The sequence below is a fragment of the Lepisosteus platostomus genome, chromosome 22, assembly GCF_059453375.1.
Source record: "Lepisosteus platostomus isolate fLepPlt1 chromosome 22, fLepPlt1.hap1, whole genome shotgun sequence".
Lineage (NCBI taxonomy): Eukaryota > Metazoa > Chordata > Actinopteri > Semionotiformes > Lepisosteidae > Lepisosteus > Lepisosteus platostomus.
In genome coordinates, this window is record NC_142632.1 from 6799176 (window position 1) to 6930000 (window position 130825).

General features: G+C 43.7%; 19 non-coding genes and 1 pseudogene across 19 annotated transcripts; 5 read left to right on the top strand and 15 right to left on the bottom strand.

The window, feature by feature from the left end:
• The first annotated feature begins 67680 nt into the window (after positions 1-67680).
• On the top strand, positions 67681-67762 carry trnas-uga (transfer RNA serine (anticodon UGA)). Its single transcript has one exon. It is a non-coding gene; the product is annotated as a tRNA-Ser (tRNA).
• Positions 67763-67975: 213 nt separating this feature from the next.
• Positions 67976-68046, top strand: trnag-gcc (transfer RNA glycine (anticodon GCC)). Its single transcript has one exon. It is a non-coding gene; the product is annotated as a tRNA-Gly (tRNA).
• Positions 68047-70251: 2205 nt separating this feature from the next.
• Positions 70252-70368, top strand: LOC148643244 (U5 spliceosomal RNA). Its single transcript, XR_015929335.1, has one exon. It is a non-coding gene; the product is annotated as a U5 spliceosomal RNA (small nuclear RNA).
• A 7683-nt stretch (positions 70369-78051) lies between these two features.
• On the bottom strand, positions 78052-78133 carry trnay-aua (transfer RNA tyrosine (anticodon AUA)). Its single transcript has one exon. It is a non-coding gene; the product is annotated as a tRNA-Tyr (tRNA).
• A 790-nt stretch (positions 78134-78923) lies between these two features.
• On the bottom strand, positions 78924-79065 carry LOC148643246 (U4 spliceosomal RNA). The gene has a single exon (XR_015929464.1). It is a non-coding gene; the product is annotated as a U4 spliceosomal RNA (small nuclear RNA).
• Positions 79066-79183: 118 nt separating this feature from the next.
• On the bottom strand, positions 79184-79297 carry LOC148643247 (U5 spliceosomal RNA). The gene has a single exon (XR_015929351.1). It is a non-coding gene; the product is annotated as a U5 spliceosomal RNA (small nuclear RNA).
• A 2149-nt stretch (positions 79298-81446) lies between these two features.
• On the top strand, positions 81447-81610 carry LOC148643248 (U1 spliceosomal RNA). The gene has a single exon (XR_015929311.1). It is a non-coding gene; the product is annotated as a U1 spliceosomal RNA (small nuclear RNA).
• Positions 81611-82247: 637 nt separating this feature from the next.
• On the bottom strand, positions 82248-82366 carry LOC148643249 (5S ribosomal RNA). Its single transcript, XR_015929158.1, has one exon. It is a non-coding gene; the product is annotated as a 5S ribosomal RNA (ribosomal RNA).
• Positions 82367-84201: 1835 nt separating this feature from the next.
• Positions 84202-84310, bottom strand: LOC148643250 (5S ribosomal RNA; annotated as a pseudogene).
• Positions 84311-85529: 1219 nt separating this feature from the next.
• LOC148643251 (U4 spliceosomal RNA) lies at positions 85530-85671 on the top strand. Its single transcript, XR_015929420.1, has one exon. It is a non-coding gene; the product is annotated as a U4 spliceosomal RNA (small nuclear RNA).
• Positions 85672-89497: 3826 nt separating this feature from the next.
• Positions 89498-89568, bottom strand: trnag-gcc (transfer RNA glycine (anticodon GCC)). Its single transcript has one exon. It is a non-coding gene; the product is annotated as a tRNA-Gly (tRNA).
• A 213-nt stretch (positions 89569-89781) lies between these two features.
• On the bottom strand, positions 89782-89863 carry trnas-aga (transfer RNA serine (anticodon AGA)). Its single transcript has one exon. It is a non-coding gene; the product is annotated as a tRNA-Ser (tRNA).
• Positions 89864-103512: 13649 nt separating this feature from the next.
• On the bottom strand, positions 103513-103594 carry trnas-gcu (transfer RNA serine (anticodon GCU)). The gene has a single exon. It is a non-coding gene; the product is annotated as a tRNA-Ser (tRNA).
• A 3000-nt stretch (positions 103595-106594) lies between these two features.
• On the bottom strand, positions 106595-106736 carry LOC148643255 (U4 spliceosomal RNA). The gene has a single exon (XR_015929496.1). It is a non-coding gene; the product is annotated as a U4 spliceosomal RNA (small nuclear RNA).
• A 667-nt stretch (positions 106737-107403) lies between these two features.
• trnag-gcc (transfer RNA glycine (anticodon GCC)) lies at positions 107404-107474 on the bottom strand. The gene has a single exon. It is a non-coding gene; the product is annotated as a tRNA-Gly (tRNA).
• A 213-nt stretch (positions 107475-107687) lies between these two features.
• On the bottom strand, positions 107688-107769 carry trnas-aga (transfer RNA serine (anticodon AGA)). The gene has a single exon. It is a non-coding gene; the product is annotated as a tRNA-Ser (tRNA).
• Positions 107770-121418: 13649 nt separating this feature from the next.
• Positions 121419-121500, bottom strand: trnas-gcu (transfer RNA serine (anticodon GCU)). Its single transcript has one exon. It is a non-coding gene; the product is annotated as a tRNA-Ser (tRNA).
• Positions 121501-124500: 3000 nt separating this feature from the next.
• LOC148643259 (U4 spliceosomal RNA) lies at positions 124501-124642 on the bottom strand. The gene has a single exon (XR_015929497.1). It is a non-coding gene; the product is annotated as a U4 spliceosomal RNA (small nuclear RNA).
• A 1170-nt stretch (positions 124643-125812) lies between these two features.
• On the bottom strand, positions 125813-125954 carry LOC148643260 (U4 spliceosomal RNA). The gene has a single exon (XR_015929413.1). It is a non-coding gene; the product is annotated as a U4 spliceosomal RNA (small nuclear RNA).
• A 230-nt stretch (positions 125955-126184) lies between these two features.
• LOC148643261 (U5 spliceosomal RNA) lies at positions 126185-126301 on the bottom strand. The gene has a single exon (XR_015929314.1). It is a non-coding gene; the product is annotated as a U5 spliceosomal RNA (small nuclear RNA).
• Positions 126302-130825: the final 4524 nt, after the last annotated feature.

Sequence of the window (130825 nt, forward strand, 5' to 3'; positions counted from 1 at the left end):
AGAAACATGTTTATTTCTGCTGAAAAACACGTTTTGACCCTTTCTGCACACTGGGGTTAAGGGCTGAGTGTGTTGGCACTTCTGAGCCTTGCTGTTACAAGTATATTCAGCTGTCTGAAAAAACGTGTTTATTTCGGGCTGAAAAACACGTTTTGAAAAGTGTGATGTTACTGCCCCATAACTTACATGGGGTTGACCAAACTTGCAGAAACATGTTTATTTCTGCTGAAAAACACGTTTTGACCCTTTCTGCACACTGGGGTTAAGGGTTGAGTGTGTGGGCACTTCTGAGCCTTGCTGTTACAAGTAGATTCAGTTATTTGAAAAAACGCGTTTATTTCGGGCTGAAAAACACGTTTTGAAAAGTGTGATGTTACTGCCCCATAACTTACATGGGGTTGACCAAACTTGCAGAAACATGTTTATTTCTGCTGAAAAACACGTTTTGACAATTTCTGCACACTGGGGTTAAGGGCTGAGTGTGTGGGCTCTTTTGAGCCTTGCTGTTACAAGGAGATTCAGTTGCCTGAAAAAACGCGTTTATTTCGGGCTGAAAAACACGTTTTGAAAAGTGTGATGTTACTGCCCCATAACTTACATGGGGTTGACCAAACTTGCAGAAACATGTTTATTTCTGCTGAAAAACACGTTTTGACCCTTTCTGCACACTGGGGTTAAGGGTTGAGTGTGTGGGCACTTCTGAGCCTTGCTGTTACAAGTAGATTCAGTTGTCTGAAAAAACGCGTTTATTTCGGGCTGAAAAACACGTTTTGAAAAGTGTGATGTTACTACCCCATAACTTACATGGGGTTGACCAAACTTGCAGAAACATGTTTATTTCTGCTGAAAAACACGTTTTGACCCTTTCTGCACACTGGGGTTAAGGGCTGAGTGTGTTGGCACTTCTGAGCCTTGCTGTTACAAGTAGATTCAGCTGTCTGAAAAAACGTGTTTAATTCAGAATGAAAAAACACGTTTTGAAAAGTGTGATGTTACTGCCCCATAACTTACATGGGGTTGACCAAACTTGCAGAAACATGTTTATTTCTGCTGAAAAACACGTTTTGACAATTTCTGCACACTGCGGTTAAGGGCTGAGTGTGTGGGCTCTTTTGAGCCTTGCTGTTACAAGGAGATTCAGTTGCCTGAAAAAACGCGTTTATTTCGGGCTGAAAAACACGTTTTGAAAAGTGTGATGTTACTGCCCCATAACTTACATGGGGTTGACCAAACTTGCAGAAACATGTTTATTTCTGCTGAAAAACACGTTTTGACACTTTCTGTACACTGGGGTTAAGGGTTGAGTGTGTGGGCACTTCTGAGCCTTGCTGTTACAAGTAGATTCAGTTGCCTGAAAAAACGCGTTTATTTCTGGCTGAAAAACACGTTTTGAAAAGTGTGATGTTACTGCCCCATAACTTACATGGGGTTGACCAAACTTGCAGAAACATGTTTATTTCTGCTGAAAAACACGTTTTGACCCTTTCTGCACACTGGGGTTAAGGGCTGAGTGTGTTGGCACTTCTGAGCCTTGCTGTTACAAGTAGATTCAGCTGTCTGAAAAAACGTGTTTATTTCGGGCTGAAAAACACGTTTTGAAAAGTGTGATGTTACTGCCCCATAACTTACATGGGGTTGACCAAACTTGCAGAAACATGTTTATTTCTGCTGAAAAACACGTTTTGACCCTTTCTGCACACTGGGGTTAAGGGCTGAGTGTGTTGGCACTTCTGAGCCTTGCTGTTACAAGTATATTCAGCTGTCTGAAAAAACGTGTTTATTTCGGGCTGAAAAACACGTTTTGAAAAGTGTGATGTTACTGCCCCATAACTTACATGGGGTTGACCAAACTTGCAGAAACATGTTTATTTCTGCTGAAAAACACTTTTTGACACTTTCTGTACACTGGGGTTAAGGGCTGAGTGTGTGGGCTCTTCTGAGCCTTGCTGTTACAAGGAGATTCAGTTGCCTGAAAAAACGCGTTTATTTCGGGCTGAAATACACGTTTTGAAAAGTGTGATGTCACTGCCCGATAACTTACATGGGGTTGACCAAACTTGCAGAAACATGTTTATTTCTGCTGAAAAACACGTTTTGACCCTTTCTGCACACTGGGGTTAAGGGCTGAGTGTGTTGGCACTTCTGAGCCTTGCTGTTACAAGTATATTCAGCTGTCTGAAAAAACGTGTTTATTTCGGGCTGAAAAACACGTTTTGAAAAGTGTGATGTTACTGCCCCATAACTTACATGGGGTTGACCAAACTTGCAGAAACATGTTTATTTCTGCTGAAAAACACGTTTTGACCCTTTCTGCACACTGGGGTTAAGGGTTGAGTGTGTGGGCACTTCTGAGCCTTGCTGTTACAAGTAGATTCAGTTATTTGAAAAAACGCGTTTATTTCGGGCTGAAAAACACGTTTTGAAAAGTGTGATGTTACTGCCCCATAACTTACATGGGGTTGACCAAACTTGCAGAAACATGTTTATTTCTGCTGAAAAACACGTTTTGACAATTTCTGCACACTGGGGTTAAGGGCTGAGTGTGTGGGCTCTTTTGAGCCTTGCTGTTACAAGGAGATTCAGTTGCCTGAAAAAACGCGTTTATTTCGGGCTGAAAAACACGTTTTGAAAAGTGTGATGTTACTGCCCCATAACTTACATGGGGTTGACCAAACTTGCAGAAACATGTTTATTTCTGCTGAAAAACACGTTTTGACACTTTCTGTACACTGGGGTTAAGGGTTGAGTGTGTGGGCACTTCTGAGCCTTGCTGTTACAAGTAGATTCAGTTATTTGAAAAAACGCGTTTATTTCTGGCTGAAAAACACGTTTTGAAAAGTGTGATGTTACTGCCCCATAACTTACATGGGGTTGACCAAACTTACAGAAACATGTTTATTTCTGCTGAAAAACACGTTTTGACCCTTTCTGCACACTGGGGTTAAGGGCTGAGTGTGTTGGCTCTTCTGAGCCTTGCTGTTACAAGTAGATTCAGCTGTCTGAAAAAACGTGTTTAATTCAGAATGAAAAAACACGTATTGAAAAGTGTGATGTTACTGCCCCATAACTTACATGGGGTTGACCAAACTTGCAGAAACATGTTTATTTCTGCTGAAAAACACGTTTTGACCCTTTCTGCACACTGGGGTTAAGGGTTGAGTGTGTGGGCACTTCTGAGCCTTGCTGTTACAAGTAGATTCAGTTGTCTGAAAAAACGCGTTTATTTCGGGCTGAAAAACACGTTTTGAAAAGTGTGATGTTACTACCCCATAACTTACATGGGGTTGACCAAACTTGCAGAAACATGTTTATTTCTGCTGAAAAACACGTTTTGACCCTTTCTGCACACTGGGGTTAAGGGCTGAGTGTGTTGGCACTTCTGAGCCTTGCTGTTACAAGTAGATTCAGCTGTCTGAAAAAACGTGTTTATTTCGGGTTGAAAAACACGTTTTGAAAAGTGTGATGTTACTGCCCCATAACTTACATGGGGTTGACCAAACTTGCAGAAACATGTTTATTTCTGCTGAAAAACACGTTTTGACAATTTCTGCACACTGCGGTTAAGGGCTGAGTGTGTGGGCTCTTTTGAGCCTTGCTGTTACAAGGAGATTCAGTTGCCTGAAAAAACGCGTTTATTTCGGGCTGAAAAACACGTTTTGAAAAGTGTGATGTTACTGCCCCATAACTTACATGGGGTTGACCAAACTTGCAGAAACATGTTTATTTCTGCTGAAAAACACGTTTTGACACTTTCTGTACACTGGGGTTAAGGGTTGAGTGTGTGGGCACTTCTGAGCCTTGCTGTTACAAGTAGATTCAGTTGCCTGAAAAAACGCGTTTATTTCTGGCTGAAAAACACGTTTTGAAAAGTGTGATGTTACTGCCCCATAACTTACATGGGGTTGACCAAACTTGCAGAAACATGTTTATTTCTGCTGAAAAACACGTTTTGACCCTTTCTGCACACTGGGGTTAAGGGCTGAGTGTGTTGGCACTTCTGAGCCTTGCTGTTACAAGTATATTCAGCTGTCTGAAAAAACGTGTTTATTTCGGGCTGAAAAACACGTTTTGAAAAGTGTGATGTTACTGCCCCATAACTTACATGGGGTTGACCAAACTTGCAGAAACATGTTTATTTCTGCTGAAAAACACGTTTTGACACTTTCTGTACACTGGGGTTAAGGGCTGAGTGTGTGGGCTCTTCTGAGCCTTGCTGTTACAAGGAGATTCAGTTGCCTGAAAAAACGCGTTTATTTCGGGCTGAAATACACGTTTTGAAAAGTGTGATGTCACTGCCCGATAACTTACATGGGGTTGACCAAACTTGCAGAAACATGTTTATTTCTGCTGAAAAACACGTTTTGACCCTTTCTGCACACTGGGGTTAAGGGCTGAGTGTGTTGGCACTTCTGAGCCTTGCTGTTACAAGTATATTCAGCTGTCTGAAAAAACGTGTTTATTTCGGGCTGAAAAACACGTTTTGAAAAGTGTGATGTTACTGCCCCATAACTTACATGGGGTTGACCAAACTTGCAGAAACATGTTTATTTCTGCTGAAAAACACGTTTTGACCCTTTCTGCACACTGGGGTTAAGGGTTGAGTGTGTGGGCACTTCTGAGCCTTGCTGTTACAAGTAGATTCAGTTATTTGAAAAAACGCGTTTATTTCGGGCTGAAAAACACGTTTTGAAAAGTGTGATGTTACTGCCCCATAACTTACATGGGGTTGACCAAACTTGCAGAAACATGTTTATTTCTGCTGAAAAACACGTTTTGACAATTTCTGCACACTGGGGTTAAGGGCTGAGTGTGTGGGCTCTTTTGAGCCTTGCTGTTACAAGGAGATTCAGTTGCCTGAAAAAACGCGTTTATTTCGGGCTGAAAAACACGTTTTGAAAAGTGTGATGTTACTGCCCCATAACTTACATGGGGTTGACCAAACTTGCAGAAACATGTTTATTTCTGCTGAAAAACACGTTTTGACCCTTTCTGCACACTGGGGTTAAGGGTTGAGTGTGTGGGCACTTCTGAGCCTTGCTGTTACAAGTAGATTCAGTTGTCTGAAAAAACGCGTTTATTTCGGGCTGAAAAACACGTTTTGAAAAGTGTGATGTTACTACCCCATAACTTACATGGGGTTGACCAAACTTGCAGAAACATGTTTATTTCTGCTGAAAAACACGTTTTGACCCTTTCTGCACACTGGGGTTAAGGGCTGAGTGTGTTGGCACTTCTGAGCCTTGCTGTTACAAGTAGATTCAGCTGTCTGAAAAAACGTGTTTAATTCAGAATGAAAAAACACGTTTTGAAAAGTGTGATGTTACTGCCCCATAACTTACATGGGGTTGACCAAACTTGCAGAAACATGTTTATTTCTGCTGAAAAACACGTTTTGACAATTTCTGCACACTGCGGTTAAGGGCTGAGTGTGTGGGCTCTTTTGAGCCTTGCTGTTACAAGGAGATTCAGTTGCCTGAAAAAACGCGTTTATTTCGGGCTGAAAAACACGTTTTGAAAAGTGTGATGTTACTGCCCCATAACTTACATGGGGTTGACCAAACTTGCAGAAACATGTTTATTTCTGCTGAAAAACACGTTTTGACACTTTCTGTACACTGGGGTTAAGGGTTGAGTGTGTGGGCACTTCTGAGCCTTGCTGTTACAAGTAGATTCAGTTGCCTGAAAAAACGCGTTTATTTCTGGCTGAAAAACACGTTTTGAAAAGTGTGATGTTACTGCCCCATAACTTACATGGGGTTGACCAAACTTGCAGAAACATGTTTATTTCTGCTGAAAAACACGTTTTGACCCTTTCTGCACACTGGGGTTAAGGGCTGAGTGTGTTGGCACTTCTGAGCCTTGCTGTTACAAGTAGATTCAGCTGTCTGAAAAAACGTGTTTATTTCGGGCTGAAAAACACGTTTTGAAAAGTGTGATGTTACTGCCCCATAACTTACATGGGGTTGACCAAACTTGCAGAAACATGTTTATTTCTGCTGAAAAACACGTTTTGACACTTTCTGTACACTGGGGTTAAGGGCTGAGTGTGTGGGCTCTTCTGAGCCTTGCTGTTACAAGGAGATTCAGTTGCCTGAAAAAACGCGTTTATTTCGGGCTGAAATACACGTTTTGAAAAGTGTGATGTCACTGCCCGATAACTTACATGGGGTTGACCAAACTTGCAGAAACATGTTTATTTCTGCTGAAAAACACGTTTTGACCCTTTCTGCACACTGGGGTTAAGGGCTGAGTGTGTTGGTACTTCTGAGCCTTGCTGTTACAAGTATATTCAGCTGTCTGAAAAAACGTGTTTATTTCGGGCTGAAAAACACGTTTTGAAAAGTGTGATGTTACTGCCCCATAACTTACATGGGGTTGACCAAACTTGCAGAAACATGTTTATTTCTGCTGAAAAACACGTTTTGACCCTTTCTGCACACTGGGGTTAAGGGTTGAGTGTGTGGGCACTTCTGAGCCTTGCTGTTACAAGTAGATTCAGTTATTTGAAAAAACGCGTTTATTTCGGGCTGAAAAACACGTTTTGAAAAGTGTGATGTTACTGCCCCATAACTTACATGGGGTTGACCAAACTTGCAGAAACATGTTTATTTCTGCTGAAAAACACGTTTTGACAATTTCTGCACACTGGGGTTAAGGGCTGAGTGTGTGGGCTCTTTTGAGCCTTGCTGTTACAAGGAGATTCAGTTGCCTGAAAAAACGCGTTTATTTCGGGCTGAAAAACACGTTTTGAAAAGTGTGATGTTACTGCCCCATAACTTACATGGGGTTGACCAAACTTGCAGAAACATGTTTATTTCTGCTGAAAAACACGTTTTGACACTTTCTGTACACTGGGGTTAAGGGTTGAGTGTGTGGGCACTTCTGAGCCTTGCTGTTACAAGTAGATTCAGTTGCCTGAAAAAACGCGTTTATTTCTGGCTGAAAAACACGTTTTGAAAAGTGTGATGTTACTGCCCCATAACTTACATGGGGTTGACCAAACTTGCAGAAACATGTTTATTTCTGCTGAAAAACACGTTTTGACCCTTTCTGCACACTGGGGTTAAGGGTTGAGTGTGTGGGCACTTCTGAGCCTTGCTGTTACAAGTAGATTCAGTTGTCTGAAAAAACGCGTTTATTTCGGGCTGAAAAACACGTTTTGAAAAGTGTGATGTTACTGCCCCATAACTTACATGGGGTTGACCAAACTTGCAGAAACATGTTTATTTCTGCTGAAAAACACGTTTTGACCCTTTCTGCACACTGGGGTTAAGGGTTGAGTGTGTGGGCACTTCTGAGCCTTGCTGTTACAAGTAGATTCAGTTGTCTGAAAAAACGCGTTTATTTCGGGCTGTAAAACACGTTTTGAAAAGTGTGATGTTACTGCCCCATAACTTACATGGGGTTGACCAAACTTGCAGAAACATGTTTATTTCTGCTGAAAAACACGTTTTGACCCTTTCTGCACACTGGGGTTAAGGGTTGAGTGTGTGGGCACTTCTGAGCCTTGCTGTTACAAGTATATTCAGTTGTCTGAAAAAACGCGTTTATTTCGGGCTGAAAAACACGTTTTGAAAAGTGTGATGTTACTGCCCCATAACTTACATGGGGTTGACCAAACTTGCAGAAACATGTTTATTTCTGCTGAAAAACACGTTTTGACAATTTCTGCACACTGGGGTTAAGGGCTGAGTGTGTGGGCTCTTTTGAGCCTTGCTGTTACAAGGAGATTCAGTTGCCTGAAAAAACGCGTTTATTTCGGGCTGAAAAACACGTTTTGAAAAGTGTGATGTTACTGCCCCATAACTTACATGGGGTTGACCAAACTTGCAGAAACATGTTTATTTCTGCTGAAAAACACGTTTTGACACTTTCTGTACACTGGGGTTAAGGGTTGAGTGTGTGGGCACTTCTGAGCCTTGCTGTTACAAGTAGATTCAGTTGCCTGGAAAAACGCGTTTATTTCTGGCTGAAAAACACGTTTTGAAAAGTGTGATGTTACTGCCCCATAACTTACATGGGGTTGACCAAACTTGCAGAAACATGTTTATTTCTGCTGAAAAACACGTTTTGACCCTTTCTGCACACTGGGGTTAAGGGCTGAGTGTGTTGGCACTTCTGAGCCTTGCTGTTACAAGTATATTCAGCTGTCTGAAAAAACGTGTTTATTTCGGGCTGAAAAACACGTTTTGAAAAGTGTGATGTTACTGCCCCATAAATTACATGGGGTTGACCAAACTTGCAGAAACATGTTTATTTCTGCTGAAAAACACGTTTTGACACTTTCTGTACACTGGGGTTAAGGGCTGAGTGTGTGGGCTCTTCTGAGCCTTGCTGTTACAAGGAGATTCAGTTGCCTGAAAAAACGCGTTTATTTCGGGCTGAAATACACGTTTTGAAAAGTGTGATGTCACTGCCCGATAACTTACATGGGGTTGACCAAACTTGCAGAAACATGTTTATTTCTGCTGAAAAACACGTTTTGACCCTTTCTGCACACTGGGGTTAAGGGTTGAGTGTGTGGGCACTTCTGAGCATTGCTGTTACAAGTAGATTCAGTTGTCTGAAAAAACGCGTTTATTTCGGGCTGAAAAACACGTTTTGAAAAGTGTGATGTTACTGCCCCATAACTTACATGGGGTTGACCAAACTTGCAGAAACATGTTTATTTCTGCTGAAAAACACGTTTTGACCCTTTCTGCACACTGGGGTTAAGGGCTGAGTGTGTTGGCTCTTCTGAGCCTTGCTGTTACAAGTAGATTCAGCTGTCTGAAAAAACGTGTTTATTTCGGGCTGAAAAACACGTTTTGAAAAGTGTGATGTTACTGCCCCATAACTTACATGGGGTTGACCAAACTTGCAGAAACATGTTTATTTCTGCTGAAAAACACGTTTTGACACTTTCTGTACACTGGGGTTAAGGGTTGAGTGTGTGGGCACTTCTGAGCCTTGCTGTTACAAGTAGATTCAGTTGCCTGAAAAAACGCGTTTATTTCTGGCTGAAAAACACGTTTTGAAAAGTGTGATGTTACTGCCCCATAACTTACATGGGGTTGACCAAACTTGCAGAAACATGTTTATTTCTGCTGAAAAACACGTTTTGACCCTTTCTGCACACTGGGGTTAAGGGCTGAGTGTGTTGGCACTTCTGAGCCTTGCTGTTACAAGTATATTCAGCTGTCTGAAAAAACGTGTTTATTTCGGGCTGAAAAACACGTTTTGAAAAGTGTGATGTTACTGCCCCATAACTTACATGGGGTTGACCAAACTTGCAGAAACATGTTTATTTCTGCTGAAAAACACGTTTTGACACTTTCTGTACACTGGGGTTAAGGGCTGAGTGTGTGGGCTCTTCTGAGCCTTGCTGTTACAAGGAGATTCAGTTGCCTGAAAAAACGCGTTTATTTCGGGCTGAAATACACGTTTTGAAAAGTGTGATGTCACTGCCCGATAACTTACATGGGGTTGACCAAACTTGCAGAAACATGTTTATTTCTGCTGAAAAACACGTTTTGACCCTTTCTGCACACTGGGGTTAAGGGCTGAGTGTGTTGGCACTTCTGAGCCTTGCTGTTACAAGTATATTCAGCTGTCTGAAAAAACGTGTTTATTTCGGGCTGAAAAACACGTTTTGAAAAGTGTGATGTTACTGCCCCATAACTTACATGGGGTTGACCAAACTTGCAGAAACATGTTTATTTCTGCTGAAAAACACGTTTTGACCCTTTCTGCACACTGGGGTTAAGGGTTGAGTGTGTGGGCACTTCTGAGCCTTGCTGTTACAAGTAGATTCAGTTATTTGAAAAAACGCGTTTATTTCGGGCTGAAAAACACGTTTTGAAAAGTGTGATGTTACTGCCCCATAACTTACATGGGGTTGACCAAACTTGCAGAAACATGTTTATTTCTGCTGAAAAACACGTTTTGACAATTTCTGCACACTGGGGTTAAGGGCTGAGTGTGTGGGCTCTTTTGAGCCTTGCTGTTACAAGGAGATTCAGTTGCCTGAAAAAACGCGTTTATTTCGGGCTGAAAAACACGTTTTGAAAAGTGTGATGTTACTGCCCCATAACTTACATGGGGTTGACCAAACTTGCAGAAACATGTTTATTTCTGCTGAAAAACACGTTTTGACCCTTTCTGCACACTGGGGTTAAGGGTTGAGTGTGTGGGCACTTCTGAGCCTTGCTGTTACAAGTAGATTCAGTTGTCTGAAAAAACGCGTTTATTTCGGGCTGAAAAACACGTTTTGAAAAGTGTGATGTTACTACCCCATAACTTACATGGGGTTGACCAAACTTGCAGAAACATGTTTATTTCTGCTGAAAAACACGTTTTGACCCTTTCTGCACACTGGGGTTAAGGGCTGAGTGTGTTGGCACTTCTGAGCCTTGCTGTTACAAGTAGATTCAGCTGTCTGAAAAAACGTGTTTAATTCAGAATGAAAAAACACGTTTTGAAAAGTGTGATGTTACTGCCCCATAACTTACATGGGGTTGACCAAACTTGCAGAAACATGTTTATTTCTGCTGAAAAACACGTTTTGACAATTTCTGCACACTGCGGTTAAGGGCTGAGTGTGTGGGCTCTTTTGAGCCTTGCTGTTACAAGGAGATTCAGTTGCCTGAAAAAACGCGTTTATTTCGGGCTGAAAAACACGTTTTGAAAAGTGTGATGTTACTGCCCCATAACTTACATGGGGTTGACCAAACTTGCAGAAACATGTTTATTTCTGCTGAAAAACACGTTTTGACACTTTCTGTACACTGGGGTTAAGGGTTGAGTGTGTGGGCACTTCTGAGCCTTGCTGTTACAAGTAGATTCAGTTGCCTGAAAAAACGCGTTTATTTCTGGCTGAAAAACACGTTTTGAAAAGTGTGATGTTACTGCCCCATAACTTACATGGGGTTGACCAAACTTGCAGAAACATGTTTATTTCTGCTGAAAAACACGTTTTGACCCTTTCTGCACACTGGGGTTAAGGGCTGAGTGTGTTGGCACTTCTGAGCCTTGCTGTTACAAGTAGATTCAGCTGTCTGAAAAAACGTGTTTATTTCGGGCTGAAAAACACGTTTTGAAAAGTGTGATGTTACTGCCCCATAACTTACATGGGGTTGACCAAACTTGCAGAAACATGTTTATTTCTGCTGAAAAACACGTTTTGACACTTTCTGTACACTGGGGTTAAGGGCTGAGTGTGTGGGCTCTTCTGAGCCTTGCTGTTACAAGGAGATTCAGTTGCCTGAAAAAACGCGTTTATTTCGGGCTGAAATACACGTTTTGAAAAGTGTGATGTCACTGCCCGATAACTTACATGGGGTTGACCAAACTTGCAGAAACATGTTTATTTCTGCTGAAAAACACGTTTTGACCCTTTCTGCACACTGGGGTTAAGGGCTGAGTGTGTTGGTACTTCTGAGCCTTGCTGTTACAAGTATATTCAGCTGTCTGAAAAAACGTGTTTATTTCGGGCTGAAAAACACGTTTTGAAAAGTGTGATGTTACTGCCCCATAACTTACATGGGGTTGACCAAACTTGCAGAAACATGTTTATTTCTGCTGAAAAACACGTTTTGACCCTTTCTGCACACTGGGGTTAAGGGTTGAGTGTGTGGGCACTTCTGAGCCTTGCTGTTACAAGTAGATTCAGTTATTTGAAAAAACGCGTTTATTTCGGGCTGAAAAACACGTTTTGAAAAGTGTGATGTTACTGCCCCATAACTTACATGGGGTTGACCAAACTTGCAGAAACATGTTTATTTCTGCTGAAAAACACGTTTTGACAATTTCTGCACACTGGGGTTAAGGGCTGAGTGTGTGGGCTCTTTTGAGCCTTGCTGTTACAAGGAGATTCAGTTGCCTGAAAAAACGCGTTTATTTCGGGCTGAAAAACACGTTTTGAAAAGTGTGATGTTACTGCCCCATAACTTACATGGGGTTGACCAAACTTGCAGAAACATGTTTATTTCTGCTGAAAAACACGTTTTGACACTTTCTGTACACTGGGGTTAAGGGTTGAGTGTGTGGGCACTTCTGAGCCTTGCTGTTACAAGTAGATTCAGTTGCCTGAAAAAACGCGTTTATTTCTGGCTGAAAAACACGTTTTGAAAAGTGTGATGTTACTGCCCCATAACTTACATGGGGTTGACCAAACTTGCAGAAACATGTTTATTTCTGCTGAAAAACACGTTTTGACCCTTTCTGCACACTGGGGTTAAGGGTTGAGTGTGTGGGCACTTCTGAGCCTTGCTGTTACAAGTAGATTCAGTTGTCTGAAAAAACGCGTTTATTTCGGGCTGAAAAACACGTTTTGAAAAGTGTGATGTTACTGCCCCATAACTTACATGGGGTTGACCAAACTTGCAGAAACATGTTTATTTCTGCTGAAAAACACGTTTTGACCCTTTCTGCACACTGGGGTTAAGGGTTGAGTGTGTGGGCACTTCTGAGCCTTGCTGTTACAAGTAGATTCAGTTGTCTGAAAAAACGCGTTTATTTCGGGCTGTAAAACACGTTTTGAAAAGTGTGATGTTACTGCCCCATAACTTACATGGGGTTGACCAAACTTGCAGAAACATGTTTATTTCTGCTGAAAAACACGTTTTGACCCTTTCTGCACACTGGGGTTAAGGGTTGAGTGTGTGGGCACTTCTGAGCCTTGCTGTTACAAGTATATTCAGTTGTCTGAAAAAACGCGTTTATTTCGGGCTGAAAAACACGTTTTGAAAAGTGTGATGTTACTGCCCCATAACTTACATGGGGTTGACCAAACTTGCAGAAACATGTTTATTTCTGCTGAAAAACACGTTTTGACAATTTCTGCACACTGGGGTTAAGGGCTGAGTGTGTGGGCTCTTTTGAGCCTTGCTGTTACAAGGAGATTCAGTTGCCTGAAAAAACGCGTTTATTTCGGGCTGAAAAACACGTTTTGAAAAGTGTGATGTTACTGCCCCATAACTTACATGGGGTTGACCAAACTTGCAGAAACATGTTTATTTCTGCTGAAAAACACGTTTTGACACTTTCTGTACACTGGGGTTAAGGGTTGAGTGTGTGGGCACTTCTGAGCCTTGCTGTTACAAGTAGATTCAGTTGCCTGGAAAAACGCGTTTATTTCTGGCTGAAAAACACGTTTTGAAAAGTGTGATGTTACTGCCCCATAACTTACATGGGGTTGACCAAACTTGCAGAAACATGTTTATTTCTGCTGAAAAACACGTTTTGACCCTTTCTGCACACTGGGGTTAAGGGCTGAGTGTGTTGGCACTTCTGAGCCTTGCTGTTACAAGTATATTCAGCTGTCTGAAAAAACGTGTTTATTTCGGGCTGAAAAACACGTTTTGAAAAGTGTGATGTTACTGCCCCATAAATTACATGGGGTTGACCAAACTTGCAGAAACATGTTTATTTCTGCTGAAAAACACGTTTTGACACTTTCTGTACACTGGGGTTAAGGGCTGAGTGTGTGGGCTCTTCTGAGCCTTGCTGTTACAAGGAGATTCAGTTGCCTGAAAAAACGCGTTTATTTCGGGCTGAAATACACGTTTTGAAAAGTGTGATGTCACTGCCCGATAACTTACATGGGGTTGACCAAACTTGCAGAAACATGTTTATTTCTGCTGAAAAACACGTTTTGACCCTTTCTGCACACTGGGGTTAAGGGTTGAGTGTGTGGGCACTTCTGAGCATTGCTGTTACAAGTAGATTCAGTTGTCTGAAAAAACGCGTTTATTTCGGGCTGAAAAACACGTTTTGAAAAGTGTGATGTTACTGCCCCATAACTTACATGGGGTTGACCAAACTTGCAGAAACATGTTTATTTCTGCTGAAAAACACGTTTTGACCCTTTCTGCACACTGGGGTTAAGGGCTGAGTGTGTTGGCTCTTCTGAGCCTTGCTGTTACAAGTAGATTCAGCTGTCTGAAAAAACGTGTTTATTTCGGGCTGAAAAACACGTTTTGAAAAGTGTGATGTTACTGCCCCATAACTTACATGGGGTTGACCAAACTTGCAGAAACATGTTTATTTCTGCTGAAAAACACGTTTTGACACTTTCTGTACACTGGGGTTAAGGGCTGAGTGTGTGGGCTCTTCTGAGCCTTGCTGTTACAAGAAGATTCAGTTGTCTGAAAAAACGCGTTTATTTCGGGCTGAAAAACACGTTTTGAAAAGTGTGATGTTACTGCCCCATAACTTACATGGGGTTGACCAAACTTGCAGAAACATGTTTATTTCTGCTGAAAAACACGTTTTGACCCTTTCTGCACACTGGGGTTAAGGGCTGAGTGTGTTGGCACTTCTGAGCCTTGCTGTTACAAATATATTCAGCTGTCTGAAAAAACGTGTTTATTTCGGGCTGAAAAACACGTTTTGAAAAGTGTGATGTTACTGCCCCATAACTTACATGGGGTTGACCAAACTTGCAGAAACATGTTTATTTTGCTGAAAAACACGTTTTGACACTTTCTGTACACTGGGGTTAAGGGCTGAGTGTGTGGGCTCTTCTGAGCCTTGCTGTTACAAGGAGATTCAGTTGCCTGAAAAAACGCGTTTATTTCGGGCTGAAATACACGTTTTGAAAAGTGTGATGTCACTGCCCGATAACTTACATGGGGTTGACCAAACTTGCAGAAACATGTTTATTTCTGCTGAAAAACACGTTTTGACCCTTTCTGCACACTGGGGTTAAGGGTTGAGTGTGTGGGCACTTCTGAGCATTGCTGTTACAAGTAGATTCAGTTGTCTGAAAAAACGCGTTTATTTCGGGCTGAAAAACACGTTTTGAAAACTGTGATGTTACTGCCCCATAACTTACATGGGGTTGACCAAACTTGCAGAAACATGTTTATTTCTGCTGAAAAACACGTTTTGACCCTTTCTGCACACTGGGGTTAAGGGCTGAGTGTGTTGGCACTTCTGAGCCTTGCTGTTACAAGTATATTCAGCTGTCTGAAAAAACGTGTTTATTTCGGGCTGAAAAACACGTTTTGAAAAGTGTGATGTTACTGCCCCATAACTTACATGGGGTTGACCAAACTTGCAGAAACATGTTTATTTCTGCTGAAAAACACGTTTTGACCCTTTCTGCACACTGGGGTTAAGGGTTGAGTGTGTGGGCACTTCTGAGCCTTGCTGTTACAAGTAGATTCAGTTATTTGAAAAAACGCGTTTATTTCGGGCTGAAAAACACGTTTTGAAAAGTGTGATGTTACTGCCCCATAACTTACATGGGGTTGACCAAACTTGCAGAAACATGTTTATTTCTGCTGAAAAACACGTTTTGACCCTTTCTGCACACTGGGGTTAAGGGCTGAGTGTGTTGGCACTTCTGAGCCTTGCTGTTACAAGTAGATTCAGCTGTCTGAAAAAACGTGTTTATTTCGGGCAAAAAAACACGTTTTGAAAAGTGTGATGTTACTGCCCCATAACTTACATGGGGTTGACCAAACTTGCAGAAACATGTTTATTTCTGCTGAAAAACACGTTTTGACAATTTCTGCACACTGGGGTTAAGGGCTGAGTGTGTGGGCTCTTTTGAGCCTTGCTGTTACAAGGAGATTCATTTGCCTGAAAAAACGTGTTTATTTCGGGCTGAAAAACACGTTTTGAAAAGTGTGATGTTACTGCCCCATAACTTACATGGGGTTGACCAAACTTGCAGAAACATGTTTATTTCTGCTGAAAAACACGTTTTGACACTTTCTGTACACTGGGGTTAAGGGCTGAGTGTGTGGGCTCTTCTGAGCCTTGCTGTTACAAGAAGATTCAGTTGTCTGAAAAAACGCGTTTATTTCGGGCTGAAAAACACGTTTTGAAAAGTGTGATGTTACTGCCCCATAACTTACATGGGGTTGACCAAACTTGCAGAAACATGTTTATTTCTGCTGAAAAACACGTTTTGACACTTTCTGTACACTGGGGTTAAGGGTTGAGTGTGTGGGCACTTCTGAGCCTTGCTGTTACAAGTAGATTCAGTTGCCTGAAAAAACGCGTTTATTTCTGGCTGAAAAACACGTTTTGAAAAGTGTGATGTTACTGCCCCATAACTTACATGGGGTTGACCAAACTTGCAGAAACATGTTTATTTCTGCTGAAAAACACGTTTTGACCCTTTCTGCACACTGGGGTTAAGGGCTGAGTGTGTTGGCACTTCTGAGCCTTGCTGTTACAAGTATATTCAGCTGTCTGAAAAAACGTGTTTATTTCGGGCTGAAAAACACGTTTTGAAAAGTGTGATGTTACTGCCCCATAACTTACATGGGGTTGACCAAACTTACAGAAACGTTTATTTCTGCTGAAAAACACGTTTTGACCCTTTCTGCACACTGGGGTTAAGGGCTGAGTGTGTTGGCTCTTCTGAGCCTTGCTGTTACAAGTATATTCAGCTGTCTGAAAAAACGTGTTTATTTCGGGCTGAAAAACACGTTTTGAAAAGTGTGATGTTACTGCCCCATAACTTACATGGGGTTGACCAAACTTGCAGAAACATGTTTATTTCTGCTGAAAAACACGTTTTGACCCTTTCTGCACACTGGGGTTAAGGGCTGAGTGTGTTGGCTCTTCTGAGCCTTGCTGTTACAAGTAGATTCAGCTGTCTGAAAAAACGTGTTTATTTCGGGCTGAAAAACACGTTTTGAAAAGTGTGATGTTACTGCCCCATAACTTACATGGGGTTGACCAAACTTGCAGAAACATGTTTATTTCTGCTGAAAAACACGTTTTGACACTTTCTGTACACTGGGGTTAAGGGCTGAGTGTGTGGGCTCTTCTGAGCCTTGATGTTACAAGGAGATTCAGTTGTCTGAAAAAACGCGTTTATTTCGGGCTGAAAAACACGTTTTGAAAAGTGTGATGTTACTGCCCCATAACTTACATGGGGTTGACCAAACTTGCAGAAACATGTTTATTTCTGCTGAAAAACACGTTTTGACACTTTCTGTACACTGGGGTTAAGGGTTGAGTGTGTGGGCACTTCTGAGCCTTGCTGTTACAAGTAGATTCAGTTGCCTGAAAAAACGCGTTTATTTCTGGCTGAAAAACACGTTTTGAAAAGTGTGATGTTACTGCCCCATAACTTACATGGGGTTGACCAAACTTGCAGAAACATGTTTATTTCTGCTGAAAAACACGTTTTGACCCTTTCTGCACACTGGGGTTAAGGGCTGAGTGTGTTGGCACTTCTGAGCCTTGCTGTTACAAGTATATTCAGCTGTCTGAAAAAACGTGTTTATTTCGGGCTGAAAAACACGTTTTGAAAAGTGTGATGTTACTGCCCCATAACTTACATGGGGTTGACCAAACTTACAGAAACATGTTTATTTCTGCTGAAAAACACGTTTTGACCCTTTCTGCACACTGGGGTTAAGGGCTGAGTGTGTTGGCTCTTCTGAGCCTTGCTGTTACAAGTATATTCACCTGTCTGAAAAAACGTGTTTATTTCGGGCTGAAAAACACGTTTTGAAAAGTGTGATGTTACTGCCCCATAACTTACATGGGGTTGACCAAACTTGCAGAAACATGTTTATTTCTGCTGAAAAACACGTTTTGACCCTTTCTGCACACTGGGGTTAAGGGCTGAGTGTGTTGGCACTTCTGAGCCTTGCTGTTACAAGTATATTCAGCTGTCTGAAAAAACGTGTTTATTTCGGGCTGAAAAACACGTTTTGAAAAGTGTGATGTTACTGCCCCATAACTTACATGGGGTTGACCAAACTTACAGAAACATGTTTATTTCTGCTGAAAAACACGTTTTGACCCTTTCTGCACACTGGGGTTAAGGGCTGAGTGTGTTGGCTCTTCTGAGCCTTGCTGTTACAAGTATATTCACCTGTCTGAAAAAACGTGTTTATTTCGGGCTGAAAAACACGTTTTGAAAAGTGTGATGTTACTGCCCCATAACTTACATGGGGTTGACCAAACTTGCAGAAACATGTTTATTTCTGCTGAAAAACACGTTTTGACCCTTTCTGCACACTGGGGTTAAGGGCTGAGTGTGTTGGCTCTTCTGAGCCTTGCTGTTACAAGTAGATTCAGCTGTCTGAAAAAACGTGTTTATTTCGGGCTGAAAAACACGTTTTGAAAAGTGTGATGTTACTGCCCCATAACTTACATGGGGTTGACCAAACTTGCAGAAACATGTTTATTTCTGCTGAAAAACACGTTTTGACACTTTCTGTACACTGGGGTTAAGGGCTGAGTGTGTGGGCTCTTCTGAGCCTTGCTGTTACAAGGAGATTCAGTTGTCTGAAAAAACGCGTTTATTTCGGGCTGAAAAACACGTTTTGAAAAGTGTGATGTTACTGCCCCATAACTTACATGGGGTTGACCAAACTTGCAGAAACATGTTTATTTCTGCTGAAAAACACGTTTTGACACTTTCTGTACACTGGGGTTAAGGGTTGAGTGTGTGGGCACTTCTGAGCCTTGCTGTTACAAGTAGATTCAGTTGCCTGAAAAAACGCGTTTATTTCTGGCTGAAAAACACGTTTTGAAAAGTGTGATGTTACTGCCCCATAACTTACATGGGGTTGACCAAACTTGCAGAAACATGTTTATTTCTGCTGAAAAACACGTTTTGACCCTTTCTGCACACTGGGGTTAAGGGCTGAGTGTGTTGGCACTTCTGAGCCTTGCTGTTACAAGTATATTCAGCTGTCTGAAAAAACGTGTTTATTTCGGGCTGAAAAACACGTTTTGAAAAGTGTGATGTTACTGCCCCATAACTTACATGGGGTTGACCAAACTTACAGAAACATGTTTATTTCTGCTGAAAAACACGTTTTGACCCTTTCTGCACACTGGGGTTAAGGGCTGAGTGTGTTGGCTCTTCTGAGCCTTGCTGTTACAAGTAGATTCAGCTGTCTGAAAAAACGTGTTTAATTCAGAATGAAAAAACACGTATTGAAAAGTGTGATGTTACTGCCCCATAACTTACATGGGGTTGACCAAACTTGCAGAAACATGTTTATTTCTGCTGAAAAACACGTTTTGACCCTTTCTGCACACTGGGGTTAAGGGTTGAGTGTGTGGGCACTTCTGAGCCTTGCTGTTACAAGTAGATTCAGTTGTCTGAAAAAACGCGTTTATTTCGGGCTGAAAAACACGTTTTGAAAAGTGTGATGTTACTGCCCCATAACTTACATGGGGTTGACCAAACTTGCAGAAACATGTTTATTTCTGCTGAAAAACACGTTTTGACACTTTCTGTACGCTGGGGTTAAGGGTTGAGTGTGTGGGCACTTCTGAGCCTTGCTGTTACAAGTAGATTCAGTTGCCTGAAAAAACGCGTTTATTTCTGGCTGAAAAACACGTTTTGAAAAGTGTGATGTTACTGCCCCATAACTTACATGGGGTTGACCAAACTTGCAGAAACATGTTTATTTCTGCTGAAAAACACGTTTTGACCCTTTCTGCACACTGGGGTTAAGGGCTGAGTGTGTTGGCACTTCTGAGCCTTGCTGTTACAAGTATATTCAGCTGTCTGAAAAAACGTGTTTATTTCGGGCTGAAAAACACGTTTTGAAAAGTGTGATGTTACTGCCCCATAACTTACATGGGGTTGACCAAACTTGCAGAAACATGTTTATTTCTGCTGAAAAACACGTTTTGACACTTTCTGTACACTGGGGTTAAGGGCTGAGTGTGTGGGCTCTTCTGAGCCTTGCTGTTACAAGGAGATTCAGTTGCCTGAAAAAACGCGTTTATTTCGGGCTGAAATACACGTTTTGAAAAGTGTGATGTCACTGCCCGATAACTTACATGGGGTTGACCAAACTTGCAGAAATATGTTTATTTCTGCTGAAAAACACGTTTTGACCCTTTCTGCACACTGGGGTTAAGGGCTGAGTGTGTTGGCACTTCTGAGCCTTGCTGTTACAAGTATATTCAGCTGTCTGAAAAAACGTGTTTATTTCGGGCTGAAAAACACGTTTTGAAAAGTGTGATGTTACTGCCCCATAACTTACATGGGGTTGACCAAACTTGCAGAAACATGTTTATTTCTGCTGAAAAACACGTTTTGACCCTTTCTGCACACTGGGGTTAAGGGTTGAGTGTGTGGGCACTTCTGAGCCTTGCTGTTACAAGTAGATTCAGTTATTTGAAAAAACGCGTTTATTTCGGGCTGAAAAACACGTTTTGAAAAGTGTGATGTTACTGCCCCATAACTTACATGGGGTTGACCAAACTTGCAGAAACATGTTTATTTCTGCTGAAAAACACGTTTTGACAATTTCTGCACACTGGGGTTAAGGGCTGAGTGTGTGGGCTCTTTTGAGCCTTGCTGTTACAAGGAGATTCAGTTGCCTGAAAAAACGCGTTTATTTCGGGCTGAAAAACACGTTTTGAAAAGTGTGATGTTACTGCCCCATAACTTACATGGGGTTGACCAAACTTGCAGAAACATGTTTATTTCTGCTGAAAAACACGTTTTGACACTTTCTGTACACTGGGGTTAAGGGTTGAGTGTGTGGGCACTTCTGAGCCTTGCTGTTACAAGTAGATTCAGTTATTTGAAAAAACGCGTTTATTTCTGGCTGAAAAACACGTTTTGAAAAGTGTGATGTTACTGCCCCATAACTTACATGGGGTTGACCAAACTTGCAGAAACATGTTTATTTCTGCTGAAAAACACGTTTTGACCCTTTCTGCACACTGGGGTTAAGGGCTGAGTGTGTTGGCACTTCTGAGCCTTGCTGTTACAAGTATATTCAGCTGTCTGAAAAAACGTGTTTATTTCGGGCTGAAAAACACGTTTTGAAAAGTGTGATGTTACTGCCCCATAACTTACATGGGGTTGACCAAACTTACAGAAACATGTTTATTTCTGCTGAAAAACACGTTTTGACCCTTTCTGCACACTGGGGTTAAGGGCTGAGTGTGTTGGCTCTTCTGAGCCTTGCTGTTACAAGTATATTCACCTGTCTGAAAAAACGTGTTTATTTCGGGCTGAAAAACACGTTTTGAAAAGTGTGATGTTACTGCCCCATAACTTACATGGGGTTGACCAAACTTGCAGAAACATGTTTATTTCTGCTGAAAAACACGTTTTGACCCTTTCTGCACACTGGGGTTAAGGGCTGAGTGTGTTGGCACTTCTGAGCCTTGCTGTTACAAGTATATTCAGCTGTCTGAAAAAACGTGTTTATTTCGGGCTGAAAAACACGTTTTGAAAAGTGTGATGTTACTGCCCCATAACTTACATGGGGTTGACCAAACTTACAGAAACATGTTTATTTCTGCTGAAAAACACGTTTTGACCCTTTCTGCACACTGGGGTTAAGGGCTGAGTGTGTTGGCTCTTCTGAGCCTTGCTGTTACAAGTATATTCACCTGTCTGAAAAAACGTGTTTATTTCGGGCTGAAAAACACGTTTTGAAAAGTGTGATGTTACTGCCCCATAACTTACATGGGGTTGACCAAACTTGCAGAAACATGTTTATTTCTGCTGAAAAACACGTTTTGACCCTTTCTGCACACTGGGGTTAAGGGCTGAGTGTGTTGGCTCTTCTGAGCCTTGCTGTTACAAGTAGATTCAGCTGTCTGAAAAAACGTGTTTATTTCGGGCTGAAAAACACGTTTTGAAAAGTGTGATGTTACTGCCCCATAACTTACATGGGGTTGACCAAACTTGCAGAAACATGTTTATTTCTGCTGAAAAACACGTTTTGACACTTTCTGTACACTGGGGTTAAGGGCTGAGTGTGTGGGCTCTTCTGAGCCTTGCTGTTACAAGGAGATTCAGTTGTCTGAAAAAACGCGTTTATTTCGGGCTGAAAAACACGTTTTGAAAAGTGTGATGTTACTGCCCCATAACTTACATGGGGTTGACCAAACTTGCAGAAACATGTTTATTTCTGCTGAAAAACACGTTTTGACACTTTCTGTACACTGGGGTTAAGGGTTGAGTGTGTGGGCACTTCTGAGCCTTGCTGTTACAAGTAGATTCAGTTGCCTGAAAAAACGCGTTTATTTCTGGCTGAAAAACACGTTTTGAAAAGTGTGATGTTACTGCCCCATAACTTACATGGGGTTGACCAAACTTGCAGAAACATGTTTATTTCTGCTGAAAAACACGTTTTGACCCTTTCTGCACACTGGGGTTAAGGGCTGAGTGTGTTGGCACTTCTGAGCCTTGCTGTTACAAGTATATTCAGCTGTCTGAAAAAACGTGTTTATTTCGGGCTGAAAAACACGTTTTGAAAAGTGTGATGTTACTGCCCCATAACTTACATGGGGTTGACCAAACTTACAGAAACATGTTTATTTCTGCTGAAAAACACGTTTTGACCCTTTCTGCACACTGGGGTTAAGGGCTGAGTGTGTTGGCTCTTCTGAGCCTTGCTGTTACAAGTAGATTCAGCTGTCTGAAAAAACGTGTTTAATTCAGAATGAAAAAACACGTATTGAAAAGTGTGATGTTACTGCCCCATAACTTACATGGGGTTGACCAAACTTGCAGAAACATGTTTATTTCTGCTGAAAAACACGTTTTGACACTTTCTGTACACTGGGGTTAAGGGTTGAGTGTGTGGGCACTTCTGAGCCTTGCTGTTACAAGTAGATTCAGTTGCCTGAAAAAACGCGTTTATTTCTGGCTGAAAAACACGTTTTGAAAAGTGTGATGTTACTGCCCCATAACTTACATGGGGTTGACCAAACTTGCAGAAACATGTTTATTTCTGCTGAAAAACACGTTTTGACCCTTTCTGCACACTGGGGTTAAGGGCTGAGTGTGTTGGCACTTCTGAGCCTTGCTGTTACAAGTATATTCAGCTGTCTGAAAAAACGTGTTTATTTCGGGCTGAAAAACACGTTTTGAAAAGTGTGATGTTACTGCCCCATAACTTACATGGGGTTGACCAAACTTGCAGAAACATGTTTATTTCTGCTGAAAAACACGTTTTGACACTTTCTGTACACTGGGGTTAAGGGCTGAGTGTGTGGGCTCTTCTGAGCCTTGCTGTTACAAGTATATTCAGCTGTCTGAAAAAACGTGTTTATTTCGGGCTGAAAAACACGTTTTGAAAAGTGTGATGTTACTGCCCCATAACTTACATGGGGTTGACCAAACTTGCAGAAACATGTTTATTTCTGCTGAAAAACACGTTTTGACCCTTTCTGCACACTGGGGTTAAGGGTTGAGTGTGTGGGCACTTCTGAGCCTTGCTGTTACAAGTAGATTCAGTTATTTGAAAAAACGCGTTTATTTCGGGCTGAAAAACACGTTTTGAAAAGTGTGATGTTACTGCCCCATAACTTACACGGGGTTGACCAAACTTGCAGAAACATGTTTATTTCTGCTGAAAAACACGTTTTGACAATTTCTGCACACTGGGGTTAAGGGCTGAGTGTGTGGGCTCTTTTGAGCCTTGCTGTTACAAGGAGATTCAGTTGCCTGAAAAAACGCGTTTATTTCGGGCTGAAAAACACGTTTTGAAAAGTGTGATGTTACTGCCCCATAACTTACATGGGGTTGACCAAACTTGCAGAAACATGTTTATTTCTGCTGAAAAACACGTTTTGACACTTTCTGTACACTGGGGTTAAGGGTTGAGTGTGTGGGCACTTCTGAGCCTTGCTGTTACAAGTAGATTCAGTTGCCTGAAAAAACGCGTTTATTTCTGGCTGAAAAACACGTTTTGAAAAGTGTGATGTTACTGCCCCATAACTTACATGGGGTTGACCAAACTTGCAGAAACATGTTTATTTCTGCTGAAAAACACGTTTTGACCCTTTCTGCACACTGGGGTTAAGGGCTGAGTGTGTTGGCACTTCTGAGCCTTGCTGTTACAAGTATATTCAGCTGTCTGAAAAAACGTGTTTATTTCGGGCTGAAAAACACGTTTTGAAAAGTGTGATGTTACTGCCCCATAACTTACATGGGGTTGACCAAACTTGCAGAAACATGTTTATTTCTGCTGAAAAACACGTTTTGACACTTTCTGTACACTGGGGTTAAGGGCTGAGTGTGTGGGCTCTTCTGAGCCTTGCTGTTACAAGGAGATTCAGTTGCCTGAAAAAACGCGTTTATTTCGGGCTGAAATACACGTTTTGAAAAGTGTGATGTCACTGCCCGATAACTTACATGGGGTTGACCAAACTTGCAGAAACATGTTTATTTCTGCTGAAAAACACGTTTTGACCCTTTCTGCACACTGGGGTTAAGGGTTGAGTGTGTGGGCACTTCTGAGCATTGCTGTTACAAGTAGATTCAGTTGTCTGAAAAAACGCGTTTATTTCGGGCTGAAAAACACGTTTTGAAAAGTGTGATGTTACTGCCCCATAACTTACATGGGGTTGACCAAACTTGCAGAAACATGTTTATTTCTGCTGAAAAACACGTTTTGACCCTTTCTGCACACTGGGGTTAAGGGCTGAGTGTGTTGGCACTTCTGAGCCTTGCTGTTACAAGTAGATTCAGCTGTCTGAAAAAACGTGTTTATTTCGGGCTGAAAAACACGTTTTGAAAAGTGTGATGTTACTGCCCCATAACTTACATGGGGTTGACCAAACTTGCAGAAACATGTTTATTTCTGCTGAAAAACACGTTTTGACACTTTCTGTACACTGGGGTTAAGGGTTGAGTGTGTGGGCACTTCTGAGCCTTGCTGTTACAAGTAGATTCAGTTGTCTGAAAAAACGCGTTTATTTCGGGCTGTAAAACACGTTTTGAAAAGTGTGATGTTACTGCCCCATAACTTACATGGGGTTGACCAAACTTGCAGAAACATGTTTATTTCTGCTGAAAAACACGTTTTGACCCTTTCTGCACACTGGGGTTAAGGGTTGAGTGTGTGGGCACTTCTGAGCCTTGCTGTTACAAGTATATTCAGTTGTCTGAAAAAACGCGTTTATTTCGGGCTGAAAAACACGTTTTGAAAAGTGTGATGTTACTGCCCCATAACTTACATGGGGTTGACCAAACTTACAGAAACATGTTTATTTCTGCTGAAAAACACGTTTTGACAATTTCTGCACACTGGGGTTAAGGGCTGAGTGTGTTGGCACTTCTGAGCCTTGCTGTTACAAGTATATTCAGCTGTCTGAAAAAACGTGTTTATTTCGGGCTGAAAAACACGTTTTGAAAAGTGTGATGTTACTGCCCCATAACTTACATGGGGTTGACCAAACTTGCAGAAACATGTTTATTTCTGCTGAAAAACACGTTTTGACACTTTCTGTACACTGGGGTTAAGGGCTGAGTGTGTGGGCTCTTCTGAGCCTTGCTGTTACAAGGAGATTCAGTTGCCTGAAAAAACGCGTTTATTTCGGGCTGAAATACACGTTTTGAAAAGTGTGATGTCACTGCCCGATAACTTACATGGGGTTGACCAAACTTGCAGAAACATGTTTATTTCTGCTGAAAAACACGTTTTGACCCTTTCTGCACACTGGGGTTAAGGGTTGAGTGTGTGGGCACTTCTGAGCATTGCTGTTACAAATAGATTCAGTTGTCTGAAAAAACGCGTTTATTTCGGCCTGAAAAACACTTTTTGAAAACTGTGATGTTACTGCCCCATAACTTACATGGGGTTGACCAAACTTGCAGAAACATGTTTATTTCTGCTGAAAAACACGTTTTGACCCTTTCTGCACACTGGGGTTAAGGGCTGAGTGTGTTGGCACTTCTGAGCCTTGCTGTTACAAGTAGATTCAGCTGTCTGAAAAAACGTGTTTATTTCGGGCTGAAAAACACGTTTTGAAAAGTGTGATGTTACTGCCCCATAACTTACATGGGGTTGACCAAACTTGCAGAAACATGTTTATTTCTGCTGAAAAACACGTTTTGACACTTTCTGTACACTGGGGTTAAGGGTTGAGTGTGTGGGCACTTCTGAGCCTTGCTGTTACAAGTAGATTCAGTTGCCTGAAAAAACGCGTTTATTTCGGGCTGAAAAACACGTTTTGAAAAGTGTGATGTTACTGCCCCATAACTTACATGGGGTTGACCAAACTTGCAGAAACATGTTTATTTCTGCTGAAAAACACGTTTTGACACTTTCTGTACACTGGGGTTAAGGGTTGAGTGTGTGGGCACTTCTGAGCCTTGCTGTTACAAGTAGATTCAGTTGTCTGAAAAAACGCGTTTATTTCGGGCTGAAAAACACGTTTTGAAAAGTGTGATGTTACTGCCCCATAACTTACATGGGGTTGACCAAACTTGCAGAAACATGTTTATTTCTGCTGAAAAACACGTTTTGACCCTTTCTGCACACTGGGGTTAAGGGTTGAGTGTGTGGGCACTTCTGAGCCTTGCTGTTACAAGTATATTCAGTTGTCTGAAAAAACGCGTTTATTTCGGGCTGAAAAACACGTTTTGAAAAGTGTGATGTTACTGCCCCATAACTTACATGGGGTTGACCAAACTTGCAGAAACATGTTTATTTCTGCTGAAAAACACGTTTTGACCCTTTCTGCACACTGGGGTTAAGGGTTGAGTGTGTGGGCACTTCTGAGCCTTGCTGTTACAAGTAGATTCAGTTGTCTGAAAAAACGCGTTTATTTCGGGCTGTAAAACACGTTTTGAAAAGTGTGATGTTACTGCCCCATAACTTACATGGGGTTGACCAAACTTGCAGAAACATGTTTATTTCTGCTGAAAAACACGTTTTGACCCTTTCTGCACACTGGGGTTAAGGGTTGAGTGTGTGGGCACTTCTGAGCCTTGCTGTTACAAGTATATTCAGTTGTCTGAAAAAACGCGTTTATTTCGGGCTGAAAAACACGTTTTGAAAAGTGTGATATTACTGCCCCATAACTTACATGGGGTTGACCAAACTTGCAGAAACATGTTTATTTCTGCTGAAAAACACGTTTTGACAATTTCTGCACACTGGGGTTAAGGGCTGAGTGTGTGGGCTCTTTTGAGCCTTGCTGTTACAAGGAGATTCAGTTGCCTGAAAAAACGCGTTTATTTCGGGCTGAAAAACACGTTTTGAAAAGTGTGATGTTACTGCCCCATAACTTACATGGGGTTGACCAAACTTGCAGAAACATGTTTATTTCTGCTGAAAAACACGTTTTGACACTTTCTGTACACTGGGGTTAAGGGTTGAGTGTGTGGGCACTTCTGAGCCTTGCTGTTACAAGTAGATTCAGTTGCCTGAAAAAACGCGTTTATTTCTGGCTGAAAAACACGTTTTGAAAAGTGTGATGTTACTGCCCCATAACTTACATGGGGTTGACCAAACTTGCAGAAACATGTTTATTTCTGCTGAAAAACACGTTTTGACAATTTCTGCACACTCTGGTTAAGGGCTGAGTGTGTGGGCTCTTTTGAGCCTTGCTGTTACAAGGAGATTCAGTTGCCTGAAAAAACGCGTTTATTTCTGGCTGAAAAACACGTTTTGAAAAGTGTGATGTTACTGCCCCATAACTTACATGGGGTTGACCAAACTTGCAGAAACATGTTTATTTCTGCTGAAAAACACGTTTTGACCCTTTCTGCACACTGGGGTTAAGGGCTGAGTGTGTTGGCACTTCTGAGCCTTGCTGTTACAAGTATATTCAGCTGTCTGAAAAAACGTGTTTATTTCGGGCTGAAAAACACGTTTTGAAAAGTGTGATGTTACTGCCCCATAACTTACATGGGGTTGACCAAACTTGCAGAAACATGTTTATTTCTGCTGAAAAACACGTTTTGACACTTTCTGTACACTGGGGTTAAGGGCTGAGTGTGTGGGCTCTTCTGAGCCTTGCTGTTACAAGGAGATTCAGTTGCCTGAAAAAACGCGTTTATTTCGGGCTGAAATACACGTTTTGAAAAGTGTGATGTCACTGCCCGATAACTTACATGGGGTTGACCAAACTTGCAGAAACATGTTTATTTCTGCTGAAAAACACGTTTTGACCCTTTCTGCACACTGGGGTTAAGGGTTGAGTGTGTGGGCACTTCTGAGCATTGCTGTTACAAGTAGATTCAGTTGTCTGAAAAAACGCGTTTATTTCGGGCTGAAAAACACGTTTTGAAAACTGTGATGTTACTGCCCCATAACTTACATGGGGTTGACCAAACTTGCAGAAACATGTTTATTTCTGCTGAAAAACACGTTTTGACCCTTTCTGCACACTGGGGTTAAGGGCTGAGTGTGTTGGCACTTCTGAGCCTTGCTGTTACAAGTAGATTCAGCTGTCTGAAAAAACGTGTTTATTTCGGGCTGAAAAACACGTTTTGAAAAGTGTGATGTTACTGCCCCATAACTTACATGGGGTTGACCAAACTTGCAGAAACATGTTTATTTCTGCTGAAAAACACGTTTTGACAATTTCTGCACACTCTGGTTAAGGGCTGAGTGTGTGGGCTCTTTTGAGCCTTGCTGTTACAAGGAGATTCAGTTGCCTGAAAAAACGCGTTTATTTCGGGCTGAAAAACACGTTTTGAAAAGTGTGATGTTACTGCCCCATAACTTACATGGGGTTGACCAAACTTGCAGAAACATGTTTATTTCTGCTGAAAAACACGTTTTGACACTTTCTGTACACTGGGGTTAAGGGTTGAGTGTGTGGGCACTTCTGAGCCTTGCTGTTACAAGTAGATTCAGTTGTCTGAAAAAACGCGTTTATTTCGGGCTGAAAAACACGTTTTGAAAAGTGTGATGTTACTGCCCCATAACTTACATGGGGTTGACCAAACTTGCAGAAACATGTTTATTTCTGCTGAAAAACACGTTTTGACACTTTCTGTACACTGGGGTTAAGGGTTGAGTGTGTGGGCACTTCTGAGCCTTGCTGTTACAAGTAGATTCAGTTGCCTGAAAAAACGCGTTTATTTCTGGCTGAAAAACACGTTTTGAAAAGTGTGATGTTACTGCCCCATAACTTACATGGGGTTGACCAAACTTGCAGAAACATGTTTATTTCTGCTGAAAAACACGTTTTGACAATTTCTGCACACTCTGGTTAAGGGCTGAGTGTGTGGGCTCTTTTGAGCCTTGCTGTTACAAGGAGATTCAGTTGCCTGAAAAAACGCGTTTATTTCTGGCTGAAAAACACGTTTTGAAAAGTGTGATGTTACTGCCCCATAACTTACATGGGGTTGACCAAACTTGCAGAAACATGTTTATTTCTGCTGAAAAACACGTTTTGACCCTTTCTGCACACTGGGGTTAAGGGCTGAGTGTGTTGGCACTTCTGAGCCTTGCTGTTACAAGTATATTCAGCTGTCTGAAAAAACGTGTTTATTTCGGGCTGAAAAACACGTTTTGAAAAGTGTGATGTTACTGCCCCATAACTTACATGGGGTTGACCAAACTTGCAGAAACATGTTTATTTCTGCTGAAAAACACGTTTTGACCCTTTCTGCACACTGGGGTTAAGGGTTGAGTGTGTGGGCACTTCTGAGCCTTGCTGTTACAAGTAGATTCAGTTGTCTGAAAAAACGCGTTTATTTCGGGCTGAAAAACACGTTTTGAAAAGTGTGATGTTACTGCCCCATAACTTACATGGGGTTGACCAAACTTGCAGAAACATGTTTATTTCTGCTGAAAAACACGTTTTGACCCTTTCTGCACACTGGGGTTAAGGGCTGAGTGTGTTGGCACTTCTGAGCCTTGCTGTTACAAGTAGATTCAGCTGTCTGAAAAAACGTGTTTATTTCGGGTTGAAAAACACGTTTTGAAAAGTGTGATGTTACTGCCCCATAACTTACATGGGGTTGACCAAACTTGCAGAAACATGTTTATTTCTGCTGAAAAACACGTTTTGACAATTTCTGCACACTGGGGTTAAGGGCTGAGTGTGTGGGCTCTTTTGAGCCTTGCTGTTACAAGGAGATTCAGTTGCCTGAAAAAACGCGTTTATTTCGGGCTGAAAAACACGTTTTGAAAAGTGTGATGTTACTGCCCCATAACTTACATGGGGTTGACCAAACTTGCAGAAACATGTTTATTTCTGCTGAAAAACACGTTTTGACACTTTCTGTACACTGGGGTTAAGGGTTGAGTGTGTGGGCACTTCTGAGCCTTGCTGTTACAAGTAGATTCAGTTGCCTGAAAAAACGCGTTTATTTCTGGCTGAAAAACACGTTTTGAAAAGTGTGATGTTACTGCCCCATAACTTACATGGGGTTGACCAAACTTGCAGAAACATGTTTATTTCTGCTGAAAAACACGTTTTGACCCTTTCTGCACACTGGGGTTAAGGGCTGAGTGTGTTGGCTCTTCTGAGCCTTGCTGTTACAAGTAGATTCAGCTGTCTGAAAAAACGTGTTTATTTCGGGTTGAAAAACACGTTTTGAAAAGTGTGATGTTACTGCCCCATAACTTACATGGGGTTGACCAAACTTGCAGAAACATGTTTATTTCTGCTGAAAAACACGTTTTGACAATTTCTGCACACTGGGGTTAAGGGCTGAGTGTGTGGGCTCTTTTGAGCCTTGCTGTTACAAGGAGATTCAGTTGCCTGAAAAAACGCGTTTATTTCGGGCTGAAAAACACGTTTTGAAAAGTGTGATGTTACTGCCCCATAACTTACATGGGGTTGACCAAACTTGCAGAAACATGTTTATTTCTGCTGAAAAACACGTTTTGACACTTTCTGTACACTGGGGTTAAGGGTTGAGTGTGTGGGCACTTCTGAGCCTTGCTGTTACAAGTAGATTCAGTTGCCTGAAAAAACGCGTTTATTTCTGGCTGAAAAACACGTTTTGAAAAGTGTGATGTTACTGCCCCATAACTTACATGGGGTTGACCAAACTTGCAGAAACATGTTTATTTCTGCTGAAAAACACGTTTTGACCCTTTCTGCACACTGGGGTTAAGGGCTGAGTGTGTGGGCACTTCTGAGCCTTGCTGTTACAAGTATATTCAGTTGTCTGAAAAAACGCGTTTATTTCGGGCTGAAAAACACGTTTTGAAAAGTATGATGTTACTGCCCCATAACTTACATGGGGTTGACCAAACTTACAGAAACATGTTTATTTCTGCTGAAAAACACGTTTTGACCCTTTCTGCACACTGGGGTTAAGGGCTGAGTGTGTTGGCTCTTCTGAGCCTTGCTGTTACAAGTAGATTCAGCTGTCTGAAAAAACGTGTTTAATTCAGAATGAAAAAACACGTTTTGAAAACTGTGATGTTACTGCCCCATAACTTACATGGGGTTGACCAAACTTGCAGAAACATGTTTATTTCTGCTGAAAAACACGTTTTGACCCTTTCTGCACACTGGGGTTAAGGGTTGAGTGTGTGGGCACTTCTGAGCCTTGCTGTTACAAGTAGATTCAGTTGTCTGAAAAAACGCGTTTATTTCGGGCTGAAAAACACGTTTTGAAAAGTGTGATGTTACTGCCCCATAACTTACATGGGGTTGACCAAACTTGCAGAAACATGTTTATTTCTGCTGAAAAACACGTTTTGACCCTTTCTGCACACTGGGGTTAAGGGCTGAGTGTGTGGGCACTTCTGAGCCTTGCTGTTACAAGTATATTCAGTTGTCTGAAAAAACGCGTTTATTTCGGGCTGAAAAACACGTTTTGAAAAGTATGATGTTACTGCCCCATAACTTACATGGGGTTGACCAAACTTACAGAAACATGTTTATTTCTGCTGAAAAACACGTTTTGACCCTTTCTGCACACTGGGGTTAAGGGCTGAGTGTGTTGGCTCTTCTGAGCCTTGCTGTTACAAGTAGATTCAGCTGTCTGAAAAAACGTGTTTAATTCAGAATGAAAAAACACGTTTTGAAAACTGTGATGTTACTGCCCCATAACTTACATGGGGTTGACCAAACTTGCAGAAACATGTTTATTTCTGCTGAAAAACACGTTTTGACACTTTCTGTACACTGGGGTTAAGGGTTGAGTGTGTGGGCACTTCTGAGCCTTGCTGTTACAAGTAGATTCAGTTGCCTGAAAAAACGCGTTTATTTCTGGCTGAAAAACACGTTTTGAAAAGTGTGATGTTACTGCCCCATAACTTACATGGGGTTGACCAAACTTGCAGAAACATGTTTATTTCTGCTGAAAAACACGTTTTGACCCTTTCTGCACACTGGGGTTAAGGGCTGAGTGTGTTGGCACTTCTGAGCCTTGCTGTTACAAGTAGATTCAGCTGTCTGAAAAAACGTGTTTATTTCGGGCTGAAAAACACGTTTTGAAAAGTGTGATGTTACTGCCCCATAACTTACATGGGGTTGACCAAACTTGCAGAAACATGTTTATTTCTGCTGAAAAACACGTTTTGACACTTTCTGTACACTGGGGTTAAGGGCTGAGTGTGTGGGCTCTTCTGAGCCTTGCTGTTACAAGGAGATTCAGTTGCCTGAAAAAACGCGTTTATTTCGGGCTGAAATACACGTTTTGAAAAGTGTGATGTCACTGCCCGATAACTTACATTGGGTTGACCAAACTTGCAGAAACATGTTTATTTCTGCTGAAAAACACGTTTTGACCCTTTCTGCACACTGGGGTTAAGGGTTGAGTGTGTGGGCACTTCTGAGCATTGCTGTTACAAGTAGATTCAGTTGTCTGAAAAAACGCGTTTATTTCGGGCTGAAAAACACGTTTTGAAAACTGTGATGTTACTGCCCCATAACTTACATGGGGTTGACCAAACTTGCAGAAACATGTTTATTTCTGCTGAAAAACACGTTTTGACCCTTTCTGCACACTGGGGTTAAGGGTTGAGTGTGTGGGCACTTCTGAGCCTTGCTGTTACAAGTAGATTCAGTTGTCTGAAAAAACGCGTTTATTTCGGGCTGAAAAACACGTTTTGAAAAGTGTGATGTTACTGCCCCATAACTTACATGGGGTTGACCAAACTTGCAGAAACATGTTTATTTCTGCTGAAAAACACGTTTTGACCCTTTCTACACACTGGGGTTAAGGGCTGAGTGTGTTGGCACTTCTGAGCCTTGCTGTTACAAGTAGATTCAGCTGTCTGAAAAAACGTGTTTATTTCGGGTTGAAAAACACGTTTTGAAAAGTGTGATGTTACTGCCCCATAACTTACATGGGGTTGACCAAACTTGCAGAAACATGTTTATTTCTGCTGAAAAACACGTTTTGACAATTTCTGCACACTGGGGTTAAGGGCTGAGTGTGTGGGCTCTTTTGAGCCTTGCTGTTACAAGGAGATTCAGTTGCCTGAAAAAACGCGTTTATTTCGGGCTGAAAAACACGTTTTGAAAAGTGTGATGTTACTGCCCCATAACTTACATGGGGTTGACCAAACTTGCAGAAACATGTTTATTTCTGCTGAAAAACACGTTTTGACACTTTCTGTACACTGGGGTTAAGGGTTGAGTGTGTGGGCACTTCTGAGCCTTGCTGTTACAAGTAGATTCAGTTGCCTGAAAAAACGCGTTTATTTCTGGCTGAAAAACACGTTTTGAAAAGTGTGATGTTACTGCCCCATAACTTACATGGGGTTGACCAAACTTGCAGAAACATGTTTATTTCTGCTGAAAAACACGTTTTGACCCTTTCTGCACACTGGGGTTAAGGGCTGAGTGTGTGGGCACTTCTGAGCCTTGCTGTTACAAGTATATTCAGTTGTCTGAAAAAACGCGTTTATTTCGGGCTGAAAAACACGTTTTGAAAAGTATGATGTTACTGCCCCATAACTTACATGGGGTTGACCAAACTTACAGAAACATGTTTATTTCTGCTGAAAAACACGTTTTGACCCTTTCTGCACACTGGGGTTAAGGGCTGAGTGTGTTGGCTCTTCTGAGCCTTGCTGTTACAAGTAGATTCAGCTGTCTGAAAAAACGTGTTTATTTCGGGTTGAAAAACACGTTTTGAAAAGTGTGATGTTACTGCCCCATAACTTACATGGGGTTGACCAAACTTGCAGAAACATGTTTATTTCTGCTGAAAAACACGTTTTGACAATTTCTGCACACTGGGGTTAAGGGCTGAGTGTGTGGGCTCTTTTGAGCCTTGCTGTTACAAGGAGATTCAGTTGCCTGAAAAAACGCGTTTATTTCGGGCTGAAAAACACGTTTTGAAAAGTGTGATGTTACTGCCCCATAACTTACATGGGGTTGACCAAACTTGCAGAAACATGTTTATTTCTGCTGAAAAACACGTTTTGACACTTTCTGTACACTGGGGTTAAGGGTTGAGTGTGTGGGCACTTCTGAGCCTTGCTGTTACAAGTAGATTCAGTTGCCTGAAAAAACGCGTTTATTTCTGGCTGAAAAACACGTTTTGAAAAGTGTGATGTTACTGCCCCATAACTTACATGGGGTTGACCAAACTTGCAGAAACATGTTTATTTCTGCTGAAAAACACGTTTTGACCCTTTCTGCACACTGGGGTTAAGGGCTGAGTGTGTTGGCTCTTCTGAGCCTTGCTGTTACAAGTAGATTCAGCTGTCTGAAAAAACGTGTTTAATTCAGAATGAAAAAACACGTTTTGAAAACTGTGATGTTACTGCCCCATAACTTACATGGGGTTGACCAAACTTGCAGAAACATGTTTATTTCTGCTGAAAAACACGTTTTGACCCTTTCTGCACACTGGGGTTAAGGGTTGAGTGTGTGGGCACTTCTGAGCCTTGCTGTTACAAGTAGATTCAGTTGTCTGAAAAAACGCGTTTATTTCGGGCTGAAAAACACGTTTTGAAAAGTGTGATGTTACTGCCCCATAACTTACATGGGGTTGACCAAACTTGCAGAAACATGTTTATTTCTGCTGAAAAACACGTTTTGACCCTTTCTGCACACTGGGGTTAAGGGCTGAGTGTGTTGGCACTTCTGAGCCTTGCTGTTACAAGTAGATTCAGCTGTCTGAAAAAACGTGTTTATTTCGGGCTGAAAAACACGTTTTGAAAAGTGTGATGTTACTGCCCCATAACTTACATGGGGTTGACCAAACTTACAGAAACATGTTTATTTCTGCTGAAAAACACGTTTTGACCCTTTCTGCACACTGGGGTTAAGGGCTGAGTGTGTTGGCTCTTCTGAGCCTTGCTGTTACAAGTAGATTCAGCTGTCTGAAAAAACGTGTTTAATTCAGAATGAAAAAACACGTATTGAAAAGTGTGATGTTACTGCCCCATAACTTACATGGGGTTGACCAAACTTGCAGAAACATGTTTATTTCTGCTAAAAAACACGTTTTGACACTTTCTGTACACTGGGGTTAAGGGTTGAGTGTGTGGGCACTTCTGAGCCTTGCTGTTACAAGTAGATTCAGTTGCCTGAAAAAACGCGTTTATTTCTGGCTGAAAAACACGTTTTGAAAAGTGTGATGTTACTGCCCCATAACTTACATGGGGTTGACCAAACTTGCAGAAACATGTTTATTTCTGCTGAAAAACACGTTTTGACCCTTTCTGCACACTGGGGTTAAGGGCTGAGTGTGTTGGCACTTCTGAGCCTTGCTGTTACAAGTATATTCAGCTGTCTGAAAAAACGTGTTTATTTCGGGCTGAAAAACACGTTTTGAAAAGTGTGATGTTACTGCCCCATAACTTACATGGGGTTGACCAAACTTGCAGAAACATGTTTATTTCTGCTGAAAAACACGTTTTGACACTTTCTGTACACTGGGGTTAAGGGCTGAGTGTGTGGGCTCTTCTGAGCCTTGCTGTTACAAGGAGATTCAGTTGCCTGAAAAAACGCGTTTATTTCGGGCTGAAATACACGTTTTGAAAAGTGTGATGTCACTGCCCGATAACTTACATGGGGTTGACCAAACTTGCAGAAACATGTTTATTTCTGCTGAAAAACACGTTTTGACCCTTTCTGCACACTGGGGTTAAGGGCTGAGTGTGTTGGCACTTCTGAGCCTTGCTGTTACAAGTATATTCAGCTGTCTGAAAAAACGTGTTTATTTCGGGCTGAAAAACACGTTTTGAAAAGTGTGATGTTACTGCCCCATAACTTACATGGGGTTGACCAAACTTGCAGAAACATGTTTATTTCTGCTGAAAAACACGTTTTGACCCTTTCTGCACACTGGGGTTAAGGGTTGAGTGTGTGGGCACTTCTGAGCCTTGCTGTTACAAGTAGATTCAGTTATTTGAAAAAACGCGTTTATTTCGGGCTGAAAAACACGTTTTGAAAAGTGTGATGTTACTGCCCCATAACTTACATGGGGTTGACCAAACTTGCAGAAACATGTTTATTTCTGCTGAAAAACACGTTTTGACAATTTCTGCACACTGGGGTTAAGGGCTGAGTGTGTGGGCTCTTTTGAGCCTTGCTGTTACAAGGAGATTCAGTTGCCTGAAAAAACGCGTTTATTTCGGGCTGAAAAACACGTTTTGAAAAGTGTGATGTTACTGCCCCATAACTTACATGGGGTTGACCAAACTTGCAGAAACATGTTTATTTCTGCTGAAAAACACGTTTTGACACTTTCTGTACACTGGGGTTAAGGGTTGAGTGTGTGGGCACTTCTGAGCCTTGCTGTTACAAGTAGATTCAGTTGCCTGAAAAAACGCGTTTATTTCTGGCTGAAAAACACGTTTTGAAAAGTGTGATGTTACTGCCCCATAACTTACATGGGGTTGACCAAACTTGCAGAAACATGTTTATTTCTGCTGAAAAACACGTTTTGACCCTTTCTGCACACTGGGGTTAAGGGCTGAGTGTGTTGGCACTTCTGAGCCTTGCTGTTACAAGTATATTCAGCTGTCTGAAAAAACGTGTTTATTTCGGGCTGAAAAACACGTTTTGAAAAGTGTGATGTTACTGCCCCATAACTTACATGGGGTTGACCAAACTTGCAGAAACATGTTTATTTCTGCTGAAAAACACGTTTTGACACTTTCTGTACACTGGGGTTAAGGGCTGAGTGTGTGGGCTCTTCTGAGCCTTGCTGTTACAAGGAGATTCAGTTGCCTGAAAAAACGCGTTTATTTCGGGCTGAAATACACGTTTTGAAAAGTGTGATGTCACTGCCCGATAACTTACATGGGGTTGACCAAACTTGCAGAAACATGTTTATTTCTGCTGAAAAACACGTTTTGACCCTTTCTGCACACTGGGGTTAAGGGCTGAGTGTGTTGGCTCTTCTGAGCCTTGCTGTTACAAGTAGATTCAGCTGTCTGAAAAAACGTGTTTAATTCAGAATGAAAAAACACGTTTTGAAAACTGTGATGTTACTGCCCCATAACTTACATGGGGTTGACCAAACTTGCAGAAACATGTTTATTTCTGCTGAAAAACACGTTTTGACCCTTTCTGCACACTGGGGTTAAGGGTTGAGTGTGTGGGCACTTCTGAGCCTTGCTGTTACAAGTAGATTCAGTTGTCTGAAAAAACGCGTTTATTTCGGGCTGAAAAACACGTTTTGAAAAGTGTGATGTTACTGCCCCATAACTTACATGGGGTTGACCAAACTTGCAGAAACATGTTTATTTCTGCTGAAAAACACGTTTTGACCCTTTCTGCACACTGGGGTTAAGGGCTGAGTGTGTTGGCACTTCTGAGCCTTGCTGTTACAAGTAGATTCAGCTGTCTGAAAAAACGTGTTTATTTCGGGCTGAAAAACACGTTTTGAAAAGTGTGATGTTACTGCCCCATAACTTACATGGGGTTGACCAAACTTACAGAAACATGTTTATTTCTGCTGAAAAACACGTTTTGACCCTTTCTGCACACTGGGGTTAAGGGCTGAGTGTGTTGGCTCTTCTGAGCCTTGCTGTTACAAGTAGATTCAGCTGTCTGAAAAAACGTGTTTAATTCAGAATGAAAAAACACGTATTGAAAAGTGTGATGTTACTGCCCCATAACTTACATGGGGTTGACCAAACTTGCAGAAACATGTTTATTTCTGCTAAAAAACACGTTTTGACACTTTCTGTACACTGGGGTTAAGGGTTGAGTGTGTGGGCACTTCTGAGCCTTGCTGTTACAAGTAGATTCAGTTGCCTGAAAAAACGCGTTTATTTCTGGCTGAAAAACACGTTTTGAAAAGTGTGATGTTACTGCCCCATAACTTACATGGGGTTGACCAAACTTGCAGAAACATGTTTATTTCTGCTGAAAAACACGTTTTGACCCTTTCTGCACACTGGGGTTAAGGGCTGAGTGTGTTGGCACTTCTGAGCCTTGCTGTTACAAGTATATTCAGCTGTCTGAAAAAACGTGTTTATTTCGGGCTGAAAAACACGTTTTGAAAAGTGTGATGTTACTGCCCCATAACTTACATGGGGTTGACCAAACTTGCAGAAACATGTTTATTTCTGCTGAAAAACACGTTTTGACACTTTCTGTACACTGGGGTTAAGGGCTGAGTGTGTGGGCTCTTCTGAGCCTTGCTGTTACAAGGAGATTCAGTTGCCTGAAAAAACGCGTTTATTTCGGGCTGAAATACACGTTTTGAAAAGTGTGATGTCACTGCCCGATAACTTACATGGGGTTGACCAAACTTGCAGAAACATGTTTATTTCTGCTGAAAAACACGTTTTGACCCTTTCTGCACACTGGGGTTAAGGGCTGAGTGTGTTGGCACTTCTGAGCCTTGCTGTTACAAGTATATTCAGCTGTCTGAAAAAACGTGTTTATTTCGGGCTGAAAAACACGTTTTGAAAAGTGTGATGTTACTGCCCCATAACTTACATGGGGTTGACCAAACTTGCAGAAACATGTTTATTTCTGCTGAAAAACACGTTTTGACCCTTTCTGCACACTGGGGTTAAGGGTTGAGTGTGTGGGCACTTCTGAGCCTTGCTGTTACAAGTAGATTCAGTTATTTGAAAAAACGCGTTTATTTCGGGCTGAAAAACACGTTTTGAAAAGTGTGATGTTACTGCCCCATAACTTACATGGGGTTGACCAAACTTGCAGAAACATGTTTATTTCTGCTGAAAAACACGTTTTGACAATTTCTGCACACTGGGGTTAAGGGCTGAGTGTGTGGGCTCTTTTGAGCCTTGCTGTTACAAGGAGATTCAGTTGCCTGAAAAAACGCGTTTATTTCGGGCTGAAAAACACGTTTTGAAAAGTGTGATGTTACTGCCCCATAACTTACATGGGGTTGACCAAACTTGCAGAAACATGTTTATTTCTGCTGAAAAACACGTTTTGACACTTTCTGTACACTGGGGTTAAGGGTTGAGTGTGTGGGCACTTCTGAGCCTTGCTGTTACAAGTAGATTCAGTTGCCTGAAAAAACGCGTTTATTTCTGGCTGAAAAACACGTTTTGAAAAGTGTGATGTTACTGCCCCATAACTTACATGGGGTTGACCAAACTTGCAGAAACATGTTTATTTCTGCTGAAAAACACGTTTTGACCCTTTCTGCACACTGGGGTTAAGGGCTGAGTGTGTTGGCACTTCTGAGCCTTGCTGTTACAAGTATATTCAGCTGTCTGAAAAAACGTGTTTATTTCGGGCTGAAAAACACGTTTTGAAAAGTGTGATGTTACTGCCCCATAACTTACATGGGGTTGACCAAACTTGCAGAAACATGTTTATTTCTGCTGAAAAACACGTTTTGACACTTTCTGTACACTGGGGTTAAGGGCTGAGTGTGTGGGCTCTTCTGAGCCTTGCTGTTACAAGGAGATTCAGTTGCCTGAAAAAACGCGTTTATTTCGGGCTGAAATACACGTTTTGAAAAGTGTGATGTCACTGCCCGATAACTTACATGGGGTTGACCAAACTTGCAGAAACATGTTTATTTCTGCTGAAAAACACGTTTTGACCCTTTCTGCACACTGGGGTTAAGGGTTGAGTGTGTGGGCACTTCTGAGCATTGCTGTTACAAGTAGATTCAGTTGTCTGAAAAAACGCGTTTATTTCGGGCTGAAAAACACGTTTTGAAAAGTGTGATGTTACTGCCCCATAACTTACATGGGGTTGACCAAACTTGCAGAAACATGTTTATTTCTGCTGAAAAACACGTTTTGACCCTTTCTGCACACTGGGGTTAAGGGCTGAGTGTGTTGGCACTTCTGAGCCTTGCTGTTACAAGTAGATTCAGCTGTCTGAAAAAACGTGTTTATTTCGGGCTGAAAAACACGTTTTGAAAAGTGTGATGTTACTGCCCCATAACTTACATGGGGTTGACCAAACTTGCAGAAACATGTTTATTTCTGCTGAAAAACACGTTTTGACACTTTCTGTACACTGGGGTTAAGGGTTGAGTGTGTGGGCACTTCTGAGCCTTGCTGTTACAAGTAGATTCAGTTGTCTGAAAAAACGCGTTTATTTCGGGCTGAAAAACACGTTTTGAAAAGTGTGATGTTACTGCCCCATAACTTACATGGGGTTGACCAAACTTACAGAAACATGTTTATTTCTGCTGAAAAACACGTTTTGACAATTTCTGCACACTGGGGTTAAGGGCTGAGTGTGTTGGCACTTCTGAGCCTTGCTGTTACAAGTATATTCAGCTGTCTGAAAAAACGTGTTTATTTCGGGCTGAAAAACACGTTTTGAAAAGTGTGATGTTACTGCCCCATAACTTACATGGGGTTGACCAAACTTGCAGAAACATGTTTATTTCTGCTGAAAAACACGTTTTGACACTTTCTGTACACTGGGGTAAAGGGCTGAGTGTGTGGGCTCTTCTGAGCCTTGCTGTTACAAGGAGATTCAGTTGCCTGAAAAAACGCGTTTATTTCGGGCTGAAATACACGTTTTGAAAAGTGTGATGTCACTGCCCGATAACTTACATGGGGTTGACCAAACTTGCAGAAACATGTTTATTTCTGCTGAAAAACACGTTTTGACCCTTTCTGCACACTGGGGTTAAGGGTTGAGTGTGTGGGCACTTCTGAGCATTGCTGTTACAAGTAGATTCAGTTGTCTGAAAAAACGTGTTTAATTCAGAATGAAAAAACACGTTTTGAAAACTGTGATGTTACTGCCCCATAACTTACATGGGGTTGACCAAACTTGCAGAAACATGTTTATTTCTGCTGAAAAACACGTTTTGACCCTTTCTGCACACTGGGGTTAAGGGTTGAGTGTGTGGGCACTTCTGAGCCTTGCTGTTACAAGTAGATTCAGTTGTCTGAAAAAACGCGTTTATTTCGGGCTGAAAAACACGTTTTGAAAAGTGTGATGTTACTGCCCCATAACTTACATGGGGTTGACCAAACTTGCAGAAACATGTTTATTTCTGCTGAAAAACACGTTTTGACCCTTTCTGCACACTGGGGTTAAGGGCTGAGTGTGTTGGCACTTCTGAGCCTTGCTGTTACAAGTAGATTCAGCTGTCTGAAAAAACGTGTTTATTTCGGGCTGAAAAACACGTTTTGAAAAGTGTGATGTTACTGCCCCATAACTTACATGGGGTTGACCAAACTTACAGAAACATGTTTATTTCTGCTGAAAAACACGTTTTGACCCTTTCTGCACACTGGGGTTAAGGGCTGAGTGTGTTGGCTCTTCTGAGCCTTGCTGTTACAAGTAGATTCAGCTGTCTGAAAAAACGTGTTTAATTCAGAATGAAAAAACACGTATTGAAAAGTGTGATGTTACTGCCCCATAACTTACATGGGGTTGACCAAACTTGCAGAAACATGTTTATTTCTGCTAAAAAACACGTTTTGACACTTTCTGTACACTGGGGTTAAGGGTTGAGTGTGTGGGCACTTCTGAGCCTTGCTGTTACAAGTAGATTCAGTTGCCTGAAAAAACGCGTTTATTTCTGGCTGAAAAACACGTTTTGAAAAGTGTGATGTTACTGCCCCATAACTTACATGGGGTTGACCAAACTTGCAGAAACATGTTTATTTCTGCTGAAAAACACGTTTTGACCCTTTCTGCACACTGGGGTTAAGGGCTGAGTGTGTTGGCACTTCTGAGCCTTGCTGTTACAAGTATATTCAGCTGTCTGAAAAAACGTGTTTATTTCGGGCTGAAAAACACGTTTTGAAAAGTGTGATGTTACTGCCCCATAACTTACATGGGGTTGACCAAACTTGCAGAAACATGTTTATTTCTGCTGAAAAACACGTTTTGACACTTTCTGTACACTGGGGTTAAGGGCTGAGTGTGTGGGCTCTTCTGAGCCTTGCTGTTACAAGGAGATTCAGTTGCCTGAAAAAACGCGTTTATTTCGGGCTGAAATACACGTTTTGAAAAGTGTGATGTCACTGCCCGATAACTTACATGGGGTTGACCAAACTTGCAGAAACATGTTTATTTCTGCTGAAAAACACGTTTTGACCCTTTCTGCACACTGGGGTTAAGGGCTGAGTGTGTTGGCACTTCTGAGCCTTGCTGTTACAAGTATATTCAGCTGTCTGAAAAAACGTGTTTATTTCGGGCTGAAAAACACGTTTTGAAAAGTGTGATGTTACTGCCCCATAACTTACATGGGGTTGACCAAACTTGCAGAAACATGTTTATTTCTGCTGAAAAACACGTTTTGACCCTTTCTGCACACTGGGGTTAAGGGTTGAGTGTGTGGGCACTTCTGAGCCTTGCTGTTACAAGTAGATTCAGTTATTTGAAAAAACGCGTTTATTTCGGGCTGAAAAACACGTTTTGAAAAGTGTGATGTTACTGCCCCATAACTTACATGGGGTTGACCAAACTTGCAGAAACATGTTTATTTCTGCTGAAAAACACGTTTTGACAATTTCTGCACACTGGGGTTAAGGGCTGAGTGTGTGGGCTCTTTTGAGCCTTGCTGTTACAAGGAGATTCAGTTGCCTGAAAAAACGCGTTTATTTCGGGCTGAAAAACACGTTTTGAAAAGTGTGATGTTACTGCCCCATAACTTACATGGGGTTGACCAAACTTGCAGAAACATGTTTATTTCTGCTGAAAAACACGTTTTGACACTTTCTGTACACTGGGGTTAAGGGTTGAGTGTGTGGGCACTTCTGAGCCTTGCTGTTACAAGTAGATTCAGTTGCCTGAAAAAACGCGTTTATTTCTGGCTGAAAAACACGTTTTGAAAAGTGTGATGTTACTGCCCCATAACTTACATGGGGTTGACCAAACTTGCAGAAACATGTTTATTTCTGCTGAAAAACACGTTTTGACCCTTTCTGCACACTGGGGTTAAGGGCTGAGTGTGTTGGCACTTCTGAGCCTTGCTGTTACAAGTATATTCAGCTGTCTGAAAAAACGTGTTTATTTCGGGCTGAAAAACACGTTTTGAAAAGTGTGATGTTACTGCCCCATAACTTACATGGGGTTGACCAAACTTGCAGAAACATGTTTATTTCTGCTGAAAAACACGTTTTGACACTTTCTGTACACTGGGGTTAAGGGCTGAGTGTGTGGGCTCTTCTGAGCCTTGCTGTTACAAGGAGATTCAGTTGCCTGAAAAAACGCGTTTATTTCGGGCTGAAATACACGTTTTGAAAAGTGTGATGTCACTGCCCGATAACTTACATGGGGTTGACCAAACTTGCAGAAACATGTTTATTTCTGCTGAAAAACACGTTTTGACCCTTTCTGCACACTGGGGTTAAGGGTTGAGTGTGTGGGCACTTCTGAGCATTGCTGTTACAAGTAGATTCAGTTGTCTGAAAAAACGCGTTTATTTCGGGCTGAAAAACACGTTTTGAAAAGTGTGATGTTACTGCCCCATAACTTACATGGGGTTGACCAAACTTGCAGAAACATGTTTATTTCTGCTGAAAAACACGTTTTGACCCTTTCTGCACACTGGGGTTAAGGGCTGAGTGTGTTGGCACTTCTGAGCCTTGCTGTTACAAGTAGATTCAGCTGTCTGAAAAAACGTGTTTATTTCGGGCTGAAAAACACGTTTTGAAAAGTGTGATGTTACTGCCCCATAACTTACATGGGGTTGACCAAACTTGCAGAAACATGTTTATTTCTGCTGAAAAACACGTTTTGACACTTTCTGTACACTGGGGTTAAGGGTTGAGTGTGTGGGCACTTCTGAGCCTTGCTGTTACAAGTAGATTCAGTTGTCTGAAAAAACGCGTTTATTTCGGGCTGAAAAACACGTTTTGAAAAGTGTGATGTTACTGCCCCATAACTTACATGGGGTTGACCAAACTTACAGAAACATGTTTATTTCTGCTGAAAAACACGTTTTGACAATTTCTGCACACTGGGGTTAAGGGCTGAGTGTGTTGGCACTTCTGAGCCTTGCTGTTACAAGTATATTCAGCTGTCTGAAAAAACGTGTTTATTTCGGGCTGAAAAACACGTTTTGAAAAGTGTGATGTTACTGCCCCATAACTTACATGGGGTTGACCAAACTTGCAGAAACATGTTTATTTCTGCTGAAAAACACGTTTTGACACTTTCTGTACACTGGGGTAAAGGGCTGAGTGTGTGGGCTCTTCTGAGCCTTGCTGTTACAAGGAGATTCAGTTGCCTGAAAAAACGCGTTTATTTCGGGCTGAAATACACGTTTTGAAAAGTGTGATGTCACTGCCCGATAACTTACATGGGGTTGACCAAACTTGCAGAAACATGTTTATTTCTGCTGAAAAACACGTTTTGACCCTTTCTGCACACTGGGGTTAAGGGTTGAGTGTGTGGGCACTTCTGAGCATTGCTGTTACAAGTAGATTCAGTTGTCTGAAAAAACGCGTTTATTTCGGGCTGAAAAACACGTTTTGAAAACTGTGATGTTACTGCCCCATAACTTACATGGGGTTGACCAAACTTGCAGAAACATGTTTATTTCTGCTGAAAAACACGTTTTGACCCTTTCTGCACACTGGGGTTAAGGGCTGAGTGTGTTGGCACTTCTGAGCCTTGCTGTTACAAGTAGATTCAGCTGTCTGAAAAAACGTGTTTATTTCGGGCTGAAAAACATGTTTTGAAAAGTGTGATGTTACTGCCCCATAACTTACATGGGGTTGACCAAACTTGCAGAAACATGTTTATTTCTGCTGAAAAACACGTTTTGACACTTTCTGTACACTGGGGTTAAGGGTTGAGTGTGTGGGCACTTCTGAGCCTTGCTGTTACAAGTAGATTCAGTTGCCTGAAAAAACGCGTTTATTTCGGGCTGAAAAACACGTTTTGAAAAGTGTGATGTTACTGCCCCATAACTTACATGGGGTTGACCAAACTTGCAGAAACATGTTTATTTCTGCTGAAAAACACGTTTTGACACTTTCTGTACACTGGGGTTAAGGGTTGAGTGTGTGGGCACTTCTGAGCCTTGCTGTTACAAGTAGATTCAGTTGTCTGAAAAAACGCGTTTATTTCGGGCTGAAAAACACGTTTTGAAAAGTGTGATGTTACTGCCCCATAACTTACATGGGGTTGACCAAACTTGCAGAAACATGTTTATTTCTGCTGAAAAACACGTTTTGACCCTTTCTGCACACTGGGGTTAAGGGTTGAGTGTGTGGGCACTTCTGAGCCTTGCTGTTACAAGTAGATTCAGTTGTCTGAAAAAACGCGTTTATTTCGGGCTGAAAAACACGTTTTGAAAAGTGTGATGTTACTGCCCCATAACTTACATGGGGTTGACCAAACTTGCAGAAACATGTTTATTTCTGCTGAAAAACACGTTTTGACCCTTTCTGCACACTGGGGTTAAGGGTTGAGTGTGTGGGCACTTCTGAGCCTTGCTGTTACAAGTAGATTCAGTTGTCTGAAAAAACGCGTTTATTTCGGGCTGTAAAACACGTTTTGAAAAGTGTGATGTTACTGCCCCATAACTTACATGGGGTTGACCAAACTTGCAGAAACATGTTTATTTCTGCTGAAAAACACGTTTTGACCCTTTCTGCACACTGGGGTTAAGGGTTGAGTGTGTGGGCACTTCTGAGCCTTGCTGTTACAAGTATATTCAGTTGTCTGAAAAAACGCGTTTATTTCGGGCTGAAAAACACGTTTTGAAAAGTGTGATATTACTGCCCCATAACTTACATGGGGTTGACCAAACTTGCAGAAACATGTTTATTTCTGCTGAAAAACACGTTTTGACAATTTCTGCACACTGGGGTTAAGGGCTGAGTGTGTGGGCTCTTTTGAGCCTTGCTGTTACAAGGAGATTCAGTTGCCTGAAAAAACGCGTTTATTTCGGGCTGAAAAACACGTTTTGAAAAGTGTGATGTTACTGCCCCATAACTTACATGGGGTTGACCAAACTTGCAGAAACATGTTTATTTCTGCTGAAAAACACGTTTTGACACTTTCTGTACACTGGGGTTAAGGGTTGAGTGTGTGGGCACTTCTGAGCCTTGCTGTTACAAGTAGATTCAGTTGCCTGAAAAAACGCGTTTATTTCTGGCTGAAAAACACGTTTTGAAAAGTGTGATGTTACTGCCCCATAACTTACATGGGGTTGACCAAACTTGCAGAAACATGTTTATTTCTGCTGAAAAACACGTTTTGACAATTTCTGCACACTCTGGTTAAGGGCTGAGTGTGTGGGCTCTTTTGAGCCTTGCTGTTACAAGGAGATTCAGTTGCCTGAAAAAACGCGTTTATTTCTGGCTGAAAAACACGTTTTGAAAAGTGTGATGTTACTGCCCCATAACTTACATGGGGTTGACCAAACTTGCAGAAACATGTTTATTTCTGCTGAAAAACACGTTTTGACCCTTTCTGCACACTGGGGTTAAGGGCTGAGTGTGTTGGCACTTCTGAGCCTTGCTGTTACAAGTATATTCAGCTGTCTGAAAAAACGTGTTTATTTCGGGCTGAAAAACACGTTTTGAAAAGTGTGATGTTACTGCCCCATAACTTACATGGGGTTGACCAAACTTGCAGAAACATGTTTATTTCTGCTGAAAAACACGTTTTGACACTTTCTGTACACTGGGGTTAAGGGCTGAGTGTGTGGGCTCTTCTGAGCCTTGCTGTTACAAGGAGATTCAGTTGCCTGAAAAAACGCGTTTATTTCGGGCTGAAATACACGTTTTGAAAAGTGTGATGTCACTGCCCGATAACTTACATGGGGTTGACCAAACTTGCAGAAACATGTTTATTTCTGCTGAAAAACACGTTTTGACCCTTTCTGCACACTGGGGTTAAGGGTTGAGTGTGTGGGCACTTCTGAGCATTGCTGTTACAAGTAGATTCAGTTGTCTGAAAAAACGCGTTTATTTCGGGCTGAAAAACACGTTTTGAAAACTGTGATGTTACTGCCCCATAACTTACATGGGGTTGACCAAACTTGCAGAAACATGTTTATTTCTGCTGAAAAACACGTTTTGACCCTTTCTGCACACTGGGGTTAAGGGCTGAGTGTGTTGGCACTTCTGAGCCTTGCTGTTACAAGTAGATTCAGCTGTCTGAAAAAACGTGTTTATTTCGGGCTGAAAAACACGTTTTGAAAAGTGTGATGTTACTGCCCCATAACTTACATGGGGTTGACCAAACTTGCAGAAACATGTTTATTTCTGCTGAAAAACACGTTTTGACAATTTCTGCACACTCTGGTTAAGGGCTGAGTGTGTGGGCTCTTTTGAGCCTTGCTGTTACAAGGAGATTCAGTTGCCTGAAAAAACGCGTTTATTTCGGGCTGAAAAACACGTTTTGAAAAGTATGATGTTACTGCCCCATAACTTACATGGGGTTGACCAAACTTACAGAAACATGTTTATTTCTGCTGAAAAACACGTTTTGACCCTTTCTGCACACTGGGGTTAAGGGCTGAGTGTGTTGGCTCTTCTGAGCCTTGCTGTTACAAGTAGATTCAGCTGTCTGAAAAAACGTGTTTAATTCAGAATGAAAAAACACGTTTTGAAAACTGTGATGTTACTGCCCCATAACTTACATGGGGTTGACCAAACTTGCAGAAACATGTTTATTTCTGCTGAAAAACACGTTTTGACCCTTTCTGCACACTGGGGTTAAGGGTTGAGTGTGTGGGCACTTCTGAGCCTTGCTGTTACAAGTAGATTCAGTTGTCTGAAAAAACGCGTTTATTTCGGGCTGAAAAACACGTTTTGAAAAGTGTGATGTTACTGCCCCATAACTTACATGGGGTTGACCAAACTTGCAGAAACATGTTTATTTCTGCTGAAAAACACGTTTTGACCCTTTCTGCACACTGGGGTTAAGGGCTGAGTGTGTTGGCACTTCTGAGCCTTGCTGTTACAAGTAGATTCAGCTGTCTGAAAAAACGTGTTTATTTCGGGTTGAAAAACACGTTTTGAAAAGTGTGATGTTACTGCCCCATAACTTACATGGGGTTGACCAAACTTGCAGAAACATGTTTATTTCTGCTGAAAAACACGTTTTGACAATTTCTGCACACTGGGGTTAAGGGCTGAGTGTGTGGGCTCTTTTGAGCCTTGCTGTTACAAGGAGATTCAGTTGCCTGAAAAAACGCGTTTATTTCGGGCTGAAAAACACGTTTTGAAAAGTGTGATGTTACTGCCCCATAACTTACATGGGGTTGACCAAACTTGCAGAAACATGTTTATTTCTGCTGAAAAACACGTTTTGACACTTTCTGTACACTGGGGTTAAGGGTTGAGTGTGTGGGCACTTCTGAGCCTTGCTGTTACAAGTAGATTCAGTTGCCTGAAAAAACGCGTTTATTTCTGGCTGAAAAACACGTTTTGAAAAGTGTGATGTTACTGCCCCATAACTTACATGGGGTTGACCAAACTTGCAGAAACATGTTTATTTCTGCTGAAAAACACGTTTTGACCCTTTCTGCACACTGGGGTTAAGGGCTGAGTGTGTGGGCACTTCTGAGCCTTGCTGTTACAAGTATATTCAGTTGTCTGAAAAAACGCGTTTATTTCGGGCTGAAAAACACGTTTTGAAAAGTATGATGTTACTGCCCCATAACTTACATGGGGTTGACCAAACTTACAGAAACATGTTTATTTCTGCTGAAAAACACGTTTTGACCCTTTCTGCACACTGGGGTTAAGGGCTGAGTGTGTTGGCTCTTCTGAGCCTTGCTGTTACAAGTAGATTCAGCTGTCTGAAAAAACGTGTTTATTTCGGGTTGAAAAACACGTTTTGAAAAGTGTGATGTTACTGCCCCATAACTTACATGGGGTTGACCAAACTTGCAGAAACATGTTTATTTCTGCTGAAAAACACGTTTTGACAATTTCTGCACACTGGGGTTAAGGGCTGAGTGTGTGGGCTCTTTTGAGCCTTGCTGTTACAAGGAGATTCAGTTGCCTGAAAAAACGCGTTTATTTCGGGCTGAAAAACACGTTTTGAAAAGTGTGATGTTACTGCCCCATAACTTACATGGGGTTGACCAAACTTGCAGAAACATGTTTATTTCTGCTGAAAAACACGTTTTGACACTTTCTGTACACTGGGGTTAAGGGTTGAGTGTGTGGGCACTTCTGAGCCTTGCTGTTACAAGTAGATTCAGTTGCCTGAAAAAACGCGTTTATTTCTGGCTGAAAAACACGTTTTGAAAAGTGTGATGTTACTGCCCCATAACTTACATGGGGTTGACCAAACTTGCAGAAACATGTTTATTTCTGCTGAAAAACACGTTTTGACCCTTTCTGCACACTGGGGTTAAGGGCTGAGTGTGTGGGCACTTCTGAGCCTTGCTGTTACAAGTATATTCAGTTGTCTGAAAAAACGCGTTTATTTCGGGCTGAAAAACACGTTTTGAAAAGTATGATGTTACTGCCCCATAACTTACATGGGGTTGACCAAACTTACAGAAACATGTTTATTTCTGCTGAAAAACACGTTTTGACCCTTTCTGCACACTGGGGTTAAGGGCTGAGTGTGTTGGCTCTTCTGAGCCTTGCTGTTACAAGTAGATTCAGCTGTCTGAAAAAACGTGTTTAATTCAGAATGAAAAAACACGTTTTGAAAACTGTGATGTTACTGCCCCATAACTTACATGGGGTTGACCAAACTTGCAGAAACATGTTTATTTCTGCTGAAAAACACGTTTTGACCCTTTCTGCACACTGGGGTTAAGGGTTGAGTGTGTGGGCACTTCTGAGCCTTGCTGTTACAAGTAGATTCAGTTGTCTGAAAAAACGCGTTTATTTCGGGCTGAAAAACACGTTTTGAAAAGTGTGATGTTACTGCCCCATAACTTACATGGGGTTGACCAAACTTGCAGAAACATGTTTATTTCTGCTGAAAAACACGTTTTGACCCTTTCTGCACACTGGGGTTAAGGGCTGAGTGTGTGGGCACTTCTGAGCCTTGCTGTTACAAGTATATTCAGTTGTCTGAAAAAACGCGTTTATTTCGGGCTGAAAAACACGTTTTGAAAAGTATGATGTTACTGCCCCATAACTTACATGGGGTTGACCAAACTTACAGAAACATGTTTATTTCTGCTGAAAAACACGTTTTGACCCTTTCTGCACACTGGGGTTAAGGGCTGAGTGTGTTGGCTCTTCTGAGCCTTGCTGTTACAAGTAGATTCAGCTGTCTGAAAAAACGTGTTTAATTCAGAATGAAAAAACACGTTTTGAAAACTGTGATGTTACTGCCCCATAACTTACATGGGGTTGACCAAACTTGCAGAAACATGTTTATTTCTGCTGAAAAACACGTTTTGACACTTTCTGTACACTGGGGTTAAGGGTTGAGTGTGTGGGCACTTCTGAGCCTTGCTGTTACAAGTAGATTCAGTTGCCTGAAAAAACGCGTTTATTTCTGGCTGAAAAACACGTTTTGAAAAGTGTGATGTTACTGCCCCATAACTTACATGGGGTTGACCAAACTTGCAGAAACATGTTTATTTCTGCTGAAAAACACGTTTTGACCCTTTCTGCACACTGGGGTTAAGGGCTGAGTGTGTTGGCACTTCTGAGCCTTGCTGTTACAAGTAGATTCAGCTGTCTGAAAAAACGTGTTTATTTCGGGCTGAAAAACACGTTTTGAAAAGTGTGATGTTACTGCCCCATAACTTACATGGGGTTGACCAAACTTGCAGAAACATGTTTATTTCTGCTGAAAAACACGTTTTGACACTTTCTGTACACTGGGGTTAAGGGCTGAGTGTGTGGGCTCTTCTGAGCCTTGCTGTTACAAGGAGATTCAGTTGCCTGAAAAAACGCGTTTATTTCGGGCTGAAATACACGTTTTGAAAAGTGTGATGTCACTGCCCGATAACTTACATGGGGTTGACCAAACTTGCAGAAACATGTTTATTTCTGCTGAAAAACACGTTTTGACCCTTTCTGCACACTGGGGTTAAGGGTTGAGTGTGTGGGCACTTCTGAGCATTGCTGTTACAAGTAGATTCAGTTGTCTGAAAAAACGCGTTTATTTCGGGCTGAAAAACACGTTTTGAAAACTGTGATGTTACTGCCCCATAACTTACATGGGGTTGACCAAACTTGCAGAAACATGTTTATTTCTGCTGAAAAACACGTTTTGACCCTATCTGCACACTGGGGTTAAGGGTTGAGTGTGTGGGCACTTCTGAGCCTTGCTGTTACAAGTAGATTCAGTTGTCTGAAAAAACGCGTTTATTTCGGGCTGAAAAACACGTTTTGAAAAGTGTGATGTTACTGCCCCATAACTTACATGGGGTTGACCAAACTTGCAGAAACATGTTTATTTCTGCTGAAAAACACGTTTTGACCCTTTCTGCACACTGGGGTTAAGGGCTGAGTGTGTTGGCACTTCTGAGCCTTGCTGTTACAAGTAGATTCAGCTGTCTGAAAAAACGTGTTTATTTCGGGTTGAAAAACACGTTTTGAAAAGTGTGATGTTACTGCCCCATAACTTACATGGGGTTGACCAAACTTGCAGAAACATGTTTATTTCTGCTGAAAAACACGTTTTGACAATTTCTGCACACTGGGGTTAAGGGCTGAGTGTGTGGGCTCTTTTGAGCCTTGCTGTTACAAGGAGATTCAGTTGCCTGAAAAAACGCGTTTATTTCGGGCTGAAAAACACGTTTTGAAAAGTGTGATGTTACTGCCCCATAACTTACATGGGGTTGACCAAACTTGCAGAAACATGTTTATTTCTGCTGAAAAACACGTTTTGACCCTTTCTGCACACTGGGGTTAAGGGCTGAGTGTGTTGGCTCTTCTGAGCCTTGCTGTTACAAGTAGATTCAGCTGTCTGAAAAAACGTGTTTATTTCGGGTTGAAAAACACGTTTTGAAAAGTGTGATGTTACTGCCCCATAACTTACATGGGGTTGACCAAACTTGCAGAAACATGTTTATTTCTGCTGAAAAACACGTTTTGACAATTTCTGCACACTGGGGTTAAGGGCTGAGTGTGTGGGCTCTTTTGAGCCTTGCTGTTACAAGGAGATTCAGTTGCCTGAAAAAACGCGTTTATTTCGGGCTGAAAAACACGTTTTGAAAAGTGTGATGTTACTGCCCCATAACTTACATGGGGTTGACCAAACTTGCAGAAACATGTTTATTTCTGCTGAAAAACACGTTTTGACACTTTCTGTACACTGGGGTTAAGGGTTGAGTGTGTGGGCACTTCTGAGCCTTGCTGTTACAAGTAGATTCAGTTGCCTGAAAAAACGCGTTTATTTCTGGCTGAAAAACACGTTTTGAAAAGTGTGATGTTACTGCCCCATAACTTACATGGGGTTGACCAAACTTGCAGAAACATGTTTATTTCTGCTGAAAAACACGTTTTGACCCTTTCTGCACACTGGGGTTAAGGGCTGAGTGTGTGGGCACTTCTGAGCCTTGCTGTTACAAGTATATTCAGTTGTCTGAAAAAACGCGTTTATTTCGGGCTGAAAAACACGTTTTGAAAACTGTGATGTTACTGCCCCATAACTTACATGGGGTTGACCAAACTTGCAGAAACATGTTTATTTCTGCTGAAAAACACGTTTTGACCCTTTCTGCACACTGGGGTTAAGGGTTGAGTGTGTGGGCACTTCTGAGCCTTGCTGTTACAAGTAGATTCAGTTGTCTGAAAAAACGCGTTTATTTCGGGCTGAAAAACACGTTTTGAAAAGTGTGATGTTACTGCCCCATAACTTACATGGGGTTGACCAAACTTGCAGAAACATGTTTATTTCTGCTGAAAAACACGTTTTGACCCTTTCTGCACACTGGGGTTAAGGGCTGAGTGTGTTGGCACTTCTGAGCCTTGCTGTTACAAGTAGATTCAGCTGTCTGAAAAAACGTGTTTATTTCGGGCTGAAAAACACGTTTTGAAAAGTGTGATGTTACTGCCCCATAACTTACATGGGGTTGACCAAACTTACAGAAACATGTTTATTTCTGCTGAAAAACACGTTTTGACCCTTTCTGCACACTGGGGTTAAGGGCTGAGTGTGTTGGCTCTTCTGAGCCTTGCTGTTACAAGTAGATTCAGCTGTCTGAAAAAACGTGTTTAATTCAGAATGAAAAAACACGTATTGAAAAGTGTGATGTTACTGCCCCATAACTTACATGGGGTTGACCAAACTTGCAGAAACATGTTTATTTCTGCTAAAAAACACGTTTTGACACTTTCTGTACACTGGGGTTAAGGGTTGAGTGTGTGGGCACTTCTGAGCCTTGCTGTTACAAGTAGATTCAGTTGCCTGAAAAAACGCGTTTATTTCTGGCTGAAAAACACGTTTTGAAAAGTGTGATGTTACTGCCCCATAACTTACATGGGGTTGACCAAACTTGCAGAAACATGTTTATTTCTGCTGAAAAACACGTTTTGACCCTTTCTGCACACTGGGGTTAAAGGCTGAGTGTGTTGGCACTTCTGAGCCTTGCTGTTACAAGTATATTCAGCTGTCTGAAAAAACGTGTTTATTTCGGGCTGAAAAACACGTTTTGAAAAGTGTGATGTTACTGCCCCATAACTTACATGGGGTTGACCAAACTTGCAGAAACATGTTTATTTCTGCTGAAAAACACGTTTTGACACTTTCTGTACACTGGGGTTAAGGGCTGAGTGTGTGGGCTCTTCTGAGCCTTGCTGTTACAAGGAGATTCAGTTGCCTGAAAAAACGCGTTTATTTCGGGCTGAAATACACGTTTTGAAAAGTGTGATGTCACTGCCCGATAACTTACATGGGGTTGACCAAACTTGCAGAAACATGTTTATTTCTGCTGAAAAACACGTTTTGACCCTTTCTGCACACTGGGGTTAAGGGCTGAGTGTGTTGGCACTTCTGAGCCTTGCTGTTACAAGTATATTCAGCTGTCTGAAAAAACGTGTTTATTTCGGGCTGAAAAACACGTTTTGAAAAGTGTGATGTTACTGCCCCATAACTTACATGGGGTTGACCAAACTTGCAGAAACATGTTTATTTCTGCTGAAAAACACGTTTTGACCCTTTCTGCACACTGGGGTTAAGGGTTGAGTGTGTGGGCACTTCTGAGCCTTGCTGTTACAAGTAGATTCAGTTATTTGAAAAAACGCGTTTATTTCGGGCTGAAAAACACGTTTTGAAAAGTGTGATGTTACTGCCCCATAACTTACATGGGGTTGACCAAACTTGCAGAAACATGTTTATTTCTGCTGAAAAACACGTTTTGACAATTTCTGCACACTGGGGTTAAGGGCTGAGTGTGTGGGCTCTTTTGAGCCTTGCTGTTACAAGGAGATTCAGTTGCCTGAAAAAACGCGTTTATTTCGGGCTGAAAAACACGTTTTGAAAAGTGTGATGTTACTGCCCCATAACTTACATGGGGTTGACCAAACTTGCAGAAACATGTTTATTTCTGCTGAAAAACACGTTTTGACACTTTCTGTACACTGGGGTTAAGGGTTGAGTGTGTGGGCACTTCTGAGCCTTGCTGTTACAAGTAGATTCAGTTGCCTGAAAAAACGCGTTTATTTCTGGCTGAAAAACACGTTTTGAAAAGTGTGATGTTACTGCCCCATAACTTACATGGGGTTGACCAAACTTGCAGAAACATGTTTATTTCTGCTGAAAAACACGTTTTGACCCTTTCTGCACACTGGGGTTAAGGGCTGAGTGTGTTGGCACTTCTGAGCCTTGCTGTTACAAGTATATTCAGCTGTCTGAAAAAACGTGTTTATTTCGGGCTGAAAAACACGTTTTGAAAAGTGTGATGTTACTGCCCCATAACTTACATGGGGTTGACCAAACTTGCAGAAACATGTTTATTTCTGCTGAAAAACACGTTTTGACACTTTCTGTACACTGGGGTTAAGGGCTGAGTGTGTGGGCTCTTCTGAGCCTTGCTGTTACAAGGAGATTCAGTTGCCTGAAAAAACGCGTTTATTTCGGGCTGAAATACACGTTTTGAAAAGTGTGATGTCACTGCCCGATAACTTACATGGGGTTGACCAAACTTGCAGAAACATGTTTATTTCTGCTGAAAAACACGTTTTGACCCTTTCTGCACACTGGGGTTAAGGGTTGAGTGTGTGGGCACTTCTGAGCATTGCTGTTACAAGTAGATTCAGTTGTCTGAAAAAACGCGTTTATTTCGGGCTGAAAAACACGTTTTGAAAAGTGTGATGTTACTGCCCCATAACTTACATGGGGTTGACCAAACTTGCAGAAACATGTTTATTTCTGCTGAAAAACACGTTTTGACCCTTTCTGCACACTGGGGTTAAGGGCTGAGTGTGTTGGCACTTCTGAGCCTTGCTGTTACAAGTAGATTCAGCTGTCTGAAAAAACGTGTTTATTTCGGGCTGAAAAACACGTTTTGAAAAGTGTGATGTTACTGCCCCATAACTTACATGGGGTTGACCAAACTTGCAGAAACATGTTTATTTCTGCTGAAAAACACGTTTTGACACTTTCTGTACACTGGGGTTAAGGGTTGAGTGTGTGGGCACTTCTGAGCCTTGCTGTTACAAGTAGATTCAGTTGTCTGAAAAAACGCGTTTATTTCGGGCTGTAAAACACGTTTTGAAAAGTGTGATGTTACTGCCCCATAACTTACATGGGGTTGACCAAACTTGCAGAAACATGTTTATTTCTGCTGAAAAACACGTTTTGACCCTTTCTGCACACTGGGGTTAAGGGTTGAGTGTGTGGGCACTTCTGAGCCTTGCTGTTACAAGTATATTCAGTTGTCTGAAAAAACGCGTTTATTTCGGGCTGAAAAACACGTTTTGAAAAGTGTGATGTTACTGCCCCATAACTTACATGGGGTTGACCAAACTTACAGAAACATGTTTATTTCTGCTGAAAAACACGTTTTGACAATTTCTGCACACTGGGGTTAAGGGCTGAGTGTGTTGGCACTTCTGAGCCTTGCTGTTACAAGTATATTCAGCTGTCTGAAAAAACGTGTTTATTTCGGGCTGAAAAACACGTTTTGAAAAGTGTGATGTTACTGCCCCATAACTTACATGGGGTTGACCAAACTTGCAGAAACATGTTTATTTCTGCTGAAAAACACGTTTTGACACTTTCTGTACACTGGGGTTAAGGGCTGAGTGTGTGGGCTCTTCTGAGCCTTGCTGTTACAAGGAGATTCAGTTGCCTGAAAAAACGCGTTTATTTCGGGCTGAAATACACGTTTTGAAAAGTGTGATGTCACTGCCCGATAACTTATATGGGGTTGACCAAACTTGCAGAAACATGTTTATTTCTGCTGAAAAACACGTTTTGACCCTTTCTGCACACTGGGGTTAAGGGTTGAGTGTGTGGGCACTTCTGAGCATTGCTGTTACAAGTAGATTCAGTTGTCTGAAAAAACGCGTTTATTTCTGGCTGAAAAACACGTTTTGAAAAGTGTGATGTTACTGCCCCATAACTTACATGGGGTTGACCAAACTTGCAGAAACATGTTTATTTCTGCTGAAAAACACGTTTTGACACTTTCTGTACACTGGGGTTAAGGGTTGAGTGTGTGGGCACTTCTGAGCCTTGCTGTTACAAGTAGATTCAGTTGCCTGAAAAAACGCGTTTATTTCGGGCTGAAAAACACGTTTTGAAAAGTGTGATGTTACTGCCCCATAACTTACATGGGGTTGACCAAACTTGCAGAAACATGTTTATTTCTGCTGAAAAACACGTTTTGACACTTTCTGTACACTGGGGTTAAGGGTTGAGTGTGCGGGCACTTCTGAGCCTTGCTGTTACAAGTAGATTCAGTTGTCTGAAAAAACGCGTTTATTTCGGGCTGAAAAACACGTTTTGAAAAGTGTGATGTTACTGCCCCATAACTTACATGGGGTTGACCAAACTTGCAGAAACATGTTTATTTCTGCTGAAAAACACGTTTTGACCCTTTCTGCACACTGGGGTTAAGGGTTGAGTGTGTGGGCACTTCTGAGCCTTGCTGTTACAAGTATATTCAGTTGTCTGAAAAAACGCGTTTATTTCGGGCTGAAAAACACGTTTTGAAAAGTGTGATGTTACTGCCCCATAACTTACATGGGGTTGACCAAACTTGCAGAAACATGTTTATTTCTGCTGAAAAACACGTTTTGACCCTTTCTGCACACTGGGGTTAAGGGTTGAGTGTGTGGGCACTTCTGAGCCTTGCTGTTACAAGTAGATTCAGTTGTCTGAAAAAACGCGTTTATTTCGGGCTGTAAAACACGTTTTGAAAAGTGTGATGTTACTGCCCCATAACTTACATGGGGTTGACCAAACTTGCAGAAACATGTTTATTTCTGCTGAAAAACACGTTTTGACCCTTTCTGCACACTGGGGTTAAGGGTTGAGTGTGTGGGCACTTCTGAGCCTTGCTGTTACAAGTATATTCAGTTGTCTGAAAAAACGCGTTTATTTCGGGCTGAAAAACACGTTTTGAAAAGTGTGATATTACTGCCCCATAACTTACATGGGGTTGACCAAACTTGCAGAAACATGTTTATTTCTGCTGAAAAACACGTTTTGACAATTTCTGCACACTGGGGTTAAGGGCTGAGTGTGTGGGCTCTTTTGAGCCTTGCTGTTACAAGGAGATTCAGTTGCCTGAAAAAACGCGTTTATTTCGGGCTGAAAAACACGTTTTGAAAAGTGTGATGTTACTGCCCCATAACTTACATGGGGTTGACCAAACTTGCAGAAACATGTTTATTTCTGCTGAAAAACACGTTTTGACACTTTCTGTACACTGGGGTTAAGGGTTGAGTGTGTGGGCACTTCTGAGCCTTGCTGTTACAAGTAGATTCAGTTGCCTGAAAAAACGCGTTTATTTCTGGCTGAAAAACACGTTTTGAAAAGTGTGATGTTACTGCCCCATAACTTACATGGGGTTGACCAAACTTGCAGAAACATGTTTATTTCTGCTGAAAAACACGTTTTGACAATTTCTGCACACTCTGGTTAAGGGCTGAGTGTGTGGGCTCTTTTGAGCCTTGCTGTTACAAGGAGATTCAGTTGCCTGAAAAAACGCGTTTATTTCTGGCTGAAAAACACGTTTTGAAAAGTGTGATGTTACTGCCCCATAACTTACATGGGGTTGACCAAACTTGCAGAAACATGTTTATTTCTGCTGAAAAACACGTTTTGACCCTTTCTGCACACTGGGGTTAAGGGCTGAGTGTGTTGGCACTTCTGAGCCTTGCTGTTACAAGTATATTCAGCTGTCTGAAAAAACGTGTTTATTTCGGGCTGAAAAACACGTTTTGAAAAGTGTGATGTTACTGCCCCATAACTTACATGGGGTTGACCAAACTTGCAGAAACATGTTTATTTCTGCTGAAAAACACGTTTTGACACTTTCTGTACACTGGGGTTAAGGGCTGAGTGTGTGGGCTCTTCTGAGCCTTGCTGTTACAAGGAGATTCAGTTGCCTGAAAAAACGCGTTTATTTCGGGCTGAAATACACGTTTTGAAAAGTGTGATGTCACTGCCCGATAACTTACATGGGGTTGACCAAACTTGCAGAAACATGTTTATTTCTGCTGAAAAACACGTTTTGACCCTTTCTGCACACTGGGGTTAAGGGTTGAGTGTGTGGGCACTTCTGAGCATTGCTGTTACAAGTAGATTCAGTTGTCTGAAAAAACGCGTTTATTTCGGGCTGAAAAACACGTTTTGAAAACTGTGATGTTACTGCCCCATAACTTACATGGGGTTGACCAAACTTGCAGAAACATGTTTATTTCTGCTGAAAAACACGTTTTGACCCTTTCTGCACACTGGGGTTAAGGGCTGAGTGTGTTGGCACTTCTGAGCCTTGCTGTTACAAGTAGATTCAGCTGTCTGAAAAAACGTGTTTATTTCGGGCTGAAAAACACGTTTTGAAAAGTGTGATGTTACTGCCCCATAACTTACATGGGGTTGACCAAACTTGCAGAAACATGTTTATTTCTGCTGAAAAACACGTTTTGACAATTTCTGCACACTCTGGTTAAGGGCTGAGTGTGTGGGCTCTTTTGAGCCTTGCTGTTACAAGGAGATTCAGTTGCCTGAAAAAACGCGTTTATTTCGGGCTGAAAAACACGTTTTGAAAAGTATGATGTTACTGCCCCATAACTTACATGGGGTTGACCAAACTTACAGAAACATGTTTATTTCTGCTGAAAAACACGTTTTGACCCTTTCTGCACACTGGGGTTAAGGGCTGAGTGTGTTGGCTCTTCTGAGCCTTGCTGTTACAAGTAGATTCAGCTGTCTGAAAAAACGTGTTTAATTCAGAATGAAAAAACACGTTTTGAAAACTGTGATGTTACTGCCCCATAACTTACATGGGGTTGACCAAACTTGCAGAAACATGTTTATTTCTGCTGAAAAACACGTTTTGACCCTTTCTGCACACTGGGGTTAAGGGTTGAGTGTGTGGGCACTTCTGAGCCTTGCTGTTACAAGTAGATTCAGTTGTCTGAAAAAACGCGTTTATTTCGGGCTGAAAAACACGTTTTGAAAAGTGTGATGTTACTGCCCCATAACTTACATGGGGTTGACCAAACTTGCAGAAACATGTTTATTTCTGCTGAAAAACACGTTTTGACCCTTTCTGCACACTGGGGTTAAGGGCTGAGTGTGTTGGCACTTCTGAGCCTTGCTGTTACAAGTAGATTCAGCTGTCTGAAAAAACGTGTTTATTTCGGGTTGAAAAACACGTTTTGAAAAGTGTGATGTTACTGCCCCATAACTTACATGGGGTTGACCAAACTTGCAGAAACATGTTTATTTCTGCTGAAAAAAACGTTTTGACAATTTCTGCACACTGGGGTTAAGGGCTGAGTGTGTGGGCTCTTTTGAGCCTTGCTGTTACAAGGAGATTCAGTTGCCTGAAAAAACGCGTTTATTTCGGGCTGAAAAACACGTTTTGAAAAGTGTGATGTTACTGCCCCATAACTTACATGGGGTTGACCAAACTTGCAGAAACATGTTTATTTCTGCTGAAAAACACGTTTTGACACTTTCTGTACACTGGGGTTAAGGGTTGAGTGTGTGGGCACTTCTGAGCCTTGCTGTTACAAGTAGATTCAGTTGCCTGAAAAAACGCGTTTATTTCTGGCTGAAAAACACGTTTTGAAAAGTGTGATGTTACTGCCCCATAACTTACATGGGGTTGACCAAACTTGCAGAAACATGTTTATTTCTGCTGAAAAACACGTTTTGACCCTTTCTGCACACTGGGGTTAAGGGCTGAGTGTGTGGGCACTTCTGAGCCTTGCTGTTACAAGTATATTCAGTTGTCTGAAAAAACGCGTTTATTTCGGGCTGAAAAACACGTTTTGAAAAGTATGATGTTACTGCCCCATAACTTACATGGGGTTGACCAAACTTACAGAAACATGTTTATTTCTGCTGAAAAACACGTTTTGACCCTTTCTGCACACTGGGGTTAAGGGCTGAGTGTGTTGGCTCTTCTGAGCCTTGCTGTTACAAGTAGATTCAGCTGTCTGAAAAAACGTGTTTATTTCGGGTTGAAAAACACGTTTTGAAAAGTGTGATGTTACTGCCCCATAACTTACATGGGGTTGACCAAACTTGCAGAAACATGTTTATTTCTGCTGAAAAACACGTTTTGACAATTTCTGCACACTGGGGTTAAGGGCTGAGTGTGTGGGCTCTTTTGAGCCTTGCTGTTACAAGGAGATTCAGTTGCCTGAAAAAACGCGTTTATTTCGGGCTGAAAAACACGTTTTGAAAAGTGTGATGTTACTGCCCCATAACTTACATGGGGTTGACCAAACTTGCAGAAACATGTTTATTTCTGCTGAAAAACACATTTTGACACTTTCTGTACACTGGGGTTAAGGGTTGAGTGTGTGGGCACTTCTGAGCCTTGCTGTTACAAGTAGATTCAGTTGCCTGAAAAAACGCGTTTATTTCTGGCTGAAAAACACGTTTTGAAAAGTGTGATGTTACTGCCCCATAACTTACATGGGGTTGACCAAACTTGCAGAAACATGTTTATTTCTGCTGAAAAACACGTTTTGACCCTTTCTGCACACTGGGGTTAAGGGCTGAGTGTGTGGGCACTTCTGAGCCTTGCTGTTACAAGTATATTCAGTTGTCTGAAAAAACGCGTTTATTTCGGGCTGAAAAACACGTTTTGAAAAGTATGATGTTACTGCCCCATAACTTACATGGGGTTGACCAAACTTACAGAAACATGTTTATTTCTGCTGAAAAACACGTTTTGACCCTTTCTGCACACTGGGGTTAAGGGCTGAGTGTGTTGGCTCTTCTGAGCCTTGCTGTTACAAGTAGATTCAGCTGTCTGAAAAAACGTGTTTAATTCAGAATGAAAAAACACGTTTTGAAAACTGTGATGTTACTGCCCCATAACTTACATGGGGTTGACCAAACTTGCAGAAACATGTTTATTTCTGCTGAAAAACACGTTTTGACCCTTTCTGCACACTGGGGTTAAGGGTTGAGTGTGTGGGCACTTCTGAGCCTTGCTGTTACAAGTAGATTCAGTTGTCTGAAAAAACGCGTTTATTTCGGGCTGAAAAACACGTTTTGAAAAGTGTGATGTTACTGCCCCATAACTTACATGGGGTTGACCAAACTTGCAGAAACATGTTTATTTCTGCTGAAAAACACGTTTTGACCCTTTCTGCACACTGGGGTTAAGGGTTGAGTGTGTGGGCACTTCTGAGCCTTGCTGTTACAAGTATATTCAGTTGTCTGAAAAAACGCGTTTATTTCGGGCTGAAAAACACGTTTTGAAAAGTATGATGTTACTGCCCCATAACTTACATGGGGTTGACCAAACTTACAGAAACATGTTTATTTCTGCTGAAAAACACGTTTTGACCCTTTCTGCACACTGGGGTTAAGGGCTGAGTGTGTTGGCTCTTCTGAGCCTTGCTGTTACAAGTAGATTCAGCTGTCTGAAAAAACGTGTTTAATTCAGAATGAAAAAACACGTTTTGAAAACTGTGATGTTACTGCCCCATAACTTACATGGGGTTGACCAAACTTGCAGAAACATATTTATTTCTGCTGAAAAACACGTTTTGACACTTTCTGTACACTGGGGTTAAGGGTTGAATGTGTGGGCACTTCTGAGCCTTGCTGTTACAAGTAGATTCAGTTGCCTGAAAAAACGCGTTTATTTCTGGCTGAAAAACACGTTTTGAAAAGTGTGATGTTACTGCCCCATAACTTACATGGGGTTGACCAAACTTGCAGAAACATGTTTATTTCTGCTGAAAAACACGTTTTGACCCTTTCTGCACACTGGGGTTAAGGGCTGAGTGTGTTGGCACTTCTGAGCCTTGCTGTTACAAGTAGATTCAGCTGTCTGAAAAAACGTGTTTATTTCGGGCTGAAAAACACGTTTTGAAAAGTGTGATGTTACTGCCCCATAACTTACATGGGGTTGACCAAACTTGCAGAAACATGTTTATTTCTGCTGAAAAACACGTTTTGACACTTTCTGTACACTGGGGTTAAGGGCTGAGTGTGTGGGCTCTTCTGAGCCTTGCTGTTACAAGGAGATTCAGTTGCCTGAAAAAACGCGTTTATTTCGGGCTGAAATACACGTTTTGAAAACTGTGATGTCACTGCCCGATAACTTACATGGGGTTGACCAAACTTGCAGAAACATGTTTATTTCTGCTGAAAAACACGTTTTGACACTTTCTGTACACTGGGGTTAAGGGTTGAGTGTGTGGGCACTTCTGAGCCTTGCTGTTACAAGTAGATTCAGTTGCCTGAAAAAACGCGTTTATTTCTGGCTGAAAAACACGTTTTGAAAAGTGTGATGTTACTGCCCCATAACTTACATGGGGTTGACCAAACTTGCAGAAACATGTTTATTTCTGCTGAAAAACACGTTTTGACCCTTTCTGCACACTGGGGTTAAGGGCTGAGTGTGTTGGCACTTCTGAGCCTTGCTGTTACAAGTAGATTCAGCTGTCTGAAAAAACGTGTTTATTTCGGGCTGAAAAACACGTTTTGAAAAGTGTGATGTTACTGCCCCATAACTTACATGGGGTTGACCAAACTTGCAGAAACATGTTTATTTCTGCTGAAAAACACGTTTTGACACTTTCTGTACACTGGGGTTAAGGGCTGAGTGTGTGGGCTCTTCTGAGCCTTGCTGTTACAAGGAGATTCAGTTGCCTGAAAAAACGCGTTTATTTCGGGCTGAAATACACGTTTTGAAAAGTGTGATGTCACTGCCCGATAACTTACATGGGGTTGACCAAACTTGCAGAAACATGTTTATTTCTGCTGAAAAACACGTTTTGACCCTTTCTGCACACTGGGGTTAAGGGTTGAGTGTGTGGGCACTTCTGAGCATTGCTGTTACAAGTAGATTCAGTTGTCTGAAAAAACGCGTTTATTTCGGGCTGAAAAACACGTTTTGAAAACTGTGATGTTACTGCCCCATAACTTACATGGGGTTGACCAAACTTGCAGAAACATGTTTATTTCTGCTGAAAAACACGTTTTGACCCTTTCTGCACACTGGGGTTAAGGGTTGAGTGTGTGGGCACTTCTGAGCCTTGCTGTTACAAGTAGATTCAGTTGTCTGAAAAAACGCGTTTATTTCGGGCTGAAAAACACGTTTTGAAAAGTGTGATGTTACTGCCCCATAACTTACATGGGGTTGACCAAACTTGCAGAAACATGTTTATTTCTGCTGAAAAACACGTTTTGACCCTTTCTGCACACTGGGGTTAAGGGCTGAGTGTGTTGGCACTTCTGAGCCTTGCTGTTACAAGTAGATTCAGCTGTCTGAAAAAACGTGTTTATTTCGGGTTGAAAAACACGTTTTGAAAAGTGTGATGTTACTGCCCCATAACTTACATGGGGTTGACCAAACTTGCAGAAACATGTTTATTTCTGCTGAAAAACACGTTTTGACAATTTCTGCACACTGGGGTTAAGGGCTGAGTGTGTGGGCTCTTTTGAGCCTTGCTGTTACAAGGAGATTCAGTTGCCTGAAAAAACGCGTTTATTTCGGGCTGAAAAACACGTTTTGAAAAGTGTGATGTTACTGCCCCATAACTTACATGGGGTTGACCAAACTTGCAGAAACATGTTTATTTCTGCTGAAAAACACGTTTTGACACTTTCTGTACACTGGGGTTAAGGGTTGAGTGTGTGGGCACTTCTGAGCCTTGCTGTTACAAGTAGATTCAGTTGCCTGAAAAAACGCGTTTATTTCTGGCTGAAAAACACGTTTTGAAAAGTGTGATGTTACTGCCCCATAACTTACATGGGGTTGACCAAACTTGCAGAAACATGTTTATTTCTGCTGAAAAACACGTTTTGACCCTTTCTGCACACTGGGGTTAAGGGCTGAGTGTGTGGGCACTTCTGAGCCTTGCTGTTACAAGTATATTCAGTTGTCTGAAAAAACGCGTTTATTTCGGGCTGAAAAACACGTTTTGAAAAGTATGATGTTACTGCCCCATAACTTACATGGGGTTGACCAAACTTACAGAAACATGTTTATTTCTGCTGAAAAACACGTTTTGACCCTTTCTGCACACTGGGGTTAAGGGCTGAGTGTGTTGGCTCTTCTGAGCCTTGCTGTTACAAGTAGATTCAGCTGTCTGAAAAAACGTGTTTATTTCGGGTTGAAAAACACGTTTTGAAAAGTGTGATGTTACTGCCCCATAACTTACATGGGGTTGACCAAACTTGCAGAAACATGTTTATTTCTGCTGAAAAACACGTTTTGACAATTTCTGCACACTGGGGTTAAGGGCTGAGTGTGTGGGCTCTTTTGAGCCTTGCTGTTACAAGGAGATTCAGTTGCCTGAAAAAACGCGTTTATTTCGGGCTGAAAAACACGTTTTGAAAAGTGTGATGTTACTGCCCCATAACTTACATGGGGTTGACCAAACTTGCAGAAACATGTTTATTTCTGCTGAAAAACACGTTTTGACACTTTCTGTACACTGGGGTTAAGGGTTGAGTGTGTGGGCACTTCTGAGCCTTGCTGTTACAAGTAGATTCAGTTGCCTGAAAAAACGCGTTTATTTCTGGCTGAAAAACACGTTTTGAAAAGTGTGATGTTACTGCCCCATAACTTACATGGGGTTGACCAAACTTGCAGAAACATGTTTATTTCTGCTGAAAAACACGTTTTGACCTTTTCTGCACACTGGGGTTAAGGGCTGAGTGTGTGGGCACTTCTGAGCCTTGCTGTTACAAGTATATTCAGTTGTCTGAAAAAACGCGTTTATTTCGGGCTGAAAAACACGTTTTGAAAAGTATGATGTTACTGCCCCATAACTTACATGGGGTTGACCAAACTTACAGAAACATGTTTATTTCTGCTGAAAAACACGTTTTGACCCTTTCTGCACACTGGGGTTAAGGGCTGAGTGTGTTGGCTCTTCTGAGCCTTGCTGTTACAAGTAGATTCAGCTGTCTGAAAAAACGTGTTTAATTCAGAATGAAAAAACACGTTTTGAAAACTGTGATGTTACTGCCCCATAACTTACATGGGGTTGACCAAACTTGCAGAAACATGTTTATTTCTGCTGAAAAACACGTTTTGACCCTTTCTGCACACTGGGGTTAAGGGTTGAGTGTGTGGGCACTTCTGAGCCTTGCTGTTACAAGTAGATTCAGTTGTCTGAAAAAACGCGTTTATTTCGGGCTGAAAAACACGTTTTGAAAAGTGTGATGTTACTGCCCCATAACTTACATGGGGTTGACCAAACTTGCAGAAACATGTTTATTTCTGCTGAAAAACACGTTTTGACCCTTTCTGCACACTGGGGTTAAGGGCTGAGTGTGTTGGCACTTCTGAGCCTTGCTGTTACAAGTAGATTCAGCTGTCTGAAAAAACGTGTTTATTTCGGGTTGAAAAACACGTTTTGAAAAGTGTGATGTTACTGCCCCATAACTTACATGGGGTTGACCAAACTTGCAGAAACATGTTTATTTCTGCTGAAAAACACGTTTTGACAATTTCTGCACACTGGGGTTAAGGGCTGAGTGTGTGGGCTCTTTTGAGCCTTGCTGTTACAAGGAGATTCAGTTGCCTGAAAAAACGCGTTTATTTCGGGCTGAAAAACACGTTTTGAAAAGTGTGATGTTACTGCCCCATAACTTACATGGGGTTGACCAAACTTGCAGAAACATGTTTATTTCTGCTGAAAAACACGTTTTGACACTTTCTGTACACTGGGGTTAAGGGTTGAGTGTGTGGGCACTTCTGAGCCTTGCTGTTACAAGTAGATTCAGTTGCCTGAAAAAACGCGTTTATTTCTGGCTGAAAAACACGTTTTGAAAAGTGTGATGTTACTGCCCCATAACTTACATGGGGTTGACCAAACTTGCAGAAACATGTTTATTTCTGCTGAAAAACACGTTTTGACCCTTTCTGCACACTGGGGTTAAGGGCTGAGTGTGTTGGCACTTCTGAGCCTTGCTGTTACAAGTAGATTCAGCTGTCTGAAAAAACGTGTTTATTTCGGGCTGAAAAACACGTTTTGAAAAGTGTGATGTTACTGCCCCATAACTTACATGGGGTTGACCAAACTTGCAGAAACATGTTTATTTCTGCTGAAAAACACGTTTTGACACTTTCTGTACACTGGGGTTAAGGGCTGAGTGTGTGGGCTCTTCTGAGCCTTGCTGTTACAAGGAGATTCAGTTGCCTGAAAAAACGCGTTTATTTCGGGCTGAAATACACGTTTTGAAAAGTGTGATGTCACTGCCCGATAACTTACATGGGGTTGACCAAACTTGCAGAAACATGTTTATTTCTGCTGAAAAACACGTTTTGACCCTTTCTGCACACTGGGGTTAAGGGTTGAGTGTGTGGGCACTTCTGAGCATTGCTGTTACAAGTAGATTCAGTTGTCTGAAAAAACGCGTTTATTTCGGGCTGAAAAACACGTTTTGAAAACTGTGATGTTACTGCCCCATAACTTACATGGGGTTGACCAAACTTGCAGAAACATGTTTATTTCTGCTGAAAAACACGTTTTGACCCTTTCTGCACACTGGGGTTAAGGGCTGAGTGTGTTGGCTCTTCTGAGCCTTGCTGTTACAAGTATATTCAGCTGTCTGAAAAAACGTGTTTATTTCGGGCTGAAAAACACGTTTTGAAAAGTGTGATGTTACTGCCCCATAACTTACATGGGACCCTTCAATGCGCCTTACGACTCTAGGGAGTGATTGAGACGATTCGTAGCGTGTGCTCATTTCCCTCTATTCCCCGTGTTGCAGTGGTAGGATGACATAAATTCCTGATTCGACTCGTAACGGCATTATAATCAAGTGCAGGAGCTGAGGGCTTTAGTTTTGTTTCGTTTTCCATGGCGTTTGTAAGCGCGCAAATCAAAGGCAATTCCTGCGTCTAACAGGAATGTAAATGCTTTGGAAAGTGCATTGTGGTGCAGCTTGTAAAATCCTTGTCCACATTTGTGGTTTGTTTATGTTTTTTCTGTCTGCCAAAGTTGCATTTTGACATCCAGACGGGGATACTTTATCATTTGAACGTGAAGCCAGCCTTAAACCCTCTGAGGCGTGTCTGTGTGCCGGCACGTATTTTGTCAAAGGTATTTATTTTTTTTTAATGGAGAGTGACTTTGAAAACGTTTCCGCAGCCACCTCACACTCCGTGTTAGATTATAGGAGGAATGCGGCGGGGGTGAGCTCGCTGTAGTCGTGGCCGAGTGGTTGAGGCGATGGACTTGAAATCCGTTGAGAGCTCCTTGCGCAGGTTCGAATCCTGCCGATTCCGGCGTCTGCCACACATGTCCTTGTGCCTGCGTGGCAAAAGCAAAGTGCCGCTTCTCCTTTCCTGGTACTATAAATACGCTAAATTGCTTGGCCCTGCTGCCTTGGAAACAAATTCTTCAGCGTCTGCAAATGGCATTTTGCAGCTGGAAGCAGATGTCGACGCGTTTTGCACAGAGCACCAAAAAAGCGTCTTTTTTGACGGTACAGGCACTGAGCATTGGTGGTTCAGTGGTAGAATTCTCGCCTGCCACGCGGGAGGCTCGGGTTCGATTCCCAGCCAATGCAGTGGCTTTTGCAGCGAGCGGCTCCATCACTTGCATCCCCTTGCAACTCGCAACTGAAAACCCACTGAAGCTAAGCAGGTGTGAGCCAGGTCAGTACCCGGATGAGGGTGAGCTACAGGGAAAAACAAAGTTTCCAGCTGGAAGCGGTGTTAATGGTGCCGGCGGTGGGGTGCTCACCCTGAGGTCTTTGCGGGTCCCAATGCCCCAGTATAGTGACGGAGATGCTGTGTTGTAAGAGGGCGCTGTCTTTTGGATGAGATGTAAAACCGAGGTCACAGCGCTCTGTGGTCATTAAAAATGACCACCAAAACCTTTGACAAAAGCTCTTGGTAATTGATGGTCTTCAAAAATGCTTCTCCTTTAGGTAAATTTTAAATCAGCTGAAAAATGCTGTGAAATGGGGGGGCACTTCAGGCCAGTGTAGGATTTGGGTTACAAGAACCATGAAACTGCACGAGAAAGCCCATACACTGAATTACACGGCTTTCTATTCAAAGGAGGACAAAAGAAATTCCCTGAGTTCGATTTTTTGCAGCACAGAGAGGATTGCTGGTGTAAGGCCGGTTAGCTCAGTTGGTTAGAGCGTGGTGCTAATAACGCCAAAGTTGCGGGTTCGATCCCTGTACGGGCCAGGTCATTTTCTCCTCTCGTACCAAAGCTGTTAGGTTCCTTTCCGTGGTGAGAGGGGTTGTCATGCAACGCTGCCACATAGTGCCGACAGACAAGAGTGTTGCGGGAGAAGAGAAAAGTGTTTGAAGATTTAAGAGTGTCTTAGGTGGAGCCAAAATCAAGTGTCACAAATGCAAGTGGTTGGATTTCCAATGTTTAATATGGTAAAAATAAGCGGAAGTTATCTGCCGGTCCGGCACAGTCTGCCATCCTTTTGTCAGATACTGTAAAGTGGTGTCGAACTGGGTGTCGAACTGGAGCCTCACCATTTGCATATGTGTGTGCGTTGTTAGTTGTTCTGACGATTGATTTTCTAAAAGCCCCAACGAAAAACCTCGTGTTTATTGCTACAATTAATAATTGTCTCAGTAAACCCATAAACCTCTACATTTAATGGCGTCCCTGGGCGGGCGAGTTTAGAATGAAATGAGAATCAATCGCACAGAATAACTGATGTTATACAGTTATACATCGAGTGTCACATTAAATGACGAAAATGAAGAGAGTTAAAGTAGCTGGAGAGGTTTTCTTACAACTTTTGAGCTGACACAGTTTTGGAAAATGTTTCCTTCACGCTGCACTGTACAACATAGGCAGCCAAGAGTCTCCAAAACAAAACAGAATTGACAGATAGGAGAAAATACCCACTCGTCCTGAAATTCCCATAATCCAGCACTGAGCGTAAACAAAGTGTCTAAGTAGCGTGGGAATGCTAACCCTAACCCTAGCTGGAGTTTGAGCAATCCAGCACTGAGCGTAAAAAGATGAGTCAAAGTAACGTCTAATCGGGTTAGTTTGCTTAGAGCTGGTTCAGAGTTTGCTCAAGAGTTTACCTTTCACAGATGGGCAAAGAAGAAAGTTGGGGGTGCACGCTTCAAGGCGCCTTACAGCTGTAGGGAGTGATTCGAGACGATTCGTGGCGTGTGCTCGTTTCCATATACCGTACGCCCTGGGGTGCGGTGCTAGGATGAGGTACAATACCGCTTGGGCACGTAACGACGTTATATGCGAGTGCGGGACATGAGGGTTTTCGTTTGTTCGTTTTGTTTTGCTCTGCTCTGCTTTGCTTTGTTTTGCTTTCCATCGCGTTGGTAAGAGCGTAAATAAAAAGGCGATTCCTGCGTCTACCATGTAACAGCTATTTCAAGTGCGACGTGGTGTGGCTTTTCAAATGCTTGTGGGCATTTCTCTGTTGGTGATTCTTTTTTTGTGTGTAACAAAGTGGCATTTTCATGTCCGGACGGGGAGACTTTATCATTCTGACATGAAGCCACCCTTAAGTCCTCTGAGGCGTGTCTGTCTGCAAGGCTTGTATTTTGGAAATGTTTTTTTGAAACAGAGAACGACTTTGAAATAGGCTTCCGGATTGGGCACGCCCGCACGGATTGGGCACGCCCGCAAGCCGAGAGCCACAGGCGATGAGCCCGGAGCTGAACGGGCCCCACTGGCTCGTTTGTAAGGCCAGGTGCATTGCCAACCACGACCGTCAGGGCAGAGGCTTTGAAGGCGGCCTGGGCTCCTGCAGCTGTGCAGCCACGCACTTTGGTTTCTCTTCATTTCGTACAAATCTTTCGCTTTTTACTAAAGATTTCCGTGGAGAGGAGCATGAATGAGCTCCATGCAATTTTTGTGCTTCCCTGCCTTCGGGTGGGGCGCAGCTGGGCTGGTCAAAGAGAGAAAACAACAACGCTTACAATCGCTCTTGTTATGGCGACTGTGGCCGTCTGCTCTGCGAGTCCTCGGTCTCCGCCCGTCTGATTGGCGCTCTCTTCTTTGGGGGGCGGGAAGTGTCCGGCCGCAGGGGATCTTCGGACCTCGCTTTGCATAGCGGCTTCCCAGAGTGCGTCGTTTCCGGCACAGTGTGGCCGGGTGTTTTCCGAGTTATCGCACGGATTGGGCACGCCCGCAAGCCAAGAGCCACAGGCGATGAGCCCGGAGCTGAACGGGCCCCACGGTGGAAAGAACGCATGGGTTCTAATCCCATCCTCGTTGCTCTCCATGTCTGACACGTGTGCCCGTTCGACGTTGGCCTTCCTGCCGTTTGCTCCGGTACTAGAGCCGTACATTTTCTAGCGGTGGCTGAACATGGTATAGTAGGTTAACGTCGGTATCGAGCAGTAACAGTAACAGTATTTACGTGCCGCTGCTGCCAAGTGGCTCTGGGTTGAGACTGCGTTTTCACTTACTTGCAACGCAAAAGGAGAAAGCGATTTTTGACAGTCTCTCGAGAGACTGCGCTAGGTGTTTAGGGATAGACTTTGTCAGTTCCCCCTGGGATGATGGCCTCTCAAATAGTTTGTGATTCCTATAGACGTTTATACAGTAGAAGCCTGCTTCGTGGCTTAAATCCAAGCTAAGGAAACGAGTTAGAGGTCTGATGCAGAACTGCAAATTCAATGAACGGGAACACTACAGTACATTGCACTGTATGTGTGAGGAAAGCTGCCCCCTTCTGTCCCTTGTCGACCGAACAGAGGACTGTAAAAGATACCGCCAAGAAACTTTAGGATGCCGGTTGGAATCCAGCTCCAAAGAAGCCCCTTTGGGTGTTATGTCATCAAAAAGTAAGAACAGCGAATCTCCCTTTGATCAAAAGCGCAACAGAACTGTTTTCCGTGGAGCAGGTTTCAGACCTGTAGACCTGTTTTATTTGTAGGGCAGGGCGCATTCCCAAATGCGAATCTCCTGTTTTAGAAATGCTTTGGGCGGCGTGAAGTGAAAATAAGAAATGGGCTCCAGATGCACATGGAAGCAATCAAGTGTTTGATCCGAGCTGTTTCAAAGACTGCTCAAGAGCTTTCCTTTCACAGAGGCGCAACGATTAATGATGGGGGTGCACCCTTCAATGCGCCTTACGACGCTAGGGAGTGATTGAGAGGATTCGTAGCGTGTGCTCATTTCCCTCTATTCCCCGTGTTGCGGTGGTAGAATGACGTAAATTACTGCTTCGACACGTAATGGCATTATAATCAATTGCAGGAGCTGAGGGCTTTTGTTTTGTTTCGTTTTCCATGGCGTTCGTAAGCGCGCAAATCAAAGGCAATTCCTGCGTCTAACAGGAATTCATGTCTGCACGAATGCTTTTGAAAGTGCAGTGTGGTGCAGCTTGTAAAATCCTTGTCCACATTTGTGGTTTGTTGATGTTTTTTCTGTCTGCCAAAGTTGCATTTTGACATCCGGACTGGGGGACTTTATCATTTGAACGTGAAGCCAGCCTTAAACCCTCTGAGGCGTGTCTGTCTGCCGGCACGAATCTTGTGAAAGGTATTTTTTTTTTAACGGAGAGTGACTTTAAAAAGGTTTCCGCAGCCACCTCGCACTCCGTGTTAGATTATAGGAGGAATGCGGCGGCAATGAGCTCGCTTTTGTCGTGGCCGAGTGGTTAAGGCGATGGACTCGAAATGGGTTGGGGACTCTCTGCGCCGGTTCGGAATTTGCCGACTCCAGCGTCTGCCGCACGTCGCCTTGTGCCTGAGCGGCAAAGTCAAAGTGCCGCTTCTCCTTTCCCGGTACAATAAAAACGCTAAATCGCTTGGCCCCGCTGCCATGGAAAGCAATTCTTCAGATAACCACACTTTTTGCGTTCGCACCTCTGGTGCTCTACTTATGCCTTTGAAAACCTACGAATAAAGCTGTAAGAACCGACACGATGTGTAGGTGCTCTTAAAGCACGCAGTAAAGAACTGTTAACAGCAAGGGTTTCAGTGGGTTAACTGAGGAGAAGGCGTGATCGCTAATTGTTGACTTTTTATTTGGTGTTAGAAACACTCTTACTGTGCATGACGTGCAACAAATGTAGCCACAGAAATTGCATCACGCTTTCATGTATGCTATAGCAGACACCAACGTTGCCTAGATAGAAAACCGAAATAGCCGTGGGTTTGCTTGCTGGTCTGAAGGATCTTTCTTCGAATCTTTATCATTTGTCAATGAAAGTAAAAGGTGCTGCAATCTCATACGTTCAGAATCAAACCCGCAGCTGTTGTTCGACTTTATTTCTTGACTAATTACAACTGAGTGTCGCATGAGCAGTTACGTAAACTTGTCTGGTATATTTGAACACAAATGCCGTTCTTCAATTAAAACTAACAGTACATTGTCAGGGACATTCAGTTCTATACAAACAAGAGACAGACAAGAGAATATTTCTACCTTTCATGTGGACTACGTGTTGACTTACTGATCGGAATAATTGAAAAGTTCGGGTTCATAGCCGATGCAGTGCGTGCTAATTAGAACAACAGCAACGCTGAGCTCTCAGCACCGTACTGAGCCCAGGTGATTTTCTAAAGCTGTCAGGTGCAGTTCATTTACATGAAGGAAATCTCTTACTGAGTACGATTACAATGCAGTAAGTAGCACAGACTACTAAGGGGAGTAGCCCGATGCGTTTAAAAACCAGCCAAGCCAGACAGGAGTCGAACCTGCAATCTCCTGATCCGTAGTCAGATGCTTTATCCATTGCGCCACTGGCCCTCGTGTGACACTGCAGGACTGTAACCCAGTGAGATCAGCACTGCAACTAGTAAAATACCCCCGGTCCATTCTTTTCCAAAAGTGAGAAACACCTGTTTTCTACATTTTGTCTGTTTTAAAACCATATCTCTTTAAACCAAACCAAGAGTTTGTCTTTTGCACTGATATTCTGATTCATTTCGATTTCAAAGAAAAAAAAAACATTATCTTCCAAAGCATCATAAAATTGTCCCTTCTTCCAGACTCCAGGTGTGCAGATCACAGAATCCGTAATGAGCTTCCTCCATCAAGCAAAGTACCTGAACATGACTCTGTCTTCATAAAAGCGCCCCTGTAATAAAGAAATTAAATCCAAAATCAAGAGGGCAGCTGCCTACTGAAGTTCAAGAAGTCATCAATTTTAACCTAGCAACACATTAAAGGCTGCATCTATACAAGTACGATTCTAGAAATCCTCACCAGATTACGTTTTAAGAAGGAACTGCGCCTCAGGTTCCGCCGAGATCTTAACTCGGATGGTAGGATTCAGAGCCCGGAGTGTGGACTGATGGCGCACGGAGGGTCCACATACTGTGGATCCCGCAGTGATCTTCCGCGTGTTCAAACCGCCAGCGTGTGACTCCCCTGTCCCCGTGACCTCATTGCTCTGCTCTTGCCTCTGTGCAGCCGAGCCCGACTCATGGTAAAGTGGAAAAAAATATGCCCTCAACGTGAGATTTACTCTGGAGCGAGGATAGATGTTACCTTTTTATCGTTGAACAGGATGTATGTGATGTGGCAACTAGGTTCAATTTTGATTCCTGCGGCGATTCCTGTGTCTACCACTAATGTAAGAGCTATTTCAAGTGTGGCGTTGTGCGGCTTTTCAAATGCTCAACAGGATGACTTCGCATGCACGTGTGCTTTCATGCAGTCGTGTGTGCAACCATGTCTGCTTATGTGCAAACGGGCGTGGTTTCATGTATGCAAAAAACTTTCCTGGGCTCTTCTGAAGCACATAAAATTATTTGGAGGTATACATTTGTCTTGTTTTCCTCTTAGGCTCTAGAGTTGATAACTTTTTTTTAGGATTCTAGCTTTCTCCCCTTGCAGGCATCGGGCACAGAGGACCTCATGGTTTTCCTAAAAATCTTTTTTTTTGTGTTCCTTGTTGTTCCAAACTTAATTTTAATCACTTTTAATTAGATATTTTATTAAAAATAGTGCAAAAAATGACTAATTTCACTAAAAATAATGTAATATAAAACTGATGTTTTTAACTTTATTGTAGTGTTTTAGAAACTACTATGTCTTCAAAAATGGTTATTTTTCATTCCTAGGAATGAAAGCTGTTGTTATATGATGTTTATTTTCAAATTTTGAAAAAATCAAAGGATTCTAGCTTTCTCCCCTTGCAGGCATCGGACACAGAGAACCTCATGGTTTTCCTAAAAATCATTTGTTATGTTCCCTGGTGTTCCAAACTTAGTTTTAATCAATTTTAATTTGTTATTATGTTAAAAACAGGGTAATAAGTTTCTAAATGGACTATAAATAATGTCATATTGTCTGCTATAAAACTGATGTTTTCAACTCCATTGTAGAGATTCTAGAATCAACTAATAGAGAATTAAAATAAAAAAGGGCATAAGAAGACATTACCAACAACGACCACAAGACGGAGATGTTGTCTAGACATTACCAACAACGACCACAAAATGGAGATATTGTCCAAAGAGCCAAGAAGGGCAAAGCCGCGATAAGGAGATTGCGGTCAGAATGCACATCCGGATCCCAAACAGAATCTCTAGTAAAATATGATCATTTGTGAAACAGGCAAATGAGTGTCTGCTACAATATGATTGCTACACATCTGCATTTGTTGGTATTTAAGGAGTAAGAGTGCAGGCGGTTTAAACCTGCGATCCAGTGTGTTGAAGTATTTCACAACACTACCCCTAGCACATCTGGAAATAATTCCTCATAATGATTATTGCCCTGGGCATGTACCAAAAAATCAGTGAGCATATACATATATTGCTGTGTTGAAGCTAGAGACACAGAATAAGTGCAAACACATCCTAAATACAGTGTTCCTGCACCTTGACCTCATCCAGAATGTATCGTTTTTTGAAAGGGATTGCTGTCAGAATGCACAACTGAATCCCAAACAGAATCTCTAGTCAAATATGATCATTTGTGAAACAGGCAAATGAGTCTCTCAGGTGCCCATTGCTCATTTTCAGACACATTTATGCAATACTTTCACCATGCGTTGAGCAATAGGGATTAAAGATACCAGAGGTAAGGTTTAAAAGTGATTCTGAGGTGCAACACATCAGCGAAACAGCTAGGCATCTGAAATGCGGGGTTTGAGAGCCCTTCAGGGAACACCGTACCCTAAAGGTACCAGAAGTCCACTAGTATAAGCATTAAGTCACTGTCAGCCCTGTTGCAATGTGATTGCTACATATCTTCATTTCTTTGGTTTTTAAGGAGTAAGAGTGCAGGGGGTCTAAATCTGCGATCCAGTTTGTTGAAGTATTTCACAACACTACCTGTAGGCCGTCTGGAAATAAATCCTCATTCTGATTATTGACCTGGGCATGTACCAATAAATCACTGAGCATATATATATATCACTGTGTTGAAGCTAGAGACCTGTATGTAATATGATGCTAAAATGTCATTTTCACATATATTAATGTATTAAATGATTGCTTATGCTTTATAAACAAATCTAATTAAAATAAAATCTTAAGTTTTGTATTTATCTTGTACCATAGAACATGATTTTCTTTGTATTTCAAGCCCACAAAGTGTCCAAATGACGCACTACATGATAAAAGGAAGATTATCACATGCATATCTGTATAATCTTCCTCATGAATATGCATTCCTTTCATTACCTTTTAATTTTTAAAATGAACTCAAGTTGTGTAAAATGTAATAATTTAAGTAGAATAGATTCAAATAATGATCCAGTGTGTTGCACTACTTCACTGCTTCACTGTTCTATGCCGTCTGGAAATAAATCCTCAGACTGCTTACTGCCCTGGGCTTGTACCAATAAATTACAGGAGCACATCTATATATCACTGCGTTGAAGCAGGAGACACACAATAACTGCAAACACATCCTAAATACAGTGTTCCAGCACCCTTGACCTCATCCAGAACGTATCATTTCTTGAAAGGGATTGCTGTCCGAATGCACATCTGAATCCCAAACATAATCTCTAGTAAAATACGATCATTTGTGAAACAGGCAAATGACTGTCTCAGGGGCCCATTCCTCATTCTCAAGACACATGAATGCAGTACATACACCATGCATTGAGCAATAGGGATTAAAGACACCACAGGTAGGGTTAGAAGTCATTCTGACTATATACAAAAATATTGGACTCATATTCTTATGATGGCAGACATGATGCTGCATTTAAAACCAGGGTTAATGGACATTATATGACTGTCAATTCTGTTTTGTTTTGGGGACTCTTGGCTGCCTATGTGGTACAGTGCAGCGTGAAGGAAACATTTTCCAAAACTGTGTCAGCTCAAAAGTTGTAAGAAAACCTCTCCAGCTGCTTTAACTCTCTTCATTTTTGTCATTTAATGTGACAATCGATGTATAACTGGATCCTCACATATGCAAATGGTGAGGCTCCAGTTCGACACCCAGTTCGACACCACTTTACAGTATATGACAAAAGCATGGCAGACTGTGCCGGACCGGCAGATAACTTCCGCTTATTTTTACCATATTAAACATTGGAAATCCTCCCACTTGCATTTGTGACACTTGATTTTGGCTCCACCTAAGACACTCTTAAATCTTCAAAAACTTTTCTCTTCTCCCGCAACACTCTTGTCTGTCGGCACTGTGTGGCAGAGTTGCATGACAACCCATCTCACCACGGAAAGGAACCTAACAGCTTTGGTAAGAGAGGAGAAAAGGACCCAGCCCGTAAGGGGATCAAACCCGCAACCTTGGCGCTATTAGCACCACGCTCTAACCAACTGAGCTAACCGGCCTCACGACAGTGCTCCTCTCTGTGCTGCAAAAAATCAAACTCAGGGAATTTCTTTTGTCCTCCTTTGAATAGAAAGCCGTGTAATTCAGTGTACGGGCTTTCCCGTGCAGTTTCATGGTTCTTGTAACCCATATCCTACACTGGCCTGAAGTGCCCCCCCATTTCACAGCATTTTTCAGCTGATTTAAAATGTACCTAAAGGAGAAGCATTATTGAAGACCATCAATTACCAAGAGCTTTTGTCAAAGGTTTTGGTGGTTATTTTTAATGACCACAGACCACTATGACCTCGGTTTTACATCTCATCCAAAAGACAGCGCCCTTTTACAACACAGCTTCTCCGTCACTATATTGGGAGATTGGGACCCGCACAGACCTCAGAGTGAGCGCCTCCCCGCTGGCCCCATTAACACCGCTTCCAGCTGGAAGCTTTGTTTTTCCCTGTAGCTCACCCTTATCCAGGTACTGACCTGGCTCACACCTGCTTAGCTTCAGTGGGTTTTCAGTTGCGAGTTGCAAAAGTTGGGATGCAAGTGATGGAGCCGTTCGCTGCAAAAGCCACTGCATTGGCCAGGAATCGAAACCAAGCCTCCTGCATGGCAGGCGAGAGTTCTAACAATGAACCACCAATGCTCAGTGCCTGTACCTTCAAAAAAGACGCTTTTTTGGTGCTCTGTGCAAAAAGCGTCGACATCTGCTTCCAGCTGCAAAATGCCATTCGCGGACGCTGAATAATTTATTTCCAAGGCAGCGGGTACAAGCGATTGGGCGTTTTAAAACCACCAGGAACAGCAAAGAGGCACGCTTCTTTGCTTGCGCCGGAACACACCGACTGAAGGCGGACAACGTAGTCGGCAGGATTCGAACCTGCGCGGGGAGACCCCAATGGATTTATAGTCCATCGCCTTAGCCACTCGGCCACGACTACAGCAAACCCCGCCCCCGCTGCGTTCTTGCTACAATCTTACCTGGATCGCGAGGCGCCGGCGGAAGCCTTTCAAAGTCGTTCTCCGTTTCAAAAAAACATTTCCAAAATACAAGCCTTGCAGACAGACACACCTCAGAGGACTTAAGGGTGGCTTCATGTCGGAATGATAAAGTCTCCCCGTCCGGACATGAAAATGCCACTTTGTTACACACAAAAAAAGAATCAACAACAGAGAAATGCCCACAACAGCTATACACAGAAAACATGCAGGACACTGCTCATGATGTTTCCCGAGCCGAAACACAGTGCGTTTTTCCAAGCCATTTGACAAAGCCCGCCCACTGAAAACTGCAGCAGATCGTGTAAAGACGTTCAACTTTGTAACTACTGCACGCACAGAAAGCAGAATAAATTCATCTTTTCAAACTGTCAAAGGTTTGCTTTGCGAATGCTGCAGGACATCGCACAATCTCTTTTGAACGGGGACAAACCATTTCTTATGGGGCGCATTAAGTACAGACGTTTAAAAAGCTCCACTCATGCCGACGATGCAGCATGAAGAAGCGCAACCTAAAGTTTGACAGACAAAAGCCGGGCGCCGCTACGAGCAATATGAAATCAAACTGACAGCACACGGCGTTTCGCGCTGACTCAAAAGTGATCTCGACAGACGCTGTTCTCTGCATAACGCTGAAAGAGCTAAAGAGCGGTTCTGTTGAGACGTAACAAGCTCGTTTCTTTCTACCATGATGTTACCATGACAAAATCTGTCTTTAAACACCTTCCTCATTCTCTGACGAGACTGTCAAAAATTGCTTTCGCCGATTGCATTGCAAACAGGCGGAAGCGGGGTTTTGGGAAAAGTTTTCAACTAGCAATAATCGCGCCTCGACTAAACCTCACAGGCTACGATACTGCCACTGCGCAAAGCTAACGGTTGCCAGGCAACCACGGGGATCCTAGGGAAATCGTTATCAATCGTCTCATGGCATGTCATTGCTGAAATGCTTCATATTTGTGTTTTCTCTCTTTGACTAGCCCAGCTACGCCCCACTAGAAGTCAGATAAGCATAAAAATTGCATGGAACTCATTCATGCTCCTCTCCACGGAAATTTTTAGTAAAAGGCGAAAGATTTGTATGAGATGAAGAGAAACCAGAGTACATAGCTGAACAGCTGTAGGAGCCCAGGCCGCCTTCAAGGCCTCTGCCCTGCCGGTCGTGGTTGGCAATGCACCTGGCCTTACAAATGAGCCAGTGGGGCCCGTTCAGCTCCGGGCTCATCGCCTGCGGCTCTCGGTTTGCGAGCGTGCCCAATCCGTGCGATAACTCGGAAAACACCTGGCCATACTGTGCCGGAAACGACGCACTCTGGGAAGCCGCTATGCAAAGCGAGGTCCCAAGATCCCCTGCAGCCGGACACTTCCTGCCCCCCAAAGAAAAGAGCGCCAATCAGACAGGCGGAGACCGAGACCCAACCCTGCTTAGCTTCCGAGATCAGACGTGTTCAGGGTGGTGTGGCCATAAGCGAAAGCCTTGGTGCTTGACTCGCTACTTGAAGCTGTGTGTGGCGGGGGCTCCGTGCCCCCCGAGCGGGACTGAAGGATCGTTCGTGTGCAACTCTTTGGAAAGGAGCTGCTTTCCAAATCGCATTGCGTGCCTGGATGTTGGCGAATGCGCTCCCTTGTGTTGGCTCGTCCCGCACTGGAGGAGGACCAGGCAAGTCTTCACAAGACAAAAACCTCCAGTGCACAGCACTCTGGAAACATTTCGGGGCTTTCGCGTGTTTATTTCAGCACGTAAAGCGCACCGGTCCAACACGTCGGCCGGGCGCGCAGCGCCTCCGCCCTCTTGTGGCCTTGCGGCGTCAGAGCAAGAGGCTCCTTCTCGCTGCCCTTCCGCTGTGTTGCAGGGCCCCGAGAGGGAATCCGGACCGCGCACTTTGTGGGGGGCGGGGGACCGCGTTTGCGCTCTGCCCCCGGTCTCTTGCGCGAGTACTAAATCTCACGGACAGGGGGGCCTTGTCATTGATTGTTACAGGTGAGACGGGGATTAGGAGGAGACCCCGACTGATGGGTAAAGGGGAGCACTTACACCAGAGGGACACCCCCGGCGTCTCTTTTTGAGAGACGCCCTGGGGTTTCCTAATGGCCAAGGAGGGTCAGAACCTCGGTTTGACGCCTCCCCCGAAGGACGGCGCCTGTTTGTGCAGCAGAGTGTCGCCATCAGGAGGCTGGGGCGTAAGAGAGCCACACAGCCCGCAGGGTGAGCGCTCCCTACTGGTCCCAGTCACACCTCTTGCAGGAGCAGCAGCAACCGGAGCTTTTCCGGGGGGGAATCTCCCATCCGGGTGCCGGCCAGGCTCACACCTGCTGGGCTGCCCCGGGGGTGAGCCCAGTCGAGAGTCGCAGGGCCAGATCTAGCCACCGGGGAGAAACGATACAAGTGAAGGATTGCTCGGCTCTCGGCACTTGAAAAGACCGACAAATGTCTCGTTCCCGCCGGGGCTGAATGTACCCGCATGTGTGGTGTCGTCTTCTTCCCCCGCCCCGCTGTGTTTGCTGTATTGTCTCTGAAGCCGGCCCCCCCCGAGACGAGACGGGCTGTTCCTGTGCCCCAATTAACACTTTACAGGTGCCATTCCCCGGCATTGTGGCCATTGTCGGTGCTCACACGCGATAAGATAAGGCGGAGGAGAGCGGGGCATGCCCAGCGGCAGACATTCAAGGAGGGGGCAGTGCGAGGTGAGGTGAGGTGCGACACGCCGGAGCCCCGACGCAGCTAATGCGGAGCACTTGTTGGACTGGCATCGAAAGGACGTGTGCGCACGGAGCGAGCCTTCCCTGCGGCGGAGCGCGGGAACTTTCTCCCCCCCTCCCGCTGCAGGAGTTGTGTGCACTGCAGCGGTGCCGAGAGAAAAGCACAGAAGGTAGCAGGCTCTGGAGAGCAGGTAAGAGACGGAGCCTTGTGGGCAGGCGAGCAGGCCTGTTTTTTGGAAATTGCTGAAAAGGTTTGTTCGGTGTGTGGCAGGCGCACGTCGCGAGCTTGCGTGGCGATCTGCTGGTCTGGAGTTATGCAAATGAGGCCGAATTGCATCCCGGGACATGCTGCGAATGCGCAACGGCGACTGCAGATGTGTAGGAAACGGCGCGCTCGTTTTCTCGTTTTGCCCACACTTTTGAGTGTTAGTGTGGCGTGTGAGTGTGTGAAAGAGTGGGCCCAGCAGGAGGCGGTGGCGTGCGGGGCGAGGAGGTGGCCTAGGCTGCGCGATTTGTGCTGTGGGTGCGGGCCGCTTGCAGGGGCCTGTACAACTCATACTTACCTGGCAGGGGAGATACCTTGATCAAGAAGGAGGTTCACCCAGGGCGAGGCTCGGCCATTGCACTCCGGCTGTGCTGACCCCTGCGAAATCCCCAAATGTGGGAATCTCGACTGCATCATTTCTGGTAGTGGGGGACTGCGTTCGCGCTCTCCCCTGATGTGCTTGGTCCAAAATCAGATACGGGAGGGTTAGGACACCACGAGCTGCGTGGCTGCAGAAGGATCCCGTTTCGAAAGGAGTGGACGCCGCTGCTGGTTCTCGCTGGCTTTTAGTTAGGGGTCCGGAGAAGCATCTCAAGCTAGTTCCACTACTCCTTCCGGACGTTCATTCCCTTTTCAAAGTCAGTCGTTTTGCTGTAGTCTGCGTTCTTTAGGCTGATTATCGAGGTTAGCCTTTATTTGGTCATGGGGGGCCTCGGTACTGTATGCTGAGTCTAAAGACAGTTTCACCCGTTTTCTGATTGCTCGGTTCTGTACCAGTGCAGACATGTCAAACAGTGAATGGCTGTACCTCTATTGTATCCGTGCTCAATGAATGAAATCGGTAACAAATGAATATATGTCTAGTTATACGAAAAACGAGTGGTTTATCGACTCATCTTCATTTGCAGATTTAGAGGCAGCTTCGATATTTGTTTTACAGACGGGTTTTTTTCTTTTGAATATGGGTCACACACATGCCACAGCAACAAAACATCTCTAGAGATGAGGCTAAAGATCACCTTTCCATCCTGCAGGTTTTCCTCCCAAAGCCTACGGCACCAACGGCGACCCCTGCTGGCCGGGAGAGCAAAAGCTTACAGCACCTGGTATTCCCAGGCGGTCTCCCATCCAAGTACTAACCAGGCCCAACCCTGCTTAGCTTCTGAGATCAGACGAGATCGGGCGTGTTCAGGGTGGTGTGGCCATAAGCGAAAGCCTTGGTGCTTGACTCGCTACTTGAAGCTGTGTGTGGCGGGGGCTCCGTGCCCCCCGAGCGGGACTGAAGGATCGTTCGTGTGCAACTCTTTGGAAAGGAGCTGCTTTCCAAATCGCATTGCGTGCCTGGATGTTGGCGAATGCGCTCCCTTGTGTTGGCTCGTCCCGCACTGGAGGAGGACAAACAATCTGCACGGAGGAGCACCAGGCAAGTCTTCACAAGACAAAAACCTCCAGTGCACAGCACTCTGGAAACATTTCGGGGCTTTCGCGTGTTTATTTCAGCACGTAAAGCGCACAGGTCCAACACGTCGGCCGGGCGCGCGGCGCCTCCGCCCTCTTGTGGCCTTGCGGCGTCAGAGCAAGAGGCTCCTTCTCGCTGCCCTTCCGCTGTGTTGCAGGGCCCCGAGAGGGAATCCGGACCGCGCACTTTGTGGGGGGCGGGGGACCGCGTTTGCGCTCTGCCCCCGGTCTCTTGCGTGAGTACTAAATCTCACGGACAGGGGGGCCTCGTCATTGATTGTTACAGGTGAGACGGGGATTAGGAGGAGACCCCGACTGATGGGTAAAGGGGAGCACTTACACCAGAGGGACACCCCCGGCGTCTCTTTTTGAGAGACGCCCTGGGGTTTCCTAATGGCCAAGGAGGGTCGGGACCTCGGTTTGACGCCTCCCCCGAAGGACGGCGCCTGTTTGTGCAGCAGAGTGTCGCCATCAGGAGGCTGGGGCGTAAGAGAGCCACACAGCCCGCAGGGTGAGCGCTCCCTACTGGTCCCAGTCACACCTCTTGCAGGAGCAGCAGCAACCGGAGCTTTTCTGGGGGGGAATCTCCCATCCGGGTGCCGGCCAGGCTCCCACACTCACACGCCACACTAACACTCAAAAGTGTGGGCAAAACGAGAAAACGAGCGCGCCGTTTCCTACACATCTGCAGTCGCCGTCGCAGGGCCAGATCTAGCCACCGGGGAGAAACGATACAAGTGAAGGATTGCTCGGCTCTCGGCACTTGAAAAGACCGACAAATGTCTCGTTCCCGCCGGGGCTGAATGTACCCGCATGTGTGGTGTCGTCTTCTTCCACCGCCCCGCTGTGTTTGCTGTATTGTCTCTGAAGCCGGCCCCCCCCGAGACGAGACGGGCTGTTCCTGTGCCCCAATTAACACTTTACAGGTGCCATTCCCCGGCATTGTGGCCATTGTCGGTGCTCACACGCGATAAGATAAGGCGGAGGAGAGCGGGGCATGCCCAGCGGCAGACATTCAAGGAGGGGGCAGTGCGAGGTGAGGTGAGGTGCGACACGCCGGAGCCCCGACGCAGCTAATGCGGAGCACTTGTTGGACTGGCATCGAAAGGACGTGTGCGCACGGAGCGAGCCTTCCCTGCGGCGGAGCGCGGGAACTTTCTCCCCCCCTCCCGCTGCAGGAGTTGTGTGCACTGCAGCGGTGCCGAGAGAAAAGCACAGAAGGTAGCAGGCTCTGGAGAGCAGGTAAGAGACGGAGCCTTGTGGGCAGGCGAGCAGGCCCGTTTTTTGGAAATTGCTGAAAAGGTTTGTTCGGTGTGTGGCAGGCGCACGTCGCGAGCTTGCGTGGCGATCTGCTGGTCTGGAGTTATGCAAATGAGGCCGAATTGCATCCCGGGACATGCTGCGAATGCGCAACGGCGACTGCAGATGTTTAGGAAACGGCGCGCTCGTTTTCTCGTTTTGCCCACACTTTTGAGTGTTAGTGTGGCGTGTGAGTGTGTGAAAGAGTGGGCCCAGCAGGAGGCGGTGGCGTGCGGGGCGAGGAGGTGTCCTAGGCTGCGCGATTTGTGCTGTGGCCGGGAGAACAAACGCTTACAGCACCTGGTATTCCCAGGGGGTCTCCCATCCAAGTACTAACCAGGCCCAACCCTGCTTAGCTTCCGAGATCAGACGTGTTCAGGGTGGTGGGGCCATAACCGAAAGCCTTGGTGCTTGACTCGCTACTTGAAGCTGTGTGTGGCGGGGGCTCCGTGCCCCCCGAGCGGGACTGAAGGATCGTTCGTGTGCAACTCTTTGGAAAGGAGCTGCTTTCCAAATCGCATTGCGTGCCTGGATGTTGGCGAATGCGCTCCCTTGTGTTGGCTCGTCCCGCACTGGAGGAGGACAAACAATCTGCACGGAGGAGCACCAGGCAAGTCTTCAGTGCACAGCACTCTGGAAACATTTCGGGGCTGTCGCATGTTTATTTCAGCACGTAAAGCGCACCGGTCCAACACGTCGGCCGGGCGCGCGGCACCAATATACGATTGAGGTATCTTAGAGTTCTCCTTCGAAGACCCAGCACTCTCTTTTCTTTTCCCAGTGTTACTCATATCGGACTTTTTAAACCTAAAAAATAATCGTTTTTTTTTCTTTCAATTATAACTGAAGTTTAAACAACTAGTGTTAAGTCCTTATTTTTCTGTAGTCAAAAAAAGCAAAAATTAACATTCAGGTCATGAAAAACTCAAAAAAACTCCCCAACCACTAAACTTTACCTCCCACCTGAGCGCCATCTTGAACGCCCCTACCACCAGAGAATGCTCACGATTTCGGAAGCTGTCTCCGGGACGTGCTGATTCCACACATCCTGAATAAATCATGATATTGTTAGTTGCTGTAGCTAGACGTTCAAATGAGTTTCATGGCCAGATGGACTGTTTCCTCCAGCGGTATAGTATTGCAGTGAGACAGCACGATGCCTGCAAGACTATGTCACGCTAAACGCCACAGATTGTGTTTGTCCGTTCTTGTCAGTCGTCCCGAAGCCACGGGAAGTGGGACACAAACATGCTGCAATGCTTTCAAGACGTTAGGATTTGTTTGTGCAACATCCAAGAAGAGTACTTGTGGCTTGAATGTGAACTGTACGTGCTCGCCCCCTTTCCTCTGTAGTGCATGAGTTCCTCCCGGCATGCCCTTCGTCATTGTTCTGTCATCTTGTATTTAAAGGGTTGTATTTCTGCTGCTGAAAATAAGCAACGGTTTTCTCACAACGCCCTTTGTTCCCAACGGAGCCCTTGTCTGTCATGAAATTCTTCAAAACCTCAAGCTAGAAGAAGAAGAAGACGACAAATATGAAGCGTTATAGCAACGACATGCCATGAGACGATCGATAACGATTTCCATAGGATCCCCGCGGTTGCCTAGCAACCGTCAACTTTGCGCAGTGGCAGTATCGTAGCCTGTGAGGTTTAGCCGAGGCGCGATTATTGCTAGTTGAAAACTTTGCCCAATACCCCGCTTCCGCCGGTTTGCAATACAATCGGCGAAAGCAATTTTTGACAGTCTCGTCAGAGACTGAGCAAGGTGTTTAAAGACAGATTTGGTCACGGTGATATCATGGTAGAAAGAAACGAGCTTTAGCTCTTTCAGCTTTATGCAGAGAACAGCGTCTGTCGAGATTACTTTTGTGTCAGCGCGAAACGCCGTGTGCTGTCAGTATGATTTCATATTGCTCGTAGCGGGGCCTGGCTTTTGTCTGTCAAACGTTAGGTTGCGCTTCTTCATGCTGCATCGTCGGCATGAGTGGAGCATTTTAAACGTCTGTACTTACTGCGCCCCATAAGAAATCGTTTGTCCCCATTCAAAAGAGATTGTGCGATGTCCTGCAGCGTTCGCAAAGCAAACCTTTGACAGTTTGAAAAGAGGAATTTATTCTGCTTCCTGTGCGTGCAGTAGTTACAAAGTTGAACGTCTTTACACGATCTGCTGCAGTTTTCAGTGTTTGGGCTTTGTCAAATGGCTTGGAAAAACGCACTGTGTTTCGGCTCGGGAAACATCATGAGCAGTGTCCTGCATGTTTTCTGTGTATAGCTGTCTTTTAACGCATACAGAATTCATTCGAAATCATTGATTTCTCCAATTAACAAGGGTCCCTTTTTGAACCTGCCAGAAGCATTCTTTCAATGTAACAGATTTACTCCGGGGAAGGGCAGCATGACATTGAGAGTAGCTCAAGCTTTCAGCACCTTTATCTAACTGCATGTATGCAGACACTGCTCAGAATCCCCTGTAAGATTCTCCTTCAATTCCGTTTTGCAGTGCTTTAGCTCTTTCAAAAGGCTTTGCTTTGCTAGTCACAATCCAAGGCTCATGACAGCATTTGAAAACAGTCGCAACTGCGTTGGCCGGGAATCGAACCTGGGTTAACTGCTTTGAAGGCAGCTATGCGCAACACTGGCTCGCTCCAGAGTAAATCTCACGTTGAGGGCATATTTTTTTCCATTTTACCGTGAGTCAGGCTCAGCTGCACAGAGGAGAGAGCAGAGCAATGAGGTCACGGGGACAGGGGAGTCACACGCTGGCGGTTTGAATACGCGGAAGATCACTGAGGGATCCACAGTATATGGACCCTCCGTGCGCCATTAGTCCGCACTCCGGACTTTGAATCCTGCCATCCGAGTTAAGACCTCGGCGGAACCTGAGGCGCAGTTCCTTCTTAAAACGTAATCTGGTGAGCATTTCTAGAATCGTACTTGTATAGATGCAGCCTTTAATGTGTTGCTAGGTTAAAATTGATGACTTCTTGTATTTCAGAAGGCAACTGCCCTCTTGATTTCGGATTTAATTTCTTTATTACAGGGGCGCTTTTATGAAGACAGAGTCATGTTCAGGTACTTTGCTTGATGGAGGAAGCTCATTTCGGACTCTGTGATCTGCTCACCTGGAAAGGTCTGCTATACTACTACAAGAGAGAAGTAGAGTCTGGAAGAAGGGACAATTTTATGATGCTTTGGAAGATAATGTTTTTTTTTTCTTATACTGAAAATGAAAGGTAGTTGTTTCTATATGGACTCAGTCTTTGGAATTTGTATATAAATATTTCAGTGATCCCTCAGCCATTCCTTCTGTATTGTAATTCAATTTCTCTTTTAAAATTCCTTCCCCACTTCTAGGACCTGCAGTGGCTGAACTCCACAATGGCTTCTATTGGAAAGTCTGTGACTGAGACCAAGTAAGTGTTCACTTTTTTATGAAACCATTATTTATTTAGGAGCAATGAGCAATTCTTATATAAATGCAATAAAATCATTATGCTCAAACTATGAGAGAGAAAATTAAGGATAATTTAAGAAATCAGTCTTAGCTTGTTTCTATACACAGATGGTATGATTTATTTTCAAAGGAAACCCGCGAGGATTCCCCTGGTGTGCAAGATGTGCCTGAATACTCTTGATCAGCTTCCTGCTCACTTGAAGAGGGCGTGTATGAAGCACGCCACGGCAGAACAGATCAGGATGGCCTCTCAACAGGCGAGGGAGGACATGATGAATCACCTGAAGAACGGGGTCATCGTGGATTACCACAGAATAGAGATCGTGTCTGGTGAGGCAAACAGGATAGTGGTTGTAAGACTGCTAGAGTCCTTGGGCCTTTTTGTACATGGGAAGCCTGAAGACACATTGGCAAGGTGAGATATTTTTAATCTGTAAGGCTTCTGTAGTTTCTTTTTGAAATCATTGTTACAACATATTATGTAAAAGCATGTTGAAAAGAATCTACCTGCATTCCAGCGGCCCTGAGCAAGAGGCCGCTGTCCAGGAGGAAGAGATGCCAGAGGCTGCTCTAGAAACTGAAACAGAAGCGGATAAGGAAGGGGAAGATGTGAGCTCTGAAGAACTCTATCAGCAGTAAGACTTTTTATTTTTCAGATGTATCTATTTTTTACTAAAATTCTAATTTGTCTTATAGGTATAAAATGTTTAAACCGGTGTTTTATATCCTTACAGGCCCTGAGTAGTTAAAAAGTATCAGCAGGCCGGAAGAGAGTGGCCCAAGCTGGACTCTATAGAAAGCACTCCCTGGATGCTCCTCTCCTGATTGGATTCAAACAGTACCTTACCAAGGATATGGGAGTGGCAAATTATTCTCAGGAGGTATTTATTTTTTAAAGGCATTTAAAATTAAGCAATGGTATCTTAATTGTAAATGTTTTTATTTCTTAGCTTAAAATTCACCCATGTGAAATGATGTCAGCCATAAACATCATGACTCTATATTTCCTACCTGAATCTATTCTACTTAAATTATTACATTATACACAATTTGAGTTCATATTAAAAAGTGAAAGGTAATGAAAGGAATGCATTTTCATAAGAAAGATAATACCGATATGCATGTGATAATCTTCCTTATATCATGTAGTGCATCATTTGGACACTTTGTGGGCTTGAAATACAAAGCAAATCATGTTCTATGGTACAAGATAAATACAAAACTTAAGCTTTTATTTTAATTAGATTTGTTTATAAAGCATAAGCAATCATTTATTACATTAATATATGTGAAAATAACATTTTAGCATCATACGTTTAGTATATTTAGTCCCTAATGCTGAAAGAAATTATCATAGAACATGATATCTAACCTTACCTGCGTTTTTTTTAATCCCTATTGCTCAATGCACGGTGAAAGCATTGCATACATGTGTCTGACAATGAGGAATGGGCCCCTGAGACAGTCATTTGCCTGTTTCACAAATGATCGTATTTTACTAGAGATTCTGTTTGGGATTCAGATGTGCATTCGGACAGCAATCCCTTTCAAGAAATGATACGTTCTGGATGAGGTCAAAGGTGCTGGAACACTGTATCTAGGATGTGTTTGCAGAGAATATCTTTTGTCCTCCTTTGAATAGAAAACCGTGTAATTCAGTGTACGGGCTTTCTCGTGCAGTTTCATGGTTCTTGTAACCCAAATCCTACACTAGCCTGAAGTGCCCCCCCATTTCACAGCATTTGTCAGCTGATTTAAAATGTACCTAAAGGAGAAGCATTATTGAAGACCATCAATTACCAAGAGCTTTTGTCAAAGGTTTTGGTGGTCATTTTTAATGACCACAGAGCGCTGTGACCTCGGTTTTACATCTCATCCAAAAGACAGCGCCTTTTTACAACACAGAATCTCCGTCACTATATTGGGGAATTGGGACCTGCACAGACCTCAGGGTGAGCGCCCCCCCGCCGGCACCATTAACACCGCTTCCAGCTGGAAGCTTTGTTTTTTCCTGTAGCTCACCCTCATCCGGGTACTGACCTGGCTCACACCTGCTTAGCTTCAGTGGGTTTTCAGTTGCGAGTTGCAAGGGGATGCAAGTGATGGAGCCGCTCACTGCAAAAGCCACTGCATTGGCCGGGAATCGAACCCGAGCCTCCCGCGTGGCAGGCGAGAATTCTACCACTGAACCACCAATGCTCAGTGCCTGGGCCTTCAAAAAAGACGCTTTTTTGGTGCTCTGTGCAAAAAGCGTCGACATCTGCTTCCAGCTGCAAAATGCCATTCGCAGACGCTGAAGAATTTAATTCCAAGGCAGCGGGTACAAGCGATTTGGCGTTTTAAAACCACCAGGAACAGTAAAGAGGCGCGCTTCTTTGCTTGCGCCGGAACACAACGACAGGAGGTGGACGACGTAGTCAACAGGATTCGAACCTGCGCGGGGAGACACCAATGGATTTCTAGTCCATCGCCTTAACCACTCGGCCACGACTACAGCAAGCCCTGTTGCCGCTGCGTTCTTGCTACAATCTTACCTGGATCGCGAGGCGCCGGCGGAAGCCTATTTCAAAGTCGTTCTCCGTTTCAAAAAAACATTTACAAAATACAAGCCTTGCAGACAGACACGCCTCAGAGGACTTAAGGGTGGCTTCATGTCGGAATGATAAAGTCTCCCCGGACATGAAAATGCCACTTTGTTACACACAAAAAAAGAATCAACAACAGAGAAATGCCCACAAGCATTTCAAAAGCCGCACCACGCCGCACTTGAAATAGCTCTTACGTTAGTGGTAGACGCAACAATCGCCTTTTTATTTACGCTCTTACCAACGCGATGGAAAGCAAAACAAAGCAAAGCAGAGCAATACAAAACGAACAAACGAAAACCCTCACGTCCCGCACTTGCATATAACGCCGTTACGTGCCCAAGCGGTATAGTACGTCATCCTAGCACCGCACCCCGGGGCGTACGGTATATGGGAACGAGCACACGCCACGAATCGTCTCGAATCACTTCCTACAGCTGTAAGGCGCCTTGAAGCGTGCACCCCCAACATTCTTCTTTGCGCATCTGTGAAAGGTAAACTCTTGAGCAAACTCTGAACCAGCTCTAAGGAAACTAATCCGATTAGACGTTACTTTGACTCATCTTTTTACGCTCAGTGCTGGATTTCTCAAACTCCAGCTAGGGTTAGGGTTAGCATTCCCATGCTACTTAGACACTTTGTTTACGCTCAGTGCTGGATTTTGGGAACTTCAGGACGAGTGGGAATTTTCTCCTATCTGTCCATTCTGTTTTGTTTTGGAGACTCTTGGCTGACTATGTTGTTCAGTGCAGCCAGCGTGAAGGAAACATTTTCCAAAACTGTGTCAGCTCAAAAGTTGTAAGAAAACCTCTCCAGCTGCTTTAACTCTCTTCATTTTTGTCATTTAATGTGACACTCGATGTATAACTGGAGCCTCACATATGCAAATGTGAGGCTCCAGTTCGACACCCAGTTCGACACCACTTTACAGTATATGACAAAAGCATGGTAGACTGTGCCGGACCAGCAGATAACTTCCGCTTATTTTGACCATATTAAACATTGGAAATCTTCCCACTTGCATTTGTGACACTTGATTTTGGCTCCACCTAAGACACTCTTAAATCTTCAAACACTTTTCTCTTCTCCCACAACACACTTGTCTGTCGGCACTATGTGGCAGCGTTGCATGACAACCCATCTCATCACGGAAAGGCACCTAACAGCTTTGGTAAGAGAGTAGAATTACCTGAAGAACTGCTTTCCATGGAAGCAGGACCAAGCGATGTAGCATTTTTATAGTACCAGGAAAGGAGAAGCAGCACTTCACCTTTGCCGCACAGGCACAAGGCGACGTGCGGCAGACGCCGTAGTCGGCAGGATTCGAACCTGAGCGGGGAGTCTCCAATGGATTTCAAGTCTATCACCTTAACTACTCGGCCACGACTACAGCGAGCTCGCCGCCGCCGCATTCCTCCTATAATCTAACACAGAGTGCGAGGTGGCTGCGGAAACTTTTTTAAAGTCGCTCTCCATTAAAAAATAATACCTTTCACAAGATACATGCCGGCAGACAGACACGCCTCAGAGGGTTTAAGGCTGGCTTCACGTTCAAATGATAAAGTCTCCCCGTCCGGATGTCAAAATGCAACTTTGGCAGACAGAAACAACATCAACAAACCACAAATGTGGACAAGGATTTTACAAGCTGCACCACACTGCACTTTCAAAAGCATTTACATTCGTGTTAGACGCAGGAATTGCCTTTGATTTGCGCGCTTACGAACGCCATGGAAAACGAAACAAAACTAAAGCCCTCAGCTCCTGCACTTGATTATAATGCCGTTACGTGTCGAAGCAGGAATTTACGTCATCCTACCACTGCAACACGGGGAATAGAGGGAAATGAGCACAAGCTACGAATTGTCTCTAATCAGTCCCTACAGTTGTAAGACGCCTGGAGGGTGCACCCCCATCATTAATCTTTGCGCATCTGTGCAAGGTAAACTCTGGAGCAGTCTGTGAAACGGCTCAAAGGAAACACGTGATTGATTCCATGTGCATCTGGGATTCATTTCTTATTTACATTTAATTCAAGGGAAAGGCTTGGGTCAGTTTCAGACGGCCTCCAACAGCGAGATTCAAGCGCCCCACCTTCAGCCCAATCTGCGCCGCAAGAACGCCAACGGCTCCTCTGGTCTCCGGGGTGCGGTTGTGACCCCGTAACCTAAGTGTTGGTGGCAGACAAATGGAGACTAACAGGTGATGTCCTAGGACATGACTACATTGTGACACTCGGTGGGGATGGTGACCATTGCTTGGAAAAGAGTGCGAGGCCCCTTTAGAAAAACATTTTGTTAACAGGCATTCTGCCTCAGCCTAAACATCTATAGCTTGCAAAGCGCATGCTATTAGACAGGCACCTCTGCAAGACCTTAAGAGTCTCTTAAACTAGTGATAGTAAGGTGTTCCCAATGGGCAATGTTTGGCTTTCAAATCATCTCTCTGTGGAAGCGCCGAGATGCAGCTGTTTAAGGCTTAGAAGCAGCTGAGTGTTTCACTACCTAGCAGATTACTGTCAGTCAGGGAGCTCAGAGGTGAAAAGCCTGTCTGAGAGACAATTCGCCGTCGATCAGTTCAATATGTTCCGTACCAGCTCGGCGCACCTGAGATCATCTTGGTAGCCGTGTAGCTCAGATGAGTGAGAGCGTGTGTGTGTGTACCACCGTGATTGGATGCCGGTCCTTCTCAGGTCACAGTAAACCTTCTGCTGCCTAACTTTCCTAATTTTGGGGATCCCTTTGAAAAAGCAAAGGAAAAAAAAACTGGCTCTTCATCAGCATGATCGACCCAACCCAGTGTTCCCCAGTGGCCTAATGGATAAGGCACTGGTCTCCTAAGCCAGGGATTTTGGGTTCCAGTCCCATCTGGGGTGCTCCTGTCCCATTTTGAGCGTACAAATGTCCTTGTGATTTGCAAAGCTGCAACCCCACCTTACTCAGTGAGCGTCTCTGTTTTTCTCTCACACAGTTGGGAGAAAAACTTTTGTAAACAGCCCTTCAGAATGATGTGGATTTCTGCATGAATGGCTCCTAACATGTGATCTTATCTTTATCTAAGTCATAATAATTAATAAAGAGAGTCTGATTTAACAAACAACACACGCCCAACATTTGACATTGCTGTTTCTTTATTGACCAAATGGTTTAAACAATCAAGGTCATTGATGGAAAAAGTACGTGAACCCTTATATTAAGGAGCTAGTGGAACCTCCTTTATGACAACAACCTCAACCCCCACTTTCTGTAGCGGCTGGTCAGACCTGAGCAGCGGTTAGGAGGTATTTTGGCCTATTCCTCTATGCAAAACTATTTCAGTTCATGTATATTTTTGGGATGTCTTGCGCTGAACGGCCTGCTTCAGATCACGCCACAGCACTTCAATGGGATTGGGGTCAGGACTCTTACTTGGCCATCCCAAAATACGGAATTTCTTCTGTTTCAGCCACTCTGTTGTTGATGTACTCCTTTGTTTTTGTCATGCTGCATGACCCAGCGTCTTTCGAGTTTTAGATCACAGGCAGACACCCTGACATTCTGCTGTAGAATTTCCTGATACATCTTGGAATTCATCGGTCCCTCGATGATTGCAAGCCGTACAGCCTCCGCCATGCTTCCCAGGTGGGATGAGGTTTTGGAGTTGGTATGCAGTGTTTTGTTATCTCCAAACATAACGCTGTGCACGTTTACCAACAAGTTCAACTTTTGTCACGTCTGTCCACAGAACATTGTTCCAGGAGTTGCTGTGGAACATCCATGTGGTCTTTAGCAAACCTGAGAGGGGCAGTGGTGGTTTTTTTTGGGGGGAGAGCAGTGGTTTCCTCCGTGGTGACCTCGCATGATCACCACTCCTGTTCAGATTTCTTCTTATGGTGGACTCATGAACACAGACGTAAGACAAAGTCAACCACCTGTTCGCTAGATCCCATCCCCACTCAGCTAGTCAAAGATTCCCTCGAAGGACTGGCAGGACCTATAATTAGTATGATGAATGCATCGCTTGAGTCAGGCGTTGTACCTGATCAATTTAAGGTAGCGGTTGTTAGACCGCTCCTTAAGAAGTCAACTTTGGATCCACAAGTTCTTAACAACTACAGGCCTGTCTCAAAGGTCCCATTTCAATCTAAAAGACTTGGGAGAATAGTTGTTGCCCAATGTCAATCGTATCTGGATTCAAATAATATACTTGAGAAATTTCAGTCTGGTTTCTGAAACTGCATTAACAAGAGTCGTAAATGATATTCTCTTAGCTACTGATGCGGGGAATGAAACAGTGCTTGTGCTTCTAGATCTTAGAGCTGCCTTTGACACGGTTGACCTCTCTGTTTTGTTACACAGGCTTGAGTTTGAGGTTGGCTTATCTGGAACTGTCCTTCAGTGGTTTACTTCACATTTTACTAATCGTTTTCATTATGTTCAAATATCTAATAATTGTACTGCTTCATCAACGTCACCAGTTCAATTTGGGGTACCAGACGGATCAGTGCCGGGACCAATATTGCTCTCTCTCTCTACATGCTGCTGCTAGGTAGGATAATATGAAAAAATAATATGAACTTTCATTCATATGCTGATGACACTCAAATAAACATTTTGTTTACACCAAACGACAACTCTTCTATTATCAGTTTAGTTAAATGCATTAAGGAAGGAAATACTTGGATGTGTGAAAACTTTTTGTTACTCAACTCTGAGAAAAATGAGGATCTGTTGATCGGAGGCAACAATACTGATAGGACTACTATAACTTCAGCACTTAACTCAGAGGATTTAAACATTTGCCTCAAAGAGACAGCACGTTACCTAGGCGGTATATTAGACACAAGGCTCTTAACAACTTGCATTGTTAAGTGCCTTGGGACAACCTTGTTGTGAAAGGCGCTATATAGAAATACATTGATTTGAATTGAATTGACAATGTAAAATGTTGTGTGTGTTGTTTGTTAAACAAGACTGTTTTTATTTATCCAAAAATAAAAGGAATTTGCTAGGAATGCAAACGTTAGGTTGCGCTTCTTCATGCTGCATCGTCGGCATGAGTGGAGCTTTTTAAACGTCTGTACTTACTGTGCCCCATAAGAAATCGTTTGTCCCCGTTCAAAAGAGATTGTGCGATGTCCTGCAGTGTTCGCAAAGCAAACCTTTGACAGTTTGAAAAGAGGAATTTATTCTGCTTCCTCGTTTGTTCGTTTTGTTTTGCTCTGCTTTGCTTTGTTTCGTGGTCAAGAGGCGTAAGGTAAGTCGTAGTCCAGGGAGAACACTGGTGGCAAACAGTCCGAGGTGAGAGGCGAGGTCCAAAGTCGAAAAGGCAGAAGGGGAGTCCAATATCCAGAATAAACGAGGTAATGGAAAAAACGCCAGGTAGAGCTCTCAAGGAGTAGACTCAATACCAGCGGGAAGCAGGTAAAGATGGTAAAAATAGCACTGCGTACCGCACGGTGGAGTGTGTGCAGGTGGGTTAACTCGTGCAGCGGCGTTTGTTAATAATCACCCACTGCTGGTGCTGATTAGATCGCTTAAGAGTTGGTCTTAACTGCCTGGCGGTCATGACAAGCTCCTCTTTAAGCTGTGGTTTAGTTTTGCATTCATGTGTTTCTAGAGCAGTTATTTATGGGGGTGGGTGGGTCTTTCACAGAGGCTCAGGACAAATCCCCTGCATGAAAGTCTACTGTGTGCGTTCAAACAGGTCAAGAGCCAGGCAGGAGGACAATGGACAGAAGAAGCAACGAACTAAAAATAAAAGAACGAATATGAAAAAGCCACCATCTTTTTCTTTTTGACATTTTCCGACTTTCATGCAAGCCAGGACAAAGTTGCTCGTAGCGACTTGTGGATTCAAATACTCTATCGAGTGCTTTGATGAGTTTTTGCAATTTGATTGTCGTCCTGTCAGCCTGTTTCTGTTTTTTTTTTCAATCTAGTGATGGAAAGTAAGTGATGGAAGTGATGAAGTGATGAAGTAAGTGATGGAAAGTAAGAGGGAAATGATGGAGCAATCAATAACCGCTCCGGAAAAATGGCAGAAAGAAATGGCCCGTCACTAAGGACATTTGTGAAGCAGAGGAGTGACATCACCACAAAGGCGACTTATTCTGCTGATCGTTTTGGTGAATAATGATTGAGGCGCGTTAAGAGAAAGGTAGCTGCGTCAGCATGCTTAGGCTGCAAAGGATAACACTGAGAGCTACGACAAAAGACCTTACAGTACGCTGGGCAAACGTCCCGAGATCAAATTCTTCCGCGACAGGGGTACCTTTAAAGCGGAGACGACGGCACCGAAAATTTTTGGCGCGCCCTCTCTTTAAAGCCCTTGCCAAATACGAAGACAGTACGTACAGTTATAATTCAAACAAAACTAAAAACTACACATCCCAGTTACCATGGTGGTGCTTGTGATCATTGCGTTTAACCAACGAAACAGGGCGAAAAATCAGTCACATGACTTTGGGGCAGAGTTTCGAAAGCTTAACCTATCAGCAACAAAGCGAAATTTACACGATAGGCTACCTCAAACTGTCAGTTACATGACTGTGTATGTCGCTTAAGCCACTCCTATTTGGCATTTTAGTTATGGAGGCGAGAAGACGCCCCCCCCCCCCCGTCTCTGGGTGTCTGATTTGCCGCCATGTTTAACCGTCCGTGTCCGAATGGCAGTAGCTACGCGTACGAAATAAAGTTCATCCCAACTACAAAACAGATATATTTTTGTGGTAAGAGGGCGCAAAACATCAGTATTTACTGCTATTAATTACTGTACGATTTATAGTTGAAATCTGACCCTAGATATAAAGTTAGATATAAAGTTAAAATCTCGACAAAGCAATGTAGGAAACACAGAGAAAAGAAATCCTTTCTGACATCTAAAATCAGTTTCGATCAAGGTCTCTAAAACGAACAAGAAAAAGAGGATTTTCGGAGGGCAATTACGCTGTGTTTATATAGGATAAGTGATCTATGAGCAATCTAATTTCTTGTTCGTTTAAAACAGTGAAATGTCAGCTGCACAAGATCGCACCAGAAACAGCACTCTCTCTGCCTGTCATAGACGTTCAGGAAAGGCTGAATGAAGTCATGTCAAGAACAATAATTCGGTGATCAATAATAACAGTTGTAGCACAAGAAACAAAAGATAATGAAAACTTCTTTAGGCTAAAACTCAAGTTCATTCTACAAATTAAGGCAAATGAAAATTCAGGATGTTAAAGTGCTAGAGGTGTAAAAAATACAAAAATGCACATGAGTAAAAAGTTTTAGAAATGGAGCAGGTGTTGCTTTGAAATAAGCAAACAGAAAAAAAGCCATGACTAAAGTGCAGAAGAGGGATGCAGGAACACTTGCTTAGATATACAACAAAAATCACAAAAAGGTGTATGTTACAAAAGAACATGCAAACATGTTCATCATGTACATCAATTTCCCTTCACGATCAATAAAGTCTTTTCTATAAACATGAAACAGAGTGAGGAATCAGAAAATTAGCATGCATAAAAACAGCAATTCTGTCAATAAGCCCTAAATGAATTAATAGCAACCATGGTTTCATGGAGGGCTTCTCAGATAGTTGGGCATTCAGGTAGATTCAGGTAGATTGCCAGGTGAAAGGATTTGTAAACATACTTTGTTAAAGCAAGTCAGTTTTTTCTGCAACACATAAAATACATTTTTCCAAGAAAGTTTAGCCTTTGTCACTAATGAAACCACTAAATAAAGACATAAATATAGAAATCTTAAGATTTTGTTATTCAATGTTGGTAGCAGGATGAACTGTGCTAAGTGTATATTTTGTCGCAGCGTTGCTGCAAGATGTTAAAAGTGAAAAAAGGTATTTAGAAATGAGTTATTTCAAGAAGAAAATGTTCAGAATAATTGCAAATCTAGCAGGATAGAGAAAGCACAGAAAACAGGCAGTTAGATTGATCAGATTAGTATGAAAAGTTATTTAGCAAAGGGAATGAGAAGGGTGACAAACTAGTATGCTTTAGATCTTTTTATCTGGAGCAGGGAAAACTGATCATGTTTCTCTATAACAATAATAAAAAACTTTATTTTATATATCACCTTTAAAAGTGGCATCTCAAAGCAATACAGTAGATATAAAAACAGATAAAAGGACCACAGATTACAAAGTAAATACATATAAGAAAGACAAGCAGTTAGAGGTGCTACCAAAATTAGAAAATGAAGCAGATACAGACACTAAGTCTTCTGAAAAGAAAGGTTCTGAGGTTAGATTTAAATGCACTCAGGGTACGTGACTGATATCACTGGGAACACAAATTGAGAGCTCTGGGGTGCAGCTAGAGAAGACCCTGTCACCCACAGAATGTAGATGTTCTTGAGGACAGCTAGAAGACCAGAGTCAGACGGACAAAGGTGGGGAGTAGACAGATAATAAGCCATATACTGTAGGTACTGAATGAGGATGAGGATTTTGAAGTTGACTCGAAACCTGATAGGTAACCAATGCAAGGACTTGAAAACAGGTGTAATGCATCCCTGATAGGATTCTAGCTGTCATATTCTGAACATATTGAAGATTGCTCAGTGTGGATTTAATTTCCCCAGTGAACAGGATGTGGATTTATTAATTCTAGAAAAAAAAGCCTTTCTTGATTTCTCTAGTTCTTAGTTTCTCTTGTTCCCTTTAAAATAAACTATTATTCCACAATGCAGAGTATTACATGGACAGTATTTACACATGATATTTGTGATTTAAAGAAATGAACACAAGCAGCTTTTCGAGATTTAAGTGTTGGCTGAGTTATTGCAGGATAAAAAACTAGAGATGTTGGTAAGAAGATAATTTTGGGATAGCTGAGGAATACACTGATAACAAGAACACTTCCTAATGGGGTTAGGCATACTTTTGATGAAGATGATGAAGTTAACAGACTGTATGTTTACATAGATACTGAAATGAGGATTGTATTTTAGATTTTGTGTAGTTGCTAGCATTGAACTGTGTGTTGGATGCACATGAATTGAAGGAATGGGCAAACATCGCTGATGCGGATCCACAGAGCCAGCATATTAAGATGTTTATAATTAGAGGCAATTTGTTTAAATAACTAGGTATGGATACTGATGTGCAAGAGAGGTGGAAAGGCTGTAAAGCCAGCACTATAAAATATTTTATTCTCAGTGAGATGCTGCCATTTCATAGTGGGTTTCTAACACTTTGTATAGTTCAATCCACACAGTGCCTTAACTTCCATCCATTTCTAATCTCTTTATCCAGTACAGAGGATTTGGAGCCTATCCCAGTAAGCAACTGACACAAGGCAGAATACACCCTGGACATAGCGCCAGTCTATCACAGGACAGACAGACACAAACACACACACACCAGGGCCAGTTTTCCCATAAACCAATTAACTTACCAGTATGTTTTGGAGTGCGAGAGGGAGTCATATCACACATATGGAGAAAAACCATGTAACCCAGAGAGAACATGCAAACCCCACACACACAGGATGGGACCTGGGACCCCAGTGCTCCAAGATAGCAATGCTAACCACTTTGCCACCATTATAAATGAATGGATATCTTAGTTATCTTTCTAGTTCACAGGTTTGCATGCAAAATTTAATTTTGAAAGCCACTGAGACATCAGGTACTACTGTTGTATTTATGAAAAAGAAACAATTAAGTGACTTAAAAGTAAAAAGAGATAGTTCATATTGCTTGATTAATTTTAAAAACTAAGTTATAAATGCAGACGCGATCGCTGCCATAAGCACTCCAGGCAGTAGAACGTTCGTTCTGTACTGCTGCGCTCCGCAGCTCCTCCCTCTCTCGGTGCCGCGCCCCTCTCTGACAGAGCGCTGTGGGCGCAACGCTATTTTCAGAGCCTCTGATTGGGAAAAAAAGACCTGCTGATCAGTTTCACACACCAGGAAGAGAAAAGAATGGGATTTTTTCTCTTCGAAACGTGTGTTGTCTTTATGAAATTCGTGTATTTTAAACGTTTAATTAAGAAGTAAAAACCTTACAGCGTACACAAAGATTCTGAGCTGATCACGAGGAAGAAAAATCACCCATTTTTCACGCATAAAAAGTGGTTTTTAACTCTCGAAACCTGTTTTTATATGTTTTAAAGTCGTGCAATGTCTAAGTTAAGCAGGAACACATCATTATATCTCATTATTTATTTTTTTTTTAATTTAAAAATCGTTTTCCCAGCCTAGTACAGGCCGGGCAATTCTGAATTTCTGCATCAATTTCGCAACACTGGGGATCTAAACAGGTTTTACCAGCTTTAACACAGGCGTGTGCGTTCTTGTGGCTATACACCGAATGGTAGTTAGTGCAAAAATATGCCGCCCCCACAAAAGCTTTAATATTTAAAACCCCATAAAAATGCTCTTCATGCAGTAGAACAAAAAGTATTTTAGAATTAGGTGGTGTGGGCCCCGTTGTAAAATATTTCCAATCACCCTTGTCGTGGTACAAAATTTTAATGACCACCTTGCTTTCCTGCTTTCCAAAAGATCAGCACCGTGTACGAAGGAGCCACATTAAAACTACTCGAACGTGCAAAACGTGCGAGAAGAGGGGGCGCTTGTTTCCAGCCGAAACTTCTCGTGTGTGAGACGAGCTGACCATCGCTGCAGGAGGTGGGAGGGTTACTCTGGTAGACAGGGCTGACCTTCGGCAATAGTATTTATACTCTCCAAGATGATATTTGCACTTTCTGGAGAGGCGATTTTCTGCACTTCAGTAGCCCGATTTCGTCGATTGCGTAGAGAGGGCTGTAGAATGTGGCGCCGACTTTCCTGCTCCGTCCATGACAGGCGTGCTGGACTCTGGAGAGAGAGCACGGTCCATCAGCGCACTCCAATAAAGGCACTGGAAGCAGCTGAATCGCATTGGCGAAGCTCAGCGCTGGGCCGCTGGGCACATCTTACCACCGTTTCCGTAGTGTAGTGGTTATCACGTTCGCCTCACACGCGAAAGGTCCCCGGGTGGAAACAGACTTCAGACTTCTTTTGTCGCCACGCACAAAAGGGGATTGGGGATTCGCCTAGCGCTGTGATCGAACAGACCCACTCACCTCTTAGTGTGGCGGGATCTGCACAGTGCATGTCGCAGCGCATCCTGCTTTCACTTCAATGCGCGTCCTGATGTACCCCGGTCTCCCGTGTGACAGGTGGGGACAGGTCCTATACTAACGAGGAAGACATCGCTCTCTCCGACCCCCGGCATCGTGTCCCGACCCACCGTGCTGGAAGCCGATGCGTGCTGTGATTCCTTTACGGAGCAGAAATGACAACCGAGGAGCCGAGAGATCATTTCAGCATTTCGCGTCTGAACGTCTGAACACAAACGACCAACTCGGAATGACTTGCCTTTGACGCTTTTCAAAGCGTTCTTTGTGCACGACGACTGCGCCGCCTAGCAGATACAAATGGGTTGTACAACTTTGAACTAGCAAATGGAAGAGGGCTAAGCCCCCTCTCTTTAAGCCCAGGTTCAATCTGTCTCCCAGAATCACCAGGGCGCACACACACACACCCGTGCCGTTGAAGTGCTCTGCTTCATTTCTAAGGGCAACTCAACATTCCCTCCTACCCCGAGTGCAGAAAAGACAGCGTCTGCAGCAACAGCAGCTCAGGTCTCTGCCCATCTCCTCTGCTCTGCGGCTCCTGCGGAGTGGAGTCCTGCCTGGAGCTGTGTTTGCAGGCGGCGGCTCCCCGTGCCCTGTCTGTGCGTCGTGAAATTAATTAATAACGTTAATAAATTTATAAAGTTAATTTATAAAGTTAATAAAGTTATAAATTAGAAATTAATAACGATATAATTATATTCATGTACCGCAACACAAGAATAGTACACGCTGTACATTGTCTGTCAATAATGTTTCTGTAGTGCTTTTTCAGCACTCAGCATGTGACTGTGCTGGTGGCGCTGTGGGTTAGGTTCCTGACTTCCACGTCACACGGTCTATGATTGAATCCCATAGAACTATGACTTCATTTTTTAACAAACATTTCTTTGAAAAAATGAAACGTTTCCCTTGGTCAGAGATTAAATAAAACCTCACTTTTTTTGAGGTTTTACTGTGCAGAGTGAGGTTTTACCTCACGTTTTTTGAGCAGAAGGTTTACTGTGACCTGAGAAGGGCCAGTCACGGTGGTACACACACACGCTCTCACTCATCTGAGCTACACGGCTACCAAGATGATCTCGGGTGCGCCGAGCTGGTACGGAACATATTGAACTGATCGACGGCGAATTGTCTCTCAGACAGGCTTTTCACCTCTGAGCTCCCTGGCTGACAGTAATCAGCTAGGTAGTGAAACAGTCAGCTGCTTCTAAGCCTTAAACAGCTGCATCTCGGCGCTTCCACGGAGAGATGATTTGAAAGCTGAACATCGCCCATTGGGAACACCTTACTATCACTAGTTTAAGAGACTCTTAAGGTCTTGCAGAGGTGCCTGTCTAATAGCATGCGCTTTGCAAGCTATAGGTGTTTAGGCTGAGGCAGAATGCCTGTTAACAAAATGTTTTTCTAAAGGTGTGTCCAAGTGGCTGCAAAAGGACAACACTCCTGGGGCGACGTGGCTCAGCTCCTGCACTTGATTATAATGCCGTTACGTGTCGAAGCAGTAATTTACGTAATCCTACCACTGCAACACGGGGAATAGAGAGAAATGAGCACACGCTACAAATCGTCTCAATCACTCCCTAGAGTCGTAAGGCGCATTGAAGGGTGCACCCCCATCATTAATCGTTGCGCCTCTGTGAAAGGAAAGCTCTTGGGCAGTCTTTGAAACAGCTCGGATGAAACACTTGATTGCTTCCATGTGCATCTGGAGCCCACTTCTTATTTTCACTTCACGCCGCCCAAAGCATTTCTAAAACAGGAGATTCGCGTTTGGGAATGCGCCCTGCCCTACAAATAAAACAGGTCTACGGGTCTGAAACCTGCTCCACAGAAAACAGCTCTGTTGCGCTTTTGATCAAAGGGAGATTCACTCTTCTTACTTTTTGATGACATAACACCCAAAGGGGCTTCTTTGGAGCTGGATTCCAACCACCATCCTTAAGTTTCTTGGCGGTATCCTTTACAGTCCTCTGTTCGGTCAACAAGGGACTGAAGGGGGCAGCTTTCCTCAGACATACAGTGCAATGTACTGTAGTGTTCCCCTTCATTGAATTCGCAGTTCTGCATCAGACCTCTAACTCGTTTCCTTAGCTTGGATTTAAGCCACGAAGCAGGCTTCTACTGTATAAACTTCTAGAGGAATCACAAACTATTTGAGAGGCCACCATCCCAGGGGGACCTGACAAAGTCTATCCCTAAACACCTAGCGCAGTCTCTCGAGAGACTGTCAAAAATCGCTTTCTCTGTTTGCATTGCAAGTGAGTGAAAATGCGGTCTCAAACCAGAGCTACTTGGCAGCAGCGGCATGTAAATACCGTTACTGTTACTGCTCGATACCGACGTTAGCCTACTATACCATGTTCAGCCACCGCTAGAAAATGTACGGCTCTAGAACCGGAGCAAACGACAGGAGGGCCAACGCCGAACGGGCACAAGTGTCAGACATGGAGCACGACGAGGATGGGATTTGAACCCATGCGTGCAGAGCACAATGGATTAGCAGTCCATCGCCTTAACCACTCGGCCACCTCGTCAATGAAACTGGGCTGTCCGGACATGGGTTGGCGCGCTCCAGATGATCTTTTTCTTTTTTTCCCACGTAATCGAGGGTCATTTTCCTGTTCCACATGCGATTTCAACATTTTCCTTGGGAGATGTCAAGCCAGCAAGCCACTGCTGTGGTTCAATGGCCAGTGTGGAGTTCAGTGGCCCTGTTGTACACAGAAAGCACATTGAGCTCCTTGGACATGAAAAGTTCCAGATAAAAGCCATTTGTCATCCTTTCTCTTGGTGTCGATGTTGCTATTGTATGTAAAGGTGGCAACTTGCTCAGCAAGCAGGCGGAGCACACACCGAATGCAGATGTGTCTGAGTGGTGTGTCCAAGTGGCTGCAAAAGGACAGCGCTCCTGGGGCGCCGTGGCTTAGTTGGTTAAAGCTCCTGTCTAGTAAACAGGAAATCCTGGGTCCGAATCCCAGCGGTGCCTTTTTTTGTTCTGTGTTCTCGAACAGAACTGGTCATTATGGACAACCGCATACGTCTAGACTTAATTAAATGCAAGTATTCATTTCCTGTCTTAAACGACTTGTTTTTCTTAAAATGGATGCAACTTGCAAAACATGAAATACAAACATCGCTAATCAGTGCTCGCGGCTGGCAAAAAAAAAAAGAGTCAGCAATGTTTTTTTCTTTAACCTTAAGCCTGCTAACGGAGAAGAACCTAGTCGCCACATCACATACATCCGTTTCAACGATAAGAAGGTAACAACTATCCTCACTCCAGAGTAAATCTCACATTGAGGGCATATTTTTTTCCACTTTACCATGAGTCGGGCTCAGCTGCACAGAGGCGAGAGCAGAGCAATGAGGTCAGGGGGACAGGGGAGTCACACGCTGGCGGTTTGAACACGCAGAAGATCACTGAGGGATCCACAGTATGTGGATCCTCCGTGCGCCATCATTCCACACTCCAGACTCTGAATCCTGCCATCCGAGTTAAGACCTCGGCGGAACCTGAGGCGCAGTTCTTTCTTAAAACGTAATCTGGTGAGCATTTCTAGAATCGTACTTGTATAGATGCAGCCTTTAATGTGTTGCTAGGTTAAAATTGATGACTTCTTGAACTTCAGTAGGCAACTGCCCTCTTGATTTCGGGTTTAATTTCTTTATTACAGGGGCGCTTTTATGATGACAGAGTCATGTTCAGGTACTTTGCTTGATGGAGGAAGCTCATTTCGGACTCTGTGATCTGCTCACCTGGAAAGGTCTGCTGTACTACTACAAGAGAGAAGTAGAGTCTGGAGGAAGGGACAATTTTATGATGCTTTGGAAGGTAATGTTTTTTTTTTCTTTGAAATCGAAATGAATACTCAAGTTGTGTATAATGTAATAATTTAAGTAGAATAGATTCTAATAATATAATGATCCAGTGTGTTGCACTACTTCACTGCTTCACTGCTCTATGCCGTCTGGAAATAAATCCTCAGACTACTTACTGCCCTGGGCATGTACCAATAAATTACAGGAGCACATCTATATATCACTGCGTTGAAGCAGGAGACACAATCACTGCAAACACATCCTAAATACAGTGTTCCAGCAACTTTGACCTCATCCAGAACGTATCATTTCTTGAAAGGAATTGCTGTCCGAATGCACATCTGAATCCCAAACAGAATCTCTAGTAAAATACGATCATTTGTGAAACAGGTAAATGTCTCAGGGGCCCATTCCTCATTCTCAAGACACATGTATGCAGTACGTACACCATGCATTGAGCAATAGGGATTAAAGACACCCAAGGTAAGGTTAGAAGACATTCTGACTATATTCTAAAATATTGGACTCATATTCTTATGATGGCAGACATGATGCTGTGTTTAATACCGGGGTTAATGGACATTATATGACTGTCAATTCTGTTTTGTTTTGGAGACTCTTGGCTGCCTATGTGGTACAGTGCAGCGTGAAGAAAACATTTTCCAAAACTGTGTCAGCTCAAAAGTTGTAAGAAAACCTTTCCAGCTGCTTTAACTCTCTTCATTTTTGTCATTTAATTGTCTGTCGGCACTATGTGGCAGCGTTGCATGACAACCCATCTCACCACGGAAAGGAACCTAACAGCTTTTGTAAGAGAGGAGAAAAGGACCTGGCCCATACGGGGATTGAACCCACGACCTTGGCATTATTAGCACCACGCTCTAACCAACTGAGCTAACCAGTTGGCTAACCAGCCTCATGACAGCAATCCTCTCTGTGCTGCAAAAAATCGAACTCAGGGAATTTCTTTTGCCCTCCTTTGAATAGAAAGCCGTGTAATTCAGTGTACGGGCTTTCTCGTGCAGTTTCATGGTTCTTGTAACCCAAATCCTACACTGGCGTGAAGTGACCCCCCATTTCACAGCATTTTTCAGCTGATTTAAAATGTACCTAAAGGAGAAGCATTATTGAAGACCATCAATTACCATCAAAGGTTTTTGTGGTCATTTTTAATGACCACAGAGCGCTGTGACCTCGGTTTTACATCTCACCCAAGAGACAGCGCCCTTTTACAACACAGCGTCTCCGTCACTATGCTGGGGAATTGGGACCCGCACAGACCTCAGGGTGAGCGCCCCCCCACCGGCACCATTAACACCGCTTCCAGCTGGAAACTTTGTTTTTCCCTGTAGCTCACCCTCATCCGGGTACTGACCTGGCTAACACCTGCTTTGCTTCAGTGGGTTTTCAGTTGCGAGTTGCAAGGGGATGCAAGTGATGGAGCCGCTCGCTGCAAAAGCCACTGCTTTGGCTGGGAATCGAACCAGAGCCTCCCGTGTGGGAAGCGAGGATTCTACCACTGAACCAACAATGCTCAGTGCCCGGGCCTTCAAAAAAGATGCTTTTTTGGTGCTCTGTTAAAAAAGCGTCGACATTACCTCTTTCAAAAGGCTTCACTTTCCTAGTCACATTCCAAGGCTCATTGAACCCGGGCTGTTTCCTCCAGCGGTATAGTATTGCAGTTAGACAGCACGATGCCTGCAAGACTATGTCACGCTCTGACGAGACTGTCAAAAATTGCTTTCGCCGATTGTATTGCAAACCGGCGGAAGCGGGGTATTGGGAAAAGTTTTCAACTAGAAATACTCGCGCCTCGGCTAAACCTCACAGGCTACGATACTGCCAATGCGCAAAGCTGACGGTTGCCAGGCAACCGCGGGGATCCTATGGAAATCGTTATCAATCGACTCATGGCATGTCGTTGCTGTAACGCTTCATATTTGTCGTCTTCTTCTTCTAGCTTGAGGTTTTAAAGAATTTCATGACAGACAAGGGCTCCGTCGGGAACAAAGGGCGTTGTGAGAAAACCGTTGCTTATTTTCAGCAGCAGAAATACAACCCTTTAAATACAAGATGACAGAACAATGACGAAGGGCACGCCGGGTGGAACTCATGCACTACAGAGGAAAGGGGGCGGGCACGTACAGTTCACATTCAAGCCACAAGTACTCTTCTCGGATGTTGCACAAACAAATCCTAACGTCCTGAAAGCATTGCAGCATGTTTGTGTCCCACTTCCCGTGGCTGCGGGACGACTGACACGAACGGACAAACACAATCTGTGGCGTTTAGCGTGACATAGTCTTGCAGGCATCGTGCTGTCTCACTGCAATACTATACCGCTGGAGGAAACAGCCCGGGTTCGATGAGCCTTGGAATGTGACTAGGAAAGTGAAGCCTTTTGAAAGAGGTAAAGCACTGCACAACGGAACTGAGGGAGAATCTTACAATGATTTCATCTGTAAGATTCAGTTGCGAGTTGCAAGGGGATGCAAGTGATGGAGCCGCTCACTGCAAAAGCCACTGCATTGGCCGGGAATCGAACCCGAGCCTCCCGCGTGGCAGGCGAGAATTCTACCACTGAACCACCAATGCTCAGTGCCTGGGCCTTCAAAAAAGACGCTTTTTTGGTGCTCTGTGCAAAAAGCGTCGACATCTGCTTCCAGCTGCAAAATGCCATTCGCAGACGCTGAAGAATTTAATTCCAAGGCAGCGGGTACAAGCGATTTGGCGTTTTAAAACCACCAGGAACAGTAAAGAGGCGCGCTTCTTTGCTTGCGCCGGAACACAACGACAGGAGGTGGACGACGTAGTCAACAGGATTCGAACCTGCGCGGGGAGACACCAATGGATTTCTAGTCCATCGCCTTAACCACTCGGCCACGACTACAGCAAGCCCTGTTGCCGCTGCGTTCTTGCTACAATCTTACCTGGATCGCGAGGCGCCGGCGGAAGCCTATTTCAAAGTCGTTCTCCGTTTCAAAAAAACATTTACAAAATACAAGCCTTGCAGACAGACACGCCTCAGAGGACTTAAGGGTGGCTTCATGTCGGAATGATAAAGTCTCCCCGGACATGAAAATGCCACTTTGTTACACACAAAAAAAGAATCAACAACAGAGAAATGCCCACAAGCATTTCAAAAGCCGCACCACGCCGCACTTGAAATAGCTCTTACGTTAGTGGTAGACGCAACAATCGCCTTTTTATTTACGCTCTTACCAACGCGATGGAAAGCAAAACAAAGCAAAGCAGAGCAATACAAAACGAACAAACGAAAACCCTCACGTCCCGCACTTGCATATAACGCCGTTACGTGCCCAAGCGGTATAGTACGTCATCCTAGCACCGCACCCCGGGGCGTACGGTATATGGGAACGAGCACACGCCACGAATCGTCTCGAATCACTTCCTACAGCTGTAAGGCGCCTTGAAGCGTGCACCCCCAACATTCTTCTTTGCGCATCTGTGAAAGGTAAACTCTTGAGCAAACTCTGAACCAGCTCTAAGGAAACTAATCCGATTAGACGTTACTTTGACTCATCTTTTTACGCTCAGTGCTGGATTTCTCAAACTCCAGCTAGGGTTAGGGTTAGCATTCCCATGCTACTTAGACACTTTGTTTACGCTCAGTGCTGGATTTTGGGAACTTCAGGACGAGTGGGAATTTTCTCCTATCTGTCCATTCTGTTTTGTTTTGGAGACTCTTGGCTGACTATGTTGTTCAGTGCAGCCAGCGTGAAGGAAACATTTTCCAAAACTGTGTCAGCTCAAAAGTTGTAAGAAAACCTCTCCAGCTGCTTTAACTCTCTTCATTTTTGTCATTTAATGTGACACTCGATGTATAACTGGAGCCTCACATATGCAAATGTGAGGCTCCAGTTCGACACCCAGTTCGACACCACTTTACAGTATATGACAAAAGCATGGTAGACTGTGCCGGACCAGCAGATAACTTCCGCTTATTTTGACCATATTAAACATTGGAAATCTTCCCACTTGCATTTGTGACACTTGATTTTGGCTCCACCTAAGACACTCTTAAATCTTCAAACACTTTTCTCTTCTCCCACAACACACTTGTCTGTCGGCACTATGTGGCAGCGTTGCATGACAACCCATCTCATCACGGAAAGGCACCTAACAGCTTTGGTAAGAGAGTAGAATTACCTGAAGAACTGCTTTCCATGGAAGCAGGACCAAGCGATGTAGCATTTTTATAGTACCAGGAAAGGAGAAGCAGCACTTCACCTTTGCCGCACAGGCACAAGGCGACGTGCGGCAGACGCCGTAGTCGGCAGGATTCGAACCTGAGCGGGGAGTCTCCAATGGATTTCAAGTCTATCACCTTAACTACTCGGCCACGACTACAGCGAGCTCGCCGCCGCCGCATTCCTCCTATAATCTAACACAGAGTGCGAGGTGGCTGCGGAAACTTTTTTAAAGTCGCTCTCCATTAAAAAATAATACCTTTCACAAGATACATGCCGGCAGACAGACACGCCTCAGAGGGTTTAAGGCTGGCTTCACGTTCAAATGATAAAGTCTCCCCGTCCGGATGTCAAAATGCAACTTTGGCAGACAGAAACAACATCAACAAACCACAAATGTGGACAAGGATTTTACAAGCTGCACCACACTGCACTTTCAAAAGCATTTACATTCGTGTTAGACGCAGGAATTGCCTTTGATTTGCGCGCTTACGAACGCCATGGAAAACGAAACAAAACTAAAGCCCTCAGCTCCTGCACTTGATTATAATGCCGTTACGTGTCGAAGCAGGAATTTACGTCATCCTACCACTGCAACACGGGGAATAGAGGGAAATGAGCACAAGCTACGAATTGTCTCTAATCAGTCCCTACAGTTGTAAGACGCCTGGAGGGTGCACCCCCATCATTAATCTTTGCGCATCTGTGCAAGGTAAACTCTGGAGCAGTCTGTGAAACGGCTCAAAGGAAACACGTGATTGATTCCATGTGCATCTGGGATTCATTTCTTATTTACATTTAATTCAAGGGAAAGGCTTGGGTCAGTTTCAGACGGCCTCCAACAGCGAGATTCAAGCGCCCCACCTTCAGCCCAATCTGCGCCGCAAGAACGCCAACGGCTCCTCTGGTCTCCGGGGTGCGGTTGTGACCCCGTAACCTAAGTGTTGGTGGCAGACAAATGGAGACTAACAGGTGATGTCCTAGGACATGACTACATTGTGACACTCGGTGGGGATGGTGACCATTGCTTGGAAAAGAGTGCGAGGCCCCTTTAGAAAAACATTTTGTTAACAGGCATTCTGCCTCAGCCTAAACATCTATAGCTTGCAAAGCGCATGCTATTAGACAGGCACCTCTGCAAGACCTTAAGAGTCTCTTAAACTAGTGATAGTAAGGTGTTCCCAATGGGCAATGTTTGGCTTTCAAATCATCTCTCTGTGGAAGCGCCGAGATGCAGCTGTTTAAGGCTTAGAAGCAGCTGAGTGTTTCACTACCTAGCAGATTACTGTCAGTCAGGGAGCTCAGAGGTGAAAAGCCTGTCTGAGAGACAATTCGCCGTCGATCAGTTCAATATGTTCCGTACCAGCTCGGCGCACCTGAGATCATCTTGGTAGCCGTGTAGCTCAGATGAGTGAGAGCGTGTGTGTGTGTACCACCGTGATTGGATGCCGGTCCTTCTCAGGTCACAGTAAACCTTCTGCTGCCTAACTTTCCTAATTTTGGGGATCCCTTTGAAAAAGCAAAGGAAAAAAAAACTGGCTCTTCATCAGCATGATCGACCCAACCCAGTGTTCCCCAGTGGCCTAATGGATAAGGCACTGGTCTCCTAAGCCAGGGATTTTGGGTTCCAGTCCCATCTGGGGTGCTCCTGTCCCATTTTGAGCGTACAAATGTCCTTGTGATTTGCAAAGCTGCAACCCCACCTTACTCAGTGAGCGTCTCTGTTTTTCTCTCACACAGTTGGGAGAAAAACTTTTGTAAACAGCCCTTCAGAATGATGTGGATTTCTGCATGAATGGCTCCTAACATGTGATCTTATCTTTATCTAAGTCATAATAATTAATAAAGAGAGTCTGATTTAACAAACAACACACGCCCAACATTTGACATTGCTGTTTCTTTATTGACCAAATGGTTTAAACAATCAAGGTCATTGATGGAAAAAGTACGTGAACCCTTATATTAAGGAGCTAGTGGAACCTCCTTTATGACAACAACCTCAACCCCCACTTTCTGTAGCGGCTGGTCAGACCTGAGCAGCGGTTAGGAGGTATTTTGGCCTATTCCTCTATGCAAAACTATTTCAGTTCATGTATATTTTTGGGATGTCTTGCGCTGAACGGCCTGCTTCAGATCACGCCACAGCACTTCAATGGGATTGGGGTCAGGACTCTTACTTGGCCATCCCAAAATACGGAATTTCTTCTGTTTCAGCCACTCTGTTGTTGATGTACTCCTTTGTTTTTGTCATGCTGCATGACCCAGCGTCTTTCGAGTTTTAGATCACAGGCAGACACCCTGACATTCTGCTGTAGAATTTCCTGATACATCTTGGAATTCATCGGTCCCTCGATGATTGCAAGCCGTACAGCCTCCGCCATGCTTCCCAGGTGGGATGAGGTTTTGGAGTTGGTATGCAGTGTTTTGTTATCTCCAAACATAACGCTGTGCACGTTTACCAACAAGTTCAACTTTTGTCACGTCTGTCCACAGAACATTGTTCCAGGAGTTGCTGTGGAACATCCATGTGGTCTTTAGCAAACCTGAGAGGGGCAGTGGTGGTTTTTTTTGGGGGGAGAGCAGTGGTTTCCTCCGTGGTGACCTCGCATGATCACCACTCCTGTTCAGATTTCTTCTTATGGTGGACTCATGAACACAGACGTAAGACAAAGTCAACCACCTGTTCGCTAGATCCCATCCCCACTCAGCTAGTCAAAGATTCCCTCGAAGGACTGGCAGGACCTATAATTAGTATGATGAATGCATCGCTTGAGTCAGGCGTTGTACCTGATCAATTTAAGGTAGCGGTTGTTAGACCGCTCCTTAAGAAGTCAACTTTGGATCCACAAGTTCTTAACAACTACAGGCCTGTCTCAAAGGTCCCATTTCAATCTAAAAGACTTGGGAGAATAGTTGTTGCCCAATGTCAATCGTATCTGGATTCAAATAATATACTTGAGAAATTTCAGTCTGGTTTCTGAAACTGCATTAACAAGAGTCGTAAATGATATTCTCTTAGCTACTGATGCGGGGAATGAAACAGTGCTTGTGCTTCTAGATCTTAGAGCTGCCTTTGACACGGTTGACCTCTCTGTTTTGTTACACAGGCTTGAGTTTGAGGTTGGCTTATCTGGAACTGTCCTTCAGTGGTTTACTTCACATTTTACTAATCGTTTTCATTATGTTCAAATATCTAATAATTGTACTGCTTCATCAACGTCACCAGTTCAATTTGGGGTACCAGACGGATCAGTGCCGGGACCAATATTGCTCTCTCTCTCTACATGCTGCTGCTAGGTAGGATAATATGAAAAAATAATATGAACTTTCATTCATATGCTGATGACACTCAAATAAACATTTTGTTTACACCAAACGACAACTCTTCTATTATCAGTTTAGTTAAATGCATTAAGGAAGGAAATACTTGGATGTGTGAAAACTTTTTGTTACTCAACTCTGAGAAAAATGAGGATCTGTTGATCGGAGGCAACAATACTGATAGGACTACTATAACTTCAGCACTTAACTCAGAGGATTTAAACATTTGCCTCAAAGAGACAGCACGTTACCTAGGCGGTATATTAGACACAAGGCTCTTAACAACTTGCATTGTTAAGTGCCTTGGGACAACCTTGTTGTGAAAGGCGCTATATAGAAATACATTGATTTGAATTGAATTGACAATGTAAAATGTTGTGTGTGTTGTTTGTTAAACAAGACTGTTTTTATTTATCCAAAAATAAAAGGAATTTGCTAGGAATGCAAACGTTAGGTTGCGCTTCTTCATGCTGCATCGTCGGCATGAGTGGAGCTTTTTAAACGTCTGTACTTACTGTGCCCCATAAGAAATCGTTTGTCCCCGTTCAAAAGAGATTGTGCGATGTCCTGCAGTGTTCGCAAAGCAAACCTTTGACAGTTTGAAAAGAGGAATTTATTCTGCTTCCTCGTTTGTTCGTTTTGTTTTGCTCTGCTTTGCTTTGTTTCGTGGTCAAGAGGCGTAAGGTAAGTCGTAGTCCAGGGAGAACACTGGTGGCAAACAGTCCGAGGTGAGAGGCGAGGTCCAAAGTCGAAAAGGCAGAAGGGGAGTCCAATATCCAGAATAAACGAGGTAATGGAAAAAACGCCAGGTAGAGCTCTCAAGGAGTAGACTCAATACCAGCGGGAAGCAGGTAAAGATGGTAAAAATAGCACTGCGTACCGCACGGTGGAGTGTGTGCAGGTGGGTTAACTCGTGCAGCGGCGTTTGTTAATAATCACCCACTGCTGGTGCTGATTAGATCGCTTAAGAGTTGGTCTTAACTGCCTGGCGGTCATGACAAGCTCCTCTTTAAGCTGTGGTTTAGTTTTGCATTCATGTGTTTCTAGAGCAGTTATTTATGGGGGTGGGTGGGTCTTTCACAGAGGCTCAGGACAAATCCCCTGCATGAAAGTCTACTGTGTGCGTTCAAACAGGTCAAGAGCCAGGCAGGAGGACAATGGACAGAAGAAGCAACGAACTAAAAATAAAAGAACGAATATGAAAAAGCCACCATCTTTTTCTTTTTGACATTTTCCGACTTTCATGCAAGCCAGGACAAAGTTGCTCGTAGCGACTTGTGGATTCAAATACTCTATCGAGTGCTTTGATGAGTTTTTGCAATTTGATTGTCGTCCTGTCAGCCTGTTTCTGTTTTTTTTTTCAATCTAGTGATGGAAAGTAAGTGATGGAAGTGATGAAGTGATGAAGTAAGTGATGGAAAGTAAGAGGGAAATGATGGAGCAATCAATAACCGCTCCGGAAAAATGGCAGAAAGAAATGGCCCGTCACTAAGGACATTTGTGAAGCAGAGGAGTGACATCACCACAAAGGCGACTTATTCTGCTGATCGTTTTGGTGAATAATGATTGAGGCGCGTTAAGAGAAAGGTAGCTGCGTCAGCATGCTTAGGCTGCAAAGGATAACACTGAGAGCTACGACAAAAGACCTTACAGTACGCTGGGCAAACGTCCCGAGATCAAATTCTTCCGCGACAGGGGTACCTTTAAAGCGGAGACGACGGCACCGAAAATTTTTGGCGCGCCCTCTCTTTAAAGCCCTTGCCAAATACGAAGACAGTACGTACAGTTATAATTCAAACAAAACTAAAAACTACACATCCCAGTTACCATGGTGGTGCTTGTGATCATTGCGTTTAACCAACGAAACAGGGCGAAAAATCAGTCACATGACTTTGGGGCAGAGTTTCGAAAGCTTAACCTATCAGCAACAAAGCGAAATTTACACGATAGGCTACCTCAAACTGTCAGTTACATGACTGTGTATGTCGCTTAAGCCACTCCTATTTGGCATTTTAGTTATGGAGGCGAGAAGACGCCCCCCCCCCCCCGTCTCTGGGTGTCTGATTTGCCGCCATGTTTAACCGTCCGTGTCCGAATGGCAGTAGCTACGCGTACGAAATAAAGTTCATCCCAACTACAAAACAGATATATTTTTGTGGTAAGAGGGCGCAAAACATCAGTATTTACTGCTATTAATTACTGTACGATTTATAGTTGAAATCTGACCCTAGATATAAAGTTAGATATAAAGTTAAAATCTCGACAAAGCAATGTAGGAAACACAGAGAAAAGAAATCCTTTCTGACATCTAAAATCAGTTTCGATCAAGGTCTCTAAAACGAACAAGAAAAAGAGGATTTTCGGAGGGCAATTACGCTGTGTTTATATAGGATAAGTGATCTATGAGCAATCTAATTTCTTGTTCGTTTAAAACAGTGAAATGTCAGCTGCACAAGATCGCACCAGAAACAGCACTCTCTCTGCCTGTCATAGACGTTCAGGAAAGGCTGAATGAAGTCATGTCAAGAACAATAATTCGGTGATCAATAATAACAGTTGTAGCACAAGAAACAAAAGATAATGAAAACTTCTTTAGGCTAAAACTCAAGTTCATTCTACAAATTAAGGCAAATGAAAATTCAGGATGTTAAAGTGCTAGAGGTGTAAAAAATACAAAAATGCACATGAGTAAAAAGTTTTAGAAATGGAGCAGGTGTTGCTTTGAAATAAGCAAACAGAAAAAAAGCCATGACTAAAGTGCAGAAGAGGGATGCAGGAACACTTGCTTAGATATACAACAAAAATCACAAAAAGGTGTATGTTACAAAAGAACATGCAAACATGTTCATCATGTACATCAATTTCCCTTCACGATCAATAAAGTCTTTTCTATAAACATGAAACAGAGTGAGGAATCAGAAAATTAGCATGCATAAAAACAGCAATTCTGTCAATAAGCCCTAAATGAATTAATAGCAACCATGGTTTCATGGAGGGCTTCTCAGATAGTTGGGCATTCAGGTAGATTCAGGTAGATTGCCAGGTGAAAGGATTTGTAAACATACTTTGTTAAAGCAAGTCAGTTTTTTCTGCAACACATAAAATACATTTTTCCAAGAAAGTTTAGCCTTTGTCACTAATGAAACCACTAAATAAAGACATAAATATAGAAATCTTAAGATTTTGTTATTCAATGTTGGTAGCAGGATGAACTGTGCTAAGTGTATATTTTGTCGCAGCGTTGCTGCAAGATGTTAAAAGTGAAAAAAGGTATTTAGAAATGAGTTATTTCAAGAAGAAAATGTTCAGAATAATTGCAAATCTAGCAGGATAGAGAAAGCACAGAAAACAGGCAGTTAGATTGATCAGATTAGTATGAAAAGTTATTTAGCAAAGGGAATGAGAAGGGTGACAAACTAGTATGCTTTAGATCTTTTTATCTGGAGCAGGGAAAACTGATCATGTTTCTCTATAACAATAATAAAAAACTTTATTTTATATATCACCTTTAAAAGTGGCATCTCAAAGCAATACAGTAGATATAAAAACAGATAAAAGGACCACAGATTACAAAGTAAATACATATAAGAAAGACAAGCAGTTAGAGGTGCTACCAAAATTAGAAAATGAAGCAGATACAGACACTAAGTCTTCTGAAAAGAAAGGTTCTGAGGTTAGATTTAAATGCACTCAGGGTACGTGACTGATATCACTGGGAACACAAATTGAGAGCTCTGGGGTGCAGCTAGAGAAGACCCTGTCACCCACAGAATGTAGATGTTCTTGAGGACAGCTAGAAGACCAGAGTCAGACGGACAAAGGTGGGGAGTAGACAGATAATAAGCCATATACTGTAGGTACTGAATGAGGATGAGGATTTTGAAGTTGACTCGAAACCTGATAGGTAACCAATGCAAGGACTTGAAAACAGGTGTAATGCATCCCTGATAGGATTCTAGCTGTCATATTCTGAACATATTGAAGATTGCTCAGTGTGGATTTAATTTCCCCAGTGAACAGGATGTGGATTTATTAATTCTAGAAAAAAAAGCCTTTCTTGATTTCTCTAGTTCTTAGTTTCTCTTGTTCCCTTTAAAATAAACTATTATTCCACAATGCAGAGTATTACATGGACAGTATTTACACATGATATTTGTGATTTAAAGAAATGAACACAAGCAGCTTTTCGAGATTTAAGTGTTGGCTGAGTTATTGCAGGATAAAAAACTAGAGATGTTGGTAAGAAGATAATTTTGGGATAGCTGAGGAATACACTGATAACAAGAACACTTCCTAATGGGGTTAGGCATACTTTTGATGAAGATGATGAAGTTAACAGACTGTATGTTTACATAGATACTGAAATGAGGATTGTATTTTAGATTTTGTGTAGTTGCTAGCATTGAACTGTGTGTTGGATGCACATGAATTGAAGGAATGGGCAAACATCGCTGATGCGGATCCACAGAGCCAGCATATTAAGATGTTTATAATTAGAGGCAATTTGTTTAAATAACTAGGTATGGATACTGATGTGCAAGAGAGGTGGAAAGGCTGTAAAGCCAGCACTATAAAATATTTTATTCTCAGTGAGATGCTGCCATTTCATAGTGGGTTTCTAACACTTTGTATAGTTCAATCCACACAGTGCCTTAACTTCCATCCATTTCTAATCTCTTTATCCAGTACAGAGGATTTGGAGCCTATCCCAGTAAGCAACTGACACAAGGCAGAATACACCCTGGACATAGCGCCAGTCTATCACAGGACAGACAGACACAAACACACACACACCAGGGCCAGTTTTCCCATAAACCAATTAACTTACCAGTATGTTTTGGAGTGCGAGAGGGAGTCATATCACACATATGGAGAAAAACCATGTAACCCAGAGAGAACATGCAAACCCCACACACACAGGATGGGACCTGGGACCCCAGTGCTCCAAGATAGCAATGCTAACCACTTTGCCACCATTATAAATGAATGGATATCTTAGTTATCTTTCTAGTTCACAGGTTTGCATGCAAAATTTAATTTTGAAAGCCACTGAGACATCAGGTACTACTGTTGTATTTATGAAAAAGAAACAATTAAGTGACTTAAAAGTAAAAAGAGATAGTTCATATTGCTTGATTAATTTTAAAAACTAAGTTATAAATGCAGACGCGATCGCTGCCATAAGCACTCCAGGCAGTAGAACGTTCGTTCTGTACTGCTGCGCTCCGCAGCTCCTCCCTCTCTCGGTGCCGCGCCCCTCTCTGACAGAGCGCTGTGGGCGCAACGCTATTTTCAGAGCCTCTGATTGGGAAAAAAAGACCTGCTGATCAGTTTCACACACCAGGAAGAGAAAAGAATGGGATTTTTTCTCTTCGAAACGTGTGTTGTCTTTATGAAATTCGTGTATTTTAAACGTTTAATTAAGAAGTAAAAACCTTACAGCGTACACAAAGATTCTGAGCTGATCACGAGGAAGAAAAATCACCCATTTTTCACGCATAAAAAGTGGTTTTTAACTCTCGAAACCTGTTTTTATATGTTTTAAAGTCGTGCAATGTCTAAGTTAAGCAGGAACACATCATTATATCTCATTATTTATTTTTTTTTTAATTTAAAAATCGTTTTCCCAGCCTAGTACAGGCCGGGCAATTCTGAATTTCTGCATCAATTTCGCAACACTGGGGATCTAAACAGGTTTTACCAGCTTTAACACAGGCGTGTGCGTTCTTGTGGCTATACACCGAATGGTAGTTAGTGCAAAAATATGCCGCCCCCACAAAAGCTTTAATATTTAAAACCCCATAAAAATGCTCTTCATGCAGTAGAACAAAAAGTATTTTAGAATTAGGTGGTGTGGGCCCCGTTGTAAAATATTTCCAATCACCCTTGTCGTGGTACAAAATTTTAATGACCACCTTGCTTTCCTGCTTTCCAAAAGATCAGCACCGTGTACGAAGGAGCCACATTAAAACTACTCGAACGTGCAAAACGTGCGAGAAGAGGGGGCGCTTGTTTCCAGCCGAAACTTCTCGTGTGTGAGACGAGCTGACCATCGCTGCAGGAGGTGGGAGGGTTACTCTGGTAGACAGGGCTGACCTTCGGCAATAGTATTTATACTCTCCAAGATGATATTTGCACTTTCTGGAGAGGCGATTTTCTGCACTTCAGTAGCCCGATTTCGTCGATTGCGTAGAGAGGGCTGTAGAATGTGGCGCCGACTTTCCTGCTCCGTCCATGACAGGCGTGCTGGACTCTGGAGAGAGAGCACGGTCCATCAGCGCACTCCAATAAAGGCACTGGAAGCAGCTGAATCGCATTGGCGAAGCTCAGCGCTGGGCCGCTGGGCACATCTTACCACCGTTTCCGTAGTGTAGTGGTTATCACGTTCGCCTCACACGCGAAAGGTCCCCGGGTGGAAACAGACTTCAGACTTCTTTTGTCGCCACGCACAAAAGGGGATTGGGGATTCGCCTAGCGCTGTGATCGAACAGACCCACTCACCTCTTAGTGTGGCGGGATCTGCACAGTGCATGTCGCAGCGCATCCTGCTTTCACTTCAATGCGCGTCCTGATGTACCCCGGTCTCCCGTGTGACAGGTGGGGACAGGTCCTATACTAACGAGGAAGACATCGCTCTCTCCGACCCCCGGCATCGTGTCCCGACCCACCGTGCTGGAAGCCGATGCGTGCTGTGATTCCTTTACGGAGCAGAAATGACAACCGAGGAGCCGAGAGATCATTTCAGCATTTCGCGTCTGAACGTCTGAACACAAACGACCAACTCGGAATGACTTGCCTTTGACGCTTTTCAAAGCGTTCTTTGTGCACGACGACTGCGCCGCCTAGCAGATACAAATGGGTTGTACAACTTTGAACTAGCAAATGGAAGAGGGCTAAGCCCCCTCTCTTTAAGCCCAGGTTCAATCTGTCTCCCAGAATCACCAGGGCGCACACACACACACCCGTGCCGTTGAAGTGCTCTGCTTCATTTCTAAGGGCAACTCAACATTCCCTCCTACCCCGAGTGCAGAAAAGACAGCGTCTGCAGCAACAGCAGCTCAGGTCTCTGCCCATCTCCTCTGCTCTGCGGCTCCTGCGGAGTGGAGTCCTGCCTGGAGCTGTGTTTGCAGGCGGCGGCTCCCCGTGCCCTGTCTGTGCGTCGTGAAATTAATTAATAACGTTAATAAATTTATAAAGTTAATTTATAAAGTTAATAAAGTTATAAATTAGAAATTAATAACGATATAATTATATTCATGTACCGCAACACAAGAATAGTACACGCTGTACATTGTCTGTCAATAATGTTTCTGTAGTGCTTTTTCAGCACTCAGCATGTGACTGTGCTGGTGGCGCTGTGGGTTAGGTTCCTGACTTCCACGTCACACGGTCTATGATTGAATCCCATAGAACTATGACTTCATTTTTTAACAAACATTTCTTTGAAAAAATGAAACGTTTCCCTTGGTCAGAGATTAAATAAAACCTCACTTTTTTTGAGGTTTTACTGTGCAGAGTGAGGTTTTACCTCACGTTTTTTGAGCAGAAGGTTTACTGTGACCTGAGAAGGGCCAGTCACGGTGGTACACACACACGCTCTCACTCATCTGAGCTACACGGCTACCAAGATGATCTCGGGTGCGCCGAGCTGGTACGGAACATATTGAACTGATCGACGGCGAATTGTCTCTCAGACAGGCTTTTCACCTCTGAGCTCCCTGGCTGACAGTAATCAGCTAGGTAGTGAAACAGTCAGCTGCTTCTAAGCCTTAAACAGCTGCATCTCGGCGCTTCCACGGAGAGATGATTTGAAAGCTGAACATCGCCCATTGGGAACACCTTACTATCACTAGTTTAAGAGACTCTTAAGGTCTTGCAGAGGTGCCTGTCTAATAGCATGCGCTTTGCAAGCTATAGGTGTTTAGGCTGAGGCAGAATGCCTGTTAACAAAATGTTTTTCTAAAGGTGTGTCCAAGTGGCTGCAAAAGGACAACACTCCTGGGGCGACGTGGCTCAGCTCCTGCACTTGATTATAATGCCGTTACGTGTCGAAGCAGTAATTTACGTAATCCTACCACTGCAACACGGGGAATAGAGAGAAATGAGCACACGCTACAAATCGTCTCAATCACTCCCTAGAGTCGTAAGGCGCATTGAAGGGTGCACCCCCATCATTAATCGTTGCGCCTCTGTGAAAGGAAAGCTCTTGGGCAGTCTTTGAAACAGCTCGGATGAAACACTTGATTGCTTCCATGTGCATCTGGAGCCCACTTCTTATTTTCACTTCACGCCGCCCAAAGCATTTCTAAAACAGGAGATTCGCGTTTGGGAATGCGCCCTGCCCTACAAATAAAACAGGTCTACGGGTCTGAAACCTGCTCCACAGAAAACAGCTCTGTTGCGCTTTTGATCAAAGGGAGATTCACTCTTCTTACTTTTTGATGACATAACACCCAAAGGGGCTTCTTTGGAGCTGGATTCCAACCACCATCCTTAAGTTTCTTGGCGGTATCCTTTACAGTCCTCTGTTCGGTCAACAAGGGACTGAAGGGGGCAGCTTTCCTCAGACATACAGTGCAATGTACTGTAGTGTTCCCCTTCATTGAATTCGCAGTTCTGCATCAGACCTCTAACTCGTTTCCTTAGCTTGGATTTAAGCCACGAAGCAGGCTTCTACTGTATAAACTTCTAGAGGAATCACAAACTATTTGAGAGGCCACCATCCCAGGGGGACCTGACAAAGTCTATCCCTAAACACCTAGCGCAGTCTCTCGAGAGACTGTCAAAAATCGCTTTCTCTGTTTGCATTGCAAGTGAGTGAAAATGCGGTCTCAAACCAGAGCTACTTGGCAGCAGCGGCATGTAAATACCGTTACTGTTACTGCTCGATACCGACGTTAGCCTACTATACCATGTTCAGCCACCGCTAGAAAATGTACGGCTCTAGAACCGGAGCAAACGACAGGAGGGCCAACGCCGAACGGGCACAAGTGTCAGACATGGAGCACGACGAGGATGGGATTTGAACCCATGCGTGCAGAGCACAATGGATTAGCAGTCCATCGCCTTAACCACTCGGCCACCTCGTCAATGAAACTGGGCTGTCCGGACATGGGTTGGCGCGCTCCAGATGATCTTTTTCTTTTTTTCCCACGTAATCGAGGGTCATTTTCCTGTTCCACATGCGATTTCAACATTTTCCTTGGGAGATGTCAAGCCAGCAAGCCACTGCTGTGGTTCAATGGCCAGTGTGGAGTTCAGTGGCCCTGTTGTACACAGAAAGCACATTGAGCTCCTTGGACATGAAAAGTTCCAGATAAAAGCCATTTGTCATCCTTTCTCTTGGTGTCGATGTTGCTATTGTATGTAAAGGTGGCAACTTGCTCAGCAAGCAGGCGGAGCACACACCGAATGCAGATGTGTCTGAGTGGTGTGTCCAAGTGGCTGCAAAAGGACAGCGCTCCTGGGGCGCCGTGGCTTAGTTGGTTAAAGCTCCTGTCTAGTAAACAGGAAATCCTGGGTCCGAATCCCAGCGGTGCCTTTTTTTGTTCTGTGTTCTCGAACAGAACTGGTCATTATGGACAACCGCATACGTCTAGACTTAATTAAATGCAAGTATTCATTTCCTGTCTTAAACGACTTGTTTTTCTTAAAATGGATGCAACTTGCAAAACATGAAATACAAACATCGCTAATCAGTGCTCGCGGCTGGCAAAAAAAAAAAGAGTCAGCAATGTTTTTTTCTTTAACCTTAAGCCTGCTAACGGAGAAGAACCTAGTCGCCACATCACATACATCCGTTTCAACGATAAGAAGGTAACAACTATCCTCACTCCAGAGTAAATCTCACATTGAGGGCATATTTTTTTCCACTTTACCATGAGTCGGGCTCAGCTGCACAGAGGCGAGAGCAGAGCAATGAGGTCAGGGGGACAGGGGAGTCACACGCTGGCGGTTTGAACACGCAGAAGATCACTGAGGGATCCACAGTATGTGGATCCTCCGTGCGCCATCATTCCACACTCCAGACTCTGAATCCTGCCATCCGAGTTAAGACCTCGGCGGAACCTGAGGCGCAGTTCTTTCTTAAAACGTAATCTGGTGAGCATTTCTAGAATCGTACTTGTATAGATGCAGCCTTTAATGTGTTGCTAGGTTAAAATTGATGACTTCTTGAACTTCAGTAGGCAACTGCCCTCTTGATTTCGGGTTTAATTTCTTTATTACAGGGGCGCTTTTATGATGACAGAGTCATGTTCAGGTACTTTGCTTGATGGAGGAAGCTCATTTCGGACTCTGTGATCTGCTCACCTGGAAAGGTCTGCTGTACTACTACAAGAGAGAAGTAGAGTCTGGAGGAAGGGACAATTTTATGATGCTTTGGAAGGTAATGTTTTTTTTTTCTTTGAAATCGAAATGAATACTCAAGTTGTGTATAATGTAATAATTTAAGTAGAATAGATTCTAATAATATAATGATCCAGTGTGTTGCACTACTTCACTGCTTCACTGCTCTATGCCGTCTGGAAATAAATCCTCAGACTACTTACTGCCCTGGGCATGTACCAATAAATTACAGGAGCACATCTATATATCACTGCGTTGAAGCAGGAGACACAATCACTGCAAACACATCCTAAATACAGTGTTCCAGCAACTTTGACCTCATCCAGAACGTATCATTTCTTGAAAGGAATTGCTGTCCGAATGCACATCTGAATCCCAAACAGAATCTCTAGTAAAATACGATCATTTGTGAAACAGGTAAATGTCTCAGGGGCCCATTCCTCATTCTCAAGACACATGTATGCAGTACGTACACCATGCATTGAGCAATAGGGATTAAAGACACCCAAGGTAAGGTTAGAAGACATTCTGACTATATTCTAAAATATTGGACTCATATTCTTATGATGGCAGACATGATGCTGTGTTTAATACCGGGGTTAATGGACATTATATGACTGTCAATTCTGTTTTGTTTTGGAGACTCTTGGCTGCCTATGTGGTACAGTGCAGCGTGAAGAAAACATTTTCCAAAACTGTGTCAGCTCAAAAGTTGTAAGAAAACCTTTCCAGCTGCTTTAACTCTCTTCATTTTTGTCATTTAATTGTCTGTCGGCACTATGTGGCAGCGTTGCATGACAACCCATCTCACCACGGAAAGGAACCTAACAGCTTTTGTAAGAGAGGAGAAAAGGACCTGGCCCATACGGGGATTGAACCCACGACCTTGGCATTATTAGCACCACGCTCTAACCAACTGAGCTAACCAGTTGGCTAACCAGCCTCATGACAGCAATCCTCTCTGTGCTGCAAAAAATCGAACTCAGGGAATTTCTTTTGCCCTCCTTTGAATAGAAAGCCGTGTAATTCAGTGTACGGGCTTTCTCGTGCAGTTTCATGGTTCTTGTAACCCAAATCCTACACTGGCGTGAAGTGACCCCCCATTTCACAGCATTTTTCAGCTGATTTAAAATGTACCTAAAGGAGAAGCATTATTGAAGACCATCAATTACCATCAAAGGTTTTTGTGGTCATTTTTAATGACCACAGAGCGCTGTGACCTCGGTTTTACATCTCACCCAAGAGACAGCGCCCTTTTACAACACAGCGTCTCCGTCACTATGCTGGGGAATTGGGACCCGCACAGACCTCAGGGTGAGCGCCCCCCCACCGGCACCATTAACACCGCTTCCAGCTGGAAACTTTGTTTTTCCCTGTAGCTCACCCTCATCCGGGTACTGACCTGGCTAACACCTGCTTTGCTTCAGTGGGTTTTCAGTTGCGAGTTGCAAGGGGATGCAAGTGATGGAGCCGCTCGCTGCAAAAGCCACTGCTTTGGCTGGGAATCGAACCAGAGCCTCCCGTGTGGGAAGCGAGGATTCTACCACTGAACCAACAATGCTCAGTGCCCGGGCCTTCAAAAAAGATGCTTTTTTGGTGCTCTGTTAAAAAAGCGTCGACATTACCTCTTTCAAAAGGCTTCACTTTCCTAGTCACATTCCAAGGCTCATTGAACCCGGGCTGTTTCCTCCAGCGGTATAGTATTGCAGTTAGACAGCACGATGCCTGCAAGACTATGTCACGCTCTGACGAGACTGTCAAAAATTGCTTTCGCCGATTGTATTGCAAACCGGCGGAAGCGGGGTATTGGGAAAAGTTTTCAACTAGAAATACTCGCGCCTCGGCTAAACCTCACAGGCTACGATACTGCCAATGCGCAAAGCTGACGGTTGCCAGGCAACCGCGGGGATCCTATGGAAATCGTTATCAATCGACTCATGGCATGTCGTTGCTGTAACGCTTCATATTTGTCGTCTTCTTCTTCTAGCTTGAGGTTTTAAAGAATTTCATGACAGACAAGGGCTCCGTCGGGAACAAAGGGCGTTGTGAGAAAACCGTTGCTTATTTTCAGCAGCAGAAATACAACCCTTTAAATACAAGATGACAGAACAATGACGAAGGGCACGCCGGGTGGAACTCATGCACTACAGAGGAAAGGGGGCGGGCACGTACAGTTCACATTCAAGCCACAAGTACTCTTCTCGGATGTTGCACAAACAAATCCTAACGTCCTGAAAGCATTGCAGCATGTTTGTGTCCCACTTCCCGTGGCTGCGGGACGACTGACACGAACGGACAAACACAATCTGTGGCGTTTAGCGTGACATAGTCTTGCAGGCATCGTGCTGTCTCACTGCAATACTATACCGCTGGAGGAAACAGCCCGGGTTCGATGAGCCTTGGAATGTGACTAGGAAAGTGAAGCCTTTTGAAAGAGGTAAAGCACTGCACAACGGAACTGAGGGAGAATCTTACAATGATTTCGAATGAATTCTGTATGCGTTAAAAGACAGCTATACACAGAAAACATGCAGGACACTGCTCATGATGTTTCCCGAGCCGAAACACAGTGCGTTTTTCCAAGCCATCTGACAAAGCCCGCCCACTGAAAACTGCAGCAGATCGTGTAAATACGTTCAACTTTGTAACTACTGCACGCACAGGAAGCAGAATAAATTCCTCTTTTCAAACTGTCAAAGGTTTGCTTTGCGAACGCTGCAGGACATCGCACAATCTCTTTTGAACGGGGACAAACAATTTCTTATGGGGCGCAGTAAGTACAGACGTTTAAAAAGCTCCACTCATGCCGACGATGCAGCATGAAGAAGCGCAACCTAACGTTTGACAGACAAAAGCCGGGCGCCGCTACGAGCAATATGAAATCAAACTGACAGCACACGGCGTTTCGCGCTGACTCAAAAGTGATCTCGACAGACGCTGTTCTCTGCATAACGCTGAAAGAGCTAAAGAGCGTTTCTGTTGAGACGTAACAAGCTCGTTTCTTTCTACCATGATGTCACCATGACCAAATCTGTCTTTAAACACCTTGCTCAGTCTCTGACGAGACTGTCAAAAATTGCTTTCGCCGATTGTATTGCAAACCGGCGGAAGCGGGGGATTGGGAAAAGTTTTCAACTAGCAATAATCGCGCCTCGGCTAAACCTCACAGGCTACGATACTGCCACTGCGCAAAGCTGACGGTTGCCAGGCAACCGCAGGGATCCTATGGAAATCGTTATCAATCGTCTGATGGCATGTCGTTGCTGTAACGCTTCATATTTGCGGCCGGGCACTTCCCGCCCCCCAAAGAAAAGAGCGCCAATCAGACAGGCGGAGACCGAGGACTCGCAGAGCAGACGGCCACAGTCGCCGTAATAAGAGCGATTGTGAGCGGTTTTGTTTTCTCTCTTTGACCAGCCCAGCTGCGCCCCACCCGAAGGCAGGGAAGCACAAAAATTGTATGGAACTCATTCATGCTCCTCTCCATGGAAATCTTTAGTAAAAGACAAAAGATTTGTACGACATGAAGAGAAACCAGAGTGCGTGGCTGGACAGCTGCAGGAGCCCAGGCCGCCCTCAAGTCCTCTGCCCTGCCAGTCGTGGTTGGCAATGCACCTGGCCTTACAAACGAGCCAGTGGGGCCCATTCGGCTCCGGGCTCATCGCCTGCGGCTCTCAGCTTACCTGGCAGGGGAGATACCTTGATCAGCCTGGAGTAGTTGGATTGTTTTCTTGTTTTGTGGAAGCAGTGTTTGTTTTGCAGTTTGAGATGGCAACCTTTGGATCCCGCAAGAATGCTGTAAGTTTTGAGCTTTTGGATGACCTCTTCATGGATCGTATGCAGTTCAGCAGAAAAGTGTTACAGAAGGAACTTGGCTTTGAACCTCGGCACTTGGATTTCATCTTCGCTCTCCCAGGTCAGAAAGCATTTGAGGGTGTTTTTGCTACCTATTCTCTGTTTGAACAATGTGTGGATGTGTTTGAGGCAAAAAGAGGGAAAGTTCCTGCTCTTGAGAAGATCAACTTGCAGCCTCTGACACAGAGAGAGAGGAAAACGGTGCATGTTGTTATGTTCTCGGAAATGGCAAAGACGGAGGACATTCACACCTGGCTTAAGCAGTACTGCACCGTCCACCATAGAACTGAGGTTAGAGATGTTGACGGTATAAAAACAGGAGCAAGGAAATTCGAGGGTCGCTTGCTACCGGACAATGTAAATGGAGGCTTAAGGCACCTGCCCTCTACAATCCGGCTGGGCGCCTGCAATGGCTATGTTTTTTATGTGGGACAACCAAAGGTGTGTCGGCGCTGTGGTGCTGTGGGACACCTGGCATCGTCCTGCACTGTGAAATGCTGCAAGACCTGTGGCAAACAGGGACATTTAGCCTCTGACTGTTCAATGCTGCCAAAGTGCAATTTATGTGGCTCGGAAGGACACATTTTTAAGAACTGCCCTCACGCCTACGCCAATAAACTCAAAATGAGAAAGGATGAGGCAGTGCTTGTTTCAGCCAAACCGGCCCGAAAAGCCAAAGCAAACAACAAGTCAAACAAAGAACCCTTGTTGGACAAAGAGTCTTAGCCTCCAGCCAGGATCAGTCCTGCTGTGGCTCCGGGGCCGGTGGAAGAGAAATCCACTACGCTCCCACAACCGCAGACTGCACCAGACAAGCACGAGGGTTTGAAAACCCCAGAGAACAGCGAGGACCCCTCCCCCACTCCTGCTCCTCAGAACGAGGGCCAGTGTGGGGCCCCCCGGTGGAGCGGGTCCAGCGACGATACCCAGGATTCAGCGGAGCTGCTTTTCTTAGACTCTGCAAGTGCTACAGATGCCCTCCTCTCCTCCATCCAGTCCATCACGGAGGATCTGCAGCAGCTGGTGGGTGAGGGGGAAGAGGAGACTGGTGCATCGGCTGCACCCCTTTCCCCTCAGTGCTCCCAGGAGCTGGACTTGAGGAAAAGGAAAAATGACTCTGTTTTCTCCCCGAGCGAGGAGGAAGGAGAGCATGGCGATGGGGACAGCTGGAACCCCTCCACCCCTCCCTCTACCCCCTTCCTTGAAATGGACTCCGTGAATGCTTTTACTGCTGCCACCCTGATGAAGGCTCATTCAGAGGATGGCTGGCAGGAAATTGGTAAGAAGAAAAAGAAAAAGAAGAAGGTAACAGGTGAGACAGAAGAGAAATGTGTTTTGTAAAGACTGGTTCCACTTTCTTATGTAATATGGCTCTAAACATAATTTCTCTTAACACCAGAGGTATCAATGACAGAGTTAAATGCCAGTCTGTCTTTGATTACCTCCAGCAGAGAGAGGGAGATGTGTTGATGTTGCAGGAGTGTGCTTTAGCATATCAAGAGAGGTATAAAAGCTTTGAAGATAGGTGGGATAAAGGGCCTTCTGTTTGGTCAGGGGACAATAACAACAGAGCCTCTGGCGTGGCCATTCTTTTCAAAGGATGGGCTTTCAAATTGAAAAGTATTCAGAGGGTCATAGATGGCAGGTTGCTGTGTGTGGATGTGGAATGGGGGACCGTTAACCTGCGGCTAATCAATGTGTATTGTCCTACTGACGTGGGAGGAAGGGTGGAGCTACTCAAGGCACTCTCTCCCCTATTGTTATGTAGCACAGACGTGATAGTGGGAGGGGATTTTAATTGTATCTTAGAGCACACAGACAGGCAGTCTAGCTCTCCGATAAAATTGGATTCCAGCTCACTGGCCCTGCAAAACTTAGTTCAAGACTTTAAACTCTCAGACACATATAGATGTATATATCCCACAACAGCAGGATATACATGGTCAGGGAGGAATAGCAGCTCCAGAATTGACTATTGCTTTGTCTCAGAGAGAGTGAAAGTTGTTGGGGTCACTCTTCAGCCTGTCTTCTTCTCAGATCATCAGGCTTTAGGGTGTAGAGTGGAACTCCAGGGCGGGACTGTCTTTGGAACAGGCCTCTGGAAACTCAACACAAAGCTGCTAGAGAATGAGGGGGTAGTATCCCGCTACAAGGAGAAACTATCACAGTGGTTGTCCTTGCAGTGTCTGTACGGGTCAGTAGGAGAGTGGTGGGAGGAGGTGAAGGTGAGGACTAAGGCCTTTTTCATGGCTGAGGGAAGGAAGGCTGCTGCCAGACGGAGAGGAGTGCTAGCCAGGAAACAGAGGCAGCTGCAGCGTCTCTACACGATGCTGCACAGTGGCTTCGATGTGCTCGAGGATATCACCCTTTTAAAAAGGGACATCCGGAGCATAGCCGAAGAAAGTAGTCGAGGAGTGCTGTTAAGAAGCAGAGTGCAGTTCTTGGAAGAAAATGAGAAGTGTACTCGCCTCTTTTTCAGGAAAGTGGTAGGCTCCAAGTCTGTCATGGAAAGTGTAGTTGATGAGGAGGGACGAGAGAGAACAGGGCCGAGTGCTATCCTCTCCTGCACCGAGGCCTTCTACTCAAGACTGTACAGCTCTACAGAGGTAAAGGATGAAGAAATTCATTTTTTTACCTCAAAGCTAGAAAACGTTTTGAGTGAAGAAGATAGGGAAGTACTTGAGAGGGATTTGACAGTAGAAGAGCTGAGACAGGCTATGGAGAGCTTACAGCAGGGGAAAACTCCGGGTGCTGACGGGCTCCCTAAAGAATTTTATTGCACCTTTTGGGATCTGCTTCAGGATCCGCTACTGCTCCTATTCGAGGAAAGCTATAAGACAGAATTGCTGCCTGACTCCTTAAGAGAAGGCACTATCTCTCTCTTGTTTAAGAAAGGAGCAAAGAATGACATAAAGAACTGGAGACCCCTCAGCCTGTTAGGCGTGGACACTAAGATCCTGTCCAAAGCCCTTTTCCTGCGCCTACAAAATGTAGTGGCCTCACTGGTAGGGAAAGAACAGACTTGTGGGATAGCAGGACGCCTGATGAGCGACAACCTGGCCTTGTTGAGGGATGTCTGTCTGTACTCAGAGGATCGCTCCCTCCCTCTGTGCATTTTAGGTGTAGACCTAGAAAAGGCCTTTGACCGCCTAAACCGGCAGTACTTAACATCGGTACTTGAGCACATGAAGTTTGGCCCCATCATGAGAAAGTGGATTAACCTGCTGTACACAGGTAGCAACAGCAGAGTCATGGTTAATGGCAATAGATCACGCCCCTTTGAAGTCTGTTCAGGGGTGAGGCAGGGCTGCCCATTATCCCCCTTGTTATTCGTTTTGGCTATGGAGCCCTTAGCCTGTGCCTTGCGCCAGGATCAGGCCATTAATGGGATACCAGTGCCTGGAAGTGGGGGAGGAGAGGTAAAGACATCTCTATACATGGATGACGTCACCCTGCTCCTCTCTGACAATGCCTCAATTAGCAGAGCTCTGCAGTGCTGTGATCAGTTCTACTTGGCTTCCTCTGCAAAAATTAACAAATCTAAGAGTGAGATTTTTTATCAGAACTGGAGGGAGCCAAAAGAAGGACATGATCTCAGGCTGCAAGAGAAGAGAATTAAGGTCCTGGGGGTGTATTTTGGAGAAGAGATGGGAACAGTAAATTGGCAGAACAAATTGCCAATCTTAAACAAAAAACTGATGCAATGGAAGGACCGAGACCTCACCATGACAGGGAAGCTGCTGGTCATCAAAGCCGAGCTCTTGCCTGTCTTGATTTTTCTGGCTTCTACCTTCCCAATCCCACACCGTGTTGCGGCGGTGCTGAGGAGATTGATGTTTCAATTTCTATGGGGTGGGAAGCAGGAAAGACTCAGAAGGGAAATAATGTACAGGCCGCTACCCTCAGGGGGGAAGTCTGTCCCAGATATTGCTACGAAGCTGCTGTGCATTTTCCTGGCCTCTGTGCTGAGAGGCTTTGCAACAGCACCTGCAGCGCGTACCTGGACTTATTTTTCCAGGCTCTGGGTAGGTAGGGAGGTGTTCAGAGTGTGGGGTGTCAGACCCAAGCTGGATGTCCCACTCTCTGACACATGCCCTGCAATTTATGGGACAGTTAAAAGTTTTCTAAGATCTCACCCAATTGGCCATATTCCCCTCCGAGATGTCAGCGTCCAAAAACTGGAAGATTTCGTTGCACCCCAGAATAATAGGC